This window comes from Gigantopelta aegis, chromosome 7, assembly GCF_016097555.1.
Source record: "Gigantopelta aegis isolate Gae_Host chromosome 7, Gae_host_genome, whole genome shotgun sequence".
In the NCBI taxonomy this organism is placed as follows: domain Eukaryota; kingdom Metazoa; phylum Mollusca; class Gastropoda; order Neomphalida; family Peltospiridae; genus Gigantopelta; species Gigantopelta aegis.
Window position 1 is genome coordinate 31,184,306 of NC_054705.1, and position 137,513 is coordinate 31,321,818.

General features: G+C 37.3%; 5 protein-coding genes and 1 long non-coding RNA gene across 8 annotated transcripts; 3 read left to right on the plus strand and 3 right to left on the minus strand.

Annotated features, from left to right (window-relative positions):
* Positions 1–2,255: 2,255 nt before the first annotated feature.
* Positions 2,256–13,824, minus strand: LOC121377636 (MRN complex-interacting protein-like). Its single transcript, XM_041505704.1, has 5 exons — positions 13,616–13,824; positions 12,314–12,449; positions 8,729–8,890; positions 6,947–7,083; positions 2,256–4,112 (listed from the first exon to the last, which is right to left on the minus strand). The coding sequence occupies exons 2-5, from the start codon at positions 12,431–12,433 to the stop codon at positions 3,185–3,187; spliced, it is 1,347 nt and encodes a 448-aa protein (XP_041361638.1). The 5' UTR covers positions 12,434–12,449; positions 13,616–13,824; the 3' UTR covers positions 2,256–3,184.
* A 10,542-nt stretch (positions 13,825–24,366) lies between these two features.
* On the plus strand, positions 24,367–48,537 carry LOC121377376 (V-type proton ATPase subunit H-like). 2 transcript variants are annotated; one of them, XM_041505350.1, is made up of 14 exons: positions 24,367–24,502; positions 27,203–27,284; positions 29,570–29,669; positions 30,216–30,305; positions 32,315–32,428; positions 34,743–34,847; positions 35,759–35,856; positions 36,989–37,099; positions 38,058–38,142; positions 39,075–39,253; positions 40,836–40,961; positions 41,973–42,074; positions 43,597–43,710; positions 44,903–48,537. In XM_041505350.1, exons 1-14 carry the CDS (start codon positions 24,445–24,447, stop codon positions 44,979–44,981), a joined length of 1,443 nt encoding a protein of 480 aa, XP_041361284.1. In that variant the 5' UTR covers positions 24,367–24,444; the 3' UTR covers positions 44,982–48,537. The 2 variants fall into 2 exon arrangements, with proteins under 2 accessions (XP_041361284.1, XP_041361285.1); XM_041505351.1 differs by having other exon boundaries at positions 46,181–48,537.
* A 13,897-nt stretch (positions 48,538–62,434) lies between these two features.
* Positions 62,435–66,388, minus strand: LOC121377684. The gene has a single exon (XM_041505764.1). It carries the CDS (start codon positions 66,242–66,244, stop codon positions 64,025–64,027), a length of 2,220 nt encoding a protein of 739 aa, XP_041361698.1. The 5' UTR covers positions 66,245–66,388; the 3' UTR covers positions 62,435–64,024.
* Positions 66,389–78,979: 12,591 nt separating this feature from the next.
* On the plus strand, positions 78,980–120,395 carry LOC121377321 (pseudouridine-metabolizing bifunctional protein C1861.05-like). 2 transcript variants are annotated; one of them, XM_041505262.1, is made up of 19 exons: positions 78,980–79,235; positions 81,224–81,454; positions 82,378–82,489; positions 89,718–89,803; positions 90,966–91,057; positions 92,147–92,258; positions 95,046–95,152; positions 97,403–97,529; positions 98,548–98,668; positions 100,443–100,528; positions 102,306–102,439; positions 105,750–105,809; positions 107,193–107,354; positions 108,714–108,842; positions 110,320–110,434; positions 111,090–111,224; positions 113,637–113,791; positions 117,459–117,547; positions 118,964–120,395. In XM_041505262.1, the coding sequence occupies exons 2-19, from the start codon at positions 81,274–81,276 to the stop codon at positions 119,145–119,147; spliced, it is 2,187 nt and encodes a 728-aa protein (XP_041361196.1). In that variant the 5' UTR covers positions 78,980–79,235; positions 81,224–81,273; the 3' UTR covers positions 119,148–120,395. The 2 variants fall into 2 exon arrangements, with proteins under 2 accessions (XP_041361196.1, XP_041361197.1); XM_041505263.1 differs by having other exon boundaries at positions 78,980–79,145.
* A 3,996-nt stretch (positions 120,396–124,391) lies between these two features.
* LOC121377250 lies at positions 124,392–125,869 on the plus strand. Its single transcript, XR_005958596.1, has 2 exons — positions 124,392–124,766; positions 125,481–125,869. It is a non-coding gene; the product is annotated as an uncharacterized LOC121377250 (long non-coding RNA).
* Positions 125,870–129,360: 3,491 nt separating this feature from the next.
* On the minus strand, positions 129,361–135,832 carry LOC121377309. The gene is made up of 4 exons (XM_041505246.1): positions 135,551–135,832; positions 133,313–133,477; positions 132,541–132,840; positions 129,361–131,502 (listed from the first exon to the last, which is right to left on the minus strand). Exons 1-4 carry the CDS (start codon positions 135,804–135,806, stop codon positions 131,234–131,236), a joined length of 990 nt encoding a protein of 329 aa, XP_041361180.1. The 5' UTR covers positions 135,807–135,832; the 3' UTR covers positions 129,361–131,233.
* Positions 135,833–137,513: the final 1,681 nt, after the last annotated feature.

Here is a 137,513-nt window from a genome sequence, read left to right on the forward strand (position 1 = left end):
ATAGTTACAAATATGTATCTCATCCGACATTTGACGGCGACTTCGTTACTCATGAGTCAATCGGACCATCTCGCCTAAGCCAGTTTTACAGAAGCACACGACAATGGCTGAATGCATGGTTGGAACTACCTGATGGGTCGAACAGACTTTGATGCACCGACAGTGTTCGAGCCAATGAGATTCTACTGTATTGTATACACCTTTTATATGTATATATTACTTATATATGTTAACCTTCAATAAATCTAAAAAAACGATGTCATTACGCCAGCTGGGACGTCATTACATAAAATAGGTAATGAAAAGGACGCTAGAAGCTGATTTATGTGTATTTTAACTAACTATGGTGTGTCCAGACACTTGTGCATACATTTTAGAAGTGGGGGAGGGGTCGCTAAACTAAGGCTGGCGAAATTTATGAAGGGTTAAGACATGTTTCCCGGGAAATGTATTGATCAAGGGGAGGATTCAACTGCTGTAGCCCATCCTCTGCTCAAGCTCCTGTCTTTGTAATTATAAAAAAATCTGTTTGTAATTTTTTTTAATGTATTTATCGATGTACAACTGTCACAAACTGCATAAAATTGCGTAGCATAGTGAAGGATTTTAAACTACAAAAATTCGGTTTACGAACCCTCCAACGTAAATTTCGCTAAAAAAAAAGAAAAAGTTTTTTAAATTTTTAGTCCATTGTGGCACATTTCGTAAGGTAACAGTGAGAAATAACACTTATTTCGTCAATAAATATACCGTTGTAGATATGAATTGTTAATTCGTCTTCAGTCGCTCTCTTTCGGTCCGATTTGCTATTTCGCTCCGATTTCTATGCACTGTGCGGTTGCGCACAGAGACCTCACTTCCGGAAGAATAGCAGCGTGACATCTATCAAAGTAGCCATTTTTTTTTTTAAATCACCCCTACTGATACACCCCAAACAGTTTGGGGGTTTTTGTTTTTTTTTCCCTTCCTCCTACCTTTGAGCACAAAAGTTCTTGTTCGTAAACCTAAATTTTTTTAAATACTGGCCTAATTTAAGTTTGGTATGACGTAATACCTCCCCGCGACCGTGGTCGAGCTGTGCCTAATACACACCCAGCCAAGGTGCGGAGGCCATGTGGCCAGTAGTTACGTAATACGTCCGCGAGTGCGGTTTTTACGACCGTGATTTTGGCGACTAGGCGTCAGCAAGTCTGGCCATCTAAGGAAAATTGTTGTCTTGGTCGCTGTGGAAATATCACTTGTAGATATTCGGTGCCGCGATGTACCCCCAGGCAATACTGGGGTTTTATAATAAATAGCTAGGGTTTTAGAGATATCAGGGAAAAACATATTGGAAGGCTTCCAGGGAGCGCGTCCGTTTGGACTTGGTAAATATTATTTCTGCTCTGTTGTATAACCTTGATGTGATTGATGTGACTTTAAATATTTTAATACTGTATTATACCAATATTATTTAGACGGTGCTGCCGGTAATCTGACGCAGTAAACTTTAGGCTCACTGTTCTAATATATATAAAGCTTAACCAGTCATCCTAGAGGACCTAGGTAAACTGTAGGTTATTGTCTTTATTGTGATAGGTACCAGTATTAATTCTGTATTACAAGGTTACTGAATGAGTAGTTAAGGGTTAATTAAAAACCAGTTAGGAATAGAGTTGTAATTCCTTTATTAATTAAGTTCCCCTGGAAGCGTTTCTCAATTATCACACGTGTGGGTGTTGTGTCACGGTGAAGTGATTAGAATATTGTGTAAACTAGACACCTAGAGATTAACTAATTAAGTGATCAGTTCTGGGTTGTTATTATTTGTTGTTGTTAATTAACTACTGCAGCAATACATTTGTCAGCGTAGGTTAATACAGATTCCAAAGTGTATTGTGTTTTTGTTGTGTTTTCTAGTGAACTAAACGTGCTATATTACATATACTTTATATAAGATCGTATCTCTGATTATACCTAGACGAGCCACGCGGGTATAACTGCCCGTTACAGAGAGATCTAACAGATATACAGTTAGGAGAGATATTTGGATAATTGTGTTTCATTCAGTTACGGGTATTGTAGGATCCCCGTGACATCTGTAATTATAAGAATTGTTCATCATTTTTTGCGAGTTTATCGATGTATAACAGTCACAAATTTAGTATAAAAACACTTCGCTACAATACATGATTTTATACAATTTTGTGACTGTTATACATCGATAAATTCGCAAAAAATGACGAACAATTCTTATATAATTGTTGCCATTATATTGTATGTATATAGAAGAGGGCCTAGTAAGTTTGCAAACTTCTGCCCAATCCTTTTGTTGTTTATGCAATAAAATATGTTTTCAATCAGTAAGGCTTTGAATTATAAGGATCATGCACAGTACATGTATTATCATGTTCACCAGGAATGGCTAATTTTACTTTTAATAACTATTTAATACCTTTTTTCTTTGTGTACACATGAAAACATATTTACATTAATTCCATCATGTTACCGGTAATTAGAGAAACAATCAACATTAACAGTTGACATTTTCCACGAAAATCGATTATGGTGTTTTATAATCAATCAGCACACCAGTAGAGCCCCACCAACCAATTCTTTCTATTATAATCTATCACTGGAACACCACTATGTTATAGGTAAGACTTTTAATTGATAATGAAGCTAGACTTCTCAACTATAACAGTTACTACTACTAAACTGGTTATATTTAGGTAAATCATTTAACTTTTTTTTACAATCCCCCAAAACACAACAACCACACAATAAAACCCATTGTAAACTGATGGCAAGTGTGTTCTGTATTGTGATTGGATAATTAAAAAAAAATTCCAGGCTCAAATGAAAATAACACCTGGAAAGCTAATGATGTCATTAGTAATTGGAACAGCCGAAGTTGACGATTCAAGGGTTTACAGTTAGATTGTAACCAGAAATACTAAATACACAGTTAGTTCCATAGAAAAACAATTCAGTTTACAATAGACATAACCATATTGAGTTTTTAGATTTGCCGGTGTTATTGTCTATTTGATGCCCAAAAATGTTTCATTTTTCACCTCAGGTTAACACCTTCGGTCAAAAATGACATTTGCAGAATCAAATAGACAATAACACCCGCAAATCTAAAAACTCCATATGGTTATCTCCCAAGTGTATCATATAAAGTAATTACTATGTCGTTTGATCACATATTCAGTTCAAAATCTTCTTCGCTAAGATCTCCTATGTTAAACATGTTACCGACAACATCATTATCGCACTGAGTAGCATCGTCTATTTTATCACACAATTCCATCAATTTATTACCTGGAGAAGACTTTTTGTTCACTTTGTTCTCATCCGATAAGAAAATGCCGAAAGTATCAGATACAGAATCCATCCTTACTTTGTATTTTGTAAAATACTTCTTAGAATCTTCAATTTGTTTTGAGGATTCTTCAATTGTTTTCCCTTCATTATTAGGAATGTCCAAATCTTCTGATGAAACCATGCTGTCTTCTCTAAATGGTTTCTCTCCGTTTTCTTTGAAGCTGCTTGTTTTCGCCCTCAATTGTAACATCTCTGGAAAGGATGAATGTTGACTGTCGTCACTGGAATCTGACTGGTTACTGTCAACAGTGTCAATAAACACAGACCATTTGCTGGAAGAGACAACTTTTGGGGTATCAGAAAAATTATTTTTTTGCCTTATTTTTACAGATGTTCTATTAATGTTAAGAGATATCGTGTCTGGCTTGTCTTCGTTTTCAAGCAAGATGCCCATGTCAGGGCATTCTTCATACTCTGCCAGCAACCTGTCTTTGGATCCTGTTTTCATTGAATCCACAAGTAATATTCCTGATTGTAAACCAATGTTATCATCATTGAAACAGGAACTCTCTGTATGGTTCAAGTCTACTCGAGTCCTTTTTCGGTTCAGTCTTTCTGTGTTTTGCATTCGCTGGTCGCTGAGATTTAAACAGCCTGAGTACTCAGTATGGTAATTACCGTGACCAAACACCGGTAACCTCTTGTAAGTCTGCCGCCCATCAGTACTGGACGGCATATTCTGGCTATCATCAGGTTGTGATCTTTTCCTGTAGCTTGAACAAAGACCAGTGCGAACAGTGTTTCTGAAATAGAACCATATGCTAAAAGTCGCAGACACTAGTTTCAGATTTTTTCAACCTGTGAAACTAGACACTAATTCTGGTTAATTAACACATCTGTAACAGGTTACAACAGAGTGACACAAGAATCTGTAACGCTGAAAGAGGGAATAGACCAGAGTTTGTCTCCATAACCTTTACTTCTCAATTATATATTGTGTTTTTCTAGAATTAAGAAAAAAAAAGCATATTATAAACTAGCATTCAAGCTAGGCTAGAAAAATAGGGAGAAGTGACTTCTCCCTCTAGACACATTAGTGAGAAGTGAGGAACTTTAGTGAGAAGTGAGGAACTTTAGGGAGAAGTGAGGTTTTGTGAAGGAAAAATGGGACAATAAGCCAAATGTGTTGAAAATGCCAAATATTTATTTAAACACACCATATAAATCTTTGTACACATCAGCAAACAGTTTAGTACTTTAGTGTTCATTGACTATAAATTTTCCAAATCTTATCTTTCGTCCATTGAGACAATAAGCCAAATGTGTTGAAAACGCCAAATATTAGGATCTCCAAGAGTACTCGGGCATTGGTTGAGTCTAGCAAGACTGGAGTCCATTCACAGGACTCGAGTACCCATACAAGGTAGAATACAGTGATCAACTATAATGCAATGGACAATGTAGGACAATAATTTCAGCAATAGATAGTCAACGATATAAGTTATACAATAATTTTATTATCATGTGCTAGTTTCTCATTTTTAACTGGCCATCCGTCACAAAACTGAACATATCAACAGTGTTTGAGATTAACGGTATCCCGATATCCCAGAATTTAATTTATAGATTACTGCTAAATATTAATTTATATCAATATTACTCAAACATAGATGCAGATCTTTTTGCCGATTCCATTTGATTGCGAATATCACAAATTCCGTGATTTTGATTGCGGCGTAGCAATAGACTGGGAACGAGAACAGTGTCGTCCAAGTTTGTTATGATGCTATTTATGAATTTCATTTAAGTGGGATACTAAATTCTCAGGTGGGATACCAGATTTGGAAATGTTAGTATCCAACTGGGATACTGCCCCAAATTTTTAATCTCGAACAACCGGTTTCTATACAATAGCATGATTTGGCATCCATGTTCAGAGCTGGAATTAAGATGCATAATGCTATTTTACTTTATTCCTCAATCTCATCATCATCTAGTGTAGATCTAGTGTAGGTGTAGGGTACTCGTGTCTGGGTCAAGTTTGACCCTTGAGTACTCGAATCCAATATTTTGGACTTGTGGAGACCCTACCAAATATTCATTTAAACACACAATATAGATCTTTGTACACATTGTCAGCAAACAGTAGAGTACTTGGGTGTTCAGTGACTATAAATTTTTCGAATCTTATCCATTTCCTGTTCGTAATAAAACAGCGTCTTTAACAAAATATTTATATGGACTCATGTCATAAGTGGTAACATTATTTAACAAAAGTTTCATTCTGATGTTTGTTTACGATTATTTGCAGCCAACTACCTCAAGTATTGGATCCCTACTTGTGTAGGTTTGTAATCTTTACTGTACATGTAATTAGTGTCTTCCCTAGCTTGTTTTAGCATGGTGCAGCACCATGCCTCAATAGCCTAACACCATCTTGCCTTAATCAGCGCCATGCTGCCCTGAGATTAAACAAGCCTTTTTCAGTAGTTAATTCTAAAATTGCCTTTATAAAACACCAAAAAAAGGTATTCTTAATTAATAAAATATGCTTGTTGTATCTTTTACCATTCATTTTTAAAGCAAGCACATAAATTACATTAATGTTTATTTCAATTAATTTTTGTGTATTTTTAATGAAATACAAGTGCCCCGAAAATGGTGAAAATGCCCCAAAAGTGTTTGGTCTACCATGCCGTGCCTAATTTTTAGGGAAATCACTAGTAATTATGTAGTCATTTATCATGTTTATCTCAATTAATTTAATTTGTGTATAAGTTTACAAAGTTTACAAGAACTGTGTTTATTGTCATTATCTAATCACAATGGTAAAGCAATACGTTTCCTGCAGCTATTCATAGTTGGTCACGTGATCTCTTTCATGTGACCAGCTAGTGATAGGCAGCCATCCCTGTAGTACTCGGTCGTAGATACAAAGTCTGAATCAATTAACTGAATGCCGTAAAGAGATTTCTGTTTATTGTCATTAAAAAGTTCCACTGAGGCTAGCAGAGAAACAAGGGAGGCCTATTAATGATTTTCACACCAGCTCCTTTGTGGTTGAAAGCTATGAATTATCTTGTTAAGTCAGCAACATTATTTTTAACAAGTTATTTTTGTTTGCGATTTATTTATTCAATCCATTGCGTTTATAAAACTGAACATAACAAATGAAGAACAGCAATAAAATATTTAGTTTTTCTCCAATGTATTATTAATAAATATAATTTGACGAACATAATCAAAGTTCTCTGGCCGATAGCAACATGTGGTCACATGATCTTTGAACAATATGGAGGCAAAAATGTACCAACACTTCCAAGGGAAAAAAAGCCCCCAAAACCAATTGTGATAAAGAATTGTTTTAAAAGAAGGCGACTTAGAACTTCGCCATGGATTAAAAGTGAGACAAAGTTCAGTACAAAAGGGTGATTATTTCGCCCACGTCTCCCCACTTGTGTTAACCCTGTCGTAAACACCAGGATGACCATATAAACACTTAAAAGTACAGAAATGGACATTCTAAACAATAAAATATAAGTAATGTCCGATTTCAATAATAAACACATTGTTTGGAATTAGGTCGGTCTAGATCAAGAAGCTGAAAATATGAAGTACTAGGTCTATTTTGACTCACAGTTTCAGTTCATGTCTTTTGTTTCTCTGTTTGGTGTCATGTTTGTCCACTGTGAAGTAGTCATCACAGTCTTCTTCATCAGTCAGTCCTGAAGCAGGTTCGTCAATGTAGCTAGACCACCGACTGGCGTTTCCTATCTGAAACAATGACCACTGTATAACTAGTACTACCTATATCAGAGTTCGTCAATGTAGCTAGACCACCGACTAGCGTTTCCTATCTGAAACAAAAGAACACTGTATAACTACCTATATCAGAGTTGGTCAATGTAGCTAGACCACAGACTAGCGTTTCCTATCTGAAACAAATGACCACTGTATAACTACCTATATCAGAGTTCGTCAATGTAGCTAGACCACCGACTGGCGTTTCCTATCTGAAACAATGACCACTGTATAACTACCTATATCAGAGTTCGTCAATGTAGCTAGATCAACGACTAGCGTTTCCTATCTGAAACAAATGACCACTGTATAACTACCTATATCAGAGTTGGTCAATGTAGCTAGACCACCGACTGGCGTTTCCTATCTGAAACAATGACCACTGTATAACTACCTATATCAGAGTTCGTCAATGTAGCTAGATCAACGACTAGCGTTTCCTATCTGAAACAAATGACCACTGTATAACTACCTATATCAGAGTTGGTCAATGTAGCTAGACCACCGACTAGCGTTTCCTATCTGAAGCAATGACCACTGTGTAACTACCTATATCAGAGTTTGTCAATGTAGCTAGATCATCGACTAGCGTTTCCTATCTGAAACAAATGACCACTGTATAACTACCTATATCAGAGTTTCATCAATGTAGCTAGACCACAGACTAGCGTTTCCTATCTGAAACAAATGACCACTGTATAACTACCTATATCAGAGTTCGTCAGTGTAGCTAGATCATCGACTGGCGTTTCCTATCTGAAACAATGACCACTGTATAACTACCTATATCAGAGTTTGTCAATGTAGCTAGACCACTGACTGGTGTTTCCTATCTGAAACAATGACCACTGTATAACTACCTATATCAGAGTTCGTCAATGTAGCTAGATCATCGACTAGTGTTTCCTATCTGAAACAAATGACCACTGTATAACTACCTACATACAGCAAGAACTTCAACAACACAATGATACCTGCTCAAATAACCACCTTCCTTATGCGGTCATCTTACTGTTCTGAACTTGCCTAGAGCTGCTTCTATTAAAACGTATCCAAACATTTCATCAATTTTTTTTACATTAAATATGTGAATGTATCAAGTCTAGATAAAATAGTGATTCAACTAGGTGTTATGTCAATTATGTTAATTTTCGGACATGAAAGTGGGTTACCAAAAGACCATCATACAAACATAAAAATCGGGAATTCCAGATAAATCCAAAAAACAATCATCTATGCTATATGCATATTCAAGTACATACAGTCCCACTTCCTCAAATAGCCACCTCCTTAAAGCAACCACCTGTTTTACCAGGCCATCTTACTGTTCTCAACATGCCTCTGCTATTACAAATATCAGAACATTTCACCAATTTTCACCAACAAATCCGGAAGAAAAAATTATGATTACAGTTAGTAAATATCCAAATGTATCAAACAAAATAGTGATTTACCAGTCAGTAATGTCAGTTAATGTTGCTGAAATTAATGCTTAGCTGGTTTACTACTAGCTCAGTGACTGAGACACACATGGTTATTTCAACATTTGGTCAACAGAAACAAAGGAAGGAAACCTGCTGCTGCCGCATAGGCTACTCCTGTTGATAAAACAGCCTACCTGTTGTTGCTGGACTGTGGAACGTGGTTGACTATCGAACCCTGTTGACGATGTCTCTGGTGCGACACACTGGTGCAGCTGTTGTGATTGTTGTTCTCCATACAGGCGATTCATCTCTTGAACATGTTGTCTACATTCTGCGCCACTCCCTTCACCAAACACCTGGAAAATATTATTAAATATAGTAAGTTATACATACATACATACATATAGTGAAACCTGTCTAAACCGGACATAAAACTGAAATCCTGTCAAAACCATCCAAATTTTATGGTCTTGTATTTTCTTTTATTTAAACCATATATTTAAAACTGGAACTATTCAATTTTGGAAACCACAGTGATTTTTTTTTTGTTCCAAAATGTAAAATCCATAAGTACATGTAATTAACTTGAACAAATCAGTCCCAGCTTATCAGACATCACAGTAATTAATGGTCGGTTTTAACTGTACTGTCTGGTATACACATTAGGGTTTCTATCTTTGATTTGGTCAATGCACTTTGATAATGAAATAGTGACGAAATGAGAGCAAATTTCCAGAAACAAAGTTCTGTATTTAGAGTAAAATATACACACGACTTAATTTGTATTTTATGCACTGAACACAAACACTGAATTTTGCTAAAAAAGAAGGATTATTGCCCATATGGTTAAAAATATATTGGTTCATATCAAAGTGATACGTCCCACTAGAACACCAAGTGGTGTCATCGATTGGTGTACTACAACCTTACAGGAACGCCAACCAAATGAGTTGCATGATATAAATTAAGATTGATTATGCCACCTGGCATCCTCGTCCTCTGCCACTAATAATGCTGGTCTGACCCACGGCACTAAATAACGACCGCTGGTAGTAGGGGTACATAGTAGGTGGTTACAAGTGCATCTTAACAATGACAGAAGTAACTACTGAACACTCCCTGAAGTGGTCAGACTAAGCCCACAGCTAAAAGCTGATGGGGAATGGCAAGTGTGTGGCAGACAGCCACAAGAGACAAGCACCTGTCGCAGTTGGAGAGAAAAAGGACTGAGATGTGGAGGTGGACAGCAAAAGAAGTTGAAAGATAGGAAGAGTTGCCAGATCGGGAAGACATTAGATGCAATTCAAACAAGTGGGATATATACATGTATATATATATAAAAAAAAAAAAAAAAAAAAAAAAAAAAAAAGATTGATTATGGGTAATAAACAGAGGATAATAAACGAGTTACCAGTTATTATCAAATTTATGTCCCAAGTGAAATTATTTCACTCGGGACATAAATTTGATAATAACTGGTACCGAGTTTGTTATTCTATTTATTACCCCAACTATCTGCGGGTTTTTTAAAAGGGTCATTCCTGAGTTTCTGCAATTTCTAAGATGTTATCGACTAACAGAGACTTTTTAACGATTGTAATTACATATCAAATATATTTTTCTGCATACCATATTAGTGGCTGTATATTAAACGTGTTTCTGATCGTTTTAATATTTGTACCAGGTTAAATTTCATTTTATTTCTTAGAAATATTTTTCATATGTACGAAATTATTGGAAGACAAAATCCAGTTTGGGCATCTTACAAATATTAAGAAGACCAGAAACATGTTGAATATACAGACACCGATATTCTAAACAAGAAAATATATATAATATGTAAGTTTAGTCGTAGAAATATTTTATTAGTCGGAAACATCTTACAATGCAGCAAACACAGGAATGTCCCTTTAAAGCCTTTATTTTCGATATAGCCTACATCGGCTACATGTCCATGTATATAGAAACGATGTAAACTACTTTACTGTGCTGGGTATTGCTTTAATTTTGTATTTTATTCACAGTTCACAGATAATTTTCAAAACCCAAAGTTCTATATATTCTGTTAAAAACAAATCTATAATGAACTGCATTAAACTACCATTTTATTACAAGTTTAACACTGAAACCAGAAAGATGTAAACCCAAACGCTGTAAACTATGTGATGTCATTGTGTGTGCTTTGCCAAATCGTGATGACATCATATTTAGTACCGACAAGGTGTTTGTTTTTTTGGCGTGAAATCATCCAATAGTTGTGTACGTTAAACCAATGCATGATAATTTCTCAGTGATATTTATTTTCCCTGTTATGAGTGCCTGCTGGGTTAATAAATAGGATATTAATTTCACTACCATTTCGAATCATGTTTATGTCCCTCGTGAAATAATTTTCAAAAGCTTGTGACAATTAAATTTATATTATTTCACTCGGGACATAAACATGATACGAAATGGAAGCTTGTTTAATATCCTATAAATATGTCCCGGCTAGTTAGATTCATCAGCAATTCTTGGACATGTTTGTTTGCACTTTAGGATTTACGAAAGAAGTCCTAGATCCACTTAAAAGATTCTTTTATAACCTAACAAAGCATTTATCCATGTGATTACATGGTACATATTTCTGAATAGTTTTTTTTATATTTATCTAGACATATTAAATGATTATGCAAACTAAATAAATGAAGATGCAGTCCTTCACTTTTGAAAATATCAGCCGAGTGATAAATCACTCCTCATAAGCTCCAGGCGAGCAATAAATCACTCTCCTCATAAGATCGAGGCGAGTGATTTGCTTTACATAAGAAATATCTTGAATAAAGCTCGCACATATTGACACAAAGAAGTTTTGAATAGCACACATTAGACAATTACTGAGCATGCTACCCCGGAAGTATGCTAATATTTATGTTGGCTTCAACCTAAACACCCGATTACTACCAAACAGCCATAAAGAATATCACTTTGCATTTTCACATTGATTACAACTAATATTGTGAATAGAATGATGGAAATATATGGTGAAAAGTTTTTTCACCAGCTCATTTTGCCCAATCTCCATTGTTTACCCAAATACAAATTAAGATTTGCTCCATCAATGAGAGGACAGTTGATCAGGCATCGAAATAAACATTGTGTCTGGTAACCCATTTACAGGTTACCACAAAATATAGCCTGGTAACCTATAGGTTACCACAACTATATAGACTGTTTTCTGGTACTTCTACGTTTAAAGTAAATGTTCTTGCAAACTACTCGGCACATATCTAGTTGATGCTGCTAAAACGCAGACGTTCTGAAATTGTATCGGAAACAGAAGTCCGGAATGCATTGCCTGATTTACGTTCGGAAATGAAACTAGTTCGTTGAAATTTTCTTACATGTGGTAACCTCCCGGTAACCTGAACAACCGTTCTCGACTTATTTCGATGCCTGGTTGATCCCCATCTCATACGCTAATGGCTACTCCTTCTGAAAAAGTGTTTTGTAAGAACTTTCCATAGGCAGAACAATATATAGACTACCACATGTGTGCATCAAGGTGAGCCTTAATAAGACAGCTGTCTACCAATGTTTTTCATGTACAAGTCAAAAGGTATTGGTCCAGATGAGAAAAAAAGAAGAATTTGTGCCCTCGATCTCAGTAAGTCAGCCCCTAACCCCTCCAATATTTACTTGTTTTCAACACAACTGATTAGTACTGAATTCTCTGATGGGCCTCTAATCAAACAATGAGTGATCGCTGAAAATATTTTTAATGCCTCTCAAAATATCACCTTCTTAATGGACTGTTTTTCTCCACACATCTTACAAGTCCACTTGTTAGATTTCTTTGCTTGTTGTACTTGAAACATCTGGCAGCTGTAACACTGCAGCACTTGAAATACTTGCGGCATCTTTCATTTATGTTAACTGAAAGTATAAACTGATACAATTACAAGAAGGCAGAGCTCCTGCAATTTTTGATTGATTTTGTCATATGGAAACAAATAAAATAAAAATACAGGGCCAATGTGGAGCCTGCCTAGGCTGCTATGGCAATTCTAAATTGTTAACTTTTGCAACAAATATAAAAACAAAAATTAGTCCCTTCAACCAATGGCAATACTTTTTATCCATCAGCAAAAACAAAAACGACTTAGTAAAATTAATGGTTTTAGGGGTTTGTAAAGTTTTGTATTTAGATACTTACTTTTCTCAACTTTATTGTTTATAAAAATGTTCATGAAGTGTGAAGAAAAACCTCATAAATGAACGACATGCCGATGACAACAAATCGGATGCTTATTGCACGAAATGTGCACGAGAAAACAAAGTGAACGGAATTTGAAGCATAACGCAGTTACTAGTAGGGACGTTAACGATATATATATAAATTTGTTTAGTGTTTTTGTATGTTTGTATAGCCAGTGCACTTTGTAAAAGTTGATATAAATTTCACTGACAAATCTAGATGGGTATGTGAATCTGCCCTTGCAAATTTGCAGAATAAAAATAATAACTAATCATGTGTGGTGATTGGATGGATCCCAGTGTTCGAGATTAACAGTATCCCGATATCCCGGGGATACCATAATTTAATTTTGGATATCAGACTTCAAGAACCCAGTATCCCACCGGCATACCATATAATACTAAATTCTCTGGTGGGATACCAGATTTTGAAATGTTAGTATACAACTGGGATACTGCTCAACATTTTTAATCTCGAACACTGGATCCCAGAATCTCTTCACCCATGACTTGCTTTCCTTACCTCTGATTAATATCATATGTATGTCCACAACTAGGGGAGTGCAAATAATTCAAGGGGAGTGCATATTATAATATTTGGGGGAATGCAATTTATACGTATAATAATGACTGGGGAGTACATATTCTTGGAGAGTGCAAATTAAATGCTACACCGGTATCATTTTTCGCCACGAAATAATTAATTCCATGATTTTATCCATTCCGCTTGAAAAATGAGCGGAAAATGCACGCTTGTTTTATGGTTTAGACATGTAAACATCGGAGATCTGATAGATTTCAAAATGTTTAAAAAAAACAACAAAAAACGGTCCGTAGATGTTTACCTTGGTGAATTAAAATTTTAGTAAAATGTCGTCTGCTCGTGCAACATTGACAGGTGATCCGAAACTAACGCATGATCACTTGTAGATATGGTCAAATATAAATGAATGTCGCACACATTATTTTGAAGTTCCTTACGTTTTACATATACAGAAGACAGAATTTGATTTCGCAGTTTGTATCATGTGCGTATTTCACAAAGTTCGTAAATTTCGCGACAGTCACTTCCCGCGCCAAAAAGGCACTGAAATAAACCCAGCGAACTTTTCTATCCGCTGTGAAGCCAGCGAACAATAAGAGATTATCAGACGTCAGGTCTTTCCAGAATATAGTTCCCACTTTGAATCACTTTATTTTCTTTATCTATAAATAATTTATAGATTTTTTGCAATAAACAATTATTCTTCCACAATACAGTGACGACTAATATATTACAGTTTTGAAATATGGTTATTTCCCCTTACCTCTGCCATTTTGTTCGCTAGCTTCATGGTTTTGATCGCTGGGTTGAAATTAATAGATATAAATATAAAACACTTAGTGCAATATTAATTTGTCATCACAAGTATTTTAAATAATTTTGCTTTTGGTTTTTTTCACAGCTACTAATAGTAATATGTTCAGTCCCGTTGTTGCGAGTAATTTGTGGGGGGTTTTCAGATGCCAGCCGATCTTTCTCCCGATTGATCTCCTCAGTTCGACGGATACAGAGGCCTACCCGGTTTACTGCTAGTCCTACGAATCGACTTCATACCTAACCCTAATCTTGAAATTAAAAATAAGATAAGTTATATATATTTATATATGGTGCCGTTTTAGCCATGATAGGTTCCGTTTTCGCCAACAAAAATGGTTCCGTTTTGGCACGGTTCCGTTTTAGCCTGTACCCAGGTATTGCATGGTATGACATAAATCCCTATAGTCCAGTCATTTCATGGAAAAATTTGACATAACCTCAACAAAATTGCAACAGAAAGTTTTTGTTGTGCAATGCATTCGAATGAATGTTGTATATCACATACTAAAAGTCCCAAAGTTTCGGACAAGGGGAACACCTTATGGGGTTTTGGGGGTTTTTTTGGGGGGGTTTTGTGTGTGTGTGTTTTTGTTTTTTTTGTAGTTTTTTTTTGTTTTTTTTTGGGGGGGTGTATAGCCTTTTATGGGGAAACACCAGAATTTTTTTTATAAATCATTTTTGTTTAATTTTATCAACTGAAATTGTTTTATTTGTATGTTATTTGTTATAAAGATAATCCTATAGTGCAGTGCGATGTTAAATTAGGGGCGAATCCAGAGCGAGGGTGGGTGGGGATTGCACACCTCTTGAATATTTTTTATAAGTTTATATATATATATATATATATATATATATATATATATATATATATATATATATATATATATATATATATATATATATATATAGTCTGTTATAGCTTTAAAAGTTGAAAATTGTAATCTAATAATACTGCTTTGTTCTCTAAACCCCCCCCCCCCCCACACACACACACACTTCAAGTATCATTCAAATGGGTCTACTAGAAAACAATACAATGAACATATGTTTAGCTCATATGTGAGTCTAAATGGATGAAAATATAATGACTATTATTCCAGCCATTTCATTCTATTTAATTTTATAATATTTAGTTGAATGATAAATATGTTAGTAACTGCACAACAACGGTTTTCTGTGATGTGCAAACTATTTAGCGCAGTGTCCACCTACCTTAGTCTGTAGTTCTGCAATTCATTTAAAGTTCATCAGTTAGGTCTGTCACAGCCTGTGCATTACTACAACTGAATCCCTTGCATTCACCATAGCCAAAGGTACACTCTAAACCATGCTTTCGACAGCTACATCGTTTATTATCACAGTTATTTTTGCAATTACACTTGACAACTTTCAGTAGTTTCTTGGGTGCTGGAGGTAAATGAGTTTGACATCGCAGTAGAATGTTTCTTGCAGTATCTCTGTACCAGCCCCAGTCCTCGGGATTGTAATTCTTGTCATCTTCTATCCATTGCTGGATTTGCAAGTATGTCCGTAAACTGTGGTATTTTGCAACTGCAGATGTTGGTGGTAATGTATGAACATGCAGGAACGTGGTACCTTGCATCACTTTGCACGCAAAACGTCTGTAGCGCAAATGATTCAGATCTTCAAAGTGATTGCCACTGTACAACAATGTGATGGATTCTTCACCAGCTGTTATTATTGCCTCTTTACTTGACTGTTCAAGAAAAACACTTGCTTGTTTTTGGAAATGCAAATCATTTCGCGTTTCTTTTGGGCAGAACCCTTAACTATTCCAAACAACCGTGAGGTGGTGTCGCGACCCGTGATTGCATGAGCAAAAGGTAACAGGTGAAATATCTCGGGTTTCAGTAATGCTTTGGTCTTACTTATGTTCCAAACTTTGGAATTCTTGGTATAGTCATCTTCATAAATCAAGGCTAATATTCGTTCCTCGTATTCAGCCTTGATACATGTAGTCAAGATTACTGATATCCACTGCTAGCGCCCTCTATTGGAAGAAAATTTGTAACACCGATTATGTCCCTTACACGATGACATCGTTGACCAATCACAGCATCGGTAACATGTGACAATCTTGAAAGCAATATCAAAAATTAACCGCCGAAACCTTTTTTTTTTAACATATCGTGACAAACACGACACGTTTCCACGGACGCTGACGCTGCCATCTTTGTTTACAATAACAAGGGAATCTATAAGGAGCGTTGCGATTCGTTGCAATCAGATCTCATCGCATCCAATGAAATTTAAGCATTTTGTGGCACGATTACTTGACGACATGTATCAAGGCTGAATACGAGGAACGAATATTAGCCTTGATTTATGAAGATGGGTATTAGTGTGTTCCGATTTAAAATATATGTCATGTGAAGTTATGTCGGCATGGTAGATGAGAAGAATCAGAAGATCGGTATATTCACCTATAAGAATAGAAGGACTGGTATTTGCGCTTTCAATAGCTGTTTCAACGATAAGCACATCAGCATCACCATCTGCATGAATCACTGTGCATTCTCTTTCAAACAAAGACTGGGCATGTCGATGCATTTTTGTTTGTTCTCACAGTTAGCCAGGAAAAGTTCTTTTTTTGTTGTTGTAAATGGTGGGTTTTTTTTAGAAATTCACTTTTGCTCCAATATTCCCCTGTGTTCTTCTGAAGTGTGTTAGCCAGGAAAAGTTCTCTTTTTTGTTGTAAATGGTGTATTTTTTTAGAAATTCACTTTTGCTCCAATATTCCCCTGTGTTCTTCTGAAGTGTGTTGTATCTTTCGTTGAAAGACCAGACGAATAACCGTCGAATACAACGATGGGATGAGAATACCGTTTGGTCACATACTGAACATACTGACAACATATAGAACTGTAATCACAACCTCTTTTCCATGGAATTTGATGAAGAAGTGACCCCCCATCGACGACATACTGAACATCATCTGAAGGTGGCAAAGCAGAATGACATTCCCCGACATTCCATATTGCATCAGCAATTTCAGGGTTTTTTGCAGCTCTAAGAAATCCTGATGATTCAAAGAGGGAAGAAGGATAGGTACTCAATTCATATTTAAAGATGTCAGAAACATCATCAAACATCCCATTTGCAGCTGCAATTAGGCACTAAAAAGGAGCTGTGGGTCAATAGAAACTGATTCATCTGCCAGTTTAATGGAAGACTTTGTGGCAAGGGTTACAACCTGTTGACTTCTCTTGAATGTATAGTCTGTACATTTCTGTCCGACCGGACCATACCCTATAGTATGTTTGTCCCTATTTCCTTGGCACTGTCCACATTCACATTTTCGTCTGCTGTCATACCAGTTTCTATACTACGTAGGCCAGGATTCTCAACAAATGGATTTCTGTCTGCAAAGAAAGACAAGAAAGTCAGTGCATCTTGTTGGTCTCTCTTTTCTTGCTTGTCCACGGTCTTTGTGTTGGTCACTTGTGTGAAAATTAGTCCCATTGAATTGTTGCATGGCATTGTTCATGTCAGCACATGCAGGCATTGACAGTACCCATAAGGCCCTTTGAGAATCTGTCATACCACGCCCTTTAGTCAATCCACCAGAAGTCTTCAAACTTCTCATTAACACTTGCTCAGTGACTAAATCAGTGGACAAACCAGCCCATTAACGGTCAGTCCTTCGTAAAACATGATGGCCTTTCTGAAAAGCTGAGTATATTCTTGGATGGTCTTTCTCGAGGTTCTGCATGGATTGCAGATAAACATAAGCAGATTTTGCATACAGATTGTGTCCACATGCTGCAAAATATGGTAACATTTGTTGTACTGCGTTTAAATGAAGATGCCAATTCCCTGTTCTCTCTGCTTTGATGAACTGTTGCAATATGTCGGCCATCTCCATGTATTGAAACCAAAGTGATGCTGTGCGAAAATGTGTCTTAGATGACTTGTATGTTTCCAGTTTTGATTGTATGCTATCTAAAACATCTTTTTTGCAAATGGATTCAACTGACCTTTCTTCGTTAATCAATGCATCATACAGCTTTGCTGCTGTTTCAAGATCATTCATTCCAGATGGATTTGGTAGTTGTATGTCATTATCCCCGACATCAATCAGGGGAGCATCAGATTCTTCTGCATTGCGTTGTGTGTCAACGTCTGATTCTGAGGATTGGTGAAGCATTTCTGTCTGTGGCAGGGAAATATCATACATCTCGGACAGAAGCCTATTGTTTAGGACTGTATTCAATCTAATTAAAATTAGCTTCACTATTACATGTGGATCTAAAAACAGCCAGTTGGAGCTCATGTTCACCAATCAAAACCTTACTTACAAAATCCTGCCAGTGATTTAAAACTAACAACACTGCGTAGTCCCCAATGTCCAGGTAACATTTCCTATGTAAATAATAATTTAAATATTGACCAATCACACTTAGCCTTTTATAACGTTATTTGGGAGCATACAAATTCTAAAAATATCGGGCGAGTCTATTTTAGTGGCCGCAGTACAGCGAACCATACCAATACGTACGGGGTGGGTTATCAGTCTTCAGTTTTACATTACAAATTATTTATTTTATAAAATAAAACATGTTTTAAGGCATTCGTAATTCACATGAAACATGTCGTATACCCTCAGGATAATTCGGAATGTTTTCAAATTATTTTTAAATCACTGGCAGGATTCTGCAAGTAAGGTTTTGATTGGTGGACATGAGCTCCAACTGGCTGTCTTTAGATCCACATGTAATAGTGGAGCTAATTTTAATTAGATTGGATTCAGACATGATTTATTGTATAAGACTAAAGTCGTTCCGATTTAGGTGTTCTCACGGTACGATTCCATCGCATGCGACAAATCGGACTGCGATTTTTAACGCACGTCCCTGCGTTTTTTAACGCTCGTCTGCGCCGAAGCGGTCAGGCCCTTTATAAGGGCCCTATGGGCAACCTAGGGAGAAACCACAGCATCGTAGAGGTCTAAAATTAACGAGCTACTCTCGATTCACTAATATCAAAACCTATATTAGCTCGGCCATTTACCTTTCGACCGACCGTTCAAAATTGCGCCAAATTCCCTGAATCAAAATTGGTCACCCTTTTCTCTTTGGCATTTAACTGCTCCATTCAAATTCCATAGTACCACCACCACCCCCACCCGCCTGCTACCGATTTGATCGGGCTGCTGGTGCTCTCTTGCACCTGCCAGTACAGGCGGTCCCTCCTCTCCCCTCCCCCCACCTTTCCTGTCATGGAAGGAGGGGCCGGCCAAGGCCGGCTGTTGTTCCCACGACAGGCGTGCGTTACAACAGCTTGTTCTGAATGTGCACGTAAAACCCTATGACCTGACCTGACCGACCTTAACATCGGAGAATTTCGTGAATGAAAATAGTTCTCTATTTATATTACATTAAAAATAAAAGATATAATTTACAGAAAATAAAATAAAAGAAGGTAAAAGGTATTTTACAATGGAGATCACCAGTTTCCATTATTTGTTCTTCTCGAGGTGATATCGTCTAATTGACGGTGGATAGGCGGATGATCACCAGTTTCCATTATTTGTTCTTCTCGAGGTGATATCGTCTAATTGACCGTGGATAGGCGGATGATCACCAGTTTCCATTATTTGTTCTTCTCGAGGTGATATCGTCTAATTGACGGTGGATAGGCGGATGATCACCAGTTTCCATTATTTGTTCTTCTCGAGGTGATATCGTCTAATTGACGGTGGATAGGCGGATGATCACCAGTTTCCATTATTTGTTCTTCTCGAGGTGATATCGTCTAATTGACCGTGGATAGGCGGATGATCACCAGTTTCCATTATTTGTTCTTCTCGAGGTGATATCGTCTAATTGACCGTGGATAGGCGGATGATCACCAGTTTCCATTATTTGTTCTTCTCGAGGTGATATCGTCTAATTGACGGTGGATAGGCGGATGATCACCAGTTTCCATTATTTGTTCTTCTCGAGGTGATATCGTCTAATTGACCGTGGATAGGTGGATGACCACCGAGCCGTCAATTAGACGATATCACCTCTCGAAGAAAAGAAAAATGGAAACAGGTGATTTAATTGTACTTGCATAAAACAAAGTTTAGTGATATGAATTGTTAAGAAAGATATGCCACGGAAACGAAACGTTTTCGTTCGGAACTTCGGAGGGATGGACGTCTCACCATAATTATACGACCTGTCAAAAAGTTTGTTTTGTTTAACGAGCACATCGATCAGGAAACCCGCTACATTTTTTCTAATGCAGAAAGGGATCTTTTATATGCACTTTCCCAAGGACAGGAACACGCATACCACGGCCTTTGTCCAGTTGTGGTATACTGCATGGTTGGAACGAGAAAAAAAACCAATCAGCTGAATGGATCCACCGAGGCGGTTCGATCCTGCGACGCAAGCACCTCAAGCGAGCACTCAACCAACTATTACATTTTATAAAATCATGCATACATACTTAGTGTGCCTCCCCCCCCCCCCCCCCCCCCCCCCCACACACACAATATAAAATCCTGGCTACGTCAGTGATTGTGAAAGAGCATTTATGTTACGAATGTGTTTTAAGAACAAGTACTTGACACAGATTAGTATGTACATAAATAAAATTGTATATTTGTAAATTTTATATATTTTCACAATATATAGGTTAAATACTCGTTCGAGTCCGTGCACCACGACTGGTATATCAAATGCCGTGTCTGTGATGTTAGTGCATATAAACGATCTCTTGCTACTAATGGAAAAATCTAGCGGGTTTCCTCTCTAAGATTGTATGTAAAAAGTACCAAATATTTGACATCCAATAGCCGATGATTAATAAATAAATGTGCTCTAGTGGTGTCGTTAAACAAAACAAACTAAATTTTCTCTTCATACATTTCATTCATATAGCCATTTAACGTATGTATTTGTAGCAAAAAATGCGAACACTACTTATGTAGCTCGTGTGTCTTCTAGCGCTCCCCGTAACATATAAACAGTGGAGGGCTAGAGGACATTCGAGCTATAGTCCATCCCATCATTATATATACTATATATTGGTTTGACGTAAGAAGAAAAGTAAAAGTGCTTTGGAAATAACAAAAAGTATTATTTATGTGTGCAATTTACAAATCAGTCGGCTCAGAAATAAATAGCTTGTAGAAAATTTCGTAGTATGAAAAAAAAGGCGTTCTCAGTGGGACATGTACCTACGGGATGTACCGAATATTTTACGGAATGACACGAACGGTTGGTACCTGGTATTCTGTGACAATTTCCTCCAAAAGTACGAACAAAAGCACCCTTATGGTGAAAATTAACACAGAAAATCCAATATGTCAAATATTCACTAAAATAAACCTAGCGAACTTTTCCATCCGCTGTGAAGCCAGCGAACAATAAGAGGTTATCGGATGTAATGTCTTTCCAGAATATAGTTCCCACTTTGAATCACTTTATTTTCTTTCTATGTAAATAATTTTAGAGTTGTTTTTGCAATAAACAATTATTTCGTTCACAATACAGTGACGACTAATATATTACAGTTTTGAAATATGGTTATTAGTTTAGGTATTAATACGATATCCGGCTTCTCACCCCCTTACCTCTGCCATTTTGTTCGCTAGCTTCCAGTATGGTCTCACTACACAGATGTCATCTGCCATTTAAACCCATGTTAAATCGCCCAACTGCAAACGAAGATTGCCAATAGAACGGGTTCTCGTTGGCACTAACAACACACATCATTGCGAACATACATTATACAAGCATTTATTTTCACTCCAAAACTGAAAATATTTCCGTCTCAGTGTTTTGCTATACAACCGCATCTGGCTGTAGTACCGGTCCGAACAGGTGGTTCATTAACGGATTCACTCCGGCTGTCACTTGCGCTGTATACCCATGTCCCAAAAGTTCGATGCACAATATTACATAATAACATGGGCAAAATACAGCCAGAAGGCTTACCATTAAACATACATATTGTTTTAATTCTTCACCATTTCCTAGACGTGAATATGTGAACCATAACGTGTGTCACAATTAGGAACTATAGTGGACCGTCATCAATCAAGTCTCACCCGGAAGTGATCTGTGTAGTGAGACCTAAAATCACATTAGCGCCAACGGCGGGTTGGTTGGTTGTAAAAAGGTTCCTCCACTATTCTTTTTAGAGCATCGCAGAAAGTGTGTCAATCAATATATACTCTTCAAAACAAGCAATCTAATTAAAATTAGCTCCACTATTACATGTAATAGTGCAGCTAATTTTAATTAGATTGCAAAACAAGTAGGGGAACTCTAATAAGAATTTACAATTGCTAAAATTGTAAGGTATAATATTAGCTGTGGGAAATGGTTATATGATAATAGAAAATGAACTGGGAAAACATTACAACCAGTAGTTCAGTATTACAGTAGGTTTTATTACCATCAACGATCTTGAAGGATGATTGGGGTCAGAAGTGAAATTTGAAAGTTGACGGGGTTTTTTTTATCAGTAGTTGGTGATACCGCCACGGTGTGTCAGACATTCATTCAGTCGATGAGACATACTGCGTATGAGTCTCCCAATGGTCATTTGAGGGAGTCTGTTCCACTCCTCTTGCAGCGCCTGACCAAGTTCCGCTAACGTGGTCGGCGGTCTTTGACGTTGACGCACACATCTCCCTATCATGTCCCAGACGTGTTCAATGGGGAAAAGGTCTGTGCTCATTGCTGGCCATGGCATTCGATAGATGTTGTGCTGCTGGAGGTGAGCATTGACAATCCGTGCAAGGTGAGCACGGGCATTGTCGTCCTGAAAAACAAAACGTTGATCCACACGCTTTTGAAAACGGGACGACAAAGGGTGTCAGTATGTTGTCCCGGTAGTACTGCCCAGTGACCCTTCCTTGCACAATATGGAGGGGGGTTCTGTCAGTCATAGTGATACAACTCAACACCATAACCGATCCACCGCCAAATCTGTCATGAAATCGCATTTTGACGTTGGCGTGCCGTTCATTTCATCGTCGCCAGACCCGACCACGCCTGTCAAGGAAGTCCAAAGTGAATAGGGACTCATCTGAAAACATGACACGTGACCAGCGACGAATACCCGAGTTCTGACGCTCCCTACATCATTCACGTCTGTGGGCAATGTGACGATTTATCAAGGTAAGCACAACCCGGGGCCGTCGAGTATGAAGACAGGCTGCATGAAGACATATTTCTAATCGTCTGACCCGTAACTCGAACACCAGTAGCCTGATGAAGGTTTGCAACAATTTGATTTGCCGTTTGAGCTCGATTTCTTAGAGCCTGGTTACGGATGAATCGATCCTGTACTCCTGTCGTTGCCCTGGGACGACCTGAACGGGGTTGATCGTCAACATTTTGGGTTTGTTGGTACCTATTCCATAATCAGTTGATCACTGACTTCGAAACACTGAAGGTGTTGGCCACTTCCCGCTGACTTCTGCCCGTTTGCAGTATGCCAATAGCCCGTGCACGGGGCAACTGCGTGATGTGCATGCAAACTACGGAATGTGTTTCGATGTGTTGATAAACAGACCTGAACGTTCTTTACTAGGATGTATGCGGTCAAAACGTATGTTCGGTCTAATAGTTGATATTAACATTAATATTTCAGGTTCCCCTACTTTTTTTTTGAAGAGTATATTTTGTCACCTACATAAAATTATTTGCTACTTATAAACTTCAAACATTTATATTGCCCGAGACGCAATCTTATTAAAATTAGCTCTACTGGATCTACATGTAATAGTGGAGCTAATTTTAATTATATTGCCCGAGACGAGCCCTATGAGGCACATTTGGTGAGCACTAATACAATGGTAATAATAACCTACACTAATAGCACCAAGTTAACATTATTTACAGTTCTTGTCCATCTCTTGAGTTAATGCACATACGGCACACTAATATCAAGAAGTAAAATTTGTTTTGTTTGAGAATACCACTATAGAACATTGATTAATTTGTTAAAAAAATAGGAGAAAATTACACGACGTTCAAGATAGGTAAACAAAAAATCTAGCCCGGTGACACCCCATCTTTATTTGCACATCTGTGTTTTGATATGCTTTTAGAATAAATATGTGGGAAATTTGCACATTTTGAGTGGTAGAACTATTTGTAACGTATGCCTTTAAGCACGACACCACTGAGTCCGGCCTACCGTCCTTAGGTTAGTTAGGTAGAAACGACCCGGATTTATAACCATGTGCAGGCCATCGTGTCACATGACCCGGAATCAGAAGTGCTAAAATATGATGATTCTAATTTAACAATCTGCTTTATATAAAATCTTCGTTAATATTTTATAATGGCTGGTATCGAGAAGTTAGGATCGGTCATATCAAATGTTGATGACCTTGAGAAAGGTATGCTTTTTTCTCCCACAAATAATTACTTATTTATTTTATAATTTATTATTATTATCGGTTTTGAAACGATCTTTGATTCTTTCGTTATTCGTAATCGTAGTGCAGAAATAACGACGTGTTTCTTGTCAGTGTTATTGGCCTAATATATATCGTCAACGTCCATAACTACGTTATGCTTCCGACTGCGTTCGGTTTGTTTTTTCTTGCATGGTTTGTAAACAACATCGATTTGTTATCGTCTGCTAGTCGTTAATTTGTGATTTTTTGGAGGGTTTTTCTTGACAGTTCGGGAACATTTTCATTAACAACAAACTTAAAGTTCAGACAAGTAAGAATCATAAAAAAAAATATGAACCTGGCTACATAATAAAAAGATCTATTACCTATATGTATAGATGATTTGTTTTTAATCGGAAAGCTTTTGTTGAATTAAGAAAACCTTCCCCAAAACAGTGCACATAATATGAGGTTAAGACAAATAGACATCAAACATATTTTTACACTGTATGCACTGTATTATATAACATGTACTATTAAACTACGGTTGGACTGCTGGTACTCCCTTGCACCTGCCAGTGCAGGTGGTCCCTCCTTCACCCACCCCAACCCTTTCATGTCCTGGACGGAGGAACTGCCTGAGGCCGGTACTTGTGCCAAAGACAGGCGTGCGCTACGACAGCTTGCTTTGAATGTGCATGTTAAACCATTTTCCATTCCATTAAACAAGATTAAAGAAATAACAGTTTTACAGTTCTGTCATTGTCGTCTCGTCTGCTTCACAGATTTGTTACATAAGAGTTTTGGTCACGTCACTCATGAAAAGCAATATCCCACTTTACGGGTGTATCTGAAGAATGTCAAAATTAGCCTACGACACAGGGCTCAATGCAGAACTTTTATTTCACTTGCTGCTGGCTAGTAAATGACATATTCACTGTCAACCTGCCACAATTTTACCTAATAAATGATTTTATCAAATAAATGTATAGCAATGCCCCCAGTATTCAACCACTTAAGAAAGAAAGAAATAGATTTATCCAAGTTTTGTTTATGTATTATACCCTAGTTAGAGCACAGTTTGAATGCGACAATGAACAGTATGCAATATTTGGTCAGATGACTTTCTAATTAACCAAGATAAAACTCAACTCTAAAGTTATCAACATTTACATACTTGTATGCTTATCGTCTGCTATACAGCGACCGGCCTCGGTGGCGTCGTGGTAGGCCATCTGTCTACAGGCTGGTAGGTACTGGGTTCGGATCCCAGTCGAGCCATGGGATTTTTAATCCAGATACCAACTCCAAACCCTGAGTGAGTGCTCCGCAAGGCTCAATGGGTAGGTGTAAACTGTTTTGATTAAGAATCAGTTCATTAGAAAATAGAATTTGTTTATTATAAACTATTCATTATATGAACATATTGATTATCTGTATTGACATCAAGTGTTGTTAGCGATCATGGGGTGGGGGAGGGTGGGGGAAGAGGTGAACTAACTGCTCCTAACAAACTGAATTTTTCCTTAAAAAAAATATTAAAGTGTTACACTCTTAGTCCATTGTGCATATTTCAGAAACATATATTTTTATTATGTAATAGCTTTAAACTTTGAAAATGACAAACTACACATACATGGGAAGGTTATTTTTCCAAACACATGTGTTTGAAGTCAGTTAGAAATTAACATGTTTTCCTGTGTACTAGAAATTAATGGATTCCTTTTACGTCCATGTTGCAGATTGTTTTCATTAAGTGATTGAATTTTTAGAAATCTCCATCCATCAATTAGCAGTGCATATGGGGCAGGGCTTGAACTTAACGACGACACAGATGGCAGTTGCCGTCATTGAGATATAAATTGCCGTAGGTAGAGAGCAAAAGTGCCATCGGTAAAACTCCTCAACAATGGCAAAATATATACACACCAGGTGTACATAATCTGCCAATATTTAACATTTTCACATTTGATATATGTTTACATACATCAAAATAACCTTTCAGTCATATATATTTTCTGCAAATGTCACTTTAAAAAAATAATTGACATAGGCAGGCTCAAAATTCCCATCGGTAGGCTGTTTCACCCATGGCAATTCTTTAAAAAATTGCTGTGGGAGACAAATTCTTAAGTTCGAGCCCTGTGGTAAAAAAGAACAGAAAAAGAATACAGACTGTAAAAGTAGTGCATCTGTATTTTCAAGCTATCTTAACGCTGTGATATCGTAAAACTTTTATAAGCTATGACGTCACAATAGCACAGGTTTTACAATATCGTAGCACTATGATAGCTCTGTAAAATATGGACCCTGGTACAGACACTTGGAACCTTTTAATTAATTAATTTAGTTTAGTTTATTATCATTATTATATTTTCAGCCAGTGCACCATGACTGGTATATCAAAGGCCGTGGTATGTGCTATCCTGTGTGGGATGGTGCATATAAAAGATCCATTTCTGCATTAAGAAAAATGTAGTGGTTTTCCTCTGATGACTACTTGTCAGAATTAACAAATGTTTGACATCCAATAGCCGGTGATTGATTAATCAATGTGCTCTAGTGTGTCGTTAAACAAAACAAAACTTCTTTATTATTATTTTATTTTATCTATTACATTTTTGTAATGCCACCATTAATGTCCATGTATATATATATGTAAGTTATAAGTTATACATGTATGATATATTGTTATTGCAGGGGCACAGGTTGCTACCAGCTTGCTTCAGGAACGTGCTAACGATGTGCGTGCCAATCGTGTCAACTGGCAGTCCTATCTGCAGTGAGTTACTTTCCTCAGTGTATCCAGACATTGAAATAACCACACGGAACCCTTTTTTTTTCTCTTTCTGTTTTTTCAACATTTTCATTAACAATATTTCTAGTCAGTTGGATGTAGCCCAGTGGTAAAATATTTTATATATAGCTTTATCATGTACTATTACAGATCTAGTTTAATTTTCATGGCGATTTACCCATTTTTCACAGAGTTATGGCCCTTGTATTGCTTTAGCAGTACTCTCAGAATGCTGGGGCAGGACTTAGCCCGGTGGTAAAGCGCTCGCTTGTTGCATGGTCGGTCTGGGATCGATCCCCGTCAATGGGCCCATTGGGCTATTTTTCGTTCCAGCCAGTGCACCATGACTGGCATATCAAAGGCTGTGGTATGTACTACCCTGTCTGTGGGATGGTGCATATAAAAGATCCTTTGCTGCTAATTGAAAAGAGTAGCCCATGAAGTGGTGACAGCGGGTTTCCTCTCTCAATATCTGTGAGGTCCAGGGCTCTACATTAACTTTTTACGGCACCTGTTCTGTAGGACATGCAAAAAATAAAACTACCTGTCCCATCAGATATACCACATGTCCTTGTATATTTTGTTATTTTGTTTTGTTTTCTGCATTCATCACCTGACATGAGTTAGAAATCAGTATCCAGGAGTCGACTAGAAGAATCTTTATTGCATCACAAAATAAGATTGTGAACTTAACAATAAAATCTTCAATGTAGTCAGTGAGTCACAAATCTCAGTAAAAAAACAACAACAAAAAAACAACAATCAAATATTATGTTCAATAAGTTGAACATTAGCACTCGAGTTTCAATTGTAGTTGCATCCATATCACAATAAACAAAACAAAGAATATTAAAAAAAGCAACTGATTGATATGATCAATAAGTTAAACCTCAGCACCAGTGTTTCAAACAATCGTTAAACAAATTAAACATACTGACATATCAACTATATACTTACTAAGATGAGTTTCAAACAAATAATATATTCATGCCATCACAACCTACACCGACAATATGTGATTACATTGATTATTATATCTGATGTGTTAATTCATATTAAATTGCACGCACCACTGAAGCAGTTTAAACACACACAATGGCATACATTGATTGCCGCAACTGATCAAATATGAATTACAGGCCTACATGCAAAATATTGACCATGAAATATGTAATAACTCTACATACAATTCATCAGAGAGAACATTAATATTGTACCAACAATAACTTCAGCTCCATATTATTCCAAAGATCAAAACAAGTTCACACCATAGACTTCTAAACATGTTTTCATGATATGGTGATATTAATTATCATGCAAAACACAAGTTTATGCTTCGTCAGAAAGTGATAAAAATTAAATTATTTGGCAGATAATTGATGGGGTTTTTTTTCTGGATGTCACGTTATTGTTTTCAATAGTTGCTGGCATTGACAACTTATAATCTATGGTGTGAAATTGTCCGTTTATGTTACCCTAATTAAATTATTTTTTCCGTCTACTTTCAATCTTGCTGATTCAACTATTTATACAGATGGAAGTATGATGTATGTAGGTCTTTGCCATTTACATTTGCTACTCTGCCAATTACTTCCGAATTCTATTGAAATCACTGCATGGTTTTTTATTGATTAAGAAGGGTTGTTTTGTGAGAAAATACTTACGTAAATATACGCCGCCCCTGGCCCTTTTCCAGTCCAGCAGACAATGTACTGCAGACAACAGCAATTGACCAATGACAGCACGCTACATAAAGCCATGGCTTGCCATAAGAAGTATCACGATTGATCTGTTGCGTTATGGCATTTTATTTTGAAATTATGATATAATTATTGACAATTCTAATAAAAAAAAATTAATTGCACCCGTAACAATAAATATGTTGATACTTGATTAACCATTGAAAAAGGAATTGAACTTTAATTCGTTAAGAACACTGACACCATGACAACTTCCTAAGCATACTTACGCAAAATACCAAGTGCGCCGAATCACCGGACACGGTTGTATATGAATAAAAATTACTTAAACAGTTATTATATTATTATACTGATCAACCAATTTAAAAAAAAAAAATTCCCTTATAAAATTAATTCAGTAAATAAACTGTTTTATAACGTACATGTATAAAAATTATGTTCACAAGATAAGTTTAATACACAAAATAATGGGATTGAAAGTGAATAATTTAAAATAAAGTTAAATAAATTAAGCTGTTATTCCCATTTCTTTTCTTGTTCAGTACACATCAATTGTATTGTTCTTTGCAGAGGACAGATGATCAGTCATGAGGTTTTTGAATTCATCTCAAAGTTCGACAGTGGCAATTCGGAAGTTCGCACAGCAATGTTGCAAAAAAATCCAACCCAGGTTTAATATTTATAATATATACATGTATCACCTGTTTGTATTATTTATTAATATTAGTACTATTAGTATTGTTTGTTAATTTAATGAGGCTACTTATCATTTAAAATTTAAAATGAATTTTTTTTTTTGATTATCTACATATACTGTAGATTCTGATTTCATGTCACATTTTAGTCTGCCCACTGTCACTCGCATTAATTTAGGGACGCGTTAATTTCAGGATCTACAGTATTTGACAAATCATTGTATGTTTAATATTCTATCAGTTTACCACAGTGTTCAAGTTGGCTAAAAAATTAAAGGGGGTGTACCCCCCACCCCCCCACCCCATCATCACAAAAAACCTGAAACAACAAAGAAATAATCATTAATCACCTTGATGGCTTGAGTGACCAGGTTGTTAATTACTGCTATTAAATTGTCAACAGCTGAGCTTATGAGTTTGCAATTAACATGGGTAAAAATACAGAATGCAGGGACGAAAAAGCTTTTAGGGGAGGGTATTTGGTACATTGTATAATAATTTTTCAATTTATTTGTTTTCAGTTTGCTGTTACATTCTACATTCTGATTAGTCAGATAGCTAAAGACCAAACTCTGCAGTACATCCTCACAATGCTGGATGACGCTTTGCAGGTTAGATAACTCTGGGAGAAGATATATTTTCCTTTCACATACAATAGACTTTAATGTTTGTTTTGTTTAATGACACTGATTACTTAATAATCAGATGATGGTTGTCAAGCATTTGATAATTGTTCAAGAAAACCCCGTTTATTTTTCCATTGGTAGCTAGGGTATTTTATATACACTTCCCACAGACAGGATGGCACAAACCACTGCTTTTCCTACAGGAAAAGTCACAGTTACAAGATAAAGACCTGTGTTACATTTTCTGTCGGTCCGTCCATCTGTCCCACATATAGTTTTCTGGATGTTTTTTTCACAATGCCTTGAGATGTTGAGCTGAAATTATGTGTATTGTTTTATCATATATTGCATTGGGCTATTTATCACTCCAGCCAGTGCACCACGACTGGTATATCAAAGGCCGTGGTATGTGTTATCCTGTCTGTGGAATGGTGCATATAAAAGATCCCTTGCTGCTAATCGAAAAAGAGTAGCCCATGAAGTGGCGACAGCAGGTTTTCACTCTCAATATCTGTGTGGTCCTTAACCATAAATAAAATGGGTTGAATGCATCATTAAATAAAATATTTCCTTCATTATCATATATTGTTACAGATCAAGTTTGACTTTCATTGCGATTGACCCATTTTTGACAGAGTTATGGCCCTTGAACTTAGATATGAAAATTTGTTTTCTAGACTTTTATTTGGCAAAGCCTCAAGATATTGAGCCTAAATGTTTTGTGTATAGCTTTATCACATTCTGTTACATATCAAGTTTATTGAACTGAAATTTTGTGTATAGTTTTATAAAGTTCTGTTACAAATCAAGTTTGACTTTCAAAGCAATTTATCCAGTTATTGGCGTTGAACTTAAAGGTAGGGTCAACCCAAACAAGAGCCTTGTGTGTTGGAAAGATGCATACCCGGACCACCAACACATACTGACACTTTAGCAAATGAAAAACGCGTAATTTTAGAGTTAATAAAAAAACATGATTATTCCTGCTAACTGGGGGCAGCCATTTTGTTTCGTTTTTGTGACGTCCGGTGGGATAGGTTGGGGCGAAGTGACGTCAGCTCCTGACCATCTCCTGTATGTACAGTGTAAACAAAAGCAGTAATTTTCGACAAGGCGTTTCTCTTTGATCAACCTGACTTGTAAAAGAGCATAAATGACGTAATATTATAATAAACTGGGGTTATAGTATTTTTCTCTGTTAAATAATCCAAAGGGAAAATGTACAAAATTAGGCCTATTGATATGCTACGTTGGAGCAAAAACGACAACCCACGATACCCAAGTGATAATTTTTGTTTCTTTGGGACTACGTAATTGGTCAGTTCTGTGCTTTTAGATGGAAAAGTCTACTTAATCAATAGTTTTACAGAACTATTTACAGTAATAAACCATGTCCATTACAATTTTAGGGGCGACAGGTAATATTCCACAATACAGGTATGTATTTTTGTGTCTAGACAGCGTCAATTAATTGGCTCGTCTGGTTACCAATCAAATAAACATCTGCTAATCAGATTGTGTTTCTCTAGTTCTAAGGCTCATTCCTGACGTGACGCGTTACGTATTACGTAACCACCAGCTCGCCAGAGGGCGTACTCACTGAGATGGTACAAAATGGCTGCCCCCGTTATATATAATAACCGTCACATTTAACTGTTTTATTAATTAACTATACGATTAAACGTGTTGATATTAAGCAATAATGTGCATTATATATCGTTGAATATGCATACCAGGCCAAATGCCTTAATTGTCCTCTTTTTTAAGGAAAATTAGATTCCTGGACTTTATTTGCATAACTTTATCATGTACTGTTATAGATCAAGTTTAACTTTCATGATGATTTACCCATTTTTCACAGAGTTATGGCCCTTGAAGTTAAGAGATATGAAACTTTGTTTGGCCCGGGTAGGGGACATGTATCTCGAATGCTTTTTGTAAATAACTTGTGGCAAGATGATATTGCTTTGTTCTAAGATTATTTGTGTTTCCAGGAAGACAAGAGCAGAGTTGAGATTTTCAAAGAATATGCCAAGAAGAGGAAAGATTCTGTGTATTCTCCGTTCTTCCATTTGCTGGACAGAGAAGACAAATTCATTGTATATCAGGTATGTAACAGAAATATACATGTCAAGTTTAGGCCTCTGAAAATTCTGAGGACAATCTATTCATTCACAGGGGTGGGGGGGAGCTGGACGTAGCCCAGTGGTAAAGAGTTCACTTGATGCCCGGTTGGTCTAGGATCAATCCCCGTCGGTGGACCGATTGGGCTATTTCTTGTTCCAGCCAGTGCTCCACAATTGGTGTAACAAAGGCTGTGGTATGTACTAACCTGTCTGTGGGATGGTGCATATAAAAGATCCCTTGCTAATCAAAAAGAGTAGTCCATGAAGTGGCGATAGCAGGTTTCCTCTCAATATCTGTGTGGTCCTTAACCATATGTCTGGCGCCATATAATGGTAAATAAAATGTGTTGAGTGTGTCGTTAAATAAAACATTTCCTTCCCATTCATTCATGCAAATCTAATTTTGTGTAATTTATTTCTCATTCATGCATTAAATTTAGGATGTCATTTACATACTAGACATAATGGGTTACACAAAAATTAAATGGGTTCTCAGAATTGATTTTTGCATAATCTACAAATGGGTTATGCAAGTTTCACAGGCTTGAAGATATAGTTGAGTGGCCACCTGGCATTCTAGTTCATAACTCAACACACTGATTTCATTAAGGATTGTCTGTTGTTTCTTTTACGTTCATCGGGGTATGAACAAAAAAAATCATCCGCAAACTGTGTGAATCGGCGAAGCCATTCTCACATAAGTTTGCAGATAAAAATTTTTGTTCATACCCAGATGAACGTAAAAGAAATAACAGACAGTACTTATAATTAAATTTGAATGATACATGCTAATAATAAAACTAAAACATCATACTTTATTTTGAATTATTTTTTATCCATAAACAATAACGCTCATTAAGACAACTTGCCCATATAAAATGATGTCATCACATATGACATTCCCTGACGACGTAATTTTTACATTCATCGAAAAATGAACAAACTCCCATTGCTACGTTTGGACCAATCGGATGATGTTACGTTGTAATGAACGTAACAGAAATTTAATTATTACCAAATAAATCGGTCTGTTGTGTGTAATAATATTTTATTACCATTGCCTAAATGAAATAAATAGGGACTAAGTAAATTGGTCATTGTTTTCAGAAAAGCAGTTTCCTGTTGCATTCATTTTCGGCCAGTACTATATTGTAAAACGGCGAGAAATATGAATTGGTTAATGCATTGAATGCAGTATTCAGCATGTGATGTTTGTATTATACTTTTTCCCACGGCTCTTTACACTGTGGTTTTACATAATTGTATATTAAATAATATTTCCATATACTTAGCTTTTCAGACACTTAATAGCTGATGTGTATTTTTGTGTTGGGGTGTTGTTTGAAACATTCATACATTCATTCATTCATTGGCTGGCATGTCATTGGGTGAGATATCTCACCTACAATATTCTAAAGGTTAAGAGTCTATGTTTTTTTAATTTAAAAATAAACAGTTTGCCCTTTTTCACTAGTTCTTGATTCTTTGTGAACAAAATAAAATTCCATCTAGACCTCTTTTTTTTTTTTACATAGGTTTTTTTATTTATTTTGTCTTCTTATGAAATAAACACTTGGTAAACTTTGCAGCAGTGACTGGATGCATAGGTCAATTGCCAGTCTCATGAAATATACTACAACATTTTGAGTAAACAGTCTGTTTTTGATGTTTGTTTACTGAATGCTGAATCAAAGCTTCTGTATTATTTTATAAAATATTTTTCTGCTGAATTCATCACCAAACGAAAGTTTGTAAAAAATCATATACAGTTGGGCCATATCATTTGAAGATTTAATATCCGGGTTCTTATGCATCCTGGAAATCCTAGAATGTCCTTGAATTTTGTGATTTTAAAATCCAGGTCTGAAATATCCTGGAAAAAGCATTAAATTTTATTGTGTCCTAGAAATTTGGGCAAACAATTTGGTGGTTTATTTTTTTCGCATCTTTACTTTTGTTGTCCTCATAACCCATCTAAATTCAGACAACAATTTATTATAACAACATTCATTGACTGAACATTTCATGTCCTGGAATTTGTTTTAAATATCCTAGAAAAGTCATGGAAATGTCCTGGAATTTTATGTTTTTTTCAAGTGTCAGAACTGTGAGTGTTTTCTACTTACAGTAATACAGTAATGATAAGAGTAATTACTTTTATCAAAACGTTAACTTAATTTTTTTTTTAAATCTGTAAAATATTTTGAGTATGACACCATACCCGTTTTACCCCCTGCAGAAACCATGAATAGATCTATAGTGTATGACAGATTTGATTTTGTTTTGTTTTTTTCAGTCTAGTCGAATCATTGGGAAAATAGCATGCTGGAGTAAAGAACCGATGGACAAAAAGAATTTACATTTCTACCTGAACTGGCTAAAAGACCAGTTAAAACACACTGTGAGTAATGTATTGCATTACACTAAATACAAATTGACTGTGGACATTTTACGCAATAAAAATAAGCACACCTCAATAAGATGTATGTTGTAAATCATGAAATTAATGTAAGCAAGTTAGTAATGTGACAAATGTATCAGTGCAGTGTTTACTTGACCCATTGTCTTTTTAACCAATAATACCACCGAGAATCCAAAGAAAAAAGAATAAATCACCAACATACAATAACAACATTGTTTTTATGTTCAATTTTAAAAGTAGATGTACACACCTGTCATTTTTGTGATGCTCTGTGTAAGAATTGGAGGAATTTACTAACAACTATCAACACGTGACTAGAATCCACTGTCTTCGTCAAAAGAAATGCCAAATTCTGCTGTTTAATCGATTTGAGATAACACTGAAATAAATTTAATAAAAAGAACTCCGCCATTTCAATTTTCGCTTTTAAAGTTGTATTTATCAGATGTATTAATAATAATAATGGACATATATGTAGTCGGACAACATCCTTCCTGTGACAAAAACTGTGTAACCAGTGTTCTGGTTGTTGCAGATACTGAGTTTTACTGTGATGTATTTATAGGATATTAAACGAGCTTCCATTTCGTTTCATATTTATGTCCCAAGCTTTAGCGAGTGACAATGAAAATTATTTCACAAGGGACATAAACATGATATGAAATGTTAGTGAGTTTCATATCCTATTTATTACCCATAATCAATCTTAATTTATATCACTCAGCTTGTTTAGTTGACATTCCTGTTAGGTTATAATTTGGCAATCGACGTCATCGTGTGACGTCGAAGTGTTACGTCCCACTTGGCATTCTAGTGAGATGTATCACTTTGATATGTACCAAGATATTTTTAACCATATGGGTAATGATAGTTGTTTTTTGTTGTTTCAGAGTAATGAATATCTTCAGACGGCAGCCCGTTGTCTTCAGATGATGTTGCGTATTGAGGTGTATCGGCTTGCTTTCATGGAAGTGGAAGGAATTTCTGCGTATGTCGTCCTTTACAAATGTCATTGTTGGTGGAGGCTGAAATAAATCTAAACATCTTTAGTGTTGTTGGCTGCACCTGATTTTTAACATCTCAAACAGTGCGCCACAATTGGGACATCAAAGACTATCCTATCTATGCAAAAGCAGTGGCTGTTGTAAGGGCGGGGCCTAAATTTTGTCACAGTTATATTTTTATTTTATTTTTTCCTTTTTTACGGTGGAAAATCTGAGGAATCCCATCGGGAATGATTGTGGCCCTCTCAAATGGATTTTCACCGATAAGTGCATATAAAGGAGGATCCCTACTTTATTGTTAGGAGTTGCCCATGTTGTGGCAAAAGGTTTGCCCTCTATGTTAAACACTAAATAGCCATAGTTTTAAAATGTGACAAGGAGTCATTAAATGTCGTGGTAGGCCATTGATCTACAGGCTGGTAGGTACTGGGTTCAGATCCCAGTCGAGGCATGGAATTTTTAATCCAGACACCGACTCCAAACCCTGAGTGAGTGCTTCGCAAGGCTCAGTGGGTAGGTAGGTGTAAATCTATTGCACCGACCAGTGATCCATAACTGGTTCAACAAAGGCCATGGTTTGTGCTATCCTGCCTGTGGGAAGCGCAAATAAAAGATCCCTTGCTGCTAATCGGAAGAGTAGCCCATGTAGTGGCAACAGCGGGTTTCCTTTCAAAATCTGTGTGGTCCATGACCATATGTCTGATGCCATATAACCGTAAATAAAATGTGTTGAATGTGTCGTTAAATAAAACATTTCTTTCTTTCTTTCTATTTATTTTTTAAATAAATATTTATTGTCCCAGATCATATAGCAGTGTTGGAGTTGTGACCTCATATTTTTAGGTTGTTTCAAATTCTTTTATTATGAAATAAGCAACTGCAGGTCTATGATAACTGAAAGCTTGCATAATCCATTTATTGGTTGCGCAAAATATTTAACATTCATTTTGTCTAATTTGTTGTAAGCATTTATTGGATGTCCTAAATTTAATGCATGATTGAATGTATAGTTTTCTAAAATTTTAGATATCTCAAAATCTGTCTGCATAAACCATGACTTAAGTTATATTATAGCTGATAATATTAAACAAAATTCTTTTTTTGTCTTTTTTATAGAATTGTTTCTGTGTTGGCTGGCAGTAAAGTTGGTTTTCAGATTCAATATCAGCTGACCTTTTGTCTGTGGTGTATTACATTCAACAGCACACTAGCTGAGAAAGTGAACAAGTAAGATGTCTGTAGTTTAAATGCAACAGGTAGATTGATGTGTCTGTTGTTTAAAATGTAAATATGCATTAAGAAAGTGTACAGGTAGGACAATGTGTCTGTTATTCACAAGGTAAATTTTAGAAACTGAACAGGTAATGTGTCTGTTGTTTATAAAATTTAATCATACTCTGATAAAGTGAGATTTTAAGATAGATTTTAAGACAAATTTAAAATATTTTACCTGATAAAATGAACAGGTAGGTCAGTTTGTCTATTATTTAAAACAACTATATTCTGAGAAAATTAATAGGTAGGTCAATGTGTCTGTTATTCAAACGGTAACTGTTTTCTAAGAAAATATCAAGTAATGTGTATGTTATTTAAAATTTAACTATACCTCGGGGAAAAGTGAACATGTAGGTCTGTGTGTCTATTATTCAAAAGATATTTTTATTATATAACATTTAGCGAAATATCTTAAAATATCAGTGAAATAAAAGTATTATCAGTCACTCAGTGACGATAACACATTTTAGAGTGTTATCGTCACTGTAGAAAGTGTTATCTTCACTGTAAGAAAGCCGGAACTATTTTGCTGTTGCCATTTTAAAAATAAAGGTAAATTGCCAAAAGTTATATAATAAATAGAAAATTTCATGTTTTTTGTCAAATATGATTTATATCTCATCTTGTGAAGTTTGCAATCATATCACACTCGTCGTGCAAGCGCGACTTATGAGATATGATTACAAACTTCATTCGATGAGATATAAATCATATTTGACAAAAAACATGAAATATCCTCTATATACTCTCAAAAAAGTGAACAGATAAGCTTATGGTTTTAGAACAAATATGAATATATATTGGAAAATGTTGTTCCACTTAATTTTGCTATGTAATATTAAATACTTAAATATTAACATTACTGTGTACATTTAAGACAGTTTGAGGAACAGATAGCATTTATTTTCAGATACAATATCATTCCTATTCTGGCCGATATTCTGAGTGAATCTGTCAAAGAGAAAGTCACCAGAATTATTCTAGCTACCTTCAGGGTAAGGAAATTTTTGTGCTTTTTTATGAAAATTGTACAAGAAGATGTGACCTGATCTTTCAGAGGGGGCGGAACGTAACCCAGTGGTAAAGCGTTCGCTCGATGCACGGTCGGTCTGGGATCGATCCCCGTCGATGGGCCCATTGGGCTATTTCTCGTTCCAGCCAGTGCACCACGACTGGTATTTTATCAAATTATGAAATGAATATATCTGTATGTCAGTGAAATATAAATTTTTTATCACTTTTTAAGTCAATGCAATTCAGAGGACTGTTTAAACTGGGGCAGGACATAGTCCAGTGGTAAAGCACTCACTTAATGTGTGGTGTTTTTGGGATCGATCCCGGTTGGTGGGCCTATTTAGCATTCTCGTTCCAGCCAGTACACCACGACTGGTATATATCAAAGGCTGTGGTATGTACTACCCTGTCTGGAATGGTGCATATAAAAGATCCTATGCTGCTAATTGAAAAGAGTAGCTCATGGAGTGGGGACAGCAGGTTTCCTCTTAATATCTGTGTGGTCCTTAACCATATGTCCGACGCCATATAACCGTAAATAGAATGTGTTGAGTGTATCGTTAAATAAAACATTTCTTTCTTTCTTTTTTTTTTGATCTTTCAGATATATTAGTGTAATCAGAATTTCTTTGTAAACTGGCAGGAACGTAAACATCTGAATTCCAGATGTAAACAGAAGACCAAAGGAGACATTTATTAGTAATTTACTAATTACCTTCAGTGTTATTAATAATATTTAGTGATTTACCAAAAAAACAAAGACAGGCAATTCTTCAGGAGTTTGTCGGCTCAACAAACGCTGCCCCACATCTCTTGTAAAGGCCATAGTACACAATGTATGTACTGTCCTTGTCTGTGGAAAAGTGCATTTAAAAGATCCCTTGCTGCTTTATCAGTTTGTTCTGTGTTTTAGAACTTGTTAGAAAAGCCTGGTGAGAAGGAGTGTATCCAGGAACATGCTCTGGCCATGGTGCAGTGTAAAGTTCTCAAACAACTCGAACTGTTGGAGGGACGCAAGTTTGACGACCCAGACATTGTTGATGACCTCAAGTTCGTCAGTGAGAAGTTGTTGTCATCTGTACAAGATCTGAGGTAATGAATCGTTAATATATAGCGAGGATTCATCACGAGTATTTTTTAATACGGAATAATATATCAACCGAGTCTATGTTAATCGGTATTTGTCGAGACTCTGCCGAGACAAATAACAATTAACTAGATGAGGTTGATGTTTTACATTTTAATATTTTTTTTAGTAAATCACAGTACTAAAGTCGCTGCCTTCGGTAATATGACGTGATCACGATTAGCACAAATTAATTTGACGTCATGCATTTTAACTAAATCTTTGAAAACATTGTGCTCAGGTACACAGGTCTTGTTGGCTTGTAAGCAAATGACCCATCCACAGCAACACATTACCTAGAGATCTTGCAAATTTGCATACCATTATTAACTGGGTTAGTACACTTAAATTATCACATGGGTTTATGACATGGATATCATGGGTAAGTTATAAGATAAAGAAAATTACTGGTTACTGTCCTAAGATATCAGCTTTACCCTCCGAAGGTTAGAATGCCAAATGCTGCAAGGGTCTGCCAAACATCATTTGACTTGAGCAGTAATCGGTTATGAGATGAACAGTGTTATAAGATGGGGATCCTGTACAGTCTTAAATTAGTTTCGAACGGAGTGTCTGCCAGCATTCTTTCTTAACTATGGGATTCCATTTTTTGTGGAAGACCTAGTTGGCCGAGTGGTTAGGGTCGCGGGCTATCAAATGTCATGCAGATCAGTGCAGTAGGTTCGAATCCTGACAATTGACACTTTGTGAGTTTAAATATTATAAGAAGGTAACCCTGAACAATGTTATAAGATAGGGAGGCTGAACAATGTTATAAGATAGGGAAACTGAACAATGCTATAAGATAGGGAAGCTGAACAATGTTATAAGATAGGGAAACTGAACAATGCTATAAGATAGGGAAGCTGAACAATGTTATATCTTTGTCTCTGAGATAAATACATCGTTGGCTATTTGTCATTCCAACCAGCTCTCCACAACTGTTGTAACAAAGGCCATGGTATGTGCTATCCTGTCTGGGATGGTGCATATAAAAGATCTCTTGCTGCTAATTCGAAAAAGAGTAGACCATGAAGTGGCGACAGTGGGTTTCCTCTCTCAATATCTGTGTGGTCCTTAACCATCTGTCTGACGCCCTATAACATGTAAATAAAATGTGTTGAGTGCGTCGTTAAATAAAACATTTCCTTCCTTCCCTGTATTTTATTTCTTACCATGTTATCTTGCTCCAGCCAGTGCACCACAACTGGTATGTCAAAGGCTGTGGTATGTATTATCCTGTCTATGGGATAGTTGATATAAAAGATACCTTGCTGCTAATTTGAAAAAGAGTAGCCCATGAAGTGGCGACAGCGAGTTTCCTCTCTCTCAATATCTGTGTAGTCCTTAACCATATGTCTGACGCCACATAACATGTAAATAAAATGTGTTGAGTGCGTTGTTAAATAAAGCATTTCCTTCCTTCCTTCCATTGCAGGATATTGGTGCATCGTTAAATAAAACATTTTCTTCCTTCCACTTAACCGTAAATAAAATGTGTTGAGTGCGTCATTAAATAAAACATTTCCTTCCTTCCCTGTACTGCAGTTCCTTTGATGAGTATTCAACTGAGGTCAAATCAGGTCGTTTGGAGTGGAGTCCTGTTCATAAGTCTGACCGTTTCTGGCGGGAGAACGCACTGCGGCTAAATGAGAAGAACTACGAATTACTCAAGTAAGTCTTCCAGGGCACCACATTAATTATGTCCAGGGATTTATCCAGGTTTTATGTGGTCCCAAACATAGGATTTGATAAAATGATAAGTAATGTATGCGTCCCAAACATAGGATATGATACCAAGTAATATATGCTCATTAACAATATGTTGCAGGCTCATTAATAGAGTATTGCTGCTATCATATGTTACCTACAGTATGTGTTGCTGTTATCGATTTAACCAGTCAGGGTTTCTGCCAGTAAAACAGGTATGGCGCCATACCCCAAAAAGTTTGCAGATTGTTTTTTTTTAAGTTAACCTTTTGACAAAATGAATTACTCTAATCATTACTGTATGATTTTCTTAACCCTAACCTTAAAGTTAATCATTTTCTTTCTGAGGGAGGCCCCCCATACCCCTGTTGACTGTGGGTGCATTCAGTTCCATAGCGCCATACCCCAAAATGCTGCCAATGAATACATGTATCTGCTGATGAACTGTGTGTTGCTGTTATCATATTTTACCAACTAGTACCTGGCTAGAGATTTTCAAAGCTACCTTAGCGTTATGGTATCGTAAAACCGCCATACATGCCATAGTGACGTCATAGCCTACGATAGTTTTACGATATCGTAGTGCTAAGATAGCTTCGAAAACATCTGTTCCCAGCTTGTTAACGGTGTGTTCTCTCATTGCAGGATAGGGGCGGGATGTAGCCCAGTGGTAAAGCGCTCGCTTGATGCGCAGTCGGTTCAGAATTGATCCCCGTCGGTGGCCCCATTGGGCTTTTTCTCATTCCAGCCAGTACTGGTGTAACAAAGGTGTGGTGTGTACTATCCTGTCTGTGGGATGGTGCATATAAAAGATCCCATGCTGCTAATCTAAAAGAGTAGCTCATGAAGTGGCAATAGCGAGTTTCCTCTCTATATCTGTGTGGTCCTTAATCATATGTCTGACGCCATATAACTAAATAAAATGTGTTGAGTGCGTTGTTAAATAAAGCATTTCCTTCCTTCCTTCCATTGCAGGATATTGGTGCGTCTGTTGGAGAGTAGCAGAGATCCTCTCATCTTGTCAGTGGCTGCTCACGACATTGGAGAATACGTTCGGTACTATCCAAGGGGTAAAAAGTAAGTAACACTGTGTTACCGACCACCGTTCTATAGTGCATGGTAGTCTTTGGACCCATTGGGCTATTTCTCGTTCCAGCCAGTGCTCCACGACTGGTATATCAAATGTTGTGGTATGTACTAACCTGTTTGTGGGATGGTGCATATAAAAGAACCCTTGCTGCAAATCAAAAAGAGTAGCTCATGAAGTGGCGACAGCTGGTTTCCCCTCTATCTGTGTGGTCCTTGACCATATGTCTGACGCCATATAACCGTAAATAAAATGTATTGAGTGCGTCGTTAAATAAAACATTTCCTTCCTTCCTTCTTTGTCTGAAAAGGCATCTTCTCACTCACACTCCCCTCCACACATGTCTAGAATATTTTAGAATAGTGGCGAATTGATTGCTTAGCAACAAATTTTAATTCTTAGATCACCTGAGGTCATCTTCTCTACTTCCTGAAATGCTGTAACCGAATAGTCCTTATACATTTATAGGTCATTAAATGGTTTATCTAATATTATTAATGTTGGGTTCCCCTATTTGTCCCTAGGGAGGCGATGACGTTTACTGTAGTTGTATAAAGAAAAACATTTAAACTATAATGTTTTCAGATCTATGAGACCATTTGCAGTTAAATTTGACCCAAGGAGAAACAAAATTTAGAATTTGGTAATTCTGACCAAACACCACCCACCCACCCACCCCTGAAAATGGGTATGAGCCTTTTCTAATACATATAAGCAGAGTGATTGATCCACTTGCATGGTTAAGGAGAGTGATTTATGTCATTATTAAGACTGCCTACGACTGGTATGTGCTATCCTGTCTGTGGGATGGTGCATATAAAAGTTCCCTTACTATAAATTATCAAATGTGTGACATCCAGTGGCCACTGATAAATAAATCAATGTGCTCTAGTGGTGTCGTTAAACCAAACCAACTTTATTAAGACTGCATGGAATTTCCACAGAATATATACATTACTATTTAAAGGCCCTGCTACACGATATGAGTGACTCGGATTGCAATGCCAACAAGCGAATTGTAATGTGTGGCATGCTGTACGATTGAATCGGCCCGAGTCACTCGTACAAGTCGAAGTTTAGAACCTGTTCTATTTTTATACGATTAAACCAGACGTTTGGTGACGTTGACCAATCAGATCATGAGGTTATCGACGTTCTGAGTGTAATGGCGGAAAACTGTTCGCTTGTTGTCGGCACAGACGCAACAGCTCATAGAGTTGTACAAGGGGCACAACTCTTTGTGAGGTGTGTCCAGTCATTTATATAAATACAGAAACATTAGGACAGCCGCCTTCTTATCAGTACATGACATTGTTTACCATGGTTACAGCAAGGATGTTTTTCAATGATGTCACATTTCATTCGATTGACAAGTACCGTGTGGCAACACATCCGATTGCCTGGTGCTAGTGACTCGGTCCGATTCAGTCTATGTGTAGCAGGCATTTAAGGGTGAAATATGAGTGATCTGCCAAGATTAAAATTTTATGAAGAAGTTGTGTTCTTTTGCAGCATGATAGAACAGCTAGGAGCGAAACAGTTGGTAATGCAGTACTTGAGCCACGAAGATCCAAATGTCAGATACGAAGCACTAATCGCTGTTCAGAAACTCATGGTTCATAACTGGTGAGTTAGCTTTTGATGCAAATTATAGGCCAGTGATCTCCCCTTTGTTTACTCACAGCTTAATAGTTTTAATTTTTTTCCATTGACATGGTTCATAACTGGTGAGTTAGCTTTTGACGCAAATTATAGGCCAGTGATCTCCCCTTTGTTTACTCACAGCTTAATAGTTTTAATTTTTTTCATTGACAGAGGTAAATAGTTTCTCAATTCAGTGACCAATTTCACGAAATATCGTAAGACATAAATTTGGCACGTAAGCGTAAATCTACATCTAATCCCTGACTCATATTACTATTAACATTACAACTAATAGAGTTTGAAGAACACTTGTTTCATTTCTTTCATCCTTACAAAGCTCTAGGTCGACCCAAATCGGTGGGGCCATTGTGCTATTTCTCATTCCAGCCAGTGCACCACAAACCGGTATATGTGCTATCTTGTCTGTGGGATGGTGCATATAAGTGATTCCTTGCTACTAATGGAAAGATGTAGCAAGTTTCTTCTCTAGGACTATTTGTCAAAATTACCAAATGTTTCACCTCCAGTAGCCGATGATTAATAAATCAATGTGTTCTAGTGGTGTTGTTAAACAAAACAAACTTCTTCTAGGACTATATGTCAAAATTACCAAATGTTTGACATCCAGTAGCCAATGATTAATAAATCAATGTGCTCTAGTGGTATTGTTAAACAAAACAAACTTTTTACAATGCTCCATCTTCCATAATGATGTAATTTTCTTCATGCATAAATATTGCACCCAAAACAATAAAGTCTGTTCTACATATGAGTCGAGAAGTCTATTGTAATCACACATGTATGGGGTGGGACATAGCCTAGTGGTAATGTGCTCGTTCGATGTACGGTTGGTCTGGGATCGATCCCCGTCGGTGGGCCCATTGGGCTATTTCTCGTTCCAGCCAGTGCACCACGACTGGTATATCAATGGCTGTGGTATGTACTACCCCGTCTGTGGGATGATGCATATAAAAGATCCCTTGCTGCTAATCGAAAAGAGTAGCCCATGAAGTGGCGACAGTGGGTTTCCTCTCAATCTGTGTGGTCCTTAACCGTCTGTCTGACGTCATATAACCGTAATTAAAATATGATGAATGCATCGCTAAATAAAACATTATTTTTATTCACACATGTATAAAATGTTTAAATACTGTGTTGCTTTTCTCTCCGACAGGGAGTACTTGGGCAAGCAGCTAGAGGTGGGTGAGCCAGCAAAGAAAGAGATGCCAGGATTAACAGCTGCTAAAGCATAAAGATCTTCGTTATTTCTTTATTTGGGTCATTTGGGTTAGGCAGAATGAATTAAATATGCCCATGGCATACTGCTTGATGTATAAGGACAATTGTTGACTAAATGAACTTGGATCAAGCAGAATGAATTAAATATACATGAGGCATGCTGCTTGATTTTTAAGGTCAATAGTTGACTAAATGAATTTGGGTCAAGCAGAATGAATTAAATATACATGAGGCATGCTGCTTGGTTTTTAAGGTCAATAGTTGACTAAATGAATTTGGGTCAAGCAGAATTAATTAAATATACATGAGGCATGCTGCTTGATTTTTAAGATTAATAGTTGACTATGAATTTGGCAGAATGAATTAAATATAGGGAAGGAAAGATATTTGATATACGGTCAATAGTTGGAAAAATTAACAAAAAATAGTGCTCGCTGTTTGTCAACTATTAACGTTAGTCACACTAAATAGACAAAATATAACCAAGGAAGGCCATTTAATATTAACTTCAGTAGTTAAGTAATGAATTTAGGTGAAGTAGAATGAACTAAAAACCACTGAAGACAGCTGTTTAACATTGATACTGGTTCATTGATGGAGTTTAGCTTTGTCAGTGTTAACTGAGATTGAGGAATCCTGCTTGTATTTAGAGTCAGTAGCTACCAATAAACTTGTAATCAAGCAGAATAATAGAAGAAATGCAGCTTGATTTTAGGGTCAGTAGCTATCATGAACTTGTGATCAAGCAGAAGGAATGCTGCTTGATTTTAGGGTCATTAGCTACCAATAAACTTGTAATCAAGCAGAATAATAGAAGGAATGAGGCTTGATTTTAGGGTCAGTAGCTATCAAATGAACTTGTGATCAAGCAGAAGGAATACTGCTTGATTTTAGGGTCAGTAGCTATCAAAGGAACTTGTAATCAAGCAGAATAATAGAAGGAATGCGGCTTGATTTTTGGGTTGGTAGCTATCAATGAACTTGTGATCAAGCAGAAGAAATGCTTGATTTTAGAGTTGGTAGCTATGGGTGAAATTGAGATGAAACAGAATAGAGAATTACTGTTGTGTCGCTAGTTAGTGGAAGAAGTAGGAGAGGACACGTGATCACAGATGTAATCGACAGTGATGTTTTCTTAAAGCCATGATTTCTTTTTCTTATTGTTGTTGACAGAATACCATTATGATCAGATTTTTTTCTATGTGAATTTCAGCTACCACGAATGAAGATGTGATAAGAGTAGGTCATGGTGCAGCTAGTCTAACTGTGAGAAAGTCGTTCATGCATTATGTGTTGATTTGTCACATGGGCAATATAAATAGGTGTATTGCCTACAAGTGAGACGACCTGTTTTGGCAAAGATGTATTTTTTTATGATGTGACTGATGATTTGTGTTTTAATTCTTACAACTTGTAACATGAAGCAATTATTAAGGTGGGAGGCAGGCTTACTGCCAGAAAATAATTTGAGGGTACGTAATAAAAACAAACTGGATAATACATGCCCCTACTTGGTGATTATAGGTTTGAAATCTTTCGAAATTGTACTGTGAATGTCATGTACTTGGACAAATTTTAACCAGCAGTTTTCTTACTATAATCTTTCTAAAAAAAAAAAAAAATGTATCCATTAAATTACAAGATTTTAGAGTACGTAATTTTATCCTTCGTACCTTGTGGGAGGAGAATAAAAAATATTATTTATATAAATTCTTATTTGGACACCCATGCTTACTTTGTAGGGGCTGCCAAAAATGTCCCTCCCCAGTCTACTATTGACCAACAGAAGATCCTCATTATCATTTATTTTCCATGAGTGTAAAATCTAGCCAAGTATTTCTAGAACCCTAAAACCAACTGTGTTATGTATGTTACAAATTGTTACAAGTCACATCATAAAATACATCTTACAGCTTCAGACCTTGCTGTGAACACAAATTAAGGGGAGTGATTAATTGAAGTCATTTAAAAGATGTATGTATATCGACACCATATAAATGCACATGCTAAGGCGAGCTAAAAATCACTCTCCTTAAACTAGTCTCAGGGGAGTGATGGGGAGTGAGAGTGATAGCACCTCTTAAACAGCAAGGTTTGAACTTGTGCCAAGCTTTACAAATCTGTTTGCTGTAATCTAATGAAGTCTTAAAAATCATTCTTATCTGGAGAGTTTTCTATGGGGTTTTTTTGTTAATGTTTAAAATATTACAGAAATAATAAAGAAAAGCTTACTGAAACTGAGTTTCAGCATTTAAAAAAAAAGGTAGAAAAAAAAGTGTGAATAAGATTACAGCAAATCCTGCTTGTGTTGTTATTATTATTTTTTAAATGTCCTTAAGAATGAAGTAGACTGATCATAAGTTTAAGTATCTGCCCGTGTGTATTATACACTGGATTACAACTGGATTGTGAATCTAGCAGAATTGTCTGCTCCTACGAATCATAGAGTTTGGGTTGAAATTGCAAGATTATGAGATGGAATTCCAAAATATGTATACTGCATCATTTTTAGAGGAATCCTAAATATATATTTTTTTAAATCCCCAAATTCAATGTTTAATACCACCCAAGATTTGGTATCTAAAACAAAAAATTCCAAAACATCTACATTACACATTTTAACTATTCTGGATTAAAGCCTCCTAATACAAACACAAGATATGGTATCTTAAGAAACCCAAAATTCCAAAATATCTACATTAAATTTTTTTTACGATTCTGGATTAAAACCTAATACAAACACAAGATATGGTATCTTAAGAAACCCAAAATTCCAAAATATCTACATTACAAATTTTTACGATTCTGGATTAAAGCCTCCTAATACAAACACAAGATATGGTTTCTTAAGAAACCCAAAATTCCAAAATATCTACATTACACATTTTTACGATTCTGGACAAATCCTTTAAAAAGCCCTCCTGTCGGAATAACCCATGATCCGCTATAATATTCTTGTTTTCTTATTTAAAATGGTGAAAATCATTTGGAAGGTTTCTCCTCTTCAACAGTACACAGAAGCGGATCTAGGGGGCTCCAGGGGTCTCGGGGGGCCCCCCCCCCCTAAATTATGCAATAATTATTATTTTATTATATATTAATTTTCATTTTTTACAACCCCCCCCTCCAAAGTTCCCTTGGCATTCTACCTCATGTCACTGCTCCCCCCCCCCCCCCAAATGGATTTTGTGGATCCACCACTGGTACTAATGATCAGTGTGCTACATCTGCATGATGTGTGGTCGTAAGTCGTTCCATCACACAAACAGTTGTGTTTAATGTCTGTTGACAGTTTTTATAAACATTTCAAACAGTTAAAGAGACTGTTCTGAATTTCATGACATTGTCAGATGTTTCCAACTGATAAACTATTTTAATGACTAAAATTAATTTCTGAATATAGTTTCTTGTTCAGAATATCTGATATTCTCGGTGTCTATATTCAAATGTGTTTTTGATCATCCTAATGTTTCTAAAGCAGCCCAAACTGGATTTGGTCTCCCAAACATTTTGTAGGGGCAGGATGTAGGCGAGTGGTAAAGCATTCGTTTGATGCACGGTCGGTCTAGGATCGATCCTGTCAGTGGACCCATTGGGCTATTTCTTGCTTCAACCAGTGCTCCACAACTGGTGTAACAAAGGCCGTGGTATGTACTATCCTGTCTGTGAGATGGTGCATATAAAAGATTCCTTGCTGCTAATTGAAAAGAGTAGCCCCAGAAGTGGCTACAGCGTGTTTCCTCTCTCAACATCTGTGTGGTTCCTAACCATATGTCCGACGCCATATAACCGTAAATAAAATGTGTTGAGTGCGTCGTTAATTAAAACATTTCTTTCTTTCTTTCCCAAACATTTTGTATGCACCAAAAACCAACAATCAAACATATTATGGAATAAAATGAAGTTTAACCAAGCACAAACACTAAGACGATCAGAAACACATTTAATATACAGCCACTGATATTTTATGCAGGAAAAATTAATTTAATATTCAATTTTAGTCATTAAAACATCTGTTAGTCAGCAACATCTTAACAAGGACAACAAAGTAAGGACTGTCCCTTTAAGCTGTGCATGGCATTATTGTATGACTATTTTGTGTTGAATGGTATTTTTACATTCTTTTTATTGATTTTGGTTGAAGAAGCAGTGATGGACAACCAGCTCTCATTTCAGCCAGCGAACGTTTCGCAAACTATTTGATTGGTCCCTGACATGGCCATTTGGTTTAACATGAGACACATAAACCAGTTTAGTAGACATTTTTCTGCTCAGTCTGGCTGAACGCAACCCAGAAGTATGTTCAGACGGGCGAGAAATCATGGTTGCTCGCTAGACTGGTTTTTACACCTAATGTTAGATGGATGTCATTATGATAGAAGACCAATGGTACCAATAAAATTGTTCGTGAGCACTTGGCCTCTTGAACACAGCATTAAGCGTGAACTTGCCTAATAATATGGCATGTTTCACAAGTTAGTGATAATTTCTTGGTGAAAAAATATAAGAAATATCTTGCCCCTTTTGAGTAACTGCTTGGGTAATACATTAATTTAATGCTTACCTTTTATCTAAACATCATACAAAATGTAGACTGCAGGTTGCCCATCTCTGGTTAAAAAAGTTGTTTGGCTTAGAGATTTAGTCACAATAATAATGTATTAGTATGTTAATGGCCTGTATTTGTCTGATTTTATCCAGAAAGAAACTGTTAATCAAAATACAAGATAACTAAAGAAGAAAGCAGGAAATGCAGAATAGTACAAAATTGTTCAGTATGCTTTAATTCTTTTTATTTCAGATGTTGTACATTTGATAAAAATTATTCTTTCAAAGATCAAGGAAACAAATTTTAAATGTTTGAAAATGTATCAAAATGGAATCAATATTTCATTATACATATCTGTATATTTATTATGAATATTTATAAAATTTAAGATAGTTTTGCAATTTATAGAATAATGTATTCAATATATTGATGACTTTTTTTTTTAATGATAAATGAAAAGATAAGGATAAGAGAACTGACCCAGTTTTAGTGTCCTTGATATTTTTTAATCATATGTACTCAACAAAATGAATTAAAGGTGAGTAGATATTTCGGAATTTTTCTTAAATATGGTTTTAAAAACCCCTGAATTCTTCTGTTGTAAGATGTCGCCGTTTTGGCATGTACTTAAACTTGATGCAATATTTTCGTGCATTAACAGGGATCGATCCCAAACCGATCGCTTTACCACTGGGCTACGTCTTGCCCCCCCCCCCTCCACAACACTTTTACTGAGACAATTTAGAAATTATCTGTGATCAACGTAATCATTGCCTATTGGATGTCAAACAATAATGACACTGGCAAATAATTAACAAGTCTCTTGGCCCTTAATTTATTTTGTTGAGCATATCATGTGTATACACTTGAGAAAATGGAACAGCTTTGCTTTCATGTTTCTAAATCATTGAAGCATTTATTAAATCAAGGTCAGTCATGTCTCATTCTGTGATGATTAGCAGCTGCAGTTGAGTGACATGTAGCATTTTAAAGCTTGGCACACATGACAGTCACGTGGGCATTAATCAATAGGTGTGTGCATGGAAACGGTGGGACAGTCACGTCTGCTCTCAAGGTTTGCCTCGATTAGACTGTTGCGTTGGCTGGTGTGAGCAGGTGCACATTTTCAGACTACTGCCAGCTTGACAGTCAAGTTGCTGTAATCGGTAGGTGTGCACCAAGCATTATGATCGTAATATGAATCAACCTGTTGGAGGATCATTTTGAGTTTTCAGCATAGTTAGAAAATCAACATTTTAAAAATAAATACATTTGCCTTGTATAATATAGCTAATATATTCAAGCCTATTAAAGGCTAGATTTTTATACATTTGTTGTATTTTTTGTGTGTGTCTGGTGTTAGTAATGCATCTGATGATATATCCCACCCACCACCTACCCCTCTCGGAGCATTAGTAATTGTTAAACAGCCCCAAACTGGAATAGGATATTAAAAAACTGATTAATTTGCCAGCATGGAACTACTTAGAAACGGTTGCCATGACAGTAGTTAAAATATTAAACTTCCTGAAACAAGAGTTGGAAAAACTTATAAATTTACAGGTGTGGAAGCATTAAAAAGTGCATTAACAGTAACAATGGTTCATAGCTTCAGATTAAGAATAATTGTATGTCATTAAAGTTTTTGTTTACATTTTCTTCTTTAGGATATTATTGTGTATATTCAGTTTCTTACTGGTTGTCTTAAAGGAACAGACCTAGTTTCAACCCGTAAATATGGACACCAAGTTTGGTTAATTTACAAACCTGTAACAAATTTGGATACAACAGAGTGGAGCAAGTCTGTGATGTTGAAATACCCTTAAAATAAACTAAAACATGACTAACTAACTGTTACTTCTCAGATGCATGTGCATTTTTAAAAATATGAAAAATGCATTTTGTGGTATTAGAAACACCAGGATGACCAGAAACACTTCGGATGTACGGAAGTGGATAATCTAAACATAAGTAATAAAATATAAGTAATGTTTGAATTCAGTGATCATAAACGGCTCTAATAGTGAAAAAATATGCCTTAGTGTTTAAAAACTAGGGAATGTCCCTTTATTACTTATTACTAAAACTTTGTTTTATTTTATAATATAATTTGTTTTCGTATGTATGAATCCTGTTTGAGCTACTACAAACATTCGGCTGACCAGAAACACACTGAATATACAGACAATTGGTATTCGAAACAAGAACATGCATTTCATATGTATGGTAATTTTAGTTGTAAAGAGCCTCTCTTATTGAGAATCATGATGCGATGATGGAGAACTAAGGACAATATTCAGACGTAGAAATTTGTATATACATGTTGTTTGAATCATGTAATTAATGCATTCCGATTTAGCATAAATGATGTATATATATTGTGAAATGGAAATAAAACTAATAGGTATCCCATGTATTATTATTTTTGCCTTCGTTAGATGGACAAGAAGGGTGCAGAAAATAAATCTGCGACAAAATGTCTCAGCACAGCAGTAATAGCTGATGTATTTTTCATGTGCTGGGGTCGTCATCAAACATTCACTCATTCATTCATTCAGTACTACAAGAAAGGAAAGGAAATGTTTTATTTAACAACGCACTCAACACATTTTATTTATGGTTATATGGCGTCGGACATATGGTTAAGAACTACACGGATATTGAGAGGAAACCCACTGTCGCCACTTCATGGTCTACTCTTTTCGATTAGCAGCAAGAGATCTTTATTATGCACCATCCCACAGACAGGGTAGTATATACCACGGCCTTTGATATACCAGTCGTGGTGCACTGGCTGGAACGAGAAATAGTTCAATGGGCCCACTGACAGGGATCGATCCCAGACAGACCGCGCATCAAGCGAGTGCTGTACCACTGGGCTACGTCCTGCCCCACACTACTACCGTATTACGGGGGAATTGATGAAGTTGTCACCTTATATTCAGGGGTGGGATGTAGCCCAGTGGTAAAGCACTCGCCTGATGCGCAGTCGGTCTAGGTTCAATCCCCATCAGTGGGCCCATTGGGCTATTTCTCGTTCCATCCAGTGCACCACGACTGGTATATCAAAGGCTATGGTATGTACTACCCTGTCTGTGGGATGGTGCATATAAAAGATCCCTTGCTGCTAATTGAAAAAAGCAGTCCATGAAGCCGACAGCGGGTTTGGCTGTGTGGTCCTGACCGTAAATAAAATGTGTTGAGTATGTCGTTAAATAAAAATTTATTTCTTTTTCTTTTTCTTAAAAAACAACAAAATAATAATGTTACATCTGAAAATTATATTCATGTTTCTTTTGGAGTTCCACCACAACTGGACAAAGGCCATGGTATGTGCTATCCTGTATGGGAAAGTACATATAAAAGATCCCTTTCTGCGTTAGGAAAAATGTAGCAGGTTTAGATTAGATATGTTTTAAACGTGCTCACATACCTTTATGGTTTCGAGCACGCCTATCCCCTAGCAGGTTTCCTCCGATGACTACGAGTCAGAATTAACAAATGTTTGACATCCAATAGCCGATGATTAATTAATCAATGTGCTCAATTTAATAATTCACTTCTGACTGTAAAAAGTACAAAAGAAACTAAAAATAATATAACAACCTAATATGTGGTTTTAATCTACCATCCCTAAAGACGAAATAAGAGTTTATAATAAACGATCAACTTTTTCTTGAAACATTGTTAATGGAAATTAGAGGGAAAACTATTTCATATTCAACATGTAAGAAAAGGAAAAGTAATGAAATAGAAAATAAACTGTGTCAAGATATAAAAGAATTAGAGAAAAATGACACCATAAACATTAAACTATTGGAGAATAAAAAACCCGAACTGATAGAATTAAGAAGACAAAAGCTTAAAGGTCATTTTATTCGAGCAAAGGCACAATGGATAGAAGATGGTAAAAAGCCATCAAAATATTTTTGTGATATGGAGTCTAGAAGCTACTATAATAAATTAATATCAAGACTAGAATTAAATAATGGCTCAATAATTACAGACCAAAAACACATTTTAAAAGAGACAAACATGTTTTATCAAAATGTATATTCTGCACCTAATGTACAAAACGATAATGATATTGTAAAAAAACTAAGTGATTACAATTTTAAAAAGTTAACAAATGATGAAGCACAATCTCTAGAAAAAAGAAAGAAAGAAATGTTTTATTTAACGACGCACTCAACACATTTTATTTACGGTTATATGGCGTCAGACATATGGTTAAGGACCACACAGATTTTGAGAGGAAACCCGGTGTCGCCACTACATGGGCTACTCTTTCCGATTAGCAGCAAGGGATCTTTTATTTGCACTTCCCACAGGCAGGATAGCACAAACCATGGCCTTTGTTGAACCAGTTATGGATCACTGGTCGGTGCAAGTGGTTTACACCTACCCATTGAGCCTTGCGGAACACTCACTCAGGGTTTGGAGTCGGTATCTGGATTAAAAATCATATGCCTCGACTGGGATCTGAACCCAGTACCTACCAGCCTGTAGACCGATGGCCTAACCACGACGCCACCGAGGCCGGGCACAATCTCTAGAAGTTAAAATAACACATTCAGAAGTTTTAAACTTTTTAAAAAGTATGAAAAATGAGAAAAGCCCTAGCTCAGATGGATTCACTGCAGAGTTTTTCAAAACAATTTACCGGCGTCGTGGCAGGCCATCGGTCTACAGGCTGGTAGGTACTGGGTTCGGATCCCAGTCGAGGCATGGGATTTTTAATCCAGATACCGACTCCAAACCCTGAGTGAGTGCTCCGCAAGGCTCAATGGGTAGGTGTAAACCACTTGCACCGACCAGTGATCCATAACTGGTTCAACAAAGGCCATGGTTTGTGCTATCCTGCCTGTGGGAAGCGCAAATAAAAGATGCCTTGCTGCTAATCGGAAGAGTAGCCCATGTAGTGGCGACAGCGGGTTTCCTCTCAAAATCTGTGTGGTCCTTAACCATATGTCTGACGCCATATAACCGTAAATAAAATGTGTTGAGTGCATCGTTAAATAAAACATTTCTTTCTTTTTTCAAATTCTTTTGGGCAGATTTAGGACATTACATAGTCCGATCAATAAATTATAGCTATACTGTTAAAGAAATGTTCAAAAACTTGGTATAATTTCCTGTATCCCTAAGACAAACAAACCAAAACCGTTTCTTAAAAATTGGAGACCTATATCGCTATTAAATTGTACATATAAAATGGCTTCAGGCTGTATTGCTAATTCAATACTTCTCACTCTTCACTACTTCTATTCTATCTTCTCTTATACACTGAGTGAACTACCTCACTTTTCACTACTTCAGCAATATATTAAACTACACGAACTTCTATTTCAGCATTCTAACTCGATAGACTACATATTCCTATCTCAGAATGATATCACCTATGTCTAAAACACTTTATCTCAATGTTAACTTTTCACAGTAAATACCATAGCACTTGTGGGCTCTCAGTTTATTGAAGGCTAACCTATATCTAAATATTAAATTTCTAATTAATTATTATTGCCAAATGTGGGCTCTCAGTTTATTGAAGGCTAACCTATATCTAAATATTAAATTTCTAATTAATTATTATTGCCAAATATAATTATCATGTTTAGTGAGAATGGCTATCAAATCCCAACTCTATTTAAAAACCCACAATTTTAGAAAATAAACAAAATGGGTCCCAACCCACCTAATGTAAGGGTAAAGCCAGACTGACGGCCAGCAGGTCAGGTCAGGTCAGGTCATGTCATAGGGTTTTACGTGCACATTCAGAACAAGCTGTTGTAGCGCACACCTGTCATGGGCACAAGAGTGGAAACAAACATGTTTACATATATATAAAATGAAAAACAACACGGCACACAAAAACTAACCTCACAGAAAAACAACCCGAGCGCAAGTGGGGATGAATAACTGCATCGAAAAATAATCTAACCTGACCAACCTGATTGGTTGATTCAGTCAGACCACACACTTGCACGGACTTCTGACGACAACATTTAAAACGGTTGCACGACACTTATTGTATTATCCCTCGTAGCAATGAGAAAATAACGTTCCTGATATTCATAAGTGAGTAGAGTTAGATCATGCTGTTAATGTAATTAGTAAGAGATATAATCAGAATCTTAACTGAATATAATAACCAAGGAAAATATGAAAAGATAGACAGACTGAAAACCAGGAACGCTACATACCCTTCCACTACATCGCCTAGCTATGCCCTCATAGCTCGGAATTTACTACATCTAGAATTGTAAGCACCGGAGAGATCATCATATTTTAAGAGGTTACTATTAATTTAATGTTTGCTTCCAAACATAGCCTATCCCATACACACACACATCTTTTGGATTTGTAGTTCCAATACGGTTACCTCGACCTCAATCAGATTAAATGGTAACCTGACAAAAGAAAACAACAATGATTAGACATAACATAAAAAAAAAAAAGTAACAATACAATGACTTGCGCTTGGAGTAAAAAAAAACAAATATGTTAAGAAACCATGTAGCAGGCACATGCTTATCTACTAAAACTGTAGGAGTCTAGGACATACCTGATATAAATATGATATTCAATAAGTTCCTTTAGCATTCCAGAATACCCCAAAACTCTGTACATGTCTAACTTAAGATGGGTAATAAATTATGCAAATTTCGAACAATAAATCCTCCTCCATGGTTAAAATACTGACAGCATATCACCTACGGCACTTAACTATAGAGTGGTAATCCCACCCCTTACATACACCCAGTGAGTCATTACCATCACAAATTCACATTACAATAGCAACAAAAAAAAAGTTCATTTATATACACAGAGATCCAGTTTACTCTGGAATAACTACCGAATAGGACAGACAAAAACTAAAATATCAATATACCTCACCCTGGTCCCCCCCCCCTAAACTAGCCTTAGCTGTCTGATAACAACCCACTTGATCTCATGACAGTATTTGTTCATCCCCATTGGCCCCAGATGCAACCCCCCCCCGACAAATACCTTTTAGCTTGTAATTTCTTTCGATTTACGAAAGTAACCCTCCTCTCAGAAAACCTCTTAACCAACTCCAAGTTCAGGCATGAACGCCTAGCAGAATATTCTGCCAATGTCACATGTCTGAACCGGAGCCGCGGAAAGACTTTCATAATGACAATCCTTTCTACCCCCCACCCCCACAACCTACTGATGACCCCCTCTGACTGACTGAAAAACTGCCCCTGGTCCCACCCCAAACTATCCAAATCATTACCACCCACTTGACCCCAGAACACCTTTGGCCGAAACTCCTCCCCCATCATCCTATCCACTAGCTTGTTCAGAGTCCCCACTTGACCTCCCCCCTTCCATAGTATTTAACTTCTACCCCCCTTATCCCAAGATTTGTCCCACCTGGAGCCAACCGAGAGTGGCTATGTAATCGATTGACGAAGGAATGGCCAAGCATAGCAACCTTTCCAGTGACCTGAGCCATCTTTCTTAATATTCTGCAAGAAGAAATAAATAGAAAGAAATTATTAGGGTTGTCCATACACTACCTTATTACTGAATAACCCCCACCCCGTAAAAAAAATTAAGAAAATACAATGCAGTTATAAAACTACTGTTATGCAAAAACAAACTCTCCAACATACAGTACATATTTTCGGTTTTTATGGTTCAGTCCTTGTAGAAGAATCACACATGTGGCCAATAACCACCCAGTTCATACATGTAGATAATATTCAGGATACAGTTCAAGTGGATAAATCAGCAGGTGACAATTAAGTAATTAGCAGGTAACACATCCTTCAATCACCATATTAGACGTGGCGATTCGCATCTAATAGTTCATTCAATCACCATTTTATACTAGGTGATCAACACAACAGTCCATATTAACACAATCACCATATTAGACATGGCGATTCACAAATAATAGAATAGTTCATTCAATCACCATTTTATACTAGGTGATCAACACAACAGTCCATATTAACACAATCACCATATTAGACGTGGCGATTCACAAATAATAGAATAGTTCATTCAATCACCATCTTATACTAGGTGATCAACACAACAGTCCATATTAACACAATCACCATATTAGACGTGGCGATTCACAAATAATAGAATAGTTCATTCAATCACCATCTTATACTAGGTGATCAACACAACACTCCATATTAACACAATCACCATATATTAGACGTGGCGATTCACAAATAATAGAATAGTTCATTCAATCACCATCTTATACTAGGTGATCAACACAACAGTTCATATTAACACAATCACCGTATTAGACGTGATGATTCACAGATAATAGAATAGTTCATTCAGTCCAATATTCCATATAATTCTTCAACCTCCAACAGCGATACAGATCCAGAGGTTAAGTTCAAATACTGCACAGCACCACAGTCGCCCCCACAGGAAACCAACGAGATTCTGGAAATAGTTCATGATTATTTAGTGATCCACAAATGGTTCTATAATCTGTTCAATAGAGGAATAAACTGATCCGGAAACAGGCTATTATGATATCCAGTTGTGAATCCTTCATTATGATTATTCTATAAAGAAATTCCAATCCGGAAATAGTTCATAATGAAGTCCCAATCCAGGAACTATTATATTCATGTTTATTCAAGTAGGGAATCCCAGTTCCGGAAACAGTTCATGACGTATAGCAATTCATGATTTCTCCAATCTCAGAAAATATTACTATATATTTCTTCACAATCACTAGGAATTACCATGCCATTTTATACTGCTGAGTATGCATGAGCTGGATGGAAGCAGTGTCTTTAACATCACATCTCGGATCTAGAACCACCATAGACCGACTTTAAAAAAAAAAAATGCTTGTGGAGAATTTTACATGGTTATAGAAAACACAATACAACAAAAAAAAGCTTAACCATATATTAGCTTACATAGCAAGAAATACTGTGGAAAACAAAATGCTATGATAAATCGTACTCCCCAGATCTCATCCAATCAGGAAATCTACGTCTCCGTCTGGTTTCAACATTGCATGTGCGCTGCTACATTAATGGTTTCTTGTACAAGAGGTTCGCCCATGTTTGCCTCCATTCCTACTGAACTAAGGTCCCCGGGTATAGTCTGAATCAGTCTACGTCTACATCTCAATTTCCTCCAAGGTCCTATTGACCTCCCTCTCAATTTCTATGCGAGCCTCATCAATGTCTGGTATAGGAATTCTAGATGCCGTGTTAAGATTATGTAGTTTATTTTAGACAAATAATAAACTTTTCGATTCCCGGTGGATGCACCACTTGTAATGAAATTTACTTTTCGGGTCCCAATCTGGGGACCACGGATTCAGCTACCCCTTTCGGTTGTAGACTTTTGCTGGTACTAACAGTCTATTAATAATTCTCTAGAAGGCTGAAATTACTATAAACCAGACCGACTTGGCTCGCACAGAAAACCCAAACTAACAAATAAACAGATTACACATTTATTCGAGGGAGTACAAACAAATAACAAATATGTATGGTAGTCCTCTAAGATCCATATATGAATTGACTACCACTAAATAAATAAATTTACACCCACATATCCATACAAATAAATATTTATATTTAGGGACGTGTATGAATGTGTCGGGGGATAATCCCGACAAAGAGAATATTCGCGGAATTAAATTTACATCTGCAAGACACACCAAATAATTAGGCTCTACACCTTACACGATTACCCATCCATGCCGGTGTACACGAACTCTGTTAAATCATATATATTGGACAGCCCCCTTCAAAGCTATTTTTAACCAAAACACCCTATTAAAGTAGTCGTTAATCCATATAATTAGGACTCACTTATTCGGAATGGGGTTACAAACCATCGACAATGACGAAGACCGCTTATTAAAATCAACGAGATCCTAATTTAATCAGGTTTAATTTATTCAGACGGGTCGTCCGTTCTCTAACTCGGCCAAAACGATTAAGCGGACAGTTCGTGCACGGTAAAAACATGGAATTATATATGGGACGATTACACCTTACACGGGTCATTGCCTGACTCGCTTTACGTAGTTAATTTATAATTTTAATAACCGAAACTTATAAGATATACATTGGTTAAACGTATGTATAAATGGGCAGACAGCTAGGAATGGAAACAAACATGTTTACATATATATATAAAAGGAAAAACAACACAGCACACAAAAACTAACCTCACAGAAAAACAACCCGAGCGCAAGTGGGGATGAATAACTGCATCGAAAAATAATCTAACTATGAGAAAATAACGTTCCTGATATTCATAAGTGAGTAGAGTTAGATCATGCTGTTAATGTAATTAGTAAGAGATATAATCAGAATCTTAACTGAATATAATAACCAAGGAAAATATGAAAAGATAGACAGACTGAAAACCAGAAACGCTACAATTATTTAAAAGGATGGACATTCGCCCAAACATAATAAAATGGGCATAAAAGACTTTGTAAGTTGGCGGTTGGTAATGGTCTCATACCGGAGTTATGTGAGCGCCAGTTTACAATTGTGAAAAAAACAACCATAACTCAAACAGTATTACTTATAAATGTACTGGGGTCTCACAGTATTAAAGGAATCACCATTGATGGCACTGCATATTTAATATCACAATATGCTGATGACACTACTTTTATTCTTGATGGATCTTCTGAGTCTCTGAACAGTACAATGACAGTTCTGGACTATTTCGCTGAAATTTCTGGCCTAAAAATAAACTACACTAAATCTAAAGCAATCTGGATAGGAAGCAAAGAGTATTCTGAAGATGTTTACCATCAGACTCGCTGGAAGCTAGAATGGGGCGTAAACCAATTTATTCTGCTTGGCATAAACTTTACATTAAATATAAATTAAATCATAATACTGTATCTAATTTTGACTCTAAAATCAAGCAAATGCAGAACCTGATAAAAATTTGGTCATTTAAAAAGCTTACAGCATTAGGAAGAATTATAGTTCTCAAAACTTTAATAATACCTAAAATCATATACTTATTAATATCATTACCAAATCCACCAAAATACATTATAGAAGATATAAATAAAATGTTTTTCAAATTTATTTGGCTAAATAAACCCGAAAAAATTAAGCAAGATATATTAACACAAGATTACAAATATGGTGGTTTAAAAATGCCAAATATACATCACATTATGACCTCTTTTAAAATCGTCTTGGATGAGAAGACTTTTTCTAAACAACACAAAATGGGTATATTTATTTAAGTCAACCACCGGTCTGACTACAAAAGATCTTATTATTCATGGAGATTATTTCATTACATTAAAGCAGAAAAATATCCAAAATAGGTTTTGGAAAGATGTACTTATCAGCTGGCTGTTAATACAGAAAAACCAAAATCTTAACAATACAGAAGATATACAAAGACTGAATATTTGGTACAATACAAAAATACTAAAAGATAATAAACCATTTGTGTATATCAATTATATAAACAAAGGAATTTTGTTCATAAATGACTTACTTGATGGTGAAGGAAACATTTTTTATTACATTACTTTGAAAGGAATATATGACCTGAAGACAAACTTTTTAAATTATGCATTGTTAGTGAATGCTGTAAAATCTTTCTTACACTCATTACAAAACATTAGCAATACAACATTCACCCCTTCAAAAAGACCTATATTACCTTTTAAAATGAAAATTATGCTAAATGAAAACACGAGAAGTAAAGATTTGTACAATATTTTAAATAATAAATATATAATACCAAAGCCACAAACAAAATATGCATCTAAGGGTTTAAAATAAAATATATATGGAATGCATTGGAGGAATGGATATTTGAAAAAAATGGACGTTAGAATTTCTCTGAATAAGCATACAGTTATGTTTGGTATGATAAACAGTGATGTGAACCAAGTAATTAACTGGTTAATAATCAATATAAAACCACATTTATAGTATGAAAATACTAAACAACAGTCTTAATTTTAATGTTATAAAAACGAAATTGCAAAACAAACTTCAAATAGAATGATCTATTTATTTTAAAAATTGTAAGTATCAAAACTTCGATGAACGTTGGTGAAAGTGGCTTAACCTTTTTAGTGTTGATGGGCCTACATATCGTATACCCTCAGGATAGTTCAGAATATTTTCAAATTATTTTCAAATCACTGGCATGATTCTGCAAGTAAGGTTTTGATTGGTGGACATGAGCTCCAACTGGCTGCTGTTAGATCCACATATAATAGTGGAGCTAATTTTAATTAGATTGAAAAACTGTTTGCCATACTTCTTTTTGAACATCACCATACTTCATTCATATTTCTAGAATACCAAGTGTTGTTCTTACTACATTAGACACCTACTTCAAGCAGTTATTTAAAATAAAAAAACCCCAAAACATTTGGGTGTTTTGATAGACAAACGTTTCCTTTCTATCCTTTCTTTCCCTTTCTTTTCTCCCCTCTGCTCGTGTTATCTATCCATTTTGACCCTCAGATTATTTTAAAAAACCCCAAATATGGATATGCTTGTGCAATATAGAGGAGAAACTACCATATGTTTCACATATGTATGTATGTATGTATATACCGGTATATTTATGTATGTGTGTATATGTTTACTTGTATATGCATGTGTATGTATGTGTGTATGTATATGTATATATATGTATGTATATGTATGTGTGTATGTATATGTATATATATGTATGTGTGTATGTATATGTATATATATGTATGTGTGTATGTATATGTATATATATGTATGTGTGTATGTATATGTATATATATGTATGTAAGTGTGTATATATATATGTATGTGTGTGTATCCATCTATATGTATGTGTACATACATGTATATATGAAATATTATATAATTTTATTATTATTGTACATTGTAAGACGATGACTCAAGGCACCCCAACCTTGACATTCCAAGTGATCTGGGGTAATAAAGTTAAAAAAAAAAAAAAAAAAAAAAATCAATGTGCTCTAGTAGTGTCTTTAAACAAAACAAACTTTCTTTTGAGTTCAGTATATTTGATAGCAGTGGTGTGGTCCTTTGGAGAAAAAAATTACAAAAAATAAACCAACAACAAAACAAAACAAAAAACACAGTGACATATGTTTTGGCTATTATTGGTAAACAAACAAGACTGATGGGGAGGGGTCAGATACTCAAAATTCGGGCAAAATGAGCTTGCCTAAAACCTTTTTACCATGTATTTCCATCATTCTACCCCCATCCCCACATAAAATGTCAAAAATGAAAAGGAGAAATTTGTGATCATTTGAGTCGTTAATTTTAAATGTAAATTCTACATATTTTATGTAAACAATCAAATTGTTTTTGGATCTATTTTGTATCACCACGCTACATTTAATGTTCAGTCATTGCACCAACCAGTGGAGTGCTCAGAAGTCGGAGCGCTTGCGAACAATTTCACTGGCACCAACTTCTTCTATCACATCAAATGTATCTAACGCTAGGCGCAAAAACCAGTCTAGCAAACACTCGATCATGATCATTGCTCGCTCTCCTGAGCATGTCACTGGTTCCAAAAGAAAGAAATAGACAGGGTAGTACATACCACAACCTTTGATATACCAGTCATGGTGCACTGGCTGGAACGAGAAATAGCCCAATGAGCTCACCGACGGGGATCGATCCCAGACCGATTGCGCATCAAGCGAGCGCTTTACCACTGGGCTACGTTCCACGCCTTGGTTTCAGAAGAGTTCAAGAATACTGCATATTGTGTTTGGCGACAAGACCGCTAGCTTTCACGTGAATACGGAGTTCAGTATGCATTTTACCTTCAAATCCCTCGAATAACTTGTTCAAACCAGTGCACCACGACTGGTATGACAAAGGCCATGCTATTTATGTACTATCCTGTATGTGGGATGGTGCATATAAAAGATTTCTTGCTACTAATCTGAAAGGGTAGTCCATTGCTTGGCAGCAGCGGGTTTCCTCTCTCATTGTGTATGGTCCTTAAACATTATACCCGACACCAAATGATTTTAAAATGTTAAGTGTGTCATTAAATAAAAACTTCCTTTCTTCCCTCAAATGACAATCAATACAGTTGTTCACGTCACCAGGTTTGCATTGAATACTACTTTGATGTCAAACTGTGGGAAAGTGCATATAAAAGATCCCTTGCTGTATTAGAAAAATGTAGCGGGTTTCCTCGGTTGATTATGAGTCCGAATGACTGAATGTTTGACATCCAATGGCCGATGATTACTTAATCAATGTGCTCTAGTGGTGTCGTTAAACAAAACAAACTAACTGAATGCGATGCTGTTTTCAAAATCGATAATGTAGCGAATTCTACCGCATGACGTATCTTTTGTTTTATTCCAACGCCATATATAACTGTACGGTAAATAAAATGTGTTGAGTGCGTTATTAAATAAAACATTTCCTTCTCTTTTTTGTTTTTCTTCTTTTTTTTGAAGTTTTTACACGAATAAGTTTCGAAGAAGTTTAAGAATTAGTTTTATTTCGCCGAGAAATCGACCAGCATTGGGAAAAAGTCTAGTAACCAGTTAATTTTTGCATCTTCATTGTTAAAAGTCTTCGGGGCTTGCTTCGACTTGAATGTTCGTAAAATATTGACCGAGTGTGTGTTTTCTGCTGTTAGGCAGACGATCAACATGTTTTTTTCTTTCAAAGAAATCGCCATTGCGATTTGTATGAGCCAATTCATCAGTCGATGCAGAGGATGGGAGTTTAAAACAATGACAATAACTCTAGCAGACGACATCAGATTTTCATACACGGTCATCTCCAGATCTGCAGCACAGCCTTCGTCTGCGTTCCTGGTGATCTTTAGACCTGTGAACTTTTCAAGAACACACTTGACAGTATTTGATATCTCTGACGTAACAGCATCTTGTTCGTCGTGAAGAATCATCACATCAAATCCATTCCCCTCTCCGTGCTTTCTTGGACCATACTTCCACTCGAAAACACTATTAAAACACGTGTGTGCAAGCTCCAGCTTAAGTCCATTTTTTAGCAGATGGCATGCTGTTTTTAGGTAAACTGAAATGACAAGACCAGGGGGGATATTACCGGCTTCATTTGTGCAAAGAAGCAGACTTAGTCGAAGCTTCGCTTTGTCATATTCACGAACAGCAAGATAGCTCTTAATTAGTTTTATCGAGATTTCAAATTTAACTTCTTCTTCTACATCTTCTAGTTTTTCGTAAATATCCAAAGCCTCGCTATGTTTATTGACCAGTTCATACAATCGTGCTTCTTCTGCCAACACTTTTGTGTCGCCAGATTTTGAATATTCATTGTGTTGAAGTTCGGTGATTGTTTTGAAGGCTTGTCGATGTTTGTAAGGTGTCATATTTAGACAAAAGACTCCAGCAACAAGTTTAGCTGCCCTTTCTACAGCCGCTGTGAGGAAAAACATTCCCTCTTTGCGTAAACTCCGTTTTTCTTCTTCAGTTAAGTCTGTGTCTTTACTCTTTCTTAAACAGCTCAAGCCTGTTTGCTCGTAGGCATCAACTCGGAGTAATGGTGATCCATGACTTTCGGGAATGTGGATACTTTTTCTAAATGTTTCCTCGGCTTTGTCATAATCTTTTATTTTCAAATAAAGAAATCCCAAATCGTGTACTGCTGGGATGTTGCATCCTCGTGTAATTTCTATTGATCTAGTAAGATGGTAAATAGCTCCACTATAACATTCATATTGAAAAGATATACTGCCACTTTTAAATGCATCTTCAGAGTCTGGACTAAGATTTTGAGAAGTGATATCTGGCTCACTGTTGACCATTAGAGCCTTTGTGTCGTTGTGGATAGTGTTAAAAGTACTCACCTCAAAGTCTATAGGCACATTGCATTGCGATGTCTTATCATTAGGATTTATAGGCAACGATCCTGCATCTGCCTTTGCTATTTCTATTAGTGTCAAAGCTAGGTGATGGTGTGAAAATCCTGTTCCTCGTCGCCCAATCGCTTTTGTTAGCAGACTCTTAGATTTCTTTAGATCGCCACAGAATCTGAAATATCTTCCAGACCGTTCAAGCACATAGACATCCTCCATAGAGAGACTAAGTGCGTTCTCATAACATAGGCCTACTCTGGGAAGCACCCGTTTTGTTCTTTTCTTTATCATTTCAGTGTCAATATGCTTAAAAAGGGCTGAATCGTATTCAATTAAGCAGTTTAACTCGCCAAGTTCAACCCATGCTTTAGCTTTGTCATGTTCTGGAGCAAATTCAACAAGTTTGTTTAGCAATTCGCTGCATCGAATTGTGCAATCAATTATGTCATGCGTTGGATCAAGTGAAAAGCTGTTTAAAGTAACACACCGCCTGAGAGTTTTTGCTTCACGAAACATCCACAGATATTCATTAGGATATTTTGTATTGACAGATCTATACAGCTTCACAGCTTGTGAGTAATTGAAAGGTGATATTCGAGACAAACAGTATGCCATTTCGGCCTCTGCTACTGCATGCATTCTTCTAAATGATTCATCTTGTTCTTTACTTTTCTCCAAATTTCTCAAGATCTCTTCAGCATCATATTTATCTTTTTGGTGAAGAAAACACACACGATTTGCACATGCTACAATATTCGAACTGTCTCGATTGAAAACGTCTGTGTTTTTCTCCAGTGCTTGTTTCTCATCGTCTAACACAAATAAAAGAAAGGAAGAAAAGTTGTCATTTATATTCTTTTCCATTGAAGACATATTTTCCTTCTTGCGTTCTGATTGTAACCTGTTAAGAATGGCTCTTCTTTTATCCTTAGTTAACAAGAACACAGTATAAAGTTGAAAAGAATGTGGAAAGTCCTTTAGTCTTGATTCTACATCACTAAGTCCGAATGGACTGATGTCTTGTCTGAAAAATAAATGTTAAAAATGTCTATTAGTATAGGCTATATGGCATTTACGGTTTAAGGTCGCGGGCCGTCAAATGTTGTGTGAATCTGTGCATTAGGTTTGAATCCTGTCTCAGGGTTGAAAATTAGCAGTCGCCAGTTGAAAAAGAAATGCACTGAAACTGGATCAAATGCCAATGTGACAAAAGACACTGCTGGTGCAAATTACAGACCTGACAGGAAACGATATTATAATTATTGAACATATTCTATATTTTGACAGCGCCAGACTGACCAGACTCAGTCTCAGCTTCTACGATTTTGGTTTGGGGCTGTAAACAAATACAGCACAAAACATATTGTAGACACTTGAATTTAAAAAAAAAAATGTTTTAAAGGTTTTAGTCTCTTTATACTGCATTATCGATTACTTCAGAGACAATGCACGTCGAGCTGCATAAGTTGGCTGTGTTCTAGCATTTTTCTTTACTCCTGTATTAAACATATTTAATCTGTATCATTCAATTATAATTTGTAAAGAAACTTTTTATTTATAATGGATTTCTTTTTCAAAAAAGGTTTTTTGGGTTGGTATGGATTTAAAACTCAATATAATTTTTAATATGAATTTTAACTTCATTCATTATGAAGTTACATGCCGATTCGTCGTTTTCCTTTCTTTTGACACAAACAGACTATATACATGGTTATTATTATACATGGTTATTATTCAACAAAGAAAATTCTAGTTTTTATTTTTGCTTGGAGGGCTAGTTGAATTTGAGAAGGGCCAGTAAGATTTTTCTTCAAGTGTCCCTGCTGACGACCATGGTTTTCATGTTAATTTCAACCCTGCTGTCTATATATATATATATATATATATATATATATATATATATATATATATATATATATATATATATACATGTATGTATATAACCGGACATTTTTCACAGTCCCTTTTTAAATATCTGTAAAAAAAAACCTCTCTAAACCGGATACCTCTTAAAACCAGACTTTTTACTTGATCCAGGTGTCCTGTTTAGAGGAGTTTACGGGCTCCCATTTTTGTAGGGGACAGGCTGATTTTTACCTGAATTTAAAACAAATGCCCGAATCTTGATAACATTATTTATTCATATTAGCATTACTGCCAAACAGCTATAGGCATGTAGGATTGCAAATGAATCACTACTCATTTTTACATGGAAAAAGGAAGAAAATGTTTTATTTAACTACACACTCGACACATTTTATTTACGGTTAACATCTTAACTATCTGGACTGTCTGTCCAGGACAGAGAGTTAGTTGTGAGAGTGAGAGTGAGAGTGAGAGAGTGAGATTGAGAGTGAGAGAGAGATTTAATTTTAACATTTACAACTGCAAACGTGGAATATTTATGCCCAAGAAAGCATAATGTACCAACTATTTTTAATGGCCTAACATAATTACAGACTTTAAATTTAGTGTGTCATTGTCACCTTGACATACCATTATAATACTATCTGTTTCAAGATCATAAGTTATTCCCGTGGACCCTACATATATACATGTGTGTGTCCATTTTCCATTCGTAGCAAGGGATCTTTTATATGGACTTTCCCACAGACAGGAAAGCACATACCACGGCCTTTGACCAGTTCTGGTGCACTGGTTGGAACAAGAAAAAAACCTAATAAGTTAAATGGATCCACCACGGTGGTTCGATCCTGCGATGCAAGCATCTGAGGCGAGCACTCAACCGACTGAGCTAAAATTCCACCCCTACCCATTTTACATCTTGCTCCATCATTTAGTACCTGTTCCCAGCTCTTCCTAAACCCTGGAGTATTACCGATATGTTTATTATCACTTTGTGCAGTGGCTGAACGAGGATTATGTGCATCCATGCGCTACCTAGAGGCAGGACGTAGCCCAGTGGTAAAGTGTTCGCTTGATGCGCGGTCGGTTTGAGATCAGTCCACGTCAGTGGGCCCCATTGGGCTATTTCTCGCTCCAGCTAGTGCACCACGACTGGTATATCAAAGGTTGTGGTATGTGTTATCCTGTCTGTGGGATGGTGCATATAAAAGATCCCTTGCTGCTAATCGAAAAGAGTAGCCCATGAAGTGGCGACAGCGGGTTTCCTCTCTCTCTCTATCTGTATGTCGGACGCCATATAACTGTAATTAAAATGTGTTGAGTGTGTCGTTAAATAAAACATTTCCTTTCCATCCATACGTTACCAATAAAATCCTGTGTACGCGCAATCGTTGATAAACAATCCCATTACAGCTAACATTATGGCTAGGCGCAATGATCAGCATTCCAATATAACTCGACAGTGCTGCTTGCAATAAACTAATAATAATAATAATAATAGATTTTTATTTCAGATCAGTGATCCATGGAACATATTTAAACATCACATACAAAACTGATTATCGTCAACGTCCCTAACTGCGTTATGCTTCAAATTCCGTTCACTTTGTTTTTTATCGTGCACGGTTCGCGCAATCAACATCCGATTTATTATCATCGGCATGTCGTTCATTTATGAGGTTTTTCTTCACAGTTCAGGAACATTTTCAGAAACAATAAAGTTCAGAAAAGTAAGTATCTAACTACAAAACTTTACAAACCCCTAAAACCATTAATTTTACTAAGTCGTTTTTGTTTATTCCTTAAAATTACCGATATGGGGTCCACATGACTCGTAGAAATTGACTTAAAATGAAGAAAGATGAATTGACATTCGGTGCGCGTCACATGACCTCACATGTGCCAGATCAACAAGGCCAAAGCATTTAATTTTTACGATTTTTAAGACCCCTGTTGTTAGAATTTGTTTTCAATTATTACATTCGATCTGCAAAAGGTATGCTACATTTTTGTGCCTCTGTTGTAGTGAATAATATTCATAATCCATTCATAATAATTGTAAATAATTTTGAGTATATAAATTGTGTTAATTATGAATCAGTTCATTCAAAAATGATATTTTACAACCTATTCACTGGTATAAACGTAATGCCTATCAGTAACGTCAAGTTTTAGCGATGTGTGTTGATAAAACGCGGACCGGACCAGAACACTTGACAAATTGAATTTTTCCGTTTAAAAAAATATTTAACTAAGGCCGAAAAAAAATAATTACTTGTTTCCTATTACATGCTGGAAAAATATAGGGTAGGTAGGTAGGAAAAACATTTTATTTTGGAAAATAATTTTATTTATGGATATTAAATAAAGATGTTGACTACCGGTATCCAAAATAACCTCTGCATGTATAGAAATGCATTATGCAAACCAAAAATACCATTCATTACAGTGTTTTCCCTAGAAATGAAGTAAGGCATGGTAAAGTGACGTTTTGGGGGCATATTTTATGTGCAGTTTTAAATATTTATAAGGGCTTTTTTTTCCATTATACAATTTTCAAAAAGACAAAAACCGTATGGCCATTTTATTTTCTATATCTATTTCATAACTTAATTAAAAAAAAGGAAATATGTAGTACTATCCACATAGGTGTGTTTAAAGGCTTCTTTTTACATGGGCAACTTATAAATTTATAAAAGGCAAGGTATTTTGATTTTGAGGGCAACATGGTGCTGACCTATCTGTGGGAGAGTACATACAAAAGACCCCTTGCTGTTTAATAATAACACTTAACTTCTGTACCGGTCCAGGACAGACTTGGTTGAACCTTAATTGAATAGAAACCAGTAAATAAGTTATAACAATTTATTTTAATGAAAACTGAAAAGAAGGGTTCTATATTTATCTGTCCAACAATAACATTTAAAAAAAATGTTATGAATATTATCTTTCCTAGTGTATCAAAGAAATTGTAGACTTAACAATTTTATAATTTGCAATGTTAGTTTTATTCTGTATGCATCCAGTATTAAAGTACACACTTGGTTCGAAGCAGTCAATTGGTCCAATGAATAGAAATGCAGTACAAATGCTCAGGATCCTCAAATGAATGTTGAAAAGTAGTTTGTTTTATTTAACGACGCCTCTAGAGCACATTGATTTTTATCTTTAAAATCATCAGCTATTGAACGTCAAACACATGGTCATTCTGACACTGTTTTTAGCGGAAACCCTCGAAGTTCCCAGTGACCACTTAAAAAAAATAACGAAACGCATCGAGATCTTACTGACATTTAATCATTTGATTTGGCAGTAAACTCCATCAGTATCGGTAAACATCCCCTCCCCTAGTTTATCAGAAGGTCACTAAATTTTTAAAAGGCCAGTTTGTCTCTGGAGTAAATCATTTAATATAGTTATTATTATTATTATTATTATTATTAAATGGAACACCTCGCTACACTAGTAAATTGGAAAAGATCGCATATATTCGTGAAAACAATTTTCCGACTCTTCTCCCGATATCTCACGAAAGTTACCGAACTTCAATTTGAAGGGAAGTAACTCCATCAATCAATTGTTAGAAGAAAACATTTCGTGGCTAATGGGTCGCCAATAAAACTAAATTTGGTTTCACTTTTGTTTACTAGAATGGATTTGTTTTACATCCACATTGTTGATTTTTTTACGTTAATTGATTGCAATCTATTTTGTTTCACGTATCGTAGCTGAAAAATGTAAAATAATATTTCCGTAAATATCGTATTTGTGTTTTTGACGTTAATGGTACATAATATACAGTAGCTTGTGCCAGCGATTTACACATACAGATTTGACGTACACGTTTGGACACGGCAGGTGGGCAAGTAGGTCGTTTGAGGTTGTTTCGATTCTGCCAGCTCTTCAGCGAATATGCTGTTGAGCGAAATAAAGCGCCAGAGCTTAAATACATTCAGTCTTTAAATACTCACGTGATTGGCTTGTCCATCTGTAAGGATTGCTGAATGTTTCTCTTTTAAAAGTACGCCCAAAATTATGTAAGTTGTTGTTACATAATTGACAGCTACACCAGCAGTGCTTACTAGGTTACTGGAGCAGTTACTAGTCTAGTGTCGTCGTAATGCGCGGCAGAAAGTAGTCTGTGTTACCATCTTATCCACACACACCCCAAAAAAACCAAAAAACAATAACAACAAAAAAACTAGATTTTTGTTTTAATGAAGTGGAAACAAAATACACTGATATCTATTGGCCATTAATATCCATTGAAATAATGGATATTGATTTCTTGTCCGTACGTATATCTCATGGTGTGTTAACACTGTGCACATCCGCACGATTGGTGAGGCGTCAAAACGTGTATGGGCATGTATTTATGTCGTGCCTTATGTGAGCGGTTATCTTAATGCCTTTGTGACGATAATAGGTTTTAAAAACCCATGCTGATATTAGTATAGGTAATATTATCAGCTATGTAAATACTAAATGTGGATTTTCCAAATTGACACGTATTCAACATGCCATAACTGCTTTTGATATTGATTGTGTGATGTATTTTTTAAAAAGAGGTAATTCCGTAACGTAGGGGACATAACCTATATTTTAAGAATAACCGTTAAAAACGTTTATGTAACGACTCTCAAGTCACGACAATTGTATACTGAGGTGGCTCATATTACTTAGAGATAATTTTACAAAATGTCAAAGAACTTTCCTTTTGTCTCTTCATTTATTTGAGCCCTCATATATATATATATATATATATATATATATATATATATATATATATATATATATATAGGTTAAAGGTTATTTACAGCCTTTGCACTTGTAGCTGGCTTACACGTCACAGACACATGAATGTCAGGTTAACGATACGTCACAGTCTAATCGATTTCCAGTCGTATGTCTTGAATTGTTAACACACGTACATATGTGTTAAGAACCATGTGTAACCAAAATTAACGCATGGTGTTTTCACCAACGGGTGTGTAAGATTATATATATATATATATATATATATATATATATATATATATATATATATATACACACACACACACACACACACAGTGGAACCCCTATAAACTAGACACCCTTGGAACCAATCAAAATGTCCGGTTTAGAGAGGTTAAGTTCTGTACTGATTTTTAATAAATACCGTGAAAAATATCCATTTTGGGGGGATTTCCGGTTTACAGAGGGCCCGTTTTTGAGAGGTTTCACTGTGTGTGTGTGTGTGTGTGTGTGTGTATACATACATACATACATATATATACACACACATATTCGATGGGTTCAACCGAACCCCCCCCCACCCCCCCACCCCCGAAATCGCTTTTTTAATAATTTAATATATCTGACATTGATATCTGACATTATTATATTTACTCAACATAGAAATATATGCCCAATATCTCTGCAATCTATTTTGGAACCCCCCTTTTCAAAATCCCTGACATTATTATATTTACTCAACATAGAAATATATGCCCAATATCTCTGCAATCTATTTTGGAACCCCCCTTTTCAAAATCCTATGTACGCCCATGATATATATAGATAGATAGATAGATAGATAGATAGATATATAGAGATATATAGAGAGAGATCTATATATATATATATATATATATACCCTTGTGTATAGCATTAGTGCAAAGCGCACCTTAAGTGAAGATTTTTCTTCATCCGTTTTGGATTATACATGTATAGTGTAACTTCTCTAAACGGAACACCCATAGGAGACCGGACCGAATAAAATATTCGATTTAGTGGGGTATTAGGTTTACTGAGGTTTCAAAAAATGCCTATAAAATTATCATATATATACAAACAGCTGCAAATTCGTTGGGAAGACATATAATTCCATTCGCAGTCAACAGAGTGCACATTTTTGAAACTGTTAAAGGCACCCAGTCACAGATTTTAAATTTTAGTAGGCGTTATTTCTCTAAATGTGGATTATAAATGGAAATTACATTCATTTGGAAAACCAAACCTCGCTATTGTATCATCCAAGACATTTTAATTGAATCACGAACGAAGGAATTCCATGACACGCTTCATTTTAAAATTTTGGAACTCGTTTTGTGAAGTCATAAAACGCTTAGAACGTATAACCGAATTCTGATACATTTTAAAGGAATGCTAAAGCAAGGCTTTTGGACTGGTATGCATATTCAACGATATATATATAATGCACATTATTGCTTAATATCAACAAGTATAATCATATAGTTAATTAATAAAACGGTTACATGTAACGGCTATTATATATTACGGGCGTTTTATTTAACGACGCACTCAACACATTGTATTTACGGTTATATGGCGTCAGACATATGGTTACGGACCACACAGATATTGAGAGAGGAAACCCGCTGTCGCCACTTCATGGGCTACTATTTTCGATTAGCAGCAAGGGATCTTTTTATATGCACATCCCACAGACAGAGTAGTACATGCCACGGCCTTTGATATATCAGTCGTGGTGCACTGGCTGGAACGAGAAATAGCCCAATGGGCCGACCGACGGGATCGATCCCACACCGACCGCGCATCGAGCTACGAGAAAAGACACACACATAGAGACCCACTACTCCTACCAATAACAGAGTTATAGTCTTAAATAGAAAACCCGCTAATTTTTTTACATTTATCGTAAGGGATCTTTTATATGCACTATGCCAAAGACAGGATAGCACATACCACGGAGTTTAATATACCAGTCGTGGTGCACTGGCTGGAAAGAGAAATAGCCCAATGGTTCCACCGACGGGGGTCGATCTTAGACTGACCGCACATCAGTCTAACGCTTTACCACCGGGCTAGGTCCCTTCCTCCAATAACAGATGCCAGGGGGAGTCAACCCGACACCTGTGGATAAAGCAGCAAAGGCTCTTTTATATATACTTTTCCTTAGGACAGTGCATACCATTGTCTTTGATGTATCAATCATGGGGCGACAAAATTAAGGTCATTGATGACACCCATCGCTCTTCAGGCGAACGCTTTGCTACAGCTACAGCTACATCGATATCTTGCCCCCCTCCCCCCCCCCCCCCCCCCCCACCACTCACACATACACACGCACACACGCGACTACAACGCTATTGACATACAGTATGGGACTCATTCAGTATTTAGCTGAAAAAGTCCACAGCGGTCGTGCAGATAAAATTTCACCAGTAGAAGTGCTTTCGACAAAAAATAACATTCCAAGAAATAACTAAAGAAAGGTTATTTAATCCTGTAAAAACAAAAACACATTAGAGGCTGGAAAAAGAAAAAGAAAATGCAGTACGTAAATGGGCCAGAAAAAAAAGGAGAGACATTTAAATATATTTAAGGAGCGAGTCACTGGCCTCTCCTGGATCCGCCTATAAGAACAGTCATTGAATTCAATTAATTTTCGTTCTTCTATCCCGTTACAGTCATGGCGGAGCAGGAGTTGGGGGGGGGGGGGGGGGGCTTGGAGGGGCTATTATTGGTTGTAGGCAGCGATGAATTTAACTTGTAGAATGCAGGAAATTGCATTTCAGGACATCATTACGGGGAAGCATTCATCGAACCCCCTAGAAACTTTGCTCTGCGCCCTCGATCTCGGGAGAGAGAGAGAGAGAGAGAGAGAGAGAGAGAGAGAGAGAGAGAGAGAGAGAGACAGAGAGACATACAGACAGAGAGAGAGAGACAGAGAGAGAGACAGAGAGAGAGAGGTGTCAGTGTCGTCTTAGTGGCCATATACCTACACATTGAACAGCATAACTTTAGTTCACTTATGGTCGGAGCTGGTACCGATGGCTTAACTACTATACGATATTGAAGATAAATAACCAACAAGTGTACTAGACGGGGAGGGGTGGGGGCAACTGGAGAATATCCTCAAATTCTGGCAAAAATGATACAGATAATCGGGCAAAATAAGTTGACCTGAAACTTTTTCACCATGTATTTCCATCATTCTAACCACAATATTAGTTGCAGTCCATGGGGAAAATGCGTAGTGATTCGTTTGCAACCCGGCTGGGCTACTAGTGTATAGCTGTTTGGTATAAGGCTAATACGAATAAATGTTATCCAGATTCCAGTGTTTTCTTTTAATTCGGGTATAAGTCAACCTGTCCGCTTCAAAAATGGGATCCTGTTTGCCAAATGTAAATTTATAACACGACTGAACATTCAAACTACTAGACCACAAGAAGAAAGAAGGTTCGCGCACTCTACACATTAGAGCCTATGTTATATTGGCGTCGAGCATATGATTAAGGATCACAGAGAGGAAACACGCTGCCGCCACACCATGGGCTACTCTTTTCGATTATATATAGCAGCAAGCGATCTTTTACAGGCATGGCGGTAAGTCGAGTCACCTCCAGTCCTCCCCCCCCCCCTTATTGATATTGATATGTAGTCACCTCCAGTCCTCCCCTTACTGATATTGATATGTAGTCACCTCCAGTCCTCTCCTTACTGATATTGAAATGTAGTCACCTCCAGTCCTCCCCTTATTGATATTGAAATGTAGTCACCTCCAGTCCCCCCTTACTGATATTGATATGTAGTCACCTCTAGCCCTCCCCTTACTGATATTGAAATGTAGTCACCTCCAGTCCCCTCCCCCCTTATTGATATTGATATGCAGTCACCTCCAGTCCTCCCCTTACTCATATTGATATGTAGTCACCTCCAGTCCTGCCCTTACTGATATTGATATGTAGTCACCTCAAGTCCTCCCCTTTCTGATATTGATATGTAGTCACCTCCAGTCCCCCCCCCCCCCCCCTTATTGTTATTGATATGTAGTCACCTCCAGTCCTCCCCTTACTGATATTGATATGTAGTCACCTCCAGTCCTCCTCTTATTGACATGTACCGGCCTCACCCCTGCGTGTGCTGTAACCTCACCGTGGTGCAGGGGTGTAACATTCTCTTTGAGAATGGCCAATACAGCACAAATTGAAGTTTAGAGTAAAATTCGGTGTCCGTAAAATTCTGTGATATTTGTATTTGCCTTTTTGCACAGTTCTTTACACTGTTTAAACCTTGAATTTTAATATTGATGTTGATCATCACTTTATTTATTTGCATTTACCATAGTTTGACACCCAATAGCCGATGTATTTTTCGTGCTGGGGTGTCGTTAAACATTCATTCATTCATTCATTCATTTGTACCGGCCTCGGTGGCGTCGTGGCAGGCCATCGGTCTACAGACTGGTAGGTACTGGGTTCGGATCCCAGTCGAGGCATGGGATTTTTAATCCAGAGACCGACTCCAAACCCTCAGTGAGTGCTCCGCAAGGCTCAATGGGTAGGTGTAAACCACTTGCACCGACCAGTTATCCATAACTGGTTCAACAAAGGCCATGGTTTGTGCTATCCTGCCAGTGGGAAGCGCAACTAAAAGATCCCTTGCTGCTAATCGGAAGAGTAGCCCATGTAGTGGCGACAGCGGGTTTCCTCTCAAAATCTGTGTGGTCCTTAACCATATGTCTGACGCCATATAACCGTAAATAAAATGTGTTGAGTGCGTCGTTAAATAAACCATTTCTTCATTTCTTCTTATTGACATGTAGTTACCTCCAGTCCTCCCCTTACTGATATTGATATGTAGTCACCTCCAGTCCTCCCCTTATTGACATGTAGTCATCTCCAGTCCTCCCCTTACCGATATTGATATGTAGTCACCTCCAGTCCTCCCCTTATTGATATGTAGTCACCTCCAGCCCTCCCCAGCATATCAATATCAATAAGAAGAGGGCTGGAGGTGACTACATATCAATATCAATAAGGAGAGGGCTGGAGGTGACTCGAACTAGCACGGCGAAAGCAAGTATACATCGGTGGTGGGGGACTGACTGAGATCGAAGGCACAAAGCAAAGTTTATAGTGTTCAGAGGTGTGCTTCCCCGTAAAAGTTTGAAAACCAGATGTCCTGAAATGCATTTATCTACATTCTACAAGTAAAATTAATCTCTGCCTTAAAAGTTTCCACCAATAATATTTTTTATACAGAATTATGGGGGGGGGGGGGGGGCATAGAACCCCCAGTCTCCCCCCTGCTCCGCCATGCCTGTTATAAATGCACCAACCCAGAGACAGGATAGTACATGCCAAGTTTGTTACAGCAGCTGAGGAACATTGGCTCGGAACGAGAGATAGCCCAATGGGCCCTCCAACAGGGATCGATCCTAGACCAACCGTGACAAGCGAGCGCTTCAAAATACTACCATAAGAGTAGCCTACGAGACGGGGCAGTGATTGAGAAAATCGTCAAATTTTGGCAAAAACTATAGAGATATTCGAGCAAAATGAGTTGGCCTGAAACCTTTTCACCTGACATTTCTATCATTCTACCCACAATATTACTTGTACATAAATAGTTTATGTAAAAATTAATGTGTCTACAATGATTCGTTTGCAATCCTATATAGTAATGCTAAAATTTATAAATGTTGGAGGTTTTTTAATTCAGATTCGGGCACTTTTGTTTAATTCGGAAAATCTCCAGTCTGCCCCACCCCCATCTTACAAAAATTGGAGCCCGTACGCCTATGGGCACACATCTTAACTATCTGAACTTTCTGAGAGAGAGAGACAGACAGAGACAGAGACAGACAGAGAGACATACAGAGAGAGAGAGAGAGAGAGAGAGAGAGAGAGAGAGAGAGAGAGAGAGAGAGAGAGAGAGAGAGAGAGAGAGAGAGAGAGAGAGGTCAGTGTCATGGCTGTGGCCATATACCCATCCACTGAAAAGTTTAACTTTAGTTCACTCTTGCTGGGAGCCGGTACCAGGATGCGAACCCAGTACCTACCAGTTATTAAGTCCGATAGCTTAACCACTATATGATACTGAAGATATACGACCGATGTGCGTACGAGACAGTTTAATTATTACATACCAGGGGGCGTGACGTAGCCTAGTAGTTAATCGCTCGCTTGAAGCGCGGTCGGTTTGGGATCGATCCCCGTCGGTGGGCACATTGGGCTATCTCTCGTTCCAGCCAGTACACTACGACTGGTATATCAAATGCCGTGGCATGTGCTATCCTACCTGTGGGATAGTGCATATAAAATATCCCTTGCTACTAATGGAAACATATGTAGCGGGTTTCCTCTCTAAGACTATATGTCAAAAATTACCAAATGTTTGACATCCAATAACCGATGAATAATAATCAATGTGCTCTAGTGGTGTCGTTGAACAAAATTAACTTTAACTTTTTCTTCTCATGAACATGCTAAAGGTTATTTCGACAATTATTCTAGAGACAGACAGGAAATCCATTAGTCACACAGGCTACTACTAGTATTTCAGTAACAGCAGCGAGAGATCTTATGCGTGTATTTTCTCACAAAAACTTTATATTATTATTATTACATACTACGGCTTGGGTTGCACCAGTTGTGGAACACTTGCTGGAACAAGAACTACCTCTCACCACTACGGAGACCAGTTAATTTCATTTCAACTATTTTCGCGCTTATATCCAATTAAGGTTCATGCACGCTGTCCTGGGCTCACACCTCGAGTATCTGGGTTGTCTGTCCAGGACAGTGGGTTAGTTGTTAGTTGTTAGTTGTTGAAGAGAGAGAAGAGGGTTTACTGGCCTTACACCTACCCACTGAGGACAGTGACTGAGCCCTTAAGAACTCGCTCTGGGTTGGAGCCGGTACCGGGCTGCGAACCCTGTACCTACCGGCCTATAGTCAGAAGGCTTAACCACTGCGCCACCGAGGCCGGTAGTAGGCCAGTTGTCCTGTCACACGGCTGACTTTATTCGGCGTGTATACAAAGAAAAATCCCGCTCGAGTAATCCGGAAGTTGGGTGTCCGCAAAGCAAGTCAGACCTGAGACTGGTCAAGTCTTTTTTAAAGATCGACGAAAGTTGGAACATTGCCAAGAAGTACTTTGTTAATTTTTATACACCTGCATGTATATCACGTTCTAAGAGTAACATGACAAGTTGTCTTTTGCACAGCCCACGTACTTGCGCGTAAGTAACGATGCGAATGAATGTATAGTAAACAAATTAAATATACGGTAATTATATAATAAAAGGATTTTAGCAGAGGGTGGTGGGTGTTAGACTGTGACAACCAAAATTTATACGGGGGTCGAGTCTAGTGCAGGGCGCACATTAAGTCAATACTTTTCTTAAGAACCACTTTCTACCTCCGTTAGGACTTGGTCGAGTGGTGCTCCTTCGGAAAATATATTGAGGAATTTTTTTTTTTAGCAGGGAGGGATTTTGATCCTCCCCCCCCCTCCCCCCCATGTGTGCTGTCAAAATATTAATCATTTCATTTCAACTTATTTTTGTGCTTATATCCAATTAATGTTCAAGCACCCTGTTCTGGGCACACACCTCTGGGCTGTCTGTCCAGGACAGTGGGTTAGTGGTTAATGAGAGAGAAGAGGGTGTAGTGGTCTAACACCTTCCGATATAAGTCGTTAAAACTTGCTCTGGGTGGGAGCCGGTACCGGGCTGCGAACCCTGTACCTACCAGCCTTATGTCCGATGGCTTAACCACGACACCACAATCACATACATGGCCATGGAAAGGGGGTGGGGTGCAGGAGTGGAGCATGTAATTTATTAAAACAAAATTAATATACAAGTTTTTAGTGTTATATGGCAAACACTTTTCAAAGAGGTACGGCATGGCCGTACCACTTGTGTGTGTGTGTGTGGGTTATATTTGAAATTTGTAATTTGAAAGGCAAGTCTGGCAACCATGAGCCGTACCACTATTTTTTACACTGTGCCGCCCCTGTATTCTGAACTCCTGGTTGGACTATCTAAAAAAAAAAATGTTGGTCTCTGTGGCTGCTGCTTTACCAGTTGTCCGAAGGGACATAGAAAGTGTGGTTCTTTCTAAGTCCAGATATTTGTACACACCCTATATGTACAGCTAGTATTCAAAACTAGTGGCACCATGTTTGAACATTTTTCAACCGAAATAGTGCAACAAATGGACACACAAACCAAAAATGTATAACCTAACGTACTCACTAAATCCCAATTGAAGTACTTGCATCATTATTATAGTGTTTTCCCTAGCTTGTTTTAACATGGTGCAGCACCATGCCTCAATAGTCTATCACCATCTTGCCTTAATCAGCACCATGCTGCCCTGAGATTAAAGAGGCCTTTTGCAATAATTAATTCTAAAATTGCCTTAATGAAACACTCAAAAAATATATTATTAATTAATAAAAATATCTGTTATATATTTTGCCATTCATTTATTAAAGCAAAAACATTAATTACATTTATGTTTACTTCAATTTTTGTTGTTGTCTTAAATGCAAAATAAAGTGCCCTGAAAATGGTGAAAATCCTCCCAAAATGTTTTGTCTACCATGCCTTGCCAAATTTCTAGGGAAAACACTCTTATTAATACAATAAATCTTCCAACAACAACATAAATAATTTCTGTGCCATTTTAAATTTGCTAAATAGAGGGAAGCAACTCGCCCTGCACATTAAGAAAAGTATTGATTTAATGTGCACCCTGCACTAATTTACCACAAACAGGGCTTCTAGAATTTTCATAAAATCCACTATCCATGGGATCAGTGATTTAAAAAATGTATTAGCTATGATTAAAAATTCTCTAGCTCTACTTTACTTAAAAGTAATACACTTTTACTAAATACTAGTAATAATCAAATATGTTTATCTAAAGCAGGAGATAGAGCTTACAACATTAACATTGAGGGGTTGGGTGTGGGCAGGATATTTATATTCACAAAATAGACTTAACTGCAACATTTGACCCCCAAAAATTCACTAGCATCGGGCATGGCAATAGTAGTTATTTACTAGCCCAACACTGAATATCACTAGCCATGGGAGTGGGGCTACCATAATCTAGAAGCCCTGACACAAATCTCAGAGATTGTAACACAATTCTAAAACATTAAATAGTAGTTGCTACTTTATTTTGATTAACTATATACAGTATTTTCGTCTTTCAGAATTTTTCATCACACATTATGAACTGAAGGTTGGATGCACACCAATAACTATGATGTTGTCACGACAACTAGCGTCGGCTTTAGTGAAGACCTACTGTGAAGTGTTTAAAAGATGTCCGTCCATCTGTCCATCCATCTATCCGTCACTACAGCTTCATTGTTGTCGGTTGTGTATTTCCAACACCTCGCACATCAGTAGAAGACTGAGTTGTAGTACAAACCAGATAAATGGTAAAATATATAGAGAATAACTAATTAATGACGTCAGATATCTGTTTTATTCTGTGACGGTAAGAAGTGAAATTGCGCGAGGCTCTGCCAAGCGGAATGTCTCATTCCTGAACAGGATAAAGCAGATATCTGACAGTCTTTGACTAGTTATTATCTTTATCCTGCAGACCATACACATTAACAAAGGAAGTGGTATGTGTTTTCCTCTCTGTGGGAAAGTACACATAAAAGATCCCTTGCTGCATTAGGAAAAAATGTACCGGGTTTTCTCTGATGATTACGTGTCCGAATTACCAAATATTAGACATCCAATAGGCGATGATTAATTAATATTTTTCTATTAGCAGCAATGGATCTTTTATATGAACTGTCCCACAAACAGGAAAGCACATACCACAGACTTTGACCAGTTGGGACCGGCGTCGTGGCAGGCCATCGGTCTACAGGCTGGTAGGTACTGGGTTCGGATCCCAGTCGAGGCATGGGATTTTTAATCCAGATACCGACTCCAAACCTTGAGTGAGTGCTCCGCAAGGCTCACAAAAGTTGTCTTTAAGAGAACGTCATTTCTTAAAGCAAAATACAAACACAGCTACAGTTCTAATGAACTCACAAAAGTTGTCTTTAAGAGAACGTCATTTCTTGAAGCGAAATACAAACACCGCTACAGTTCTAATGAACTCACAACAGTTGTCTTTAAGAGAACTTCATTTCTTAAAGCAAAATACAAACACAGCTACAGTTCTAATGAACTCACAACAGTTGTCTTTAAGAGAACTTCATTTCTTAAATGCTTAACACAAACACAACTATCAATTTTGATGCCCCCCTCCATGCCCAACTTTAGATTTGACTGTCCTTGTTGAAACTAAATCCCGATTTTTGATTTGTTTTGTGATAAACTGGTACTTTATTTTATTCAGGTTTGTTGGAAGTGTCCGATGAAATTAGCTCAGCACTGCATGATGGGAAACCTGTTGTGGCCTTAGAAAGTACTATCATCACGCACGGAATGCCCTATCCAGAAAACGTGAAGTAATTATAGGATATTAAATGAGCTTCCATTTCGTATCATGTTTATGTCCCGAGTGAAATTATTTTCATTTGTCACGAGCTTTAGCGAGTGACAACGAAAATTATTTCACGAGGGACATACACATGATTTGAAATGGTAGCGAGTTTAATATCATATTTATTACCCATAATCGATCATAATTTATATCACTCAACTTGTTTGGGTGACATTCCTGTAAGGTTGTAGTGTGCCAATCGATGATGTCATCGGGTGACGTCAAAGTGTTACGTCCCACTTGGCATTCTAGTGGGATGTATCACTTTGATATGTACCAAGATATTTATAACCATATGGGTAATAATATATACAATGTACTTATATATTTATTTCATCTTATAAATGGTAAACCAATTTAGATTGAAACAAATAGAAAACATAGCTTAATAAGGAAGGAAGGAAGGAAATGTTTTATTTAATGACGCACTCAACACATTTTATTTACGGTTATATGGTGTCGGACATGTGGTTAAGGACCACACAGATATTGAGAGAGGAAACCCGCTGTTGCCACTTCATGGGCTACTCTTTTCAATTAGCAGCAAGGGATCTTTAATATGCACCATCCCACAGACAGGATAACACATACTACAGCCTTTGATATACCAGTCGTGGTGCACTGGCTGGAACGAGAAATAACCCAGTGGGCCCACCGGTGGGGATTGATCCCAGACCGACCACACATCAAGCGAGCGCTGTACCACTGGGCTATGTCTTGCCCACTTGGTTCAATAAATGATAACAGACATAAAATATTAACACTTTGTACAGGGCTTTGATAATTTTCAGTCAGTAGGATAAAAGCTCCATGATGGACAAATTCTCTGATTGTACCCCCCCCCCCCCCATCTCAACCAGTGCCCCATGATTTGTATATCAAAGGCTGTGGTATGTGCTGTCCTGTGTGTTTCACCTGTCAACCAGTGCCCCATGATTAGTATATTAAAGGCTGTGGTATGTGCTGTCATGTGTTTTTCACCTGTCTCAACCAGTGCCCCATGATTGGTATATTAAAGGCAGTGGTATGTGCTGTCACATGTTTTTCCCGTTTCAACCAGTTCCCCATGATTGGTGTATTAAAGGCAGTGGTATGTGCTGTCACTTGTTTTTCCCCTGTTTCAACCATTTCCCCATGATTGGTATATTAAAGGCAGTGGTATGTGCTGTCACGTGTTTTTCCCCTGTTTCAGCCATTTCCCCGTGATTGGTACTATATCAAAGGCAGTGGTATGTGCTGTCCTGTTTCCCCCAGTTTCAACCAGTTCCCCATGATTGGTATATTAAAGGCAGTGGTATGTGCTGTCCTGTGTTTCCCCCAGTTTCAACCAGTTCCCCATGATTGGTATATTAAAGGCAGTGGTATGTGCTGTCATGTGTTTTTCCCGTTTCAACCAGTTCCCCATGATTGGTATATCAAAGATTGTGGTATGTGCTGTCCTGTTCCCCCAGTTTCAACCAGTTCCCCATGATTGGTATATCAAAGGTTGTGGTATGTGCTGTCCTGTTTCCCCCAGTTTCAATCAGTTCCTCATGATTGGTATATCAAAGCATGTGGTATGTGCTGTCCTGTGTTTCCCCCAGTTTCAACCAGTTCCCCATGATTGGTATATTAAAGGCAGTGGTATGTGCTGTCCTGTCTGTTTTTCCCCCGTCTCAACCAGTTCCCCATGATTGGTATATCAAAGGCAGTGGTATGTGCTGTCCTGTGTTTCCCCCAGTTTCAACCAGTTCCCCATGATTGGTATATTAAAGGCAGTGGTATGTGCTGTCCTGTCTGTTTTCCCCCCGTCTCAACCAGTTCCCCATGATTGGTATATCAAAGGCAGTGGTATGTGCTGTCCTGTGTTTCCCCCAGTTTCAACCAGTTCCCCATGATTGGTATATTAAAGGCAGTGGTATGTGCTGTCCTGTCTGTTTTCCCCCCGTTTCAACCAGTTCCCCATGATTGGTATATTAAAGGCAGTGGTATGTGCTGTCCTGTGTTTCCCCCAGTTTCAACCAGTGACCCATGATTGGTATATTAAAGGCAGTGGTATGTGCTGTCCTATGTTTCCCCCAGTTTCAACCAGTTCCCCATGATTGGTATATTAAAGGCAGTGGTATGTGCTGTCCTGTGTTTCCCCCAGTTTCAACCAGTTCCCCATGATTGGTATATCAAAGGCTGTGGTATGTGCTGTCCTGTGTTTCCCCCAGTTTCAACCAGTTCCCCATGATTGGTATATTAAAGGCAGTGGTATGTGCTGTCCTGTCTGTTTTCCCCCCGTTTCAACCAGTTCCCCATGATTGGTAGATTAAAGGCAGTGGTATGTGCTGTCCTGTGTTTCCCCCAGTTCCCCATGATTGGTATATTAAAAGCAGTGGTATGTGCTGTCCTGTGTTTCCCCCAGTTTCAACCAGTTCCCCATGATTGGTATATTAAAGGCAGTGGTATGTGCTGTCCTGTGTTTCCCCCAGTTTCAACCAGTTCCCCATGATTGGTATATCAAAGGCTGTGGTATGTGCTGTCCTGTGTTTCCCCCAGTTTCAACCAGTTCCCCATGATTGGTATATTAAAGGCAGTGGTATGTGCTGTCCTGTCTGTTTTCCCCCCGTTTCAACCAGTTCCCCATGATTGGTATATTAAAGGCAGTGGTATGTGCTGTCCTGTGTTTCCCCCAGTTCCCCATGATTGGTATATTAAAAGCAGTGGTATGTGCTGTCCTGTGTTTCCCCCAGTTTCAACCAGTTCCCCATGATTGGTATATTAAAGGCAGTGGTATGTGCTGTCCTGTCTGTTTTTCCCCCGTCTCAACCAGTTCCCCATGATTGGTATATCAAAGGCAGTGGTATGTGCTGTCCTGTGTTTCCCCCAGTTTCAACCAGTTCCCCATGATTGGTATATTAAAGGCAGTGGTATGTGCTGTCCTGTCTGTTTTCCCCCCGTCTCAACCAGTTCCCCATGATTGGTATATCAAAGGCAGTGGTATGTGCTGTCCTGTGTTTCCCCCAGTTTCAACCAGTTCCCCATGATTGGTATATTAAAGGCAGTGGTATGTGCTGTCCTGTCTGTTTTCCCCCCGTTTCAACCAGTTCCCCATGATTGGTATATTAAAGGCAGTGGTATGTGCTGTCCTGTGTTTCCCCCAGTTTCAACCAGTGACCCATGATTGGTATATTAAAGGCAGTGGTATGTGCTGTCCTATGTTTCCCCCAGTTTCAACCAGTTCCCCATGATTGGTATATGAAAGGCAGTGGTATGTGCTGTCCTGTGTTTCCCCCAGTTTCAACCAGTTCCCCATGATTGGTATATCAAAGGCTGTTGTGCTGTCCTGTGTTTCCCCCAGTTTCAACCAGTTCCCCATGATTGGTATATCAAAGGCAGTGGTATGTGCTGTCCTGTGTTTCCCCCAGTTTCAACCAGTTCCCCATGATTGGTATATTAAAGGCAGTGGTATGTGCTGTCCTGTCTGTTTTCCCCCCGTTTCAACCAGTTCCCCATGATTGGTAGATTAAAGGCAGTGGTATGTGCTGTCCTGTGTTTCCCCCAGTTCCCCATGATTGGTATATTAAAAGCAGTGGTATGTGCTGTCCTGTGTTTCCCCCAGTTTCAACCAGTTCCCCATGATTGGTATATTAAAGGCAGTGGTATGTGCTGTCCTGTGTTTCCCCCAGTTTCAACCAGTTCCCCATGATTGGTATATTAAAGGCAGTGGTATGTGCTGTCCTGTGTTTCCCCCAGTTTCAACCAGTTCCCCATGATTGGTATATCAAAGGCTGTGGTATGTGCTGTCCTGTGTTTCCCCCAGTTTCAACCAGTTCCCCATGATTGGTATATTAAAGGCAGTGGTATGTGCTGTCCTGTCTGTTTTCCCCCCGTTTCAACCAGTTCCCCATGATTGGTATATTAAAGGCAGTGGTATGTGCTGTCCTGTGTTTCCCCCAGTTCCCCATGATTGGTATATTAAAAGCAGTGGTATGTGCTGTCCTGTGTTTCCCCCAGTTTCCCCCAGTTCCCCATGATTGGTATATTAAAGGCAGTGGTATGTGCTGTCCTGTGTTTCCCCCAGTTTCAACCAGTTCCCCATGATTGGTATATTAAAGGCAGTGGTATGTGCTGTCCTGTGTTTCCCCCAGTTTCAACCAGTTCCCCATGATTGGTATATCAAAGGCTGTGGTATGTGCTGTCCTGTGTTTCCCCCAGTTTCAACCAGTTCCCCATGATTGGTATATTAAAGGCAGTGGTATGTGCTGTCCTGTCTGTTTTCCCCCCGTTTCAACCAGTTCCCCATGATTGGTATATTAAAGGCAGTGGTATCTGCTGTCCTGTGTTTCCCCCAGTTCCCCATGATTGGTATATTAAAAGCAGTGGTATGTGCTGTCCTGTGTTTCCCCCAGTTTCAACCAGTTCCCCATGATTGGTATATTAAAGGCAGTGGTATGTGCTGTCCTGTCTGTTTTCCCCCCATCTCAACCAGTTCCCCATGATTGATATATTAAAGGCAGTGGTATTTGCTGTCCTGTCTGTTTTCCCCCCATCTCAACCAGTTCCCCATGATTGATATATTAAAGGCAGTGGTATGTGCTGTCCTGTCTGTTTTCCCCCCATCTCAACCAGTTCCCCATGATTGATATATTAAAGACTGGTATGTTATGGCCTGTTCATTTCCACGCATCTCAATCAGTGCTCCGTTATTGGTACCTGTATATCAAAGGATGTGGTATGTGTTGTCATGTCTTATGAGAAAGTGCATATACAAGATCCCATGTTACTAATGAAAAAATGTAGCGGGTTTCCTATGAAGACTGTCAGAATTACCAAATGTCTAACATTAATTGCCGAGGGGGCAGGAATTAGCTCCGTTGGTTGAGTGCTCGCTTGATGTGCTTGCATCACAGGATCGAACCGCCTTGGTGGATACATTCAGCTGATTGGTTTTTGTTCTTGTTCCAACCAGTGCATCACAACTGGTCAAAGGCTGTGGTATGTGCTTTCTTGTCTTATGGGGAAAATACATATAAAGGATCCCATGTTACTAATGGAAAAATGTAGCAGGTTTCCTCTGAATCTGTGGGATCGATATCCCCATCGGTGGGCCCATTGGGCTATTTCTCGTTCCAGCAAGTGCACCACGACTGGTATATCAAAGGCTGTGGTATGTGCTATCCTGTCCTGTGGGAAAGTGCATATAAAAGATCCCTTGCTGCATTAGGAAAAATGTATTTTGTGTTTCCTCTGATGACTACAAGTCAGAATTAACAAATCTTTGACATGTATCCAATAGCCGATGATTAATTAATACAAATGTATATCAATGTGCTCTAGTGGTGTTGTTAAACAAAACAAATTTTAACTGCCCTCCCCACTCCAGCTGGGTATGACTTGTGTAATAAGAAATGGCCCCTCAGGACTCTTGTTAACTGTCAATATGAACAGTGCCTCTCCAGTTTTATATATCTGAATATTTTTTTTTTATTCTATCCAAATGCTAAATTATTTTGTTGAAAGTTAAGGCACCAGGTCCCGGTTTCACAAAGCGGTCTTAGCCCTGAGATCACCTTAATGCATAAGGTGGTTACACAGTTACGGTGATCTTAGAGCTAAGATCACTTTGTGAAACTGGATCTAGGTGTGTGTGCGGGAAGGAGGTTCATGGGGTTGAAACTCCCCGCTCCCCCTCCCCAGCTCAAAGTGAATTTTCTATCTTTTTCAATATATTTTTGGGGGGATGACTCGACCTCCCCTAGAAACTTGACTCATCACAAACTAGACCCCCTGTATAAATTACTGCACTACTTAAGTTGTCTCTCGTTAAGCAGCAAAATGTCCACTTGATTAAACTAGGATTTTTTTGAGGGTGGGGGGGGGTGTGAGGGGTGGGGGGGTCATAACATTTTGATAGAATTAATAAACAGACTCATCATCTTATACAAACACAAAATTACAGGTGTCTGAAAATTGTGAGACCGATCGTTTTGTTCATGCGATGCTCGCGCGAATTAATTTTGCAAAATCTATTTTTCATTTGCACTTTAAATGTAGGACATCATTTACATGGACATAAAGGGTTACGCAGAAAGGAAATGGGTTCACTGAATTCAGTTTTACATAAACCATAAACAGTTTAATTTTCAATATTTAGAGATCAATAATTTAGTTTGGCCTGACCGATTTTTCATTTCCATTTTAAATTTAGGACATCATTTACATGGACATAAAGGGTTATTCAAAAAGGAAATGGGTTCATTGAATTTAATTTTACATAAACCATAAATAGGTTAGAATTTTTTTTAGTTTTTAGAGATATGAAAATTAATTACGTGATCAAAAATAGGGCCAGGGACAGACTCCTTGGGCTCCCACCTAAATCTGATGTCGGTCACACTGAGGTTAATTTTAACCACTTTACAACATATTTTCAGCACAGCACTCGAGGTTGATCACACTGAGGTTAATTTTAACCACTTTACAACATATTTTCAGCACAGCACTCGAGGTTGATCACACTGAGGTTAATTTTAACCACTTTACAACATATTTTCAGCACAGCACTCGAGGTTGATCACACTGAGGTTAATTTTAACCACTTTACAACATATTTTCAGCACAGCACTCGAGGTTGATCACACTGAGGTTAATTTTAACCACTTTACAACATATTTTCAGCACAGCACTCGAGGTTGATCACACTGAGGTTAATTTTAACCACTTTACAACATATTTTCAGCACAGCACTCGAGGTTGATCACACTGAGGTTAATTTTAACCATGTTACAACATATTTTCAGCACAGCACTCGAGGTTGATCACACTGAGGTTAATTTTAACCACTTTACAACATATTTTCAGCACAGCACTTGAGGTTGATCACACTGAGGTTAATTTTAGCCAATTTACAACATATTTTCAGCACAGCACTCGAGGTTGATCACACTGAGGTTAATTTTAACCACTTTACAACATATTTTCAGCACAACACTTGAGGTTGATCACACTGAGGTTAATATTAACCATGTTACAAACATTTTCAGCATCATACTCGAGGTTGATCACACTGAGGTTAATATTAACCATGTTACGAAATATTTTCAGCACCACACTTGAGGTTGACAACACTGAGATTAATATTAACCATGTTACAAACTATTTTCAGCACTGCACATGAGGTTGATCACACTGAGGTTAATATTAACCATGTTACGAAATATTTTCAGCACAGCACTAGAGGTTGAGACGATCGTGCGAGAAAATGGTGCAGTACCAGCAACCATTGCTGTGCTTGATGGCAAGATACATGTAGGTAAGTACTGATCTGATCAGGGTGCTGTCCACTGTCCATCCGTCCTTCCATCTGTCTGTCTGTTTGTCTGTCCCACATATAGTTTTCTGGATATTTTTTTCACAATGGATTGAGCTATTAAGCTGAAATTTTGTATATTATTACAGATCAAGTTTGACTTTAGTGACAATTTACCCATTTTTGACAGAGTTATGGCCCTTGAACTTAGAAAATACAGAAATTAGTTTTTCCGGACATTTTCCCCCAATGCCTCAAAATACTGAGCTGTAATTTTGTGTATTGCTTTATTATATACTACTACATATCAAGTTTGACTTTCATGACAATTTACCCATTTTTGACAAGAGTTTTGGCCCTTGAACTTAGGAGATATGAAAATTTGTTTTCCAAACATTTTTTGTTGCAATGCCTCAAGATAAGGAGAGCTCTATAATTTTGTGTATTGCTTTATTATGTTTTTGACAGAGTTATGGCCCTAGAACTTAGAAAATACAGAAATTTGTTTTCCAGACATTTTCCCCCAATGCCTCAAAATATTTTGCTATAATTTTGTGTATTGCTTTATTATGTTCTGTTGCAAATCAAGTTTTGACATTTAAAGCCATTTACCCATTTTTTCACGGAGTAATGGCCCTTGAACTTAGGAGACATAAAAACTAAAATTTACAGACTTCTTTTTGAGATGAAATTTTGTATATAGCTTTATCATGTACTGTTACAGATCTAGTTTCATTTTCATGGCGATTTACCCATTTTTCACAGAGTTATGGCCCTTGTATTGCTTTAGCAGTACTCTCGGAATGCTGGGGCGAAACGTAGCCCAGTCTCTTGATGCGCAGTCGGTCTGGGATCGATCCCCGTTGGTGGGCCCATTGGGCTGTTTCTCATTCCAGCCAGTGCACCACGACAGGTACATCAAAGGCCGTGGTATGTGCTATCCTGTCTGTGGGAAAGTGCATATAAAAGATCCCTCACTGCATTAGGAAAAATGTAGTGGGTTTCCTCTGATGACTACGAGTCAAAGTTACCAAAATGTGTGACATCCAATAGCCGATGATTAATTAATCAATGTGCTCTAGTGGTGTCGTTAAACAAAAACAAACTCAGAATGTTTGTTATATTATGGCCTGATACAGTTTTTGTACTCTTGTTTCTGTTCCAGGTGTAACTGCCGATCAGTTGGAGTGGTTGGGAAGTCGGTCTTCTGGCTTGTACAAAATCTCAAGACGAGACTTTCCTGTTGTTCTGTCAAAGGTACCATAAAATATTTACAAACATAACTTTCACATACATTTCACATACATGTGCAAATATATTAGTGATCTTGTTTGTAAAATTTGTTATAGTTGTTTCGTTGATTTTTATAAAAAAAAATTTGTAAATATAAAATAGATAATTTGTGTCATGAAAATTTATATTCCAGTTGTCAGTTAAAACATATGATTGATTTTCAACCTCATTATTATCTTTTGATAATCTGACCTCTGACCTATATCACTTCCCCCCCACCCCCCATTTGCCATAGATCCCATTCTGCTTCTGTGATTGGTAATACATGTAATACTCATAAGCTTATGAGATGGAGGCATGGGGGGAGGGTGGGGGGCAACTGAAGCAAAACCTCAAATTCGGGCAAAGATGATACAGACATTCGGGCAAAATGTGCTAACCTGAGACCTTTTTACCATGTATTTCCGTCAGAATTAGTTGTAATCCATGTAAAATGCATAGAGCTGTTTGGTAATAATGCTAATATGATTAAATGTTGTTATGCAAATTCGGGCATTTTCGTTTATATCGGGCACACGCCAACCTGCCCCACCTACAAAAATGGGAGCCCATACGCTTATGATAGTTGTGCTGATAAAAAGAAAGAAGTGTTTTATTTAACGACGCACTCAACACATTTTATTTACGGTTATATGGCGTCAGACATATGGTTAAGGACCACACAGATTTTGAGAGGAAACCCGCTGTCGCCACTACATGGGCTACTCTTCCGATTGGCAGCAAGGGATCTTTTATTTGCGCTTCCCACAGGCAGGATAGCACAAACCATGGCCTTTGTTGAACCAGTTATGGATCAATGGTCGGTGCAAGTGGTTTACACCTACCCATTGAGCCTTGCGGAGCACTCACTCGGGGTTTGGAGTCGGTATCTGGATTAAAAATCCCATGCCTCGACTGGGATCCGAACCCAGTACCTACCAGCCTGTAGACCGATGGCCTGCCACGACGCCACCGAGGCCGGTTTGTGCTGATAAATTATGATATCACAAGACACTCTGGGAGTATCCTCTATATATACAGTAACTCATCTGTTTGTTTTTTTACTGACTTCAGGCTGGCAGTGGTGGTACAACGGTCTCTGGCACTATGGTTGTTGCCCACAAGATGGACATTCCCATTTTTGTAACAGGGGGCATAGGCGGAGTTCATCGAGGGGTGGATGCAAGTGAGTGAAAATATATTTCAGCCTTAAAGATATTCAGTGAAAATATATATATGTATTTCTTAAAAATAGAATGTCCCGAGTTTGTTGCCATTGTAACATGTACAATATATAGAATTTTCAAGAGCTCAAATTATGTATTAAATACACTTTCTTGAATATTTAAGATTGATAGACTCTATCATATGTGGTCATGTGGGACAGAAAAAGTACACCCAAAGTGGTGGACATTTCGACCTGGGACGAGGCTTGCACAGTGGTGTCTTTTTCTCCCATCCATTCGATAAATAAACCATTATTTTACACGCACAAACAAAGATGGCTGAAAAAGTAGCTTCTTTATTTGACCATTTTATCATAAATAAACTACTCTATCATATTTGTTGTGTTTGTTTCATGTGTTAAATGACCTGGTCATCACATAGGAACAGCCATTCATATGTCTTGAAATTGTCAACACACGTATATGTGTAAACAACCATGTGTTATCAAAAATAACATATGGTGTTCTCACCAACGAGTGTGTAAGAAAAACAAATATATGTGAGGAAATAAAATGTAGTTGGAGCTATGTCAAACATTAGGGATAGTTACAAGCACACATTGATTATAAAACACCGTGGTTAGGCCATCGGTCTACAGGCTGGTAGGTACTGGGTTCGGATCCCAGTCGAGGCATGGTATTTTTAATCTAGATACCGACTCCAAACCCTGAGTGAGTGCTCCGCTAGGCTCAATGGGTAGGTGTAAACCACTTGCATCGACCAGTGATCCATAACTACCGGCGTCCTGGTTAGGCCATCGGTCTACAGGCTGGTAGGTACTGGGTTCGGATCCCAGTCGAGGCATGGGATTTTTACACCGACCAGTGATCCATAACTGGTTCCACAAAGGCCATGGTTTGTGCTATCCTGCCTGTGGAAGCGCAAATAAAAGATCCCTTGCTGTCTGTCGTAAACGAGTAGCCTATGTGGCAACAGCGGGTTTCCTCTAAAAAAACAGTGTCAGAATGACCATATGTTTGACATCCAATAGCCGATGATAAAATCAAAAATCAATGTGCTCTAGTGGCGTCGTTAAATAAAACAAACTTTACTTTTACTTTCATTGACTATAAACAGACAATGCATTGGGGTAGGTGAGGGGGGCATGCGGGCCATAGCCCTTCCAATCATACCTCTTCGTTTTTACCAACAACATTATATATATGCCTGTCACCCCATAAGATGACTCGTAGACAGTGTGTGTGGCTGCCCTAAATGTGGATGCCCCCCCCCCCCACTCCCCCAACCATGAAGTCCTGGCTGCATCAATGAGACAATATGAATGTAATAATAATGATGATGATGGAATAATGAGAAACATCACCTAGTACAGAGTTTGATCAGCTATGTTTCTAGACTCCGATAATCGGCATCATTCCCCACCATTTTCTAAAGCCTATGTTGTTTTTTATTCCCAATTTTGGAATAAAAAAATCCCAATCTGAATGTAATTAATTCACATTTTGTATTATGATATAAAGACATACATGTGTATTTTGAAAAATGATGCATACTTTTTGATTAAATACCTCTTATCTCCCCTATAATGCTTCATAATGCAAACTAGATATATTAATTTGAATAAATACAAGGACATGGTTGTACAGAATTAAATTTTAACCTGTCTTAAAAGTCAAAGCCATGGACATCAAGTCAAATTTGAGAAATAAAACTTTGTAGTAGTGAGTATCTAATTATACAGGGAAACTGGCCTCGGTGGTGGATTGGTTATGTCATTGGACTTCTTACTGGTAGGTACTGGGTTCTTATCCCATCTGCCCCAGCATGTGCTGTAACCTCACTATGGTGCAGGGGTGTAACATTCTCTTTGAGAATGGCCAATACAGCACAAAATTGAAGTTTTGAGTAAAATTCAGTATCCGTAAAATTCTGTGATATTTGTGTTTTTGCACAGTTCTTTACACTGTTTTTGTTTAAGTCTTGAATTTTTATATTGATGTTGATCATCACTTTATTTATTTGCATTACCATAGTTTGACACCCAATAGCCGATGTATTGTTCGTGCTGGGGTGTCGTTAAACATTCATTCATTCATTCATTCATTCTTATCCCATCTGAGGCAGTGGGGGATTTTTCATGCCAGTACCGGCTCCAACCCAGAGTGAGTGCACCACTAGGCTCAATGTGTAGGTATAAGCCACATACACCGAGTTTCACCCACTTCACGGGTAAAATTATGGGTGTGTCTCCCGAATGTATGACTCCACATGGGGGATGATTACCCGGCATGCACTGCAGGTTCCGTGTACCCCGGGCTCGGGTGATACCGAGATAGCTCAACTGACAACAAGCGTGGAGCATGGCCCTGTCAAGTAGTCCCATACTGAAATGGAAATACTGCTGCTTCACCATTCATCTCATCATCATCCATGTTTGTAATGTCCAAAAATACAAAAAATGTCTTTGTCTCTGTGTTAAATGTTTGTGGCGTTTAAAAAAAAAAGAAAAAAAAAGAAGTTTTTTTAGTATCGCGTCACAATTCGCTACGCAAGTTTCAGAGATCACTACACAGTTTTAAAATATTAAACAGTAGTTGTTAATCAATTTTTAGTTGACTAGAAATATCGCTAATCAGGTTTTTGATAAATAATTTTTCCTAACACAAATCAGGTTGAAAAGAAAGAAATCCAAATTTAGTACATTTTTGTTGAAACTGCTGTCAATGACTGTCAGAATTATTATTTTCAAGCCCTGACTATACATTGTATTGCTTTATTTGTTTAGCTATGGATATTAGTGCAGACCTAACAGAACTTGGAAGAACTCCCGTTGCCGTGGTTTCTGCTGGGATCAAATCTATTCTGGACATTGGGAAAACTCTAGAATATCTGGTATATTTATTTCACATTTCTAGTAAGGGAAAAACTCTAGAATATCTGGTATGTTTATTTCACGTTTCTAGTAAGGGAAAAACTCTAGAATATCTGGTATATTTATTTCACATTTCTAGTAAGGGAAAAACTCTAGAATATCTGGTATATTTATTTCACCACTTCTAGTAAGGGAAAAACTCTAGAATATCTGGTATATTTATTTCACATTTCTAGTAAGGGAAAAACTCTAGAATATCTGGTATATTTATTTCACATTTCTAGTAAGGGAAAAACTCTAGAATATCTGGTATGTTTATTTCACGTTTCTAGTAAGGGAAAAACTCTAGAATATCTGGTATATTTATTTCACGTTTCTAGTAAGGGAAAAACTAGAATATCTCATATATTTATTTCACATTTCTAGTAAGGGAAAACTAGAATATCTGGTATGTTTATTTCACCACTTCTAGTAAGAGAAAAACTAGAATATCTGGTATGTTTATTTCACCACTTCTAGTAAGGGAAAACTAGAATATCTGGTATGTTTATTTCACGTTTCTAGTAAGAGAAAAACTAGAATATCTGGTATGTTTATTTCACGTTTCTAGTAAGAGAAAAACTAGAATATCTGGTATATTTATTTCACATTTCTAGTAAGGGAAAACTAGAATATCTGGTATATTTATTTCACATTTCTAGTAAGGGAAAACTAGAATATCTGGTATGTTTATTTCACGTTTCTAGTAAGGGAAAAATTCTAGAATATCTCGTATATTTATTTCACCATTTCTAGTAAGGGAAAAACTCTAGAATATCTAGTATATTTATTTCACCACTTCTAGTAAGGGAAAAACTAGAATATCTGATATGTTTATTTCACCATTTCTAGTAAGGGAAAAATTCTAGAATATCTAGTATATTTATTTCACCATTTCTAGTAAGGGAAAAATTCTAGAATATCTAGTATATTTATTTCACCATTTCTAGTGAGGGAAAAATTCTAGAATATCTGGTATATTTATTTCACATTTCTAGTAATGGACCATTTATCATTATTTACATTTTCATTTTGACAAACCACAGATTAAGAGGGAGGAGGTTTATGCCAACATACGCTTTACACAAACAAAAAATGTTGCTCAAATATTTCTTATAAAAAAATATACATTTTTGGTGTCTGTTTCAAGGTTTGACAGAGATGCTTTGAACATTACAGAATTAAATCTATTAGTTAATGTGGTCTCCGATTGGGGTTTTTTCCCATCCCAACCAGTGCCTGACAACTGGTATATCAAAGGTCATGGTACTGTAAACCGTATTAATATTGCGACGTGTTTTTTTCGCGAATGTATACCTTAGCGCATGTTCACGACGTGTAAATTTCGCGAACGACGTTGACAGCTCAAAAAAAAAAGTGGATAAAGACAGCTCACTGTAATTGTTATAAAGTTACTGTCTGTAAATCAATATTCTGTTATCCTACATCAAGCAATTGTGCCTGGTACAGAGTCTATAGAGGGGATTAGGCCCTACCAACCTCACCTGTATTAGAATCACAACTCACAGCTTCAGTTGTTAACTGTTAACACCCTTTGGTAGATAAAACAATAAACGATTAGTCACCATCGATTGAAGTTACCTAAAACAATTAACGATTAGTCGCCATCACGGAGAGCTCGTGTATAGGCTGTGCCTGTTGAGTGAATCTTATTGTGAATTTTATTCTCAATAAAATATTTCAAAACAAAACAAATTAGTCGCAGTGTATGTTAGCTTGTTCAATAAACATGTTACCAGTTATTAACTTATTTGTGTTACCTTTTGTAAAATGAATATGCTAATACAACTTTCAATGTATTGAATTATGGCTGTATTTTGTTTGTGTTTTCCTTTATGGTTTACTAGAAAATCGAGACATCACTTCAAGCACACTTCAAACTGGAAAATAGTGCGTGCGTATTAATTTCGCAACATAAGGTTGGACGTGAACGACGCGAAATTTATACGCACACATTTTTTTCACAGTTTACAGTATGTGATGTCCTGTCTATTGGAAAATACATATAAAAGAAACCTTGCTACTAATGGGAAAATGTAGCAGATCTCTAGTGGTGTTGTTAAACAAAATATATTATAGCTTTAATGTTATTCGTGAATCAATTAATACTGCCTAATGAATAGTGTATTTTTATGTAGAACACTTCAAATTTATATACTTTCCACAGTAACACATTTGAGTGTCACTAAATACATTTCATTTGTTTCTAGGAGACCCAGGGTGTGTGTGTTTCCACTCTTGGCCCCACTGGTGACTTCCCTGCATTTTTCTCACCAGTCAGCGGTTTCAAATCACCACATCAGCTTGAGTCTGTCAAGGATGCTGCCAAAATGATTGGTAAGTAGCCTACTTAGTATTGGTTATGCCTTTCCCTCTTCCGTCCATGGTCTCTCTCCCTCTTCATCTCTTCATCTCTCTCTCCGTTTCTCTCTCTCTCTCTCTCTCTCTCTCTCTCTCTCTCTCTCTCTCTCTCTCTCTCTCTCTCTCTCTCTCTCTCTCCCCCTCTCTCTCTCCAACTCCCTCTCTCCATCTCTCTCTCTCCCTCTCTCTCTCCAACTCCCTCTCTCCATCTCTCTCTCTCCCTCTCTCTCTCCAACTCCCTCTCTCCATCTCTCTCTCTCTCTCTCTCTCTCTCTCTCTCTCTCTCTCTCTCTCTCTCTCTCTCTCTCTCTTCATTTCTCCATCTCTCTCCCTCTCCACTCCAATGTCTCTCTCCATCTTCATTTCTCCATCTCTCTCTTTCTCTCTCCACTCCATGGTCTCTCTCCCTCTTCATTTCTCTCTCCCTCCCTCTCTCTCTCCCTCCCTCTCTCTCTCTCTCTCCTCTCTCTCTCTCTCTCTCTCTCTCTCTCTCTCTCTCTCTCTCTCTCTCTCTCTCTCTCTCTCTCTCTCTCTCTCTCTCTCTCTCTCTCTCTCTCTCTCTCTCTCTCTCTCTCTCTCTCTCTCTCTCTCTCTCTCTCTCTCTCTCTCTCTCTCTCTCTCTCTCTCTCTCTCTCTCTCTCTCTCTCTCTCTCTCTCTCCATCTCTCTCCCTCTCCACTCCAATGTCTCTCTCCATCTTCATTTCTCCATCTCTCTCTTTCTCTCTCCACTCCATGGTCTCTCTCCCTCTTCATTTCTCTCTCCCTCTCTCTCTCCCTCTCTCTCTCTCTCTCTCTCTCTCTCTCTCTCTCTCTCTCTCTCTCTCTCTCTCTCTCCACTCATACTCTCACACTCACTCAGTCACTCTCTCTCCCTCCTTCCCTCTCTCTCGCTCAATCTCTTTCTCTTCTATTCTCTAATAGTGCAGGGTTTTGGGGGTTTTCCATGAGATAAAATATCCAAGTAGATGCAGGAATTATTGTCTCCATTTCCAGACTCTTGGGCTCGAATGTGTCTTCAGAGCGGAATACTGATAGCAGTTCCTATCCCAGAAGCCTTTGCAGCAACTGGTGAAGGAATAGAAGCGGCTATTATTTCAGCTACTGAGGAAGCAAGGTAAAAAAGGAAGAAAATGTTTTATTTAATGATGCACACAACACATGTTATTTACGGTTATATGGTGTCAGACATATGGTTAAGGACCACACAGATATTGAGGGAGGAAACCTGCTGTCGCCACTTCATGAACAACTCCCCTTTTCGATTAGCAGCAAGGGATCTTTTATATGCACCATCCCACAGACAGGATAGTACATACCACAGCCTTTTTTACACCAGTTGTGGAGAAGAGGAAGCAATGTATGCACATGATTCGACTTTTGAGGTCAAATAAAAAAAAGTATATGAGGATTTTAAAAGGTAAAACAAAATATCTCCCCCCCCCCCCGAAAAAAAAAGAAAAAGAAAAAGAAGGCAGATGCAAAAATAAATAATCTGCCTTTCCTAATTTTCAATATACAATAATCTAAATTACCAGCAATTTTCAACAACTCTCCTATCCTGATCAGTACAACCTGCCACCATATTTTTCTATGTTGAAGGCTGCGCCATATAGCAAGCTATAGTCCGTCACACAGGGAATGCCTTTTTTCATACTATGAAATTTACTACAAGTTCTTTACATCGGAGTTGATTGATTTGTAAATTGGACACAAAAATAGTCTATTTTTGTTATTTCTAAAACACTTTTGCTTTTCTTCTTATGTCAAACCAAATTGAAATTATTTACAAAAAACATGTTTACAAAATGATGGGATGGATTATAGATGCCGACTTGATCATTACCATATAATTAATCTATACCCTATACACTAGGAATAGTGTTTGATTTCACAAAAAAAGAAACATGTTTTGTAAATAATAAAGTTCTATTTAATATATTCAGTTTGTAAAAACACTGGTCTAGTTATAAATAAAATGGCAATACATACCCATACAGGCACATATATGGGAATTGTTTAGGGTGCGTGTCCAAAATTACTTTTACATGAGAACAAATGGAAATTTACGTATAAGCACTTTAAAGTGAGTAAAAAAAACCAAGAATATTTGTAAGCAGGGTGGGGTTGAGACTCCAAAATCCTCCCCCAGATTTGCACCTGCCATATTGAAGAATGTAATATACTTCATGGAGAATGTAATTTTATTTTATTTGGTATATTCGTTCTTTTTGTATACTTTACTATTGGTTAAATGTTTTATGATTTGCTTACAGAGCTAAGAATCTTGGTTGAATGTTTTACGATTTGCTTACAGAGCTAAGAATCTTGGTTGAATGTTTTACGATTTGCTTACAGAGCTAAGAATCTTGGTTGAATATTTTACGATTTGCTTACAGAGCTAAGAATCTTGGTTGAATGTTTTATCATTTGCTTACAGAGCTAAGAACCTTGGTTGGATGTTTTATGATTTGCTTACAGAGCTAAGAACCTTGGTTAAATGTTTTATGATTTGCTTACAGAGCTAAGAACCTTGGTTGGATGTTTTATGATTTGCTGACAGAGCTAAGAACCTTGGTTGAATGTTTTATGATTTGCTTACAGAGCTAAGAATCTTGGTTGGATGTTTTATGATTTGCTTACAGAGCTAAGAATCTTGGTTGGATGTTTTATGATTTGCTTACAGAGCTAAGAATCTTGGTTGGATGTTTTATGATTTGCTTACAGAGCTAAGAATCTTGGTTGGATGTTTTATGATTTGCTTACAGAGCTAAGAATCTTGGTTGAATGTTTTATGATTTGCTTACAGAGCTAAGAATCTTGGTTGAATGTTTTATGATTTGCTTACAGAGCTAAGAATCTTGGTTCAATGTTTTATGATTTGCTTACAGAGCTAAGAATGTTACTGGTCGAGACGTGACTCCATTCATTCTGAGCAAAGTCAACGAGCAGACGAAGGGTGCATCCTTACATGCCAGTATCTTTTCAGTTACTAATAGTTCAGCATTAGTTACATACTTATGCCCAGGGCTGGGATTTAGTTCAGTTGGTTGAGTGCTCGCTTGAGGTGCTTGCATCGCAGGATCAAACCACCTTGGTGAATCCATTCAACTGATTGTTTTTTTTCTCGTTCCAACCATGCACCACGACTGGACAAAGGCCGTGGTATGTGCTTCCTGTCTTTGGGAAAGTGCATTTAAAAGATCCCTCACTGCATTAGAAAAAATGTAGCGAGTTTCCTCTGATGACTACGTGTCAGAATTATCAAATGTTTAACATCCAATAGCTGATGATTAATTAATCAATGGGCTCCAGTGGTGTCGTTAAACAAAACAAACTTTTACTTATGCCCATTGTTCCTCCTGGAATATAGGTCATCGACAACCGCTCTGCAGAGTCGTCTGTCCTGGGATCATGTTTCCAGCTGTCTCCAGGTATAGCCTGTCTTTTTGATGTCCACCTGGCTACCGGCCTTGGTGGTGTCGTGGTTAAGCCATCGGACACAAGGCTGGTAGGTACATGGTTCACAGCCCAGTACCAGCTCCCATCCAGAGGTAGTTTTAACGACTCAGTGGGTAGGTGAAAGACCACTACATCCTCTTCTCTCTCACTAACCACCAACAATTAACCCACTGTCCTGGACAGACAGTCCAGATAACTGAGGTGTGTGCCCAGGATAGCATGCTTGAAGGGCCTGGAGGGCAATATTTTAACATGGCTGCTTGAAAATTCACTTTATGGAGACTAGTAGATTAATTTTTTTTAAAGAAACTGTCCTGAGTTCGCTTTCGTTGTAGCATGTTTCCAGCTAATAGATCTTTTTAACAAATAAATTTACATATTAAATACATTTTATTGTTTCAAATATTAAAGCCTGTATATCCAATGTGTTTCTGGTTGTAATAGCTAAAAGTTTTATTTTACTTTCGTATGTATATTTTTCATACATACAAAATTGCTTGGAGGTAATATCTACTTTTGGCTGCTCAAATCATTAGCATGACAACAACAACAAAAAAATCATTACATATTCAAATCAATACAGCTGCTGATATATTAAACAAGAACAAATATTTAATATGTAATCTTAATTGTTAAAAAGCAAGGGGCAATATTTCAAAATCTTAGGTAACCGAAATGTCGGTTCACATGAGGTTTACTTAGGTAACCGATTGTTTGGTCACGTGAATATAGTTCTAGTAACCAATGAGTTAGACCTACCTAATTGTAAAATACATGTACTTTAACTACGGTTCTACGCTGCATTGGTAGTTTAAATGTATTTTTAAAAACCCCACTGATTTTAAATTTGACTTCTGATACTTTTAATTTTAGAAATTAATTGTTCCCTATGTAACCAATTGGAGGTTCACATGATTTTAAAGTTGCATAACCGACACACAAATAGAACAACGGTTGTCGTGAAATATTGTGGCCAGAATTGGCTGTTAGTTACAGTGGCTATAGTTACAAACTCAAGATGGTCTCTTTAATGAAAATGTATTTTAAAGATGTATTATTAAAAAGAACCCAGTTGCTGATTATTTGTAAACTGAATACTTAAAACAGTAAATTAAAGAATTTATACAAGTAAAATTTAGATATAAATTGGAAAAATATGAAATTTAAAAAAAAAAAAAAACATTTTTTTTTTTTTAATGGACCAATATATTTTGACTCGATTGCTTAAGAACTCTTGTGTATTTTGACTTGAGTTGCTAGGCAATGTGTTGATATTTTCCTGAACTGTTGAGACATTGCTCTTGTGAAGAACAATGCTGCAGTGGGTAGTCAAATAGCTGTGGAGCTCAACAGAATAAAGGGAGGTAATTCTGGTGGAGCATTGTTTAACACGCAACGAAGATGTTACAGTGCATCGTCTCGTCCGGTAAGATTGCCAAGCAGTGGATAATAGGGGATAATGATAATGTTGTTTGTATATATATATATATATATATATATATATATATATTGGAAGGCAGGGGTGGCATGACGTCTTAAGCCTTTATTCGTAAGTTCAGACTAAGTTAATTGTTTTCTTCACTGAAATGATAATGAACTAAACGATTCTGAATCAGATTCCTAGGACCACAACACAGCTTGTTTAAAATTTTCATTATTTTATAGAGGATACTCTCCAAATGTCTTGTGATATCATAATTTATCAGCACCAGTTGGTAAAAGTATGAAATCCTAGCCTAGGATTTTTATACTTTTATCAACGAGTGCTGATAAATTATGATATTACAAGACACGAGGGGGGTATTCTGTTTATCAGTCATTATCGTTCTTTTCATTTGCGACCATTGTAAACAATGTTAGTAATGTGGATTGAATGTCACTATATTTGGCAGTGGTATTCTCGTTAACTAGCAAAACGGCAGTGGTGTGACGTCACTAATGATAGGTTTAGCGCTGAAAAATACACAGTGACGTAACAAAACATTGTCTTGTGATTAAAATTTTATCAATCAAGATTATAAGAAGCGATATCTCCTAGGAGAATATCACAGGAGATATCGCAAATTATAGTGCCAGCGATATCTCCTAGAAAAGCCTTTAATGGGTGATAAATATAATGTTAGTATGGCATAGAGTGGAGGACTAAAATATTTTAAATGGAACAAATTTGTATATCCCAGAATCACAAATGTTAATGTGTAGGCTACCCCCATACTCACAAATGTTAATGTGTAGGCTATCCCATACTCACAAATGTTAATGTGTAGGCTATCCCATACTCACAAATGGTAATGTGTAGGCTACCCCATACTCACAAATGGTAATGTGTAGGCTACCCCCATACTCACAAATGTTAATGTGTAGGCTATCCCATACTCACAAATGTTAATGTGTAGGCTACCCCCATACTCACAAATGTTAATGTGTAGGCTACCCCATACTCACAAATGGTAATGTGTAGGCTACCCCCATACTCGCAAATTTTAATGTGTAGGCTACCCCCATACTCACAAATGGTAATGTGTAGGCTACCCCCATACTCGCAAATTTTAATGTGTAGGCTACCCCCATACTCACAAATGTTAATGTGTAGGCTACCCCCATACTCACAAATGTTAATGTGTATGCTACCCCATACTCACAAATGTTAATGTGTAGGCTACCCCATACTCACAAATGTTAATGTGTAGGCTACCCCATACTCACAAATGTTAATGTGTAGGCTACCCCCATACTCACAAATGTTAATGTGTAGGCTACCCCCATACTCACAAATGTTAATGTGTAGGCTACCCCCATACTCACAAATGTTAATGTGTATGCTACCCCCATACTCACAAATGTTAATGTGTAGTCTACCCCATACTCACAAATGGTAATGTGTAGGCTACCCCATACTCACAAATGTTAATGTGTAGGCTACCCCATACTCACAAATGGTAATGTGTAGGCTACCCCATACTCACAAATGGTAATGTGTAGGCTACCCCATACTCACAAATGGTAATGTGTAGGCTACCCCATACTCACAAATGGTAATGTGTAGGCTACCCCATACTCACAAATGGTAATGTGTAGGCTACCCCATACTCACAAATGTTAATGTGTAGGCTACCCCATACTCACAAATGTTAATGTGTAGGCTACCCCATACTCACAAATGTTAATGTGTAGGCTACCCCATACTCACAAATGTTAATGTGTATGCTACCCCATACTCACAAATGGTAATGTGTAGGCTACCCCATACTCACAAATGTTAATGTGTAGGCTACCCCATACTCACAAATGGTAATGTGTAGGCTACCCCATACTCACAAATGGTAATGTGTAGGCTACCCCATACTCACAAATGGTAATGTGTAGGCTACCCCATACTCACAAATGGTAATGTGTAGGCTACCCCATACTCACAAATGTTAATGTGTAGGCTACCCCATACTCACAAATGTTAATGTGTAGGCTACCCCATACTCACAAATGTTAATGTGTATGCTACCCCATACTCACAAATGTTAATGTGTAGGCTATCCCATACTCACAAATGGTAATGTGTAGGCTACCCCATACTCACAAATGTTAATGTGTAGGCTACCCCCATACTCACAAATGTTAATGTGTAGGCTACCCCCATACTCACAAATGTTAATGTGTAGGCTACCCCCATACTCACAAATGTTAATGTGTAGGCTACCCCATACTCACAAATGTTAATGTGTAGGCTACCCCCATACTCACAAATGTTAATGTGTAGGCTACCCCCATACTCACAAATGTTAATGTGTAGGCTACCCCATACTCACAAATGTTAATGTGTAGGCTACCCCATACTCACAAATGGTAATGTGTAGGCTACCCCATACTCGCAAATGTTAATGTGTAGGCTACCCCCATACTCGCAAATGTTAATGTGTAGGCTACCCCATACTCACAAATGTTAATGTGTAGGCTACCCCATACTCACAAATGTTAATGTGTAGGCTACCCCCATACTCACAAATGTTAATGTGTAGGCTACCCCCATACTCACAAATGTTAATGTGTAGGCTACCCCATACTCACAAATGTTAATGTGTAGGCTACCCCCATACTCACAAATGTTAATGTGTAGGCTACCCCCATACTCACAAATGTTAATGTGTAGGCTACCCCCATACTCACAAATGTTAATGTGTATGCTACCCCATACTCACAAATGTTAATTTCTGTACCCTATATTCATAAATTTGTCCATCCCATATTCACAAATTTGTGTATCACACACTTACAAATGTTAATGTTTACACCCCATACTCACAAATGTTAATTTGTTTATCCCAAATTAACTTATTAAAGGCGCAGATCCTTGTTTTAACCCATAGAAAATGGACAGTAAGTTTAGTTAATCTACAAACCTGCAACACACATTTGGATAAGGTTATAACAGAGAGAAGCTAAAGTCTGTGATGTTTAAACAGGGAAATATTGTCCAAAACTAGACTAAAGCTTCTCTCAATAACCATTTTTTCTCTCAGACGAACGTGTGTTTATAGAATTATGAAAAATGCATTTTGGGGTATTACAAAAACATGGATGTCCAGAACCACTTCAGATGTACGAAAATTAATATTCTAAATAATAAAATGTAAGTACTTGTAACTTAAATTATCAAAAACGGCTGTAATGGTGAAAAATATGTTGCAGTGTTTAAAAACTAGGGTCTGTCACTTTAATGGCCCAGTGTTCATGTTTTTCAGGTTGTGATAGGCGGAACAATTGTTGACTTCTATGCACAGTTTAATGCAGACAAAGTTGAGGTGAGCTACTTTGACATCTACAAATTTAAATAATTGTCTGAATTAACAGTACGTTTTTTAAAAAGCAGTTATTGGTATTACAAAGAATAAATTTTTTGAATCATCAAGTATACAAAAACCTGGATATTTATACATTCTGATTATACAAGATATAAAGAGTGTATACTACTATATCAAATCCCATAGACGACAATAGTAACATATGTGGCTAAAACTCCTACCTGCAGCATATCAATTGACATAAACGCCATGGATATAAATACTACCACCCCTCACCCTTAAAGTGAATCAGAAAAAATTGGGGGTCAAGCTGCTCATTTCTGAGATAATGGGTAAGCGGGTATGACTACGGTACCCTAGTTTCACACAAAATTCGAGTACTTTTTTTTACAGGTACCCCATAAATGTTTCAAGCACAAGGCTACTTGACACAGTGGTACTAGATGAAATAAAATTGCATACATTTTGTGCCCAGATGAAGCAATTTTTTTTTACAACCAGCACACTCACATTTATAACCAATCACAGGACTTGTAGTGTTCACTTGTCTATCAAAAGTTGAATGCACCTCGAACTTTGACCCAGCCTAAAAGTCTCATCTGAAGTCAACACTCAGGGGTGGGAATTGTCCTCGGATCGGCTGTTTTCCTCTCATGGAACATTGCGTTTCCTCGCATTTTAATCGTCCTTTCCTCCAAAATGTGTCAAATATGGCACCGATTTTAACCTAGGATTTGAAGAATTTCCGGGACCCCTCTAGATTTCCTCTTTTTTACAGTTCACCAATTCTCACCCCTGAACACTAGAGACTAGAGTCATTATGAACCCGTGTATGTTCCCTACTAGTCCAATCGGATGGACTGTAGGTTTCACCTCCATCTGGCTATTTATCTGTTTGTCTGTCTATATCTTTATCGTGTAGAGTTATAGATCGAGTTTGAGTTTCATGGGGATTTACTCATTTTCATGAGAATTTATTCAAGGGCCTTAACTCTGTCAGAAATGGAATTTATCAATTCGTTTGACAGTTATGACCCTTGAACTTAGGAGAAAATTTGTGGAGCTGTCCTCAGTGGCGTCATGGTTAAGGCAACAAACATAAGGCTTGTAGGTACAGGGGTTCGCAGCCTGGTACCGGCTTCCATCCAGAGCGAGTTTTAACGACTCGATGGGTAAGTGAAAGACCACTACACCCTCTTCTATCTCACTAACCACCAACAATTACATGTAACTCTCTGTCCTGGACAGACAGCCCAGATAGCTGAGGTGTGTGCCCAGGACAGCATGCTTGAACCTTAATTGGATATAAGCTCGAAAATAAGTTGAAATAGTTGCAGACATGCATTGCTTTATTATCAATACTCTGATAATGTTTGTTTTTAGATGAATGGTGCAACATATCCGGGCAGTGTGCGACAGTCATTTGGCGGCGTCGGGAGGAATATAGCCGATGGACTGAGTCGACTGAACGCTAACCCGCTTTTCATCTCGGCTGTAGGTTGTGATTCACATCTCGAGTCATTCCAGGATTACTGCAGTCATATGGTATGGTCATTTAGACATATCCATTTAATCTTTTCATCTCGGCCGTAGGTTGTGATTCACATCTCGAGTCATTCCAGGATTACTGCAGTCATATGGTATGGTCATTTAGACATATCCATTTAATCTTTTCATCTCGGCCGTAGGTTGTGATTCACATCTCGAGTCATTCCAGGATTACTGCAGTCATATGGTATGGTCATTTAGACATATCCATTTAATCTTTTCATCTCGGCCGTAGGTTGTGATTCACATCTCGAGTCATTCCAGGATTACTGCAGTCATATGGTATGGTCATTTAGACATATCCATTTAATCTTTTCATCTCGGCCGTAGGTTGTGATTCACATCTCGAGTCATTCCAGGATTACTGCAGTCATATGGTATGGTCATTTAGACATATCCATTTAATCTTTTCATCTCGGCCGTAGGTTGTGATTCACATCTCGAGTCATTCCAGGATTACTGCAGTCATATGGTATGGTCATTTAGACATATCCATTTAATCTTTTCATCTCGGCCGTAGGTTGTGATTCACATCTCGAGTCATTCCAGGATTACTGCAGTCATATGGTATGGTCATTTAGACATATCCATTTAATCTTACAGGGCTTCTAGAATTTTTGAAAAATCCACTAGCTTTAATGCTTTTAAAAATTTACTAGCCATGATTAAAACTTCACTAGCCCTACTTTAAATAAAGACAATTTTACTAATAGTAATAATCAGATATGTCACCTAAAGAGGGAGACAGAGCTTAAAAATCCTTAGATTGGGGGTGGAAAGAGGGGGCAGGATATTCATATTTACAAAATATCTAAATGCAGCATTTCATAATGGTTTTTTCCCCACTAGCCGTTGGGCATGGCAATAATAGTTATTTACTAGCCCAACACTGAATATCACTAGCCATGGGAGTGGGGCTACCATAATCTAGAATCAGTGTAGTAATAAAGACAGTTGTCACTGTGCAATACAAAAAATATACTTTATTGAACATAATATGTGTCATACAAAATCTCCCTAGCCAGGAATGATGTCATATTCCTAGCCAGGACACTCAGCTTTCCGTCAATTTGATTGGCACACTACAATCTTATAGGAATGTCAACGAAACAAGTTGTGATATACATTAACATCGATTATGGGTAATAAATAGGATATTAAATTCGCTACCATTTCGTATTATGTTTATGTCTCTCGTAAAATAATTTTCATTGTCACTTGCTAAAGCTTGTGACAATTGAAAATTATTTCACTCGGGACATAAACATGATACAAAATTGAAGTTTGTTTAATATCCTATAAATATAACATGACGAATAGCCGTATTTAATTGAAAAAAATTATTTCTCTTCCCAGGATCTTTCAGGAGTTACTGTTCTTGACGGCCACTCCACAGCAACCTACTGTTGTGTCCTTCAAAGGTCAGGAGAGGTCATGTACGGTATCGGAGACATGATGATTCATCAAGAAATTACACCTCAGCTGGTTCGTACGTTACGGTTCTTAAAGCTCTATCTTAACCAAACACAAGCGATTATTTTAGAAATCATTGATTTCAATTGTCGTATCCTAACCACACGCATGTGACATGACATATAAATCTGTCGCATCTTGCATGTGCAGTTAGGATGCGGCAATGGAAGTCAATGATTTCTAAAATAATCGCTCGCGTCACTCGCGGCCGGTTAGGATAGAGCTTTATACGTCTTTCACAAACAATGTTGGGACTAGCTTAGTGCTTTGGAACAGATAATAATTAAATTTCATTTGTTATTTTTGTTAACACATTCTTGTTAACACATCTACGTGCGATAACATTTTAAAGACATACGACTGGCTGTTCCTAGGTGATGACCAGGTCACCAGTGCCATATCATCCAATGGAAAAAATAGCATGGTTGAATCGATCATTCCGTGACATATAAGTTAACCTGAAATTGATGCACAAGTTAACCATAAATGCAAGGGCCGTAAATAGGTTTTCATTGGAAAAGGTATTTAAATTTATTTTAAAACGTTTTTGTTTCAGGATATATAAGAAATAAAATACAACATTTGTGTCCATTAGATACCATTTATCTTACAACTCGTTGTATAAAAACATATCCAACTCACTTTTACTCATTTGATACGTTTTAAAACAACTCGTAAGATAAATGGTATCTAACAGCCACTCGTAGTATTCTCTATTACATTCATTACAATTTAACATAATTTCTTGGTCTATAGTCCGTCCCATCCTGCTACACAAATGTAGGTTATAGTCACATTTCAGCAACTGATCAACTTTAGATTATACAATCGGTTAAAATTATGTAAGCTAAAGAAATATTTGAATTATTATTTATAGTCCGTCCCATCCTTTTATAATACTGTTTTTTGTAAATAATTTAAGTTTTGTTTGACATAAGAAGAAAAGTAAAAGTGTTTTGGAAATAACAACAAAAAAAACAACCTATTTTTGTGTCCAGTTAAGAAACCAATTGGCTCAGAAATAAATAACTTGCAGTCATTCCATAGCATAAAGAAAAGGCATTCCCTGTGGGATGGACTCTAGTCGTAACACCATGAGTTTATTCATTTCTTGATGCACGTAAAATATGTTCTTCGTCTTATTGAGTGTTATAATTTAGAAAAAAAGAAAGAAAAAAAAAAGAGAACTTTTAGTGTTATTTTTAGTATGTTTCAAATTTAATTACAGTAAAACCTCTCAAGACCGGACTCTCTGTAAACCGGAATTCCCTCAAAACCGGATGTTTTACAGAGTCCCTTTTTTAAAAACCAGGACAGAACTTAACCTTTCTAAACTGGATCCCTCTTAAAACTGGACTTTTTTCTTGGTCCCAATGGTGTCCGGTTTAGATGGGTTTCACTGTATAAAGATCAGTTCTTAATTGATTTTAGACGTTTGTCAGCTGAGTATTCATAGTTCGTTATTTACATTTTATTTTTTTATATGCAGGTTTCTCAATTCTCGGAGGCTATTGTATCAGCACCTCTAGTCTGCATGGATGGGAATATCTCCTTGGCAACCATTGAATACATCTGTGAACTCTGCTTTAAACATGATGTGCCAGGTACAGTAACCGTGTATTGAACATTTGTTTAAGAAATATAAAGAAAAGATCCTCATAAGGGAGGTGGTTGCCTTTTACAGGTCAGTTTATACTGCCAGATGATAGTGAGGCGGTGGTCACTTAAGACAGGTGGCTCTTTAACACAAGTCAGTTTGTACTGTTAGATAATTTGGGAAGAGCAGTGGGGTGTCCTTTAAAGACAGGTGGCTGTTTAAAACAGGTCAGTTTATACTGTTACATGATTTGGGAAGACGGTGAAGTGGCCTCACAACACAAGTGGCTGCTTAATAGAGGTCATTTAGTACAATTATGGATTTGGAAGGATCGTGAAGTGGTCTCTAAAGATAGTTGGCTGGTTAAATCAGGTCAGCTTGTACAATATTAGATACGGTACCCAGTAATTAGGTAGGATTATGAGTGGGTTTTTGTAGACAGGTGGCTGTTTAATGCAAGTCAGTGTGTACTATTAGATTTTGAAAATGTCAGTGGTTTTGTCATTTAGAATTAAATAAGATGAGAAATAGGTTATATAATGAGCTGCGCCTTTAATTTTATCAGACTTAGAAAACATTAATTTGGTTATAAATTTTTAAATAAAACTTCAACAAATGACTGAGTTAACTCTGTTGCTTTAGTGTGAGTTTCTTCTCTGCAGTGTGGTTTGAGCCGACCGACGTGTACAAAGCCACGAAGCCGTTTGAGACACGCACCGCATACACACAGCTGACCTACACGTCGCCGAACATCCGTGAATTACATCAGATGTGGCTGAAACACAGAGGCTTCACTGGTACGCTCGCTGTAAGATAGACGGCATAAAACAATGAACTTACTCCATTGTTTTACATGAGTCATTTTACAAGGGCGGGAGGGGGAAAGATGATAGCTCAGTGGTAAAGCACTTACCGTATATCTTCGCCTATAAGTCGAATTTTTTTCACCCAAAAATTATTTTACAACTTGGGGGGTCGACTTATAAGAGGGTAAAAAAATTTCAAAAAAAAAAATTACTGTTTTGGGGATTATTTTACAAGTTTTATTGTTGAAGTATGCCATGTATTTATACTCAAATATGTTAATTTGACACATTTATTTTTTATAACCTATTTTTTTTGGCATTAGAACGGTTTTGGTTATGCGAAAAGGCGTACGATCTCACTCACATGCCAAGACAACAGTCCACTTAGTTAAATTAACAGCCATCACTAATAGTAAAAATGTAAACAATACTAACTACCTGTTGCCTGAGTTTATTTTGAAATCTGGTCACTGGCATTAATGGTTGTTCAAACAATGTTTTGGCGGTGATTAACTTCATGAATATTACTGAGCTTTCCCTTAAAATAGACTGATCTCTGCAGTTCACCATCTAGAGCAATAGGGACACACATCATTTGGTACAAAAACCAGTGTACTTTCCAGAGTTATCCTCCTTACATGTATTAATATGGCGGCAAAACGTGATACTTTCAGTTTTATCGTAGTGATCTGTTGTCAGTGTTTATAAATAAAGTCGTTGTCTGTGCACAAAACCATCTGTACAGTACTATACAGTAACAGTCAAACAGCTTTCACTCTCTACTAAGGGAATATTTCGTTTTGATGCTATGTAATAATGATAGTTTGATTGGAATAGTCTGATTATATTGCGATGTACAAAACGTGAAAACCGAAGTTTGTAAAATAATTTTCTTTTGTTCAAATATTATTGTTCTCATGTGCTGAAAATAAGAAATATTTCAATATTTATAAGTAGTTTTTCATGGGTCGACTTATAAACGGGTCAATAAAAAAATACGTTTTCAGGGCTTGAAATTAGGGACTCGACTTATAGCCGAGATCGACTTACAGGCGAAGATATACGGTACATGAGCCCTGGCTTGCTATTTTTGTTTGCCAAAAAATTCACCAATCTAAATATGTATTCGCCAATTACTTGCCAAAAAATTCACCAATCTAAATATGTATTCGCCAATTACTTGCCAAAAAATTCACCAATCTAAATATGTATTCGCCAATTACATTTTGGCATTTCAGTCAAAAGATTTTGTTATTAATCTCGTTCTTTATGATGATAATAGTATATGCCAAAATATACTTATTATTCAGTTCACATCTTGTATGACATTGTGTTAGGTGATCTATTTTATGACCTTGTTACAGTGTGATGGGTTGCACTGGCTGGAATGAGAAATATCCCAATGTGCCGACGACGGGGATTGATCCTAGACTGACTATGCATCAGGCGAGTGCTTTATTACTGGGCAACATCTCGCCCCCTTTCCAGAGATATACAGAGCTTGTGTTTTAATAGTTGGAGGCGGGAAGTAGCCCAGGGGATAAAGCACTCGACTGATGCGCAGTCGGTCTAGTATTGATCCCCGTTGGTGGGGCCCATTGGGTTATTTCTCATTTCAGCCAGTGCATCACGAAATCATATATCAAAGACTGTGGTATGTGCAGTCCTGTCTGTGGGATAGTGCATATAAAAGATCCTTTGCTGCTAAGAGATCCGCAAGGAACTGTTAATGGAATAATTTACAGGTTTTCGTCTGACGAGTCTGAATTGCCAAATGTGTGACATCCAGTAGCTGATGATTAATTCATTAATGTGTTTAAGTGTTGTCATTAAACAAAACTAACTTTTTTCTTCATGCTCTCCCAAAGATTGAAAGTGCATGGTGAGTATTTCTGCACTCACTTTTCATCCGTTTGCGTTATTTATGGTTTTTTCTTCTTTTTTGTGGGGGGTGGGGGGGGGGGGGGGGGGGGTCGGGATGTAGCCCAGTGGTAAAGCACGCGCTTGATGCGTGGTCAGTTTAGGATCGATCCCCGTCTGTGACCCCATTGGGCTATTTCTTGTTCCAGTCAGTGCTCCACAACTGGTGTTACAAAGGCCGTGGTATGCACTATCCTGTCTGTGGGATGGTGCATATAAAAGATCCTTTGCTGCTAATCGAAAAGAGTAGCCCATGAAGTGGCGACTGTGGGATTCCTCTCTCTATATCTGTGTGGTCCTTAACCATATGTCTGATGCCATATAATCAACCATAAATAAAAAATGTGTTGAGTATGTCATTTAATAAAATATTTCCTTCCTCTTTTTAAAAAAAATATACATATGGAACTGCTGTTCATATTTGAAATTTGTCTCTTGGAATCATTATCAAGAGGAGAGGCTTATATTTCTTCATCATTTCAGACTCCCAACTGCCCGACCTGAGTTCCAGGGACAGGTTGATAGAGTTCTGTCATGACTGTGTCCTGGATTTATTACCCACAATTCCAGTCATAGTTGTCACTCTGGGAAGACATGGTGTGCTGCTGTGTGAATGCCTGTCATCGTCTAAAACCAGGGTAAGTGCTGTGCTGTGTAAAAAATTGCCTGTAAAAGATTCCACGTTAGGCTCTACATTAATTCTCAACATAAAATTGCCCAATAGCAAACATGTCTCTATTTTTGTTTGTTCCATCATTGCCGTTTTGTTTTGTGTTTCAAGGATTCAGAATTTCAGAATTCATCACAGGTTATAATCACATTTCAGAATTCATCACAGGTTATAATCACATTTCAGAATTCATCACAGGTTATAATCACATTTCAGAATTCATCACAGGTTATAATCACTTTTCAGAATTCATCACAGGTTATAATCACATTTCAGAATTCATCACAGGTTATAATCACATTTCAGAATTCATCACAGGTTATAATCACATTTCAGAATTCATCACAGGTTATAATCACATTTCAGAATTCATCACAGGTTATAATCACATTTCAGAATTCATCACAGGTTATAATCACATTTCAGAATTCATCACAGGTTATAATCACATTTCAGAATTCATCACAGGTTATAATCACATTTCAGAATTCATCACAGGTTATAATCACATTTCACCATTGGATCAATTTTCTATTATACAATTGGTTAAAATTATGTAAACTAAAGAAATATTTGAATTATTATTTATAGTCCGTCCCATTCTTTTATAAATATGTTTTTTGTAAGTAATTTCGGTTTGATTTGATGTAAGAAAAAAAGTAAAAGTGTTTTGAAAATAAAATAAAATTACAACTTTTGTGTGCAATTTAAAACATAATCGGTTTAGAAATAAATAAAACTGTAATACATACCATAGTAAAAAAAGCCTGATGCTTACAGCGTTATGGCTGCCATTTTGGTTTATGGACTGGTATAGTCTTGCTTTATTGAGATGGGACGGACTATAAGACAATGCACCTACAATTTGCTAATTTTACTTTTAATATCTATTTAGTGCATGTTTTCTTTATATACATGAAAATTGACCTAAACCCCAGCATATTTACATCAATTCCATCATTCAAACTGTAAGAATAATTACAGTTAACATCTTTGTTAACATCTTTGGCAACAACGGCCTCCACGTTTTTCTTTGTGTGTGTGTGTGTGTGTGTGTGTGTGTGTGTGTGTGTGTGTGTGTGTGTATATATATATATATTACGGATTTTATATATATATATATATATATATATATATACTGAACAAAAAAAGAAACTTCCGATTTGTACATATAGTATTTGTTGTGTTAAAGAATTCATTGTGTAATGAAATTATATAGGTAGTATTAGCCTTGAGCTGTATTATCATGAATTTTATCGATTATTTTTGCACTGTTAATTGTCGACAACGTGAATTTCAATTTGCACATGCATGCATGGTTCGACATGTCCCGTGTAGTATTCGGTCAATTTGTTTTACTTGTCTTACTGACATTGTTGTCAAGTGAACGAAAACGATTCAAAATTTGTCAAAAAATTAACATTTTTTACATGTAGCATTTTTAGTATGCCAAGAATACCCAATAATTTAAGCGAACGGGTGATTGGCATGCTTGATGCTGGCATGTCGACAGAAGACGTTGCAAGGCATGTTGGGAGTTCTAGTCGAGCGATACGAAATCTTCGCGTAAGATTTTGAACGACAGGAAGCACCAACGACTTGCCACGTCGTAGACGTCCACGTGTTACAATGTGTGGTCAAGACCGCTATATCATGAACAGGCATTTGTGCAATCGATTCCAAACTGCCACTGCTGCTGCTGCTAACACACCTGGGCTTCATAATAACCGAATCAGTGGGCAAACTGTTCGTAATCGTCTGCGTGAGAACGGTTTACATGCACGACATCCTTACGTCGGATGCGTTTTAACACAACGTCTTCGTCTAAATTGTCTTAATTGGGCACGTGTACACACTCGTTGGATACGGCGACACTGGAATACCGTTCTTTTTTCAGATGAATCCAGATTTTCTTTACAACGTGGTGATGGCAGGGTGCGCGTCTACCTTAGGAGAAATGAACACTATGCTGACTGTTGTGTTCTTGAACGAGATCGTTTCGGGGGTGGGGTTCTGTCATGGTCTGGGCAGCCATTGCCCATGGTTATCGTTCACCACTAGTCGTCATTGATGGCAATTTAAATGCTCAACGTTACCGCAATGACATTCTCGCTCATCACGTCATTCCTCTGTTCCATAACAACGCCAACATCTCGATTTTTCAGCATGATAATGCCACCTCTCATACAGCTAGAGACACTGTAAATTTTCTTAGGACAAATAACATTGATTTCATTAATGACTGGCCCGCTAAAAGTCCTGATCTCAACCCCATCGAGCATGTCTGGGACAGACGATTGAGGCGTCGTCCCAACCCACCCGCTAACGTCAACGAACTTCGTCAAGCGCTCATTCAGGAATGGAACAATATTCCACAGGCAGAAATCAACACTTTAGTCAATTCTATGCGCCTGCGATGCACTGCAGTGGTCAATTCAAGAGGTGGCCATACCTGTTATTAAGTGGGTTTTTTTTAACCCCTACCACACTTGGTCAAAATTTCTCCCAGTTTCTGTTATGATTTTTGCACCAAACGATGCATCATGAAACACTCTTTAAACGCATATATAACAATTATTCCCCCGGTTTGTTTTCATCAAGTTATGTTCAAGCAAAGTTAGCAGAAGTTTCTTATTTTGTTCAGTATATATATATATATATATATATATATATATATATATATATATATATATATATACATACTTACATATACAGTGAAACCCCTCTAAACCGGACACCCTTAGGACCAAGTAAAAAGTCTGGTATTAAGATGTATTCAGTTTAGAGAGGTTCTCTTCTGTGCAGATATTTAAAAAGGGATCATGAAAAATGTCATGTTTTGAGGAAATTCCAGTTTACAGAGGGTCCGGTTTTGAGAGGTTTCACTGTATGTGTGTGTGTAGTTCATTCTTCTCTTCACTGTATGGTATGTGCTATCCTGTCTGTGGGAAAGTGCATATAAAAGATCCCTTGATGTGTTAGGAAAAAATGTAGCGAGTTTCCTCTGATGACTGTGAGTGAGAATTATCAAATGTATGACATCCAATAGCCAATGATTAATTAATCAATGTGCTCCAGTGGTTTCATTAAACAAAACAAATTTTCTTTCTCACTCGGGCAATACAAGAATCCTGACACTCGTTTCGTAAAATCAGTACGACACACAAGCTCATATAATAATCTCTATATATAGGGAATAACTGGTTACTGTCTTAAGATAACGGCTTTATCCTGCGAAGGTTAGAATGGCGAATGCAGCGAGGCTCGGCCGACCTGAGCAGGATAAAGCCGATATCTTAAGACAGTAACCAGTTGTTTCTTTTATCCTGCTATCCTACAGGAATAGTCGAAAAATTGTAAGACACTAGCTACATTCTGCAACATTCAAGAAGCATTTCTAAACTCTAATTCATAAATAAATATACAAGTTTTGTAAAAGTTATTTGCATTTACTCTACTTAAACAAATTATTTAAAGAGTGTGTTTATTGAAAATATAGTCTGAAATACTTGAGTCGAGATGGTCTTATGTCACGTGACCTATATAAATAGAGAGATTTATCTAGTCATCATATCTTGCCAATGTATACATTGATTGTGGGATAAAATGCACTTTTGTGTTTTGTTTTGGTCTAGTCTGACAGAAACAACGTAGCGATCAAGCATTATCCAGCATGTGAACTATCCCACAATTCCATAGTCAGTGTATCTGGAGCAGGTGACTGGTGAGTATTAGTACTATCATAATAATGATAATTTGTGAAATGTTCATAAAATTCTCGAAATTTGTCTTTTAAGATTATAGGGGCGTGACGTAGCCCAGTGGTAAAGCATTCGCTTGATGCGAGGTCAGTCTGGGATCTATCCCCATTGGTGGGCCCATTGCGCTATTTTTCGTTCCAGCCAGTGCTCCATGACTGGTATATCAAGGACTGTGGTATGTGTTATCTTGTCTGTGGGATAGTGCATATAAAAGATCCCTTGCTGCTAATTGAAAAGAGTAGCCCATGAAGTGGCGACAGCGGGTTTCCTCTCTCAATATCTGAGTGGTCCTTAATCATATGTCCGATGCCATATAACTAAATAAAATGTGTTAAGAGCGTCGTTAAATAAAACATTTCCTTCCTTCCTTCAAGATGATAGCAAGTGAAGAGACCTTAGGTACTGAGATTTTTTTTGAAGCTGTACTGGATTAGATTCAGACAAAGTCTGTTCGACTGTTTACTGATTTTCATCATATATTGCAACTGAAATACTTAATATATGTTGGTAGGGAGGGGTTTGAAGCTGATTCTTTACCACTGGGCTAATCATACACGAACAGGTCTAAATTCTGCCAGCCATTTTTCACAAAACATTTGCAATTTTTTTTGACCGATTCCTGTAGTGGTTATTCAGTTGAACATGTAGAGTGAAAATCTATTACTGACAAACGGCTGACTGAATCTACCCCAGATTTTTTTTCTTAAATAATGACGCTCGGTCAAAGTACCAGTATAAAGTGACGTTCCCTGACAATGTAATTTTTATGTTCATTGAGAAATAAACAAACTTGCATTGCTATGGCAGGAAAAAATGGATGGCTTTAAATTGTAATGAATCTAACAGAAATTTAATTGTAGTTTGATGGTAATTAGCTAATCATACACCGACAGCTGTGGGCTTATCATTGGCTGACTGGTCTTGGTCAAGGTTATAGGGTTTTACATGCACATTCAGAACAAGCTGTTGTAGCACGCCTGTCCTGGGCACAGGTGCTGGGCTCGGCCGGCTCCTCTATCCGTGACAGGAAAGGGGTGGGGTGGGAGGAGGGGACCACCCAGTCTGGCAAGTACAACAGAGCACCAGCAGCCCGACCGAGGTCAGTATAGTGGGCTGGGGAAATTTTGGTGCCATTGAATTTTTAGTAAAAACCTCAAATATTGCGCAATTTTCTGAAGGAAAGATAAAAAGGTGAGCTACGTATTATTTTTTAACTTAGTATGCCGAGAGTAGCTCGTTGGCTGACTTATTCCAGGTTTCTTTTATAGCTGGATGGTGGAGCACTCTGTTCTATTTTTGTATTTTCATTCTTTTGTAACCAATTTTGTTAATTTAGTACCGTATATTGTCTGATGGTGAATTTGTTTTAATATTTTCAGCCTGGCAGCAGCCATGATTTATAATATTATTCAAGGACATGACCTTGACCTTTGTGTCAGAGCTGGTCTCCTGGCAGCGCAGCATTCTTTGCAGTCCCATCATGCAGTTCCAGCCTCGATTATTCAGTCCAGGGAAATGAGTGAAAAGTACACTTTCCCAAGTGGAAAAAAGAATAAATTGTAACCAGTATTATACATTTATGTTTTTTACAACGATAACCACTGAATGGTTTTTACTATGGCAATTTTCACATTATATTGTCAGCATTAGTTTAAATATTTTATACAGGGTATATTTTAAATATCTTTTTAGACTTTTTCTTTTATAAATTTATGCAAAGTTATATTTAATGAATCATTAGCTGAACATCAGTACAAATTGCCGGGTACAACAGATCCATAGGGACAATATCTGGAGGGTGGGTCGGGGGTACAATCCAGGCCTTCAGATTTCATAGTAACGATCGTTTCTGGTAGCGTGTTGGTAAAGTGTCAGTAAAATCACGAAACCGAAATTTCATTTCCTATGATTATTATATACAGTACGACTATTCAATGAAAATTATATATATATATATATATATATACTTGTATAGTATCAGTAAAATCACGAAACCGAAATTTCATTTCCCATGATTATTATATACAGTACGACTATTCAATGAAAATGATATATATATATATATATATATATTTTTTTTTTTTTTTTTTTTTTTTTTTTTTTTTTTCCTGATATCACACAACTGGGGCTTGTGTTTGACTTAATCACAAGACCCGATTCGGATTGTTGTGTTAACCAAACTTCTCAGAGTTCCCACATGTTCTCAAATCAAACACGGTACACATTTAAACCAAAATTACTGGCACTATTTGTAGTGTATTGGTGAGATAGTATTTGCATTCAAATGTAATTTTGTAGAATAATTTAACTTTCTGACTACTGTCACTCAACAAACATCAACGTCACACATCCTTGAGTACTGAAGGTGGCAATCGAATAGGCCCCACTATTTCCTGTGGTTTCAAGTTGTCAAAATCACAACCATGCGTATAATGAGAGGGCGTGTCGAACATCAACTTTATATTGAGTTTGAAAACATGTCTCTATGCACAGATTTTTGCGATAATTTAAATCAGTGGTATTAACAATGGGTTGCCATGACAGTTTCTGATGGGTTGCCATGATTACAAGGTGGGGCAGGACGTGGCTCAGTGGTATAGTGCTCGCCTGATGCCCCCTCACGCAACCCTCTGGTTCTACAGGCGTATACAAGCAGGGTAATTATTTTGGAAATTTGTTAAGACAAATTTAATTTGTATGGTTCCAAACTAAAGACTCATTAAATAGGCAAAAATATAAATAAATAAAATATATATATATATAGAGGATAATAAACAAGTTAGCAGCTATTATCAAATTTATATCCCGAGTGAAATAATTTTCAGTTGTCACGAACTTTAGCGAGTGACAAATGAAAATTATTTCACGAGGAACATAAATTTGATAATAACTGGTACCAAGTTTGTTATTCTATTTATTACCTCAGCTATTTTTTCTCTAAAAGCCTTTATTTTCGACGCACATGCATGAAGGCCAACCTGTATAGGAACGATGTAAACCACTTTATGCACTGTTCTGAGAATTACTATAACGTAATTTAATCACGTTCATAGATAATTAAAAAACCCCCACAAGTTCTCTTTATTCTGCTTCCAAATCTATAATGAATTGCATTAAAATGACATTTTGTTATTAATTTAACACCAAAAACAGAGACCTGTAAAGGCAAACTCTTTAAACTACATGACGTCATTTTGTGTGTTTGTCAAATCGTGAAGACGTCATATTTAGTACCGACAAAGTCATTGGTTTGTAAGCATCAAATTGTCCAATAGTATTGTTCGTTAGACCAATGCAAAATATTTCTCACTGAGAAAATATGGAAAATATTTTCCCTGTTATGTGACCGCTGGGGTAATAAATAAATAAATATATATATAGCCTTTAAAGTATATATATGCCTAATTAATATTTTGCCAAAGTTACCATTTACCAATCATGTAATTAAAAATTTGGAAAATTGTATAAAACAAATGCTTTTAATCACAAGCCACTGTGTTAACAACTTGACATAGTGTGCTGTCATTTAACAAACACTCCTTTTTATTCAAAACAAATTCTATAGTATTTCCAGCCTCCATGAACATTGTTTTTTTGTTGATGTGACATAAGAAGAAAAGTAAAACTGTTTTGAAAACAGTTTAGAAAACAATCGTCTCAGAAATAAATAGCTTGTAGTACATATGTCCCGAGTCAGCCCCCCCCCGATGTTATCGGAGGTCGGACTCATGATGGGTGTGTTTGAAACCCTAGTGGTAGATGAACACGTTAAACTAGTTACCTACCTGTAGTACATACAATAGCAAAAAGTTTGTTTTGTTTAACAACACCACTGGAGCACATTGATTTATGAATCATCGGCTATTGGATGTCAAACATTTGGTAATTTTGACATGTAGTCTTAGAGAGGAAACCTGCTTCATTTTTCCATTAGTAGCAAGGGATTTTTTATATGCACTATTCCGTAGACAGGCTAGCACATACCACAGTCTTTGATATACCAGTCATACCATAGCAAGAAAACAATGTTTCTGGATGGGAAAGACTAGATGTTTATTTTACTGCAACTTGCCAAACTTTTTTTTAGGTTTGGTTATAATTTTATTTTATTGTAAAGTAGACCTTTAATATACAATAAAGTACTTTTAAAATGAACACACTTACAACAAACTACCAGTTAAAACGAACTGATTGTAAAGTCCTGTTTTTTCCCCTATATAGTATTTATAAATTTTAATACATAGAATGAATGGTAACAGGTCAATTTACCTTATTACTATTTTGAGCAGGGTCGATTCGTACCTCCAACCGAGTCATTTCGCCCCATGTTTTGATTCACCCTAATTTTTGTTTTGTTAATAAAGTACATTTATTCATTGATTTGTCTTTTATCCATTGATTTTTAGATGTCACACATTGCGATCTATATTGCGTATTTATGTTTACAGATAAAAATAATATTATAATTTTTTTTATTTCCAATATCATTTACTCAAGCTATATACATGAAATATGTACAGGCCTTAGATAATATACAGATAATGTATTCACATTAATAATTAATTTATGAACAGTCATACTGCATACTACTGATGTGCTGTGGTTTCTTATTAAATATACTATATACCCAGCTGAGGTTAAAACGCTGAGTACGGTATGTTGATTTCAATGCAGTGTTCGAAATGGTTTTAGGGCAAAACGACCCGGATTTGAATGAACTATGTATGGTAAATTTTACTGTTAAATTGAACCAATTTGTTTGTCAAAATTGTGAATTTTAATGTAAATTAGTGTATACATAGTGAACTGATCATATATATATATATTTTTATATTTTTTATCTTATTTGTATCTTATTAGTCAGTAGCATTAAGGGCAATGCATCCATAACAACTGCACTGATATTTGTGATAATAAATGAAATCTTAAAAAATCCAAAATGGCCGACTTCCTGAATGAAAAGTTAACTTCCACAAAAGTGTATAACGAACTACTGCTATAATGAAACGATGTTCCTGGTTACAGTAGTTCCTAAATGTGTACAAAAAAAAGAAAAAGAAGAAGTTTATATTTACTACTATGCAATTGAATATCTAGTCAAAGCAAATGAATGAGGTCAGATAGGTCACATGACAAGCAGTAAACTGTTAGACAACTAGTTAGGCCTAAAAAACAAATATGTGTGTTTCAAGTTTCATCCTTGAAGAAAACAGGATAGGTACATTGTAGGTGTGAACCTTTTTTTTTCTTCTTTTTTAAAAAATCTAATCTAAACCGAAAAAACGTAATAAGCTGAGGTGTTAGTCTAGATTGCCGATTGCAAAAACATCAGTGATCATAATTTTTTACTGGTTTTTTTTAATTAGGGCAGGTCGGGAAACCAGAAACACACACACACATTTGTTTTAAGGCTGTACCAGTTTTCACTTTACTTCAATTTTTCGCTTTAATCGGTCAACCTCTGCAATTGCCCATGGCAATCAGCAATGCTGTGAAGATTGCCGTGGAGTTTTTCATTCTCCATGGCACTTAGTTTTGCTATGGATTATATTAGAATTTTTTTCCACTGCTTGTTTTTCGCCGTGGACGTTTTCTTAATCACAGGGGTTGTCGGTTAGTACAAAATCATTACAGGATAAAATATGTGCAATATTAAATTGGTTATTGGCTTTGCTTTTTGCATTTGTTATTCGAACAATGTGCCATGCTGTTCTGAAGTTACTGGAGTTCTATGTAGCCCATTTATAGTGTTCACTTGAGATGCAATGGCCCAGTTTTGATGTGTATCGCTGTCCGAGACTCACAATCTTCAGTCACTGGAGATCAAAAGACTACAATGTCATGTGATACTTCCATTATGTAGTCTAGTGTGGAGATGTTTTACAAGTTAGAGGTGTTATTATGCCTAAATGTAAACTGTAAATGCCCATGGTAGCTTGAATTTTTTTATATTCTTAGAACCCCCCCCAAAAAAAAAAACCAACAAAAAACAATTTTCCATGAGAAACGTCCTCTCAGGTAGGAGATTGGGAGACTTGATTAAATACTGGGAGTCTCCCATGGTAAGTATATTTTTAGACATTTAAGTCTATTTTTAGACACATGTGGAATCCCATCCATTTGTTAGAGAAGAAGGAAATGTTTTATTTAACAACGCACTCAACACATTTATTTACGGTTATATGGCGTCGAACATATGGTTACGGACCACACGGATATTGAGGGAGAAAACCCGCTGTCGCCACTTCATGAGCTACTCTTTTCGATTAGCATCAAGGGATCTTTTATATGCACCATCTCATAGACAGGATAGCACATACCACGGCCTTTGGTGTACCAGTCGTTGTGCACTGGCTGGAGCAAACCATCTGTTAGAGACCATTCACTAATCTGTGACAACTTCGCAATCTCGCAGTTCTATGCAAGAAGACGAAGGTTAAGAGAGGTTTGTCAGTTAGGCCTGTGATCAACTTACTACGGGTCACAATTCATGTACAATCAGAGTACATTTCTTTGTTTTAACCAGTAATACCAAAAAGATGATAAAAAGGAAGAAAACATAACGACACCACTAGAGAATATTGATTTATTAATCATTAGCTGTTAGATGTCAAACATTTGGTAATTTTGACATATAGTCTTAGAGAGGAAACCCGCTACATTTTTCCATTAGTAGCAAAGGATCTTTTAAATACACCATCTCATAGACAGGATAGCACATACTACGGCCTTTGATATGCCAATCATGGTGCACTGGCTGGAACGAGAAATAGCCCAGTGGGCCAACCAACGGGGATTGATCCCAAACCGACCATGCATCAAGTGAATGCTTTACCACTTGGCTACTACGTCCCACCCCTTTATTCAAATGATGTTTTTTGTAAGATTTGATGAGCAAAGTTTTCATAAATATATGCATTACATGTATATCTGCAGTGGTTTATGAACCCAAAATCATGAATTGTGGGGACACATTTTGGAATGTAACACAACAATTTTAACTACAAATATGTAAAATCTAATTATGACCCTATTAGTAATTTCCTATACTTGTATCTTTCTTTATTTTTAAACCATAGGTGGGCATTTAAAATGCCAGGGGTTGGCATGCATAAACCTCAGCTGAAGATTCACAAATATCTGTGGTCTTCTACGTTAGCTTCCATGTTAAGTTGTTCACAGGTAGCTCTCTTTCTCCCTAACTATAAGCCACTGTGGTCTTCTACCTTAGCTTCCATGTTAAGTTGTTCACAGGTAGCTCTCTTTCTCCCTAACTATAAGCCACTGTGGTCTTCTACCTTAGCTTCCATGTTAAGTTGTTCACAGGTAGCTCTCTTTCTCCCTAAATATAAGCCACTGTGGTCTTCTGTTAGCTTCCATTTTAAGTTGTTCACAGGTAGCTCTCTTTCTCCCTAACTATAAGCCACTGTGGTCTTCTGTTAGCTTCCATTTTAAGTTGTTCACAGGTAGCTCTCTTTCTCCCTAACTATAAGCCACTGTGGTCTTCTACCTTAGCTTCCATGTTAAGTTGTTCACAGGTAGCTCTCTTTCTCCCTAACTATAAGCCACTGTGGTCTTCTACCTTAGCTTCCATGTTAAGTTGTTCACAGGTAGCTCTCTTTCTCCCTAACTATAAGCCACTGTGGTCTTCTACCTTAGCTTCCATGTTAAGTTGTTCACAGGTAGCTCTCTTTCTCCCTAACTATAAGCCACTGTGGTCTTCTGTTAGCTTCCATGTTAAGTTGTTCACAGGTAGCTCTCTTTCTCCCTAACTATAAGCCACTGTGGTCTTTTACCTTAGCTTCCATTTTAAGTTGTTCACAGGTAGCTCTCTTTCTCCCTAACTATAAGCCACTGTGGTCTTCTACCTTAGCTTCCATGTTAAGTTGTTCACAGGTAGCTCTCTTTCTCCCTAATTATACTGATGGAAAGAAATAAGGGAACACATGGGAATGTAGACCAAATTTAATTCACTCCTAACGTAGTGATGTTTGTATTTTATACAAAGTTGTAAAGTGGGATTGAATGTCAGTAATGTCAGATTGACTGCCAATAACATGGTCAACATCCGACACTGGACGAGTATTTTGGTTGTTGTCACTATTTGACCTATGAAACTTGGTTTATAGTTGAACCTATATATACTAGTTATTATATGCTCATCTTATTGCATGTTAACTAATGATTTAATTTTAATTTTTATACTTGCATTTATCAATGTTCTATTCAATGCATGTAAAACAATTTAAAATTAATTCAATTAAAATTTAAATTATTTTATTTTATTTTTACGAGTTTATTATCAATTTTTTAAACATATATTGAGATGAAACATCTATGGATGTTACTACCAGTGACAAGGGGAGACAAAATGTATACTGCACAAGACAAAAAGTACACAAGGGGAGACAAAAAGTATACTGCACCTTTATGAAAGTATAACGTCCAAAAGAAACTTTACCCCCACCCCCCCAAATTATAGATATAAATTATTTTATAATTTGGATAATGGAAACGAAATAGTGATTAATGGCCAAATTTACATAGCCCGTTTTTAGGGATGTGAGAGGGGCTGGAACAAATAAGCTTACTGCGGCTGGGGTCCAGGGGCCACTCAAGGGCCCTTAAAGGAAAATTGTTGTTTGCAACCCCTTGAACTGCCAAAAATTGCATTCAATGCTAACAGATCTAAATTGGTTATAACTTATAAGGCACACATCATAAACTTGAAACCGTGAAAACATGCAAATGAACCTTGTGTGGTCAACAGTATTGAACATCGTGGGTTTTTTTTTTTTTTAGAAGAAATGGAAAAGCGCATTTATGGGTTTCCGCATAGCTCTCACATCCCTGTGTTTTAGACTTAGTAAATGTATGTGTAACTACCCGGTACATACATTTACTATGTTTAAAAACCTAAATAGAAAAAAAACGGCTTCATAAATTCGGCCCTAAATGTTTCTGCTTTTATGAAATGGAATTTTATTCACAATATGCAAAAAATACCCAAAATAATCTCATAAAAATATATCTTTTGAATAGGAAATAGGTCTTGGTTTTTCTTCAGTAGTCTCTCTGTTAAAGTTTGTTTTGTTTAACGACACCACCGGATCACATTGATTAATTAATCATCGGCTATTGGAAGTCAAACATTTGGTAATTCCAACTCATAGTCATCAGATGAAACCCACTACATGTTTTTTCTAATGCAGCAATGGAGCTTTTTTTTGCACTTTCCCACAGACTGGAAAACACATACCACAGACTTTGTCCAGTTGTGGTGCACTGGTTGAAACACATACCACAGACTTTGTCCAGTTGTGGTGCACTGGTTGAAACGAGAAAACAACCCAGTCAGCTGAATGGATGCACTGAGGTGGTTCGATCCTGTGATGCAAGCACCTCAAGCGAGCACTCAACCGACTGAGCTAAATCCCGCCCCCAATAGTGTCTCAGATTCTTGGTATAGGGGGCGGGACGTAGCCCAGTGGTACAGCGCTCACTTGATGCGTGGTCGGTCTGGGATCGATCCCCGTCGGTGGGCCCATTGGGCTAATTCTCGCTCCAGCCAGTGCACCATGACTGGTATATCGAAGGCCGTGGTATGTGTTATCCTGTCTGTGGGATGGTGCATATAAAAGAGAAGCCCATGAAGTGGCGACAGCGGGTTTTCTCTTTCAATATCTGTGTAGTCCTTAACCATATAGATGTCATGTAACTGTAAATAAAATGTGTTGAGTGCGTTTACTTAAAACATTTCCTTCTGATTCTTGGTATAGTTTCTTTTGGACATCAGTATATTTGTATTTTTCGTGCTGGGGTGTCGTTAAACGTTCATTCATTCAGTATATTTGTAACACATGTAGAAAAACCAAAGCCAGATTGCTGCAGGACATAAGGGGGATAATTCATTGTTTTATTATTACCCAGTCTTACGAATCTGGCAGTGATAAAAAGAGAGCACAAATTATCAATATGTGTTCATTTTTTTTTATTACATAAAATATACATAATGATGTATTTAAAAAAATCGAATTATATACAAATATTGAAAATCATCTTTGTTTTGTTTGTTTGACAGATAATATACATAGCATTTTTGAAAAATATTATGATTTCAATGAATCTAGTTGACCACAGACAACTTTACTGACAGGTGACGATTCTATATACAATAAGTATTTCTCCATGCAGTATGGAGATGTGTGAAATCCCAATAGTTTTAACACCGATATTCTTATACCAACGTTAAACAGCCTGTTTACTTCCACTGTTTGTGACTGACAAAGAGATTTTTTTAACGATTAAAATTATCTAATTATTAAATACATTTTCTAGTTCAGAATACTGATGTCTGTCTATAAAATGTGTTTATCATTGTCTTAATGTTTGTTACAGCTCAAACTACACTATAGTTCCTAATATAATTATTACATGTTGTTGATTTTTTCATTCTTATCATTCTTACAAAATTATTGGGAGACAAAAATGCAGTCTGGGCTCCTTCATACATTATTACAATCAGAAATACATTGACTAGCCACCGACAATTAACAACTAACCCACTGTCCTGGACAGTCAGCCCAGATAGCTGAGATGTGTGCCCATGACAGCGTGCTTGAACCTTAATTGGATATAAGCACGAAAATAAATTGAAATATAAAAAACCCTACAAAAGGATTAAATATCAATGCTCAATATGGTCAAATCAGGTCAGGTCCGAGGTTTTAACATGCACATTAAGAGAAAGCTGTTGTAGCACACGCCTGTCATGGGCACAGGTATTGACTTACGCCGGCACCTCCATCCAGGATAGGAATGGTAAAATCTTAAACAGCGCCCCATTATCCAAGTTAAGGGAACACACTTCCATGAATGTTTTGCATGGTGATGTTTGGAATGTGTAAATCATATATATTTACATGAATATGTTTCTAGACAGTTATGAATCACAATTAGGAATATACTGAGATTAAAAATTAATTATACCACAGCGTGTTTGTGAAGACATCACCTAATTATTGGTTATGAAAGAATTTCTGTATACATGTAATCATCTACCATTCAGATTACCCAATCATTACAAAAGCATATGCGAAGCTTGAATGAATTATGGGAAATCCTACCAGCCTTGGTGGCGACGTGGTTAAGCCATTGGAAATAAGGCTGGTAGGTACTGGGTTCGCAGCCTGGTACCGGCTCCCACCCAGGCCGAGTTAATGACTCAATGGGTAGGTGTAAGGCCACTATACACCCTCTTCTCTCAAACTAACCCTAACTCACTGTCCTGGACAGACAGCCCAGATTGCTGAGGTGTGTGTGCCCAGGACAGCGTGCTTGAACCTTAATTGGTAATAAGCACAAAAATAAGTTAAAAGGAAAGGTATGGGAAATCCTTCACCATCACTATTGCTGAAGTGTTCCTTCAAAACTCGGTAAAAACTAAACACCTGCTGGTGATTTCATTTATTATTATATTAATATCAACGACAGGACACAGTGGTACGATCATTTTGGCTGCATAAAATGTATAGTGATTTCCCTAGAAATTAGGCAAGGCATGGTAGACCAAAACATTTTTGGGGCATTTTCACCATTTTCGGGGCACTTGTTTTTCATTAAAAATACACAAAAATTAATTGAAATAAACATTAATGTAATTTATATGTTTGCTTTAATAAATGAATGGCAAAAAATATAACAGGCATATTTTATTAATTAATAATATCTTTTTGGGTGTTTTATAAAGGCAGTTTTAGAATTAATTACTGAAAAAGGTTTGTTTAATCTCAGGGCAGCATGGTGCTGATTGAGGCAAGATGGTGCTAGACTATTGAGGCATGGTGCTGCACCATGCTAAAACAAGCTAGGGAAAACACTAAATGTATATACATTTTTATACTAAACCTCGAAATTTGTGATGGCAAACAGCAGAGCTGCTACAAAATGCTATTGTATGTTTGTTTTGCTGTGGTATGTTATCATCACAGAGTTTTACTAATTATTCTTACAAAATTGTGTTCGCAAGATAGCTGTTACACCATAATTTTACTTCACATCATCTTTTGTAAATTGTACAATTTTATATAATTGCAATACTTCCATCTACACATTTTCATAATGGAACGATCACACAATTATTGTAGGGACATTATTTGGATATAAAATAGCCAATAAAACATTTAAAATCTGGAATATGAAGACAAAATGATGGTGTCATTATGTTCTGTCGTGGGCATTACTACTATTAGTAAAAACAAAAGCACTTATGATACTAATACAGTATACAAATTTAATCAAAGTATTATGTATAAAAATGATTTGGTACAAAAATGATGGTACTATATACAAACTTGCTCTGTCAAACAGAAGCACGAGGACACATTGATATTACAGAGACATATACTGCTTATAAGGGCTAGCTCTGGCACTCGCCAAATTCGCCAATTGCAAATTTTAAAAACAATTGGCGTATTTTGTTTTAATTTGGCGAAAGAATTTTAAGTATTACTTGATATTTTGTTACAAAATAACTGGGTCTCTATAAAATTTAGAAGTTTAATATATAATTTGGCAAAATTTTCTGCCGATTCGTAACATAAATGTAAAGTTTTGGTGTTAACCATGTAAAATTATTTCAAATATCATCCTGAACATACCAGGTTATCATTGAACAGAAGTCTATATTTAGTAGCTATCGGGTACGGATACATATTTTTGGTATTTGGGGGGGGGGGTCATATGCAACTAATTAAATGAAAAATATTTAAGATTGCTGAAGGCACTCCATACATTACAAGCCGGGTCTGGACCCCCTCGACCTACCCCCACCCACCCCCGGATCTGCACCTGGCTGTATATATTGTAAAACTGGTATTAGTTGCAGGAGTATATTTTTCCAATTTGGAAATTACAGGTATCTTGCAAACGCTACATACAAAAGCAATTTATTACGTGCATAAATCCATATTCTGACACTTGCGTAGCAAATCGCAACGAGATACTAAACAAAATGTTCTGTGTTATTTGGATTTCGCTAAATTTTAAGAACGCTAATATTTTTATGATTTACAGTATAAAAATATGATATGTGTGTCTGTTCACATCTATCATGTCACGTACCACAGAGATTCCGTCTGCAGGAATGGAAGAAAATTTTCAATCAGGTGTTGCATGTGATGTCATTAGAGATAAAGAGTCTAGCCTTTTAAAGTACAGACTGATAACTCTTAACAGAATTCGAGGCTAACATCATGGCAACGCCATACAGAGTTGTATGCATATGACGTCATTAAATATCGAGTCCAGGGGCCTAATTCACAAAGGTCTCTTAGGCTCTGCTACACAACAAAGCATCCTCTTTGCAAGTCTTTTAGCATTGCACTGCGAGATCGCACACAGTTGTGAGAATTTAGTGAATTACGCCTCCGACTCTTGAAAGTTGTATACACACACAGGCCCTAGCCCCGTGCTTACCAAACTTTTAAAGTATACGCTGATGACTCTTAACAGAATCTCAAGGCTAACATCATGGCAACGCCATACAAGTTGTATGCATATAATGTTATTAAATATCGAGTCCTAGACTCTTAAAACTTGTATAATCACGGGCCCTGATCATGTGTTCACCGATATATTAAACAACGATTCTAAACGACAGACTCAGCCTTGGTGCTGGGAGCCGCACTGGGAATGGCGCTACTCTCACTGCCGCTGTGGTAGCCGCTGTATGTCTCACTGCCCGTGCGGAAGCCACGTGGTGCAGGCATGTAGTCGCGTTGAGGATACACGTAGCCGCGTTGTTGAGGCACGTAGTCAAACTGGCGTCCCTGGTGCACATCTGGTTTGTACGGCGGCCGCAGGTCGGTCGGAGGGGGACCGTACGCGTCTCTCTGCATGGACATCTCCTCAAATTTACCTTTTAAATCAAACAGATGAAGTTCAAGTTAAAGTTTGTTCTGTTTAATGACACCACTAGAGCACATTAATTAATTAATTAATTAATGGCTATTGGATGGGATAGATTTGGTAACTTTTTGAGTCTTTAAAAAAATAACCTGAGCTATATTTTTCCATTAACAGCAAGGGAACCTTTATATGCACTTTTTCAAAAACAGGACAGCCGTTGATATATCAGTTGTGGAGCACTAGTTGAGATGGGGAAAACATTAAAATAAACTTTGTTTTGTATAATGACACCATTAGAACACATTGATTAATGAATCATTGACTTTTGCATGTCAAACATTTGGTAATTTGGTAATTTGTTTTCACGAAGTCTAAGAAGAAACCAGTTAAATTTTTTCCATTAGGGAACGTATAGATGCACTTTCCCCATGGACAGGATAGGACAGCAAATACCATAGAGAGAGAGACAGAGAGAAAATGAGGAGATGAAGAAATATACAGAGAGAGAGACACACACAGAGAGACACATACACAGAACAGACACAGAGAGAGACACAGATATATATATATATATACTCTTTTCGATTGGCAGCAAGGGATCTTTTATATGCACCATCCCACAGAGAGGATAGTACATACCACGGCATTTGATATACCAGTCGTGGTGCACTGGCTGGAACAAGAAATAGCCCATTGGGGCCACCGACGGGGATCGATCCTTAACCGACTGTGCATCAAGCGAGTGCTATACCACTGGGCTACATCCCGCCCCTGTACTGCATGGAGTAGGAAGGAAATGTTTTATTTAAAGACACACTCAACACATTTTATTTACAGTTATATGGCGTCAGACATATGGTTAAGGACCACACAGATATTGAGAGAGAAAACCTGCTGTTGCCACTTCATGGGCTACTCTTTTCGATTAGTAGCAATGGATCTTTTATATGCACCATCCCATAGACAGGACAGTACATACCACGGCCTTTGATATACCAGTCGTGGTGCATGGAGTAATTAATGGTGGTGTGTAATCAAAACTTTATACCTGATCTGTAATCCTCTGACGGGGCTTGCTCTCTCATCGCCTCCATCTCTTTAGCTCTTGCCCGTTCGGCCACATGTTTCTCAAGCTTTATCTTCTCGTCAATGTCCTTTCCTCCTAGTTCGATGTCCTTTAATATGAGGCCTCGTAGGAAGACGAACATGCCCGCGAACGCGGCGAAGAATCCCGACAGGACGCACATCCCGTAGCCCCATGACAGGTAGTTCATCCACGGCCGCGGCATCCAGTTGGGGTCGTTGCACATCTCGGCAAACACCAGTGCGATGATGAACACCAAGAAAGCTGAAAAAATAAACATGGGAAATTTAGATTAAAAATAAAGACGGACGGAAGGAAGGAAATGTTTTTATTTCACAACTCACTCGACACATTTTATTTACGGTTATATGGAAAAGAAAGACGTTTTATTTAATGACGCACTCAACACATTTTATTTACGGTTATAGGGTGTCAGACATATGGTTAAGGACCACACAGATATTGAGAGAGGAAACCCGATGTTGCCACTTCATGGGCTACTCTTTTCGATTAGCAGCAAGGGATCTTTTATATGCACCATTCCACAGACAGGGTAGTACATACCATGGCCTTTGTTACACCAGTTGTGGAGCACTGGCTGGAACGAGAAATAGCCAAATGGGTCCACCAATGGGAATCACTAGACTATTGAGTCATGGTGCCACACCATACTGAAACAAGCTTGGGGAAAACACTATTCATGGTTTTTAGCTTCTTAGATACTGGCGCACATTACCTGATGCCAAGAGAATGATGGCCAATATAAACTGCATCTTCACTTGACGACCTTTGAAGACCCTGTTGAAGGTCACCGTTGGAATGTACAGGATGAGAATGATCAAGGCAGCCAGGGTGGCCAGAAACGTGAAAATGGAGAGAGCCTGGATTCCCATGAACCATGCTGAAAAGAAATAACACAAAATGACACAAGAATTCTTTGGAATTAAATATCATGCCTACAGTAAACTGATTTGGTAAATAAAGAAATCATCTGTGATGTAAAATTTGGGATTAATCTAGTTCAAAAACAAAATAATCATTAAAATAAAATAATAAATTGAATTCCTGAAAAATGCCTGCTTTCAACACTCATTGACTTTATTCAAATTTTTTATTGCGAAGTTTTTAATTTGACTCAGTATATAAACCAAGCTTCATTAATTTAGGAATTAAAGTGTGTAAGAAATGGAAGTAAATTTATGCAAAAAAAATATTGTTGAAGCTAAATGTGAAAAACTGATGCCATAACCACCATAATACCTGTACTTACATGTATATCTCACCTTTCGATTTCACCACTTGAGGTAAAACAGTAATACAGGATAATACATGTATTATATATGCAGACATATTACCTAAAATGGGAGTGGTTTTAAAGACTATAGAGAAATGGTATCATTTCATTCATTCATTCATTTAAACTTATTTTTGTGCTTGTATCCAATTATGGTTCAAGCATGCTGTCCTGGGCACACACACCTCAGCTATCTGGGCTGTCTGTCCAGGATATTGAGTTAGTTGTTAGTGGTTAGTGAGAGAGAAGAGGGTGTAGTGGTCTTACACCCACCACTGTAACCATTGTGTCATTAAAAACTCGCTCTGGGTGGGAACCGATACCGGGCTGCGAACCCTGTACCTACCAGCTTTATGTCCGATGGCTTAACCACGACACCACCGAGGCTGGTAATGGTATCAATTGGACAAAATGTTTTATAAGCATGAGCCGTGTTCTTACACGTAAACATCACAAAATGTGCTGAACATTTTCCATTAGCAGCTTCCAGGAGAGACAAAGTTTCTTCTGTTTAACAATACCACTAGAGCACAATGATTTATTAATAATCGGCTATTGGATGTCAAACATTTGGTTAACTTGACACAGTCTTAGAGAGAAAACCGGCTACATTTTTCCATTATTAACAAGGGGCCTTTCACAAGTACCATCCCACACAGGATAGTACATACCACTGCCTTTAACAGTGATGGTGCACTGGCTAGAATGAGAAATAGCCCAATGGGTCTACTAATGGGGTTCGATCCTAGACTGACTACGCGTCAGGTGAGCTCTTTACCACTGGGCTACATCCCAACTGAAAAGAAAGAAACCCATTTAGGCATGTTAACAGGAGACCACCACTGTCACCACCACCGTCACCGGCACCACCACCACCACCACCGTCACCGTCACCACCACCACCACCAAAAGGAAGGACTTACCTTTGGCACTGTCACTAACCCTAACTATTTATTAAGTATATATAATGTTCTTTATATGTGTCAGTGCCAAAGGAAAGTCCTACCAATAAAAATCAATATACATTTCATTTCAACTTATTTTCGTGCTTATATCCAATTAAGGTTCAAGCACGTTGTCCTGGGCACACACAGCTATCTGGGCTGTCTGTCCAGGACACTGAGCTATTGGTTAGTGGTTAGTAACACAATGTTAGGAAGGACTTTCCCTAACAAGGAAATGTTTTATTTAACGACACACTCAACACGTTATTTACGGTTATGTGGTGTCGGACATATGGTTAAGGACCACACAGATACTGAGGGATGAAACCTGCTGTCGCCCCTTCATGGGCTACTCTTTTCGATTTGCAGCAAGGGATCTTTTTAGTTCATCAAGATAAACTGAAATGTAAATGTAAGTGCACTTACATTCGAGTTTATCTTGATGAACTTGGGATCTTTTATATGCACCATCCCATACAGGATAACACATACCACGGCCTTTGATGTATCAGTCGTGGTGCACTGGCTGAAACGAGAAGTAGCCCAATGGACCCACTGATGGGGTTCGATCCCAAACCGACCGTGCTTCAAACGAACGCTTTGCCAATGGTGTACGCCTTGCCCGCCTAACCTAACTATATTTAATTTATTATAAGTATTTATAATGTTATAATGGTATTTTATACGTGACAGTGCCAAAGGAAAGTCCTACCAAACAATGACGTTATATACTTACACGGCATGATAAACGTCCTAACGGAGTCAAATTCCGATGAGTGGATCCACCAACAGCCCACATACGACTTGAGCGTTGGGTCTTGTGGTTTGATGTATCCCGCCAGACAGATGTGCCACAGTCCAATGTTTGAGAACTGGCTGTGCACTCGGGTCCATGACTTGTACCAGAACGGGGACGTGAATGATATAAACATAGAAAGAAACGCACACACTGTGCAACCCAATGACAAACTAAACAACAGAAATGTCGCCATCTTGGCAAGCGATTCTCTCACCTGTGGGCGAGTCCATTCATACAGGTGTGTAGGGTGGAGAGGTCAGTGATTTTAAGTGAATTATTAAGTGGCTAGCTAAATATGACGTCTAGTGTGTAATAATTTATTTTCATAATAAATATGTGTTAGAAATTTTTGTTTGTTTGTTATATTAATGTTAAACAGTAAATGAGTGGTTATGAAGTGTTTTTGTGGAAATTTGAAGGTATGTGGGTCAGCTTAGTCACACAAGCGTTCCGGTATGGTGACATCATTGCACAGGTAAGTTCAACCAGTCGTTTGTCGCTGACGCTTTACCTGAATGGTTTTTACGCTACACATTAAAAGGAATGACCATTTTGGGAACCAGTCAAAATAGTTTACAGACGTTTTCCGAAAAACGTCTGACTGAACAATGAATATCACACATTAAAAAACAAAAATAAATTACAGTTCCACAAACTAACTTACAAAGTAAAAAAATTACTAAACCAATTAGTTACCCTCCGCCCCCAAGTTTGTTGTTTCAGCTCATTCTCTACTCATTACCCAGTATATACGCCTACATGTGGGGTTTTTTTTGGGGGGTGGGGTGGGGTTGGGGAGTGGTGGGGGTCAAGGCCGTAGATCTAGCAGAGGTTGGGGTTGGAGTAAAGAGGCTGTTGTCATCCTAGAAAATACCTTTAAAATGCTAAGTTTTTGGTCAAACGGAGTAGACTATACTGTACCCTAGCTGATTACGTCTGGGATGGGACATAACCCAGTGGTAAAGCGCTCGCTTGATGCGCGGTCGGTGTGGGATCGATCACCGTCGGTGAGTCCATTGGCTTTTTCTCGTTCCAGCCAGTGCATCACGACTGGTATATCAAAGGCCGTAGTATGTGATATCTTGTCTGTGGGATAGTGCATATAAAGAATTGCTGCTAATCAAAAAGAGTAGCCCATGAAGTGGCGACATCAGGTTTCCTTTCTCAATATCTGTGGTCCTTCACCATATGTTTGACGCCATATAACCGTAAATAAAATGTGTTGAGTGCGTCGTTAAATAAAAACATTTCCTTTCTGATTACGTCTTTAATGCCAGGCCCGGGGTGGGGGGGGGGGGGGGGAGGTTCTAGCTTCGTTGGTATCTAGAGCGCTCGCAGGAGTGCTTGGGTCAAGGATCGAATATTCTTCGAGGACTCTTTTTCTGATTATGATTTCCCCGTCCCAGCCAGTGACCCACGGTTGGTATATCGAAAGCCGTGGTATGTGCTGACCTCTCTGTGGGATCCTTTGCTGCTAATGGGAAACTGTATAGCGGATTTCCCCTGAAGAGTGAAGACTCGGTGGATCCATTAAATTGATTGGGTGTTTTCTTGTTCCAACCAGTGCACCACAACTGGTCAAAGGCCGTTGTATGTGCTTTCCTGTCAGTGGGAAAGTGCATATAAAAGATCCCTTGCTACTAATGGAAAAATGTAGCGGGTTTCCTCTGATGACTACGAGTAAAAATTACCAAATGTTTGACATCCAATAGCATATGATTAATAAATCAATATTATCTAGTGGTGTCGTTAAACATAATTTTTTTTTAAACAAAACAAATATGGACTATGTATCTAAGAGGCCTTTAATTTGTGTATATATTTCGCAAAAATAAGTATGTAAATAAAACAAAATAAATAAATAATGTTCGAAATATAATGAGCGAAGAAGTATGGTGTG

What these genes read in the sequence shown, in the direction of transcription:
- LOC121377636 (XM_041505704.1), bottom strand. Translation starts at nt 12,433, where the DNA reads ATGCCGCAAGTATTTCAAGTGCTGCAGTGTTACAGCTGCCAGATGTTT. An exon ending in CCACAGTCCAGCAACAACAG is followed by an intron (nt 7,084 to 8,728) that starts GTAGGCTGTTTT and finishes TCATTGTTTCAG; the next exon opens with ATAGGAAACGCCAGTCGGTG. An exon ending in AAAAGACATGAACTGAAACT is followed by an intron (nt 4,113 to 6,946) that starts GTGAGTCAAAAT and finishes GTTCTATTTCAG; the next exon opens with AAACACTGTTCGCACTGGTC.
- LOC121377321 (XM_041505262.1), top strand. Translation starts at nt 81,274, where the DNA reads ATGATGTTGTCACGACAACTAGCGTCGGCTTTAGTGAAGACCTACTGT. An exon ending in GGAAAACTCTAGAATATCTG is followed by an intron (nt 95,153 to 97,402) that starts GTATATTTATTT and finishes ATTTGTTTCTAG; the next exon opens with GAGACCCAGGGTGTGTGTGT. An exon ending in ACAGTGCATCGTCTCGTCCG is followed by an intron (nt 102,440 to 105,749) that starts GTAAGATTGCCA and finishes CATGTTTTTCAG; the next exon opens with GTTGTGATAGGCGGAACAAT.
- LOC121377309 (XM_041505246.1), bottom strand. Translation starts at nt 135,806, where the DNA reads ATGGCGACATTTCTGTTGTTTAGTTTGTCATTGGGTTGCACAGTGTGT. An exon ending in TAGGACGTTTATCATGCCGT is followed by an intron (nt 133,478 to 135,550) that starts GTAAGTATATAA and finishes ATTTCTTTTCAG; the next exon opens with CATGGTTCATGGGAATCCAG. An exon ending in CATCATTCTCTTGGCATCAG is followed by an intron (nt 132,841 to 133,312) that starts GTAATGTGCGCC and finishes TTATTTTTTCAG; the next exon opens with CTTTCTTGGTGTTCATCATC.
- LOC121377376 (XM_041505350.1), top strand. Translation starts at nt 24,445, where the DNA reads ATGGCTGGTATCGAGAAGTTAGGATCGGTCATATCAAATGTTGATGAC. An exon ending in AACTGGCAGTCCTATCTGCA is followed by an intron (nt 27,285 to 29,569) that starts GTGAGTTACTTT and finishes TGTTCTTTGCAG; the next exon opens with AGGACAGATGATCAGTCATG. An exon ending in ACAAATTCATTGTATATCAG is followed by an intron (nt 32,429 to 34,742) that starts GTATGTAACAGA and finishes TGTTTTTTTCAG; the next exon opens with TCTAGTCGAATCATTGGGAA.
- LOC121377684 (XM_041505764.1), bottom strand. Translation starts at nt 66,244, where the DNA reads ATGTCTTCAATGGAAAAGAATATAAATGACAACTTTTCTTCCTTTCTT.